The sequence below is a fragment of the Arvicola amphibius genome, chromosome 6, assembly GCF_903992535.2.
Source record: "Arvicola amphibius chromosome 6, mArvAmp1.2, whole genome shotgun sequence".
Lineage (NCBI taxonomy): Eukaryota > Metazoa > Chordata > Mammalia > Rodentia > Cricetidae > Arvicola > Arvicola amphibius.
In genome coordinates this window covers 2,293,338-2,433,917 of record NC_052052.2, presented here as the reverse complement: position 1 = coordinate 2,433,917, position 140,580 = coordinate 2,293,338, and the positions used below count along the sequence as shown (strand labels likewise).

At 50.2% G+C, this 140,580-nt stretch overlaps 5 protein-coding genes across 10 annotated transcripts; 3 read left to right on the top strand and 2 right to left on the bottom strand.

The window, feature by feature from the left end:
• Nucleotides 1-63,676: 63,676 nt before the first annotated feature.
• On the top strand, nt 63,677-68,794 carry C6H1orf174 (chromosome 6 C1orf174 homolog). The gene is made up of 4 exons (XM_038333454.1): nt 63,677-63,804; nt 66,354-66,467; nt 67,406-67,870; nt 68,283-68,794. The coding sequence occupies exons 1-4, from the start codon at nt 63,790-63,792 to the stop codon at nt 68,388-68,390; spliced, it is 702 nt and encodes a 233-aa protein (XP_038189382.1). The 5' UTR covers nt 63,677-63,789; the 3' UTR covers nt 68,391-68,794.
• A 2,676-nt stretch (nt 68,795-71,470) lies between these two features.
• Dffb (DNA fragmentation factor subunit beta) lies at nt 71,471-84,634 on the bottom strand. Of its 4 annotated transcripts, XM_038333061.1 has the most exons (8): nt 84,329-84,634; nt 84,049-84,175; nt 82,308-82,496; nt 80,366-80,523; nt 77,828-77,998; nt 76,668-76,768; nt 74,725-74,782; nt 72,493-72,624 (listed from the first exon to the last, which is right to left on the bottom strand). In XM_038333061.1, exons 1-7 carry the CDS (start codon nt 84,449-84,451, stop codon nt 74,725-74,727), a joined length of 927 nt encoding a protein of 308 aa, XP_038188989.1. In that variant the 5' UTR covers nt 84,452-84,634; the 3' UTR covers nt 72,493-72,624. The 4 variants fall into 4 exon arrangements, with proteins under 4 accessions (XP_038188986.1, XP_038188987.1, XP_038188988.1 ...); XM_038333058.1 differs by lacking the exon at nt 74,725-74,782 and having other exon boundaries at nt 71,471-72,624; nt 84,329-84,633; XM_038333059.1 differs by lacking the exon at nt 74,725-74,782 and having other exon boundaries at nt 71,471-72,624; nt 80,366-80,445; nt 84,329-84,632.
• On the top strand, nt 84,065-118,224 carry Cep104 (centrosomal protein 104). 3 transcript variants are annotated; one of them, XM_038333055.1, is made up of 21 exons: nt 84,065-85,079; nt 89,069-89,195; nt 91,640-91,813; nt 92,004-92,142; nt 93,697-93,759; nt 94,018-94,100; nt 95,427-95,754; nt 96,715-96,942; nt 99,127-99,324; nt 99,746-99,913; nt 100,403-100,576; nt 103,366-103,542; nt 105,362-105,568; nt 106,040-106,147; nt 107,609-107,645; nt 108,564-108,630; nt 108,778-108,886; nt 113,012-113,150; nt 113,247-113,314; nt 115,488-115,578; nt 116,209-118,224. In XM_038333055.1, the coding sequence occupies exons 2-21, from the start codon at nt 89,083-89,085 to the stop codon at nt 116,322-116,324; spliced, it is 2,787 nt and encodes a 928-aa protein (XP_038188983.1). In that variant the 5' UTR covers nt 84,065-85,079; nt 89,069-89,082; the 3' UTR covers nt 116,325-118,224. The 3 variants fall into 3 exon arrangements, with proteins under 3 accessions (XP_038188983.1, XP_038188982.1, XP_038188984.1); XM_038333054.1 differs by having other exon boundaries at nt 89,044-89,195; XM_038333056.1 differs by lacking the exons at nt 108,564-108,630; nt 113,247-113,314; nt 115,488-115,578; nt 116,209-118,224 and having other exon boundaries at nt 89,044-89,195; nt 113,012-113,146.
• Nucleotides 118,225-124,481: 6,257 nt separating this feature from the next.
• On the top strand, nt 124,482-135,463 carry Lrrc47 (leucine rich repeat containing 47). The gene is made up of 7 exons (XM_038334842.1): nt 124,482-125,103; nt 130,486-130,938; nt 131,990-132,106; nt 132,831-132,946; nt 133,283-133,385; nt 133,879-133,968; nt 134,120-135,463. Exons 1-7 carry the CDS (start codon nt 124,489-124,491, stop codon nt 134,363-134,365), a joined length of 1,740 nt encoding a protein of 579 aa, XP_038190770.1. The 5' UTR covers nt 124,482-124,488; the 3' UTR covers nt 134,366-135,463.
• Nucleotides 135,464-137,095: 1,632 nt separating this feature from the next.
• Smim1 (small integral membrane protein 1 (Vel blood group)) lies at nt 137,096-140,361 on the bottom strand. Its single transcript, XM_038334646.1, has 4 exons — nt 140,282-140,361; nt 139,886-139,998; nt 137,994-138,112; nt 137,096-137,800 (listed from the first exon to the last, which is right to left on the bottom strand). Exons 3-4 carry the CDS (start codon nt 138,101-138,103, stop codon nt 137,674-137,676), a joined length of 237 nt encoding a protein of 78 aa, XP_038190574.1. The 5' UTR covers nt 138,104-138,112; nt 139,886-139,998; nt 140,282-140,361; the 3' UTR covers nt 137,096-137,673.
• Between the last annotated feature and the right edge of the window lie 219 nt (nt 140,362-140,580).

Genomic DNA, 140,580 nt, shown 5'->3' with positions numbered 1-140,580 from the left:
ACCTACAAGAAAACAAGGCAGCAGCGGGCTCTGCCTAGGTGTTCCTGCGGTGTTTTGTCTGGAGTCTCCCCCAAGGAGACACAGAGCAAGCAGAGGTAGGAGCCCTTCGCTCAGAGAGCACACCTTCTCCTGGTGTTAGGGAGGGGATGAGTAAGTCACAGTAACTTTATAGACAGTCCCTAAGGCTGTGACCAACAGCTGGGGAAGGGGAGTGCACACTGAAACAGTAGAACTCACTGTCCTGGGAGGGGGGTGCTTGGTGGCTCAGACCTCAGCCTGACTCCCTGGGAGAAGTTTTCCTGCCTTGGCATCTACTGTCCGGCACACCTGGAAGACGCCGGAGGAAACAGTGAAGAAAAAGATGGGACTTCTAGGAGCTGTGCTGGGTGTGGCCTGGCCTTCCTCACCTGCGGTGTTCCTGTCCGGTCCTAGGGACCTAGGGAGTGACTTAATCATATCTGTGCCTGCCAGTAGGGACTCAAAAGATTATTCTGTTTCACTGTCATTTTTAATATTTAGTGTTCTCTCGTCTCTCTCTCTCGTCTCTCTCTCTCTCTCTCTCTCTCTCGTTCTCTCTCTCTCTCTGCATGTGTGTGTGCTTGTGTGTGTGTGTGGGGGGGGTATATTCACATACATGCTGGTGCCCTTGGAAGCAGAAGAGGATGTCAGATCCCCTGGAGCTACAGTTACAGGCAGCTGTGAGCCATCTGACATGGATGGTGGGAACCAGACTCAGGTTCTCTGCAAGAGCAGTCCTTGCTCTTAACCACTGAGCCATCGCTCCAACCCAGTTCCATTGTTTTTGCTGTTGTTGTCATAGGGAGGGCTAGATTTAAGGCACGTGTGTGCGTGCATATGTGTGCGTGTGTGCATGTGCATGCATGTGTGCATGTGCATGCATGTGTGCATGTGCATGCATGTGTGCATGTTTTAGTTTTTTTTAGACAAGGTCTTTTCTAAAGCTCTAAACCCCCACTTCCACTGGCTCCCAAGTCTGAAACTATAGGATGTATCACCAACCCCTGGGCTGTTTTGTTTTGCTGGGGTTTTTTTGTGGTGTCCAATGCTGCATCTTGTTTTTTTTCCTAATAAAACACCAACAAACACTGAACGACAATCATTCTATTAACAAAGGGAAAATTATCTTATGAAAAATCTGATGAATAGAAATAATATCCTGGAAATGGGTTTGCACTTGTAAAAGGCATAATCAAGTTATTTAAAGAAGCTGATTTCTTGTAAACAATAAAAGGAAGCCCTTTGATGAATTTTTCAGCATTGCAAGCGCACACTACTTTCAGCGGCTAAGAAGTGTCTCTCTAGTGGGCTCAACTTGAATCTATTTTTGCTTGTTTTTATTAATGTATATTAATTATATATAATAGTGTTTTGGCATTTTCAGACATATCTATAATATATTTTGACTGTGTTAATAGAGAGGCTCATGATACACCTTCCCCTCACTCCTAATAGGGTTTTGTGACCCTAATACTTTCTGTTTTAGGCGTCTGGGAGCTGAAGGGCAGGCACGGCCTGTGAGAAGGAACCTAAAATTCACTTCACAGCAACCATGAAAAGGGGAATCTCCATTGCAGAATAGGAAGGAATGGGGTATGCCATAGACAAGGCCTGGAGGTCTCTTCTGGATGAGTCAGGCTATGAGCAGGTCAGGTGGGCTCCTCTGGCTCCGGGTTCAATAGGACCCGCCTGTGAGTAAGAGCTGCCTCAGCCTCAGCCTGCTTTCCTGGTGGTGTGTGCTGTTCTGGTTCCTTGTGACTGAGTCCCTGCAGTGAGGTCCAGGAGAGAAAGGATGCTGTAGGCTTCTGATCTGAGTGGCTGTGGTGCTGCCTTTGTGCTTGGGCTTTGCAGAACAAACTCAAAGCTGGGGACGTCTTCATTACCTGGCACAGTCTGAGGCCAGGGTCTGAAGCACAAATATGGTCTCGGAATGTCCACTCTGGAATCTTTTCAGAAGGGAAAGAAGAAAGCACCACACATTGACCTTTGCATTGATGCTGATGCCATTTCCTGAACCACTTCAGTGGATCCCTGGTCCTTCTGTATATGTTTTGCTTTTATTTGTTAATGAATAAAGAATCTGCTTTGGACCTACAACATGGCAGAACAGAACTAGGCGGGAAAAACTAAACAATGCTGGGAGAAAGAAGGTGGAGTGAGGGAGATGCCATGGAGCTGCCAGAGAAGAAAGACGCAAGCCACCAGCCAGAACCTTGCTGATAGGCCACGAGCCTCGTGATAAAATATAAAATAATAGAAATGGGTTAATATAATATGTAAGAGCTTTCTAGGAATATGCTATAGTGATTGGCTAAGCAATGACTTAAATAATATAGTTTTCTGTGTGATTATTTGGGGAGTCGGGGGGGGGAGGAAATGAACAAGCGGCCTCCTAGAACAGATCCCAGTAAAAATGCCTGGGTGTCTGGCTAAGGCTCAGGGAGCAGCAGGCTAGAGAACCTGGGTGCTCAAGGATTGTGGGCCTGTATTAGGGAGCAGGCTAGAGAACCTGGGTGCTCGAGGATCATGGGCCTGAGTTAGGGAGCAGCAGACTGGAGGACCAGGGTGCTCGAGGATCATGGGACCGAGCTAGGGAGCGGCAAGCTGGAGGCCCCAGGTGCTGGAGGAATGTGGGCCTGAGTTTGAGACCAAGCTTGTCTGTGGACTTGCAGAGTAATTTCTAAGATCCATGCCTTATCTGAGTCACAGACTCTCTGGGGGACCATGTGCTGCTTCCTAGGTTTAGCCAGGAGATATTGTGGAGCCCAGCACAGTGCTGGGCAGGGTGGCGGCTCTCAGTGGCAGCTGTTCCCTAAAGCCTGGGCCCAGAGATGGGAAATGACCCACCCCGACCTCCCCTACAGCTGTCATTCCAGTCACCCAAGAGACTCCCTTGTGTCAGCAGGCACAGAAGACGACAGGAGCTGAGTGGGGTCCAGACCTCCAGCATCTTAGTGGGGACCTTTCCCACCTCTGGGCCCTGAAGAGAGGGCTCAAGAATCTTTGCCCTCCCAGGGATGCAGCCACCGATGAGCCCAACAGTGCCCACCTCAGCTGGAGGGCCTGAATGAGATGCACAGCCACATCTCTCCCCACTGGACTTCGTGCCCAGGGTCCTGGGCCTCTCAGTCCATGAATAAACACCATATCTGCTCAGAGAAAGCTGCCCTTTGCCCTTGCCCAAAGGTTTCCTGCAACCACCCAGCTTTCCTCACCTCCATGGGGAGACTTGGAGCCTTCCTGTTCAATTCTCCCCAAAAATCTTCCCCATGAGGGTCACCAGTGTCCTTCCTCTGCTGGCCACTGCACCAGAACACTCTCTATAAAGGAGAGAGAGCTTCAGTCTGAGCCCTGATTCTGTGAGGACAGTAATGACCGTGGTCACGGGGAGGCTCAGCCCCTCCCTCAGGCCATAGCCTCCTCCTGCTCTCCTGGAGCTTGTGATAAAACCTATGCTCGTCCTTTGTGTTGACCAGGCTGTGAAAGCACTGGCCATCTGGGGAGAAACAGTGTCTGGCAGGCCACACTGCATGGTGATGCTTGATGAATATCAGATCTCAAAGATATGGGACCAGCTTGATGAATATCAGATCTCAAAGATATGGGACCAGCTGAAAACCAGGTCCCCATGGGACTCAGCTGGAAGCCATGGGGTCAGGGGCATCATTGCTGCTGTATATCCATCGCCTTCTCTGGGCTACTTTCATGGAAGAGCATTGTTCAGAGAAGCTTCTGCTTATTTGATAAGTGGCATCTTGTTGGAGGTGACAAAGATGCTGGTAACCGGCATCCACTCTGACAGCCCCTGACTCTCTCCCTCTGATGATCTCTGGATACCCCCTCCCACAAATCAACCCCAGAGACCTCAACAAAAAGCCAGGAGGGAGAGAACAGCAAGCTCTGGAGGCATTTTTCAGCTTGAGGAGAAGCACTAAGGTATAAGTCATACTGAGATCTGTGTGTGTATTAGTTAGATTCCTGCTGCTGTCATAAACACATGACCAAAGAGAACGTGGCAGAGGGATTTCAGTTTACAGCCTATGGTCTGTCTTGAAGGGCATGTGTGGCAAGAACTCAAATCTGGACCCTAGAGGCAGGAACCAAAGCACAGGCCATGGAGGAACACTTCGTACTGACTTGTCCTCTATGGGTCCTCTGTCTGCTTTCTTAGGCAACCAAGACCCACCTACGTATGAATGGCACTCTCTCTAGTAGGCTGGGCCCTTTCACACTAATCATTAATCAAGAAGCCACCTCAGGTTTGTCCCACAAGCCAATCTAATGGAGGAGGCAATCCGTCAAAACTTCCCTCTTCCCAGGTGACTCTAGTTTGTCCCCTTCTGGGATAGTAATACCACAAACTATTCTACAAGAAAAAAAATCAAGGTAACAGAGAAGAAAACCAAGCAGTGGGTGTCAAGGAAGCAAGAAAGAAGGGTGGGTTGAGGGACTATGCACCCAGCCATGTGAAAAAGCCTCTTTGTTCAGTCAGTGGGGACCAGAAATTCAGGAAAGGACACAGGTTATGCCAGCCCTCTGGCAGCTCAAGGTTGCAGAAATGGTGCAGGGGTGGAGGGGGAGCAGAAGCACCATCAGTATGGCAATATCTACCAAGCCAAGTGACCCAAACTAGAAGGAAGAGAGCTCTGGCCAGAGAACACAATTGGTGGCCCCCAGCAACTCCCACAATGAGAGTAGCCAATTGGCTCCTTGGCAGCTAGCCAGGAAAGAACTGTGGAAATTAGCCTGATCAAATACATATGGACAGAAGTCCCTAAGGAATGTGTTCCTCCAAATTCAAAAGGTAAACCTTCAAAATATGGTAGTTTTTTCCTCTCGTGTCCAATCCCTGCCTGGGTTATACAGGCAGTAGCTGGCCGCAATGTAGCTAGTCATCTTGAGGATGAAAGCACCTAAACACCTACTGTGCGGAGGAAGAAGAAAATGGAAGAAGCAAGGGTCATGTGCCAGCTCTGCACCAGCTGCCTCTGGACATCTTGTCACGAGGATGATAAGAAGGAGTGGAGCGAGGACAGTCATGAGATAAAGGAGACACTACAGTTAGAGGAACAAGAAGCCTACAAAATGCTCTACCAGGACAAGAATCAAGAACTCAGGGGGCTTTCCTCTTTCCAGATGGCTGGCACCTTCTTGTTCTTCAAGCCCCGGGGAAAGCACTTACTCAGAAAAACTCTTTCAGAGCATCCCAGTCAGTATACCCCAAACCTGTGCAGTCTTTGAAGCAGAGACACTCCACCTTTCCCCTCTACATCTTCTGCTGGGTGGACAGATGCCGTGTGATAATGGATGAATGGGTAGATGAATGGATTATCCAAATACAGTGAAAGAGTGATAGATGGGCAACTGGTGGTTGGTTAGATGGATGGATGGATGGATGGACGGACGGACGGACGGATGGGTGGATGGACAGATGGACGGATGGATGGATGGATGGATGGAAAGATGGATGGAAAGATGGATGGATGGATGGATGGATGGATGGATGGATCGATGGATCGATGGATCGATGGATCGATGGATGGATAAGTGAATGACTGCTGGAGCATTGGGTGGGTGATAGTAAATAGCAGGATAGAAGTAAGGTTGGGTGAATGGTTGATGTATTAATGGGTGGGTGGGTGGATGAATAGATGGATAGACAGACAGACAGACATATGAATATATGGGAGGAAGGGTGATGTGGGATTTCCCTCTGTATGCTGTGATTACCATTAATGAATAAAGAACTGCTTTGGGCCTATAGCAGAGCTATAGGGGAATAGAGGTAGGTGGGGAAAACTAAACAGAATGCTGGGAGAAAGACGGAGGAGTCAGGGAGAAGCCATGTAGCCCCGCCAGAGATGGACACCAGAACTTTAGCTAGTAAGCCACAGCCATGTGGAGATACACAGATTAATAGAGATGGATTAGTTTAGGATATGAGTTAGCCAGAAATACACCTAGGCTATTGGTCAAACAGTATTGCAAATAATATGTTTTCTGTGTGATTACTTCTGTGCTAAGCGGCCAGGAACAACTAAGCCACCCTCCTTCTACAGAAGGGTAAACAGGTGGGTGGGGAAAGGGCAGATAAACATCTATGAATCTTCCTTGCATATCACTCTTCAAACAGGGCATATCATTGCCCTTCAAACAGAAACTTGCCTAAATGAAAGCGATAACTGCTTCATACACAGTAACAAAGCAAGAGACCTCATCTCCAGTGTGGAGTTAAACAGGGGGAAGAATCGGTAACCTCTAACATGAGCCAAAACAGACTTGAACAACCTGCTGGTCCTCTCTGAGCCTCAGTTGCCCCAGGTGGAACAAGGAGTAGCCCAAGGCAGCATCAGACCGTAAAATCCAATGTTTAAAGATCAATTTAGACAAAGCTGTGCTTTCCCAAGCCAGTGGTCCAGAAAGTCATTCCCTCTGAGACTCCAGGCTGTGGGCTGTAAGACCTTGATTCACCAGCAGAATGGCCCTCTTTGCCCTGCAGACCGTGGGCATCCAAGAGGTTCTGAACAAGGAGCAACAGCGAAGAAGGCTGCTTCTGGGAGGGAGCCATGAGCTAGCAGAACCAGACAAGTAGGACATGCTGATCAAGGCTTCTGTCAGTCTGCAGGGCAGCTGTGATCCTGGCTGAAGACTTGGGTCATGCATTTCTGCCTCGTGTGTGTCCTCTACCTTCCTGGACAAGTGCTTTCCTGGTGGCATTCAGAGTATAGTGGCTTCATTGCATCAGATTAGGTGGGACACGGACTTGGGCTCCAAAATCTAACAAAAGCTGGCTTGCACACTAACAGCCTGCAAGGCAGCTGATCAAAAAATGTCCCCACCTCCCAGCCAAGCATGAGAGATCTGGTGGTTCACATGGGTCTGTGTCTTTGGTCTTCATCCAGATACCGTTGTTTACAGAATAAACAGCTGGCCACCAAGACTTCTGTACAGTGAACAGGTTCAATTTGTCTTGTACAATCCAAAATAAAGGCATATTTCCAAAGCAGAGGAGATTTCCATTGCCTGATGGTGGGAGGGCTGAAGGAATAGCTGCTGTCAGCATGACTGGTAAGCCTTACATTCGCCGCCAGGGACTCCACTCCCCCTGCTGGATGAGCTGGATGAGGCCTAGGTCCCACAGCGGTGCTGTGGATCCCGACCCTCAGGATTCTCAGGATACGTGTGAACTTAATCAACACAGTCTCACACACTCTGACAGCTTGCTAATAAGCCCAGCCTCTCAGGGAAGCCCTCACTCAAGCCCACGTTCTCAAAACGGGGAGATCGACCTCTGTCTTTCTCTTGGGACCTTTCTTCCTGCCTCTGCCACGCAAGGGCTGGTGTTACTGCTGTGTGCCACCATGGCTGGTTTATGCAATGCTGAGGTTTGAACCTGGGGCTTTGTGCATGATAAACAAGCATTCTCCCAGTGAGCCATAACCCAGGCCCAACCTTCCCGACTCGTGACTTTTGCAACCTCTAAGGCCATGAGTGTCCAGGCCAAGAAAGCCTTCTGAAAGACAAGGGTCGTGTGTAGAAAAAAAAACAAGAAGCCTTGGTCAACATCCAGTCAAACTCCCCTTCCTTCCCTTGACAGTCTGCCCAAGCTAGAGCACGCAGCCACCAGCCAGCCCATGGATAGGCAATGGGTGTGTGAGCCAGCAGGAGCCAGCTGGGCTCAGATAACCAATGCTATGCTTTGCAGGCATACAACATTTGTGCTTCCGGGCTACTTGTTACGCAGCAGAAGACAGCAAGTACATCAAGAAAGCCCCCTGCAAAGCAAGAGGCCTCTGGCCAGATGCAGGAGGCCAATGTTCTGAGGCTGGAGGCAGGAAATAGCCCTTCTTGAGAAGGTGCAGGAGCAGAAGGCAGAATCAAGGAGACCCTCCAGAAAAAAAAAAATGGGCTTGGCTGTGACAACACAGGCTCTGCTCATTCCAGACTCTCCTACACTGCCATGACACAGGACCTGGTTTTCACTCTTAGACCCCTTTGTCCTCTTCCCACACTGGGCAGTCACAATGGGTGACCAGGTCCCCAAATATCTATAGACTGCTCATTTCCATGTCCTGGTCCCCCAGACATGACAGGTACCATTGTCTCTGAAATGTGTTGAGAATCCAAAATGCCCCGACAGCACTGAGCACTGGAGCCTGTGACAGGCTGAAAAGGAAACAGAACATCCTGGACCATGCACAGAGCAGTGAGTCCCTAGACAGAGTAGCAGAGTGGCTTCCTACATGAGTCAGAATCCAAACTTCTGGAGTCCATGGCCCAGACCAGAACCTTGCTTGCTGTGTGATCTTAGACAAGTTTCCTCACTTCTGAGTCTCAGCTCCCAACCTACAAAACAAAGTCATCATCATCACAGTCACCGACCGATCCGGGTCATCGCTGTGTTGGCCCATGATTGCGACTGCATCTGTTCTCTAGAAACTCAGAGAAAGGTAGGTTGGGGTTGGACTCTGTAGCTGATGACCAGGCTTTCTGATGGGTTTAGAATCCCTGGCCTAGTATTCTTCATCCTCAGGGGTCCTCTGCCTGGACTTTCAACTCAAATCCCGACAGACTAATGGCCGGCAGGAAGGAGAAGCAGAGGCCAGCAGCTGGCTCCCTTTTGATCTTTATTTAAAGGAGGATTTGGAAATCCTGCAGAACTGAAAAGGCCTGAAGGGAGGCTACTGCGGAGACAGAATTTTTTAAACAGACAGATCAAAGGAGAAGGCCGCTCCTGGAGCTCCCCACGTCTGAAGCCACCCTTTCATCCCTTGCTGCTGCCTGGAGGTGCCAGGTGATGTGTGTGTGTGTGCGTGCGCGTGCGCGTGCGTGTGTGTGTGTGTGTGTGTGTGTGTGTGTGTGTGTGTGGTGTGCAGCCTGTGTGTTTGTCAGGCAAGGAAGTCACAGTGCTGGAAGCTGGAGATCCCTGGAGCTCACTGGCCAGCCAGATTATCCGATTTTGAAGTTCCAGGCCAGCACACCTTTTCTCAAATAATAAATAATTGAGATGGTGGGGATTTAGAGAGTTAAGAGCATTGGTTGCACTTCTAGAGACCCAGGTTCGATTCCTAGAACCCTACATGGCAGCTCACAACCGTCTATAGCTCCAGTTCCAGAGATCTAACACCTCTTCTGGCCTTCACATTGAACAAGTATACACGTGGTACACAGGTATGCAAGCAGGCAAAATGCTCATGCACATAAAGTAAAATATAATACGATGGATGACATCGGAGGTCAACCTCTGGCCTCCACATGCTCGCAGTTCACCGACACACTACACAGAAATGCTCACACGTGTGCACACACAAGACCCTTCACACACACACACACAATTATCAATTTCAACCCTGGGCTGACCTGCACCCCCACACTCTCCACCCAGCCCTGTCCCCTCACTGGTGTCAGAATTACTACCCACGACCCTTGCACATGGTACAGAGTTAGGATCCCCAGATCCCCAGCTCAAGGTCCCCCTGCTCACCAGTACCCCCTCAGTCCACACGTTCCACCACACCCAGACTTCTCTGCCTGTCGGTGAGGAGGATCCACCATCAAGCAAGGTCACACTGATAGCTCATTTTTCAGAGAGCTCTCTGCAGCTCCTGGCAGGTGCTCCTCATCCCTCCGTTCACGGAGGGTGAGATTCCATCTCTTCCCTGGCTGGGAGATGTTTAACTCAAGGACGATGCTTGCAAAGAGAAAACTAGGGCAGAATTCTCAGAAGTGGAGGGGAAAGCAATACCCTTCATAGGTGGACTGCTTACTGTCACCCAGGGGAGTGCTCTGTTTTTGATGAAACAGCTGACACTCGTCTCCCGGAGCCCAAACTGAGAAAACTGGGACAGTGGCTATTTATCCCAGCCGGAGATTACAGCATCCTGGCCTGACATCCCCTGGGGTGCCAACTGACTACTCAACCAAAATGCAAAATCAGGACTCAATGTGAGACTTTTTTCATGCACTGTACAATGGCTGGCCAGTGCTTTTCTGACACAAATGGGAACCAACAACAGGTTACCAACAGGTGTCCAGCTTGGGTGCTACCCTCTGCATCCTGGGTACAGATGCTAAGTGCCCTTAAGAATGCAAACTCATGGGATACAGGGACTGGGTGGGAGGATTAGCAATGAAAGGTAAAGTCTTGGAGTGCAGTAGAGAAAGCTCCAACCTTCTGAGAAGGCGGGGAGCATTCTGACGGCTTTTGGGATCCAGACCCCCTCATCCTGCAGAACAACCCCTCCACCTGCCTGACTTCAGCTCCACAGTGGTGGACAGATCTCACCTCTCTCACTCTGCCCAGCTCACGGAGGGCCTGTAGCTTTCCTGGAATAGATGGAATAGATATAGACTACCTTCTATAGGCACAGCCTTGAGGTGAGGGAGAGATTACCCTGGAGATGACCTGAAAATACAAGGGTAGGAATTGGTGGGTGGAAGGCTCAGCCTCACTCCCATCAGAGGCACGATACTGGGGGGGGGGGGTGTTCACAAGCTCCTCTCTAGAGTGGAAACTCAGCTAAACAGCTGCCAGCACCTTGGTGAATTTTCCTGCCCTATCCCATGCGTGTCATCCCTGCCTCTGTTCCTCAGTATCAGCTAGCCATGACATTAGCTGGACACAGGTTCTAAACAGGGGCTCTGCTCCTGTGGAATCCCAGAGTGGGCTACAGAATAGAGTACAATGGAGTCCTGAGGAAAGAACTTTTACTATACTTAGCACATATGCCCAGAATCTTCAGTGTGGATCTGGTCAAGTGTTGACAATACCTCATCATGACGTATTCACTGATGTTACTTAAGTTACGTCACTCATGTTAACAACTGAAGTGTTGGCATGACTTAGGTGATCTTCTTCAGTAGCAGACAGTGTGTTAGAAGGCACAGGTATGAAGAGAGCTAGCTGGGTTTTGGAGTAGCCACCAGTGATGTGTGTGGAAGCAAGCAGATCAGTTAGAAGGAGAGACTGTGCTGTGTTTTCTAGCTGCTTGGACTCGAGGGTGGAAGATGACATGCTCAAGTCAGACTGACAGCCACAGCTGCATTCAAAGCCAGAATGCCTACATGGAAGCATCTGAAAGTGACCTCTTCGCATACGACCAAAGAGCAGGTGGGTACTGCTCATCATGCCTGCAGTTATATTTGGGTGGAGGATGGAAAGGGGGGCTGAATATCACATTAACGGGTCTCCTAGGCTCAGGTAGGAAACCGGTGAAGAAAGATTGGAGCCCTGAGTCTAGAGAAGGAGACATTTATGTGAGTGTCCCCAAGGCTTTTAGACCATATCTGTCAAACCCTTCAGCTGGAAGAAGAAAGTGTTCTTCCTCTTTAGAGGCAGAGACACCCCTAATTGGTGACCCTGAATTGGCAGAACTTGATCTGATGATGCCTGGGAGGTTGCGCTCCACCTTCTTGGTGTTCTCTGTTTCATCTGACTACCTCAAGGCCAGGCCCTGGTGTCAGAAGTGCAGGGCATGAAGGCTGTGAGAAACCCAGAGCAAGTGGAGGAGAGAAATGCCAGGTTTCGGTTCCCACCTCTCAGGACCAGAGAAAGCAGCAAAATTAGCAGATTCTCAAGTCTCCCTAGCTTATGCCTTTGGGTTCAGCCTTGATGATTTCATGAGGACTGGGTAATATGGAACATGTGTGCGTCTGAAGTCAGTCAATGAGAGAGAGTACCACAAGCAGACCACAGGCAGTCCTCCGGCCAGAGATTTCAGCACTGCACTCGCGGACAGTTCCATGGGCACTGATGGTTCTTGCTTTCACTGGTATCTTAGAATTCTGCCTTCTGTTCCAGTGTGCTCTGCAATGTTGTAGAAAGTTCCCCACGTAGGGCTAATGCTCAGATGATTATGCCTGGGAGCTGATTGATAATCGCACCCATCTCTTCTTCAGACAGCAGTTTCAAAGGGTCTTGATCAAGATTCTTCAGGAGTCTGCAGCAAAACTGAACCCAGTCACCAAGAGTCATTGATCTCTCCTGCTTCTGGGAAACCAACTCCTAATCCATCTCCCTAAACTGAAACCAAGTCCTCAGGCAAAGTAACCATGGCAGCTGGTGATGTATCCGTCCAGGGTGTGCATGTGTGCCTTGCTGTCTAAAACAGAGGGACTGCGTCTTAGGCAACCCAAGTGGTCAAGGTTGATGGTCTGTCAATAATTCTGCTTTCCTGTCTTCCCTAAGACCCCTGTCACAGAACTAAGACATAAGAAGACACTACAACACCCCTCTGTTCTGGGAGCATTTTACCTTACCTCAGCTCACCTAGGTATATATATATACCTATATATACCTATATATACATATATACACATATATACATATATATATATATACATATATATATATATCCATTCCGATCGAAAGTGATCCTTCCTAAGCCCTAGGACCTCCTATCTCCTTCCTAGTTGACTTCTAGAACTCTGTACCCAGCCACAGAGAGAAGCTCAGTGTGCACCTTGCCTCACTGTCTCACCTCCAGCCCAGGCCCCAGGCTCAGCCTCCTGGAGAAACTGCCTCATCTTCTGTGCTACCTGGACCACCCAGCCCAATGTACACAGACTCCATGTACACAGACAGTCCCTCTGCCAGGATGTGCCACTGTTCCCAGGATTTCTGTGGCATCTTACCTGTGGTAACTATGGCAACACTTCCGTGTTACTTGTGGAGTTAGCATATATATGGACTTTGAGCCATCATCTTCATGAGAAGAGGACTGTGGTCACATCTGCTCTGTAATCCTGACTGCAGCACATTTCAGGACTCATAGTGGGTGCATGATTGGCATGTTTGCTTGAGAAGTAAGTGCTTGTGTTGATGGAGAGAGGGTCTGCTTTCCATCCCGGCCACCTGGCTAGCTTACACCCGAAATAACCACACAGAAATTGTATTAATTAAATCACTGCCTGGCCCATTATCTCTAGCCTCTTATTGGCTAACTCTCATATCTTGATTTAACCCATTTCTAATAATCTGTATATCACCATGAGGTCATGGCTTACTGGAAAAGACTCAGCATATCTGACCTGGTGGCTCCATGGCTGCTCTCTGACTCTGCTTTCTTCCTCCTAGAATTCAGTTCTGTCTTCTCCGCCTACCTAAGTGCTGCCCTATCAGGCCAAGCAGTTTCTTTATTGATTAACCAATGAAAGCAACACATAAACAGAAGGACCTCCTACACCATGCATGCGAAACACATCTGCAGGGAGCCCTATTAGGTTACCACCGATGTATTAGCTCCTGGAAGTTGCTCTAACAGTGAACCACAAATTGAGTAGCACTGTAAATGGACTCAGAGCTTTTCTTTTGTCCAGACCTCCCAGTCCCAAATAAACACATGGAAGCTTATATTAATTACAGAAAGTTTGACCTATATCTCAGGGTTATTGCTAATTAGCTCTAACAACTGAAATTAACCCATCGCTGTTAATCTGCCTTTTCCATGTGGTTTTGTGGCTCTACCTGCTCTCCGGCACATCTTGTTCCCCTGATGACTTGCTCCCATCTCTTTCTGACTCCACCACTCTTTCTATTTCCAGTTTGGCTTTCCCACCTAGCCTTATTCTGCCTTGCTATAGGCCAAATCAGCTTTATTACCAACCAATTAGAGCAGCACATAGTCACAGCATACAAAAGGATTATCCGATAGCATAGTGTGAAAGAGGAGTTGACTTTCTCATAGGTCTAGGAACCAGATGTCTAAAATATGGGTCTCAGTGGGACTTGAAGACACAGGTACAGTGGAGCTATTACCAGATGAGCCATCCTGGGGGGTCCTGGGACCACAGAGAGCTCAATGCACCAGCAGGGGTAGCATCCCTCCAGGTCACTGAGTCGGGGACCTGCAGCAGCTACAGTACACCATGGTTTCTCCCAGCTTCCAGAAGTTTCTGGAAATCCTCAACATTCCTCAGTTGCATCTGTACCGTTTTTTCATTTCCAGGCTGTTGCCACATGACCCTCTCACATGCCTCTCTAAAGCCAGAATTTCCTCTTCTTATGAGGATACTGAGCACACTGTATTAATTACCCCTCCAGGGGCCTCATCACGACTTTATTCTGCAAAAATCTCTGTATTGTTTGCTTTTTGTGTATCTGTGGCCAAACTCGTGAGAATAACTTAAAGGGAAGATTATTTATCTTGTGATTTCAAAGTGTCCACTGTCCACTTGCTCCTGTGAGCTGGAGCAGAACACTGTGACAGCAGGAGCACATGACAAAAGACTGACATTCGTGTCACAGTTGGCCAGGAATCAGAGGTCCAGGGATGCACGCCGCCAGGGGCCATGTCAGAGACGCTGCAGTCAGCGAGGGAGCTTATGGAACACAGCACAGAGGATGGCAAAGCTACTCTGGGCACGTGCTGCAGAGGCAAAGCCCAGGGGAAATGTTTGCAGAATGTCTCTTCCTGCTGGGCTTCTTCCTGCTTACCGCTGCTGTGTTCCTGCTGTCTTTGGCACGGTGTGATTACTATATGAAGGGACCCCACTGTACTTAGTACAGTGTGATTGTTTCTTGGGAAAACCTATCCCCACTGGGAAGTTTACATACAGATCATAATGAAGATGACTTTCTTAGGAACAATGATACTTAGTTGAATCAATGATTTAACTGCGCTTTTTGAGTTAGCCTAAAAGATACAGATGGTTAAGACTGTAAGTAAATATGATTAGGGACATGATTTAGGATATTCTGCCAGTTGTTCCAATAAGAGATACAAAAAAAAGGCAGATATAGGCTAAGCGCTAACTTCCCCTTGGTTAGACATGAGATTTGCTGAGCATGGGAAATAAGAACAAGGAAGTTTCATGCATTATAGACCCGTGAATTCTGCCTGTGAAAAACAGGCAGATGATCAAAGGGAACAATTATTTCCCTACACCAAAGGTTAGGCCTGAGTCCCTTCGTCATGTAGCTTACAGAATTAATCACAGGCCCTGGTATGCACCTTGAGAAAATAAAGTTGTGAAAGGAAAAGGACCCTATTGTGTGTAAAGAAGAATAGGTATTTAGCTAGACTATTTAAATGAAGTTTTATAGAAATCTGCCACATTGAAACTGCAAACAGCTGCCTGCCAATACAAAGAAACTGCAGAAATGTACTTGGCTTGCCTAAAACCTTGCTAATTAACTATAAAAGAATCTTTGCTTTGGGGTGAAGATGTTTTTGTTGGGAAAATTAATACAAAGGAAAATGTTGCACTACTGTGGGCTTCTAGAAAAAATATGTAACGTGATCCTAATGCCATTTTCTTTTGTAAAGATTTTAATTTGTTTTTGGAAAATATGTAACTTGTGGTCGTGAGATAATCTTGTATAGAAATCTTTGTATGAGGAGGTATTAAAGGAATAAGAAAAATTAGAGAAGGAAAAGAGATAGAAGAAAAGATGTAGACAGAAAAACATCAGGAAAGAAAGAGAAGGAAAACAGCTGGGGAAAAGAACAGATCAGAGAAAGAACAGAGAAGAAAGAGCAACCAACAGAGAAAAAATAAAATGGAGAGCTAAACTTTGGCCCTCAGATAAAGTTCCCACATGTGCATATATGTTTGCTCCAATAGTTTGCCTATCCACATACCATCTCCAGTTCACCTGACCTGCAAGGGCTGAGCCCCTCCTCAGCATCACACCTTCCAGAACCCACACAGAGACCTCCTTCCTCTAATCAAGTTTCCCTTTCCTAAGTTTTCATAATACCTCACACCAGCAACTTCACCAGGATCTTGATGGGGGCATCTCAGATTCAAACCGTAACAGCCCCGCTTCCAAATGGGGCTGCTCCCATGTGTGCTAGGAGTAAAACATCAACATAAGCCTCGACACCATACAATCCACAGTGTCAGAGAAAAAAGGGACATTCATATGGATTGACACTTTGAGTGTCATCCCTACTCATGGGGCATAGTGAAACAGAACCCCTGGTATTGTAACAAGTACTTCCTGTGGCCACAGGAAGGGTGGGCACAGATCAGAGGGGACATTTTTTCTTAATTTCTCATTGATATGTGAAGGACCAGCTTACTGTGGGCATGTTATAGAACGGCTATTGCTATAGTTTGGGTCTTGAATACCCCTTGATGATATGTGCTGAAGGCTTGATTGCCAACTTGTGGTGCTTGCAGGATGAGCTGAAGCCTTTAGGGGGTGGGATCTAATGGGAGAAAGTTAGGTCATTGGAGTCATGCTCCTGAGGGGGATGCTGAGACCCTGGGTCCTTCCTCCCATTGCTTCACTTCTCACACACCATGAGGGGAGCAGTTTGCTCCAACACACTTCTCACCAAGCTACGCCTCACCATAGACCCACAGCAACAGACCTGTTTGTGAACTGAGTCTCTGAAATTGTGAGCCAATACAAACCTTTCTTCTTTTAGAGGTGATTCGCTGAGGTAGTTACCATAGTGATGCATGTCTATGTAGACCAGTTGGTCTGTAAGGTTCGTTACAAAGAATCCAGCCACACTGGGTGATGAGCTGAGATAAAGGACAGCTGCACAAGGGTCAGAAAAATGCCTCCGTAAGTAAAGGTAGCCTGATGACCTGAGTTCAATCCCTGGGACCTATGTGGTAAAAAAGGGGTGCTGGGATTAAAGGCATGCTAACTGTAATTCTCATATACAAAGCTTGCTTTTGCTTTGCCTGCACCTGTGAGTTCATGCTTTAATCTTTTTATCATGAGAACTCACTTGAAAGCACTGTCTGGGGATGACTTTCTTAGCTGTTGAGTATATGGCATCTTAGGATCCTGGACCAAACACAGTGGAGCCAAGAAAGGTCCTACCATACTCAAAATTCCTACATCAGTGGGAGGAGGGAGGATCCTAAGACTCAGAAAGTAAGGGAAACAAATAAGTAACTAAAACTTACAAGGCCCAGGAAGTTCCTGAAACTTAAAGGGCTCACAAGGGCCTCCCCCAAGGGCATACAAGGAGTAACTGCTAAGAAGAAGAGAGTCTCCTACTCTCTTAACTGCAAGCCATGAAGGGAGCTCCAGGGGTGCAGCTTTCCTGAGTCATCACTCTTGTTGGGGTGGGATTTTCAATGACAAGGGTGATTTTGAATCACCTATGTTCCCATAAGTACTATCCCCCCCCCAAAAAAAAAAACTCTCACTGATTCACTAAGCTAGACTAGAGTAGGATAATTTCTTTAGTCTGTCTCTAATGCCCTGTCTGGAATGAACAGACATTCTCTTGCATCTGGTTGTTGCTAAAAGGAAAAGGAGTTTCTAAACAGATGTAGAAATGGTACTGGGACCTTTAACACAGCCCAGGCTCCTTAGGCAAAAGCTAGTTCTCTTGACCTTACTTGGGAAAGACAGTCCAATTGAAAGCCTCAGCAAGACTAAAGCAACAATAACTGGAATGAAGTGGTGAGGTCCAATTTCTACCCCTGGGCCTGTGACCCTAAGCACCCCTGAGATCCAGCACTTTCCAGGACTGGAATGGGAGCCAACCTGATTCTCCTTCACCACCCACCCCTTCTCAGATGGGGCTAATGATCTATTTGTATTCACAAAACTATTGTTAGGAAGATTAATTAAAGGGAGAGTATTTTTAGCCATCTGTACTAATTTGGGGAAAGAATTTAGAATATAATGGTGTTATCTGTGGCTGAGGAATTCATACACCCCTCTTGGAATCAGAATATTAATGTCTCTCCAAAAGACGATGCAACACTGACAAATTATCACTCCTTCCCTCCTAAATTAGTCAAATTAAATGAGGATAATCTAAAACGTTTGCCTTACAGGGGAAATGGCATTTCCGTGCCTCTGAGAAGATGGGCTTTCTCCTAAGTTTGGAGGAAACACATCTCCAGCTGGTGAGTGAAGCCCACCCATGCCCTAGCTGCTGCCACTAGAGTTAAAACAGGGAAAGGTCTGGGGTGATAAAAATAGAATGGAAATCAGATCAGTCTCAGCTGGGGAGAGAGGTGACTCTCTGGAAGTTCTTGCCTGTCACCCGTATCATCACCTGCTTTATCCTATGTCCTAGACCATTCTCCCTGAGTGGCTCCACCAGATCATACTGGGAGGTACCAGTGCCCATGGAGAGGGAATGTAGTCAAAAGATTTTGTCCCTCTGGGTCCCACAGCTATTCAGTCCCAAAGAAGCACATAGAAGCTTATATTAATTATAAACTGTTTGAACTATTAGCTCAGGCTTATTACTAACTAACTCTTACAAATTAAATCAACCCATAATTCTTATCTATGTTTAGCCACATGGCTTGGTACCTTACTCAGGAAGGCATTCTCATTTTGCTTCCTCTGTGTCTGGCTGGAGACTGCAGACTGAGCCTTTTCTCTTCCCAGAATTCTCTTAGTCTGGTCGCCCCACCTATACTTCCTGCCTAGCTACTGGCCAATCAGCATTTTATTAAACCAATACAAATGACAAATCTTTACAAGGTACAAGATGCATTATCAAACAGCACTTCCCTTTTTTTTCTTTTCAAAACAAGAACTCTGAATCTAATCTCCCCAAGTTGGGCACCAAATGAAGCATTAATAAAAACTCAGAGACAGATATTGGGATTCAACCTAAAGACGAGAAAAGCAAAGCAGCCAGCAGCCAGCAGCCAGCAGCCAGCCGCTGATTCTTCCCTCTCTCTTAGTCTCAGTTTCATTCTGAGGTTCCTGGAGGAAGGATCATAATTTCCGACTGAGTGCTGTCTCCTCCCATTTTATAATCCTCTCTAGTTCTGAGATTAAGGGTGTGCACCACTACTGCCTGGTTTCTATGACAAGCTAGTGTGGCTACTGGGATTAAAGGTGTGTGTTATTGCTGCCTGGTCTGTAAGGCTGGCCAGTGGGATTGTTTTACTCTCTGGTCTTCAGGCAAGCTTTATTTATTAAAATACAAATGGAACGCCACTACAAGGAAAGACCACTGAGCTCAGCCTTCAGAGCAATGTAGATGTGCACACCATGGCTGGCCTAGGTGGAAGCAGCTTGTTCTTCCTCCTGGATGATACTGCCTCCTAGGGTGTGTTCTAGGCCTTGGTCCAGGAAGGATTTCCCACAGAACTGATGAGGTTGAGGAAGGAAAGGTGGTGTTGGGTTTGACTTTGACTCCCCTTTCCTGGTTCCTCTGTATGGCATCCCTGGCTGCTGGTGGCAGCATTCATTTGTTGATCCTCTCCATTCTTGGAGGGCCTCACTCAACCTGCTCTTATACCCTGCTGCCCTATCTGTGTGCCCAAAAGAGCCCACCATCCACTTCTCCTTCCAGGGCAGGCATCTTGGGTTCTCTTCTCAGCATCAACTGTGACTGCCTTTCTAAAGATCACTAATACTCCCCACAGCACACAGTCAACCACCAGCATTCTCTCTTGATGCCCAGGAAGCTTCCTCCTCTCATCTCTGGTACTCCTCCCCAGGCTATTCCCTCTACTCACATCCAAGACAAAGACAGAAATGGAGAGAGACAGAAATCTCATTGTGAGACTGTCTCCATCACAAAAAGCGAGACAGGATGAGACTGTAATCAGACAGGTTTGGTTCTCACCACACAGTGAATCAATCCACAAGCATCCTGACCTTGAACTTCTAGCCTCTAGACAATGAAAAAAAAATCAGGTCTGCTGCCTAGAAGTCATCTAGCTTATGGCATTTGTAGCACCCAAACAATACTGAGACAGTGGGTATTTGCCCCCTAAGGTCATAGCTTTTAGTTATGGGTCATAACTAAACAGATGGATACTTCCTGCCCCTGCATCCCTTGCAGCTACTTGTGACCATCTCTAGAGACTCTGAGGAACACAGTGTGACAAGAGCCACAGTTAGCCATGTCCTAAAAAGAAGGTAAGTTCTCCCCTTCTTCTAGTACCTTGTCAGCAGTTGGAGCACAGCAATGCTGGAGGGAAGTGGAGCAGCCATATCAGACTTGGTGAAAGAGTGAGACAGGAGGCCGAGGAAATGCAGCCCTTTGAGACTGCAAGGCTGGGTTGCTTGTCCTTGAAATATTGCATGCTGGGAAACAGCCCTGTAAGCTGTTCCTGCCAGAGCGGTGTTGCTCTTTTTCTTGGTGTTCTAGGTTCGTTTCTACTGCTGACAAAAAGCACCCTAAAGGAGAAAAGGGCTGCGTGGCTCACAGTTCCCATCGCTGCTGGGAAGTCAAGTGTTCAGGAACATGAAGCACTGGCCACAGCACATCCATACTGATGAACCCAGCTTGCCCACTCCAGTGACATAGCCAAGGCTTCCTCACCCAGGGAATGGTCCTGCCCATAATTAAGATGGGTCTCCCCACATCAGCTAGCACCATGTCTGTGACAGTCCCTCAGACACCCTCAGAGGTATGTAGGTCATTCTTAATGGGTGTGCCTGGAGACCTGCCCTCCTCAGCCTCACACAGAGGCCAAGACTGCATTAACCTAGCAGAGAAGCTTCGTCCTCACGAGGGCTCAGCACCGAGAAGCTCTTTGGAGAGATGGAAACCAGCCGTTCTATTCATGGTTTTTTGTTCAGTGTTTTTGGTTTTTGTGTTTTGTTTTAATTAGCGCTGTGGCAATTTTCTGAGTTGCGAGGAAAAACATCTCACATCATCTACACAAACGAAAGCACCTACTTGTGTTGACGGCGAAGACGCCAACCATTCCAATAAAGCCAGCGCATATGGCAGCTCAACATTCTGACACAACAGTACTTCAGCTTGAGTTTCAAAGCCCAAATGGGTGTTCCTGAGCAGGATGGCTCTCCTCCCAGCTGCAATTCAGGGCAGTGCTACTCCTGATGTCCTTACGAGATCCCTCTCTCCAGTCACATGATGGGGAGAGAAGAGGATTTATCTTCTCTCCACTTACCCCGGGGAATGGCTCTGATAAGCCCACTATAGTCTGAAAGCACCATGGCTGGGAAGACCCATCGGGCAACCTGAAGTTGTGGCATCGTATGTGGTCCAACCACGCTGAATGCACTTAGCCCATGCCTTGGTACTTTCCGGTCTGTACTCACCTCCTGCCCAACCCACGGCCTCTCCTACAGGCAGGCTGGGAGTGTCTCTGACCCCAGCCCACCCACAGAAATGTCCCCCACTCCTCCTTTGACACCTGTTTTTTATGCATGAAACCCAGAGGTTAACCTCAGGTATCTTCTTTGGTTGTTCTCTTGAGACAGGGTCTCTTCATCATCCTGGAGTTCACCCACTGGGCCATGTGCTAGGCAGCAAGCCCCAGGGATCCTCCTGCTTCCACTTCCCCACCACTGAGACTGCAAGCCTGCCACAGTGCCCAGCTTTTCACCATGTAAGGTCTGAGGGTCCAACTCAGGCGGTCTTGTCCAGCAAGCACTTACCCACCAAGCTATCTATCGTCCTTGAATTTTATTTTATGTTTTTTCATTTATCATAAAATATATTTTGATCATGTTCTTCCTTGGGTTCTTTTCTTAATTTACATTATTATTTAGCAAAGCCTTGTGTTCACAGGAAAACTGACCGAAGGCAGCAGAAGCCTCCTCCCACATCCACAGCCCCCACTGTCAATGTCCCATCAGACAGAGCAACTGATCCCTCAGTGAGCCTGGCCTGCACATCATCACCATCATCCTCCAAAGTAATGCCTGTGCTTGCATCCCTTACTGCCTCCCCACACACGCACCCGCCCCAGGACTCTCAAGAAGGGGGTGTTTCCTGTCATGTGGAAAACAAGCCAGGCACACTGCAAACCTTGACGGCCCCTTCAAGCCACCAGAGCTGCTTCACGTGGCGTGAAAGAGGGAAAAAAAAGACAATTTACAATTGCAAATTGTAACTCCTCTCTGCCAGCTCGGGAGACAGATGGTGAGGATGCATTCCAGGAATGAACGTGTTGGAACACTCCACCGAGTGGCAGAGGCGTGCCTTCCCCACAAGGCCACTGCCATCCTTCCAACCTTGATTGGCTTTCAGGAGGCACCTGTCCACACCCTCTCCTGTCTCTGCACCACCCTCCATCCTGCATGCTTACTACTGGGCCGGGGTCAGAACTGTGGGCACTATCCCCTGTGCCAAAGCCCGGAACCACAGGTATCTATCACAGCCTGGAGGTTGTGGTAGGCAGGGGTGGGGACTTACAAGACTCCCTTTCCATTGCTTTTCAAATGAAGGGCAAGCATCCGGTAAGTCCCTGCAGCTGCCAGGGCTCATTCCACCCTAAATTGCAGCAAAGGATGCTCTAATATGGGAGTGCAGGCTGGGTCGCAGGGAGGAGGAGTCAGCAGGTATGCAGGAAGCTTGGCACCACAGTGGCACCACACAACCCCACCTCCACCAAGGCCACAGGTGAGGCCTCTAGAATACCCACAGGCTGCTCTTTTTTAATTTATTTATTTATTATGTATACAATAGTCTGTCTGTGTGTATGCCTGCAGGCCAGAAGAGGGCACCAGACCCCATTACAGATGGTTGTGAGCCACCATGTGGTTGCTGGGAATTGAACTCAGGACCAACAGACAATGCTCTTAACCTCTGAGCCATCTCTCCAGCCCATGCTCTTTCCAAGAAAGAAAAAGGCTCCGCTCTGCAGATGTGAGCTTAAAACAAAGGGTCATTTTACTCAATGTGTAGTCAGTCCCAAAGCTCGCTCAGTCCGTGGCCTCTGTGGCTATCTAAAGGACTGCCACAAAAAGCAGTGTGAAGCCAAACACGGCCCCTTGAAGGGTGTTCACAGGTCAGTGCCCTGGCCACAAGAAACGGGAGAGAGCTGTGCCTGAGACCAGGCCAAACACCACTGCCACACAGCACTCAGGGTCTAGGCTAGAGCCAAAGCAACCAGATGAGCTAAGGTCAAACATACTACTGGACAGACCCCAAGGCCCAAGTTGGACCGCAGAGTCATGGATAGGCTCCAAAGCCTGGCTATACTGCAAGGCCTGGGCAGAGCCCCAAAGTCTTGGCCAGACCAGACTCCGGGAGCAGGGACGTGGAAGAACAGAAGGAAGAGTCAAGGCAGGAGCTCAGAAGTGGATTCCTGTTCCACCAGGCCAAGGGCTACGGAAAACCGTGGGCACACTTGATCATGACTGAAGCCAGAGCTGCTCTCCATGAGAATGACCATGGAAAGAGAAAGTAAGCCCCAAGCCACCAAACAAGCTGCAATTCCAGGCAGTGTGTCCCCTGACCCTCTACCCCCAGCTGTAACTGCTCCCTGACCCTGAGCTGTCTAGACAGGCCAAACCGCATCTGTCCCCAAAGGCTGCAGCATGGAGGTTCTGGGTCACTAGGCAAAGTAGGTCATGCTGCCTCGCCCCTCAGAGCCAGTCCTCTGCCTCGGGATCCTTGAGAGGTCACAGTAGGATGAACACGGCCCCTCATGAATGCCAAGCACGAAAGACTAGTGCCGGTAATAGCATTGTTTGAGGTGTTGTCCTGAGCAAGTGGGACCCACTTCTCATCCCTGCAATCCGCCTGTGAGTTGTAAAATTAATCCTGCAGATATCTACATGAAGCTCTACTCTTCCAAGGGGAAGGATGAAGACGCTGGCAGAGTTCCTGCCTAAGCCTCCCTCTCCCCGAGCTCTGGTTTCAAGAAAGATCCTGGGGCTGTTTAGGAAGCCAGGCTTCTTGTTCATCCAGCCAGACACCAGGCTCTAGACTCTGAGAATCCCTGCCATTTCCTCCTCTGAGTTACCTTCCTGGATATAACAGGGCCACTGGCTAACTGATTTAAATCACACCAGCACACTGCCCCATGGCACAGGAAACGGAAGCCAGCTCCTCCTGAGACTCCCCTGGCTCACAGGAGGCATATTCTCCCCATGTCTGTGTTTGTGTTTTAATCTCCTAACCTGTTTTTTTCACCTAAGGTATTTGTTTTTTTTTTTAATTTTTAAGGTTTATATTTATTATTTATTCATAAGTGTGTGCAAACACATGAGTGTGCACCCATATGTGTGCTTGAGTCCACAGAGGACAGAAAAGGCTATCAGCACCCCCTTGATCTGGAGTTACAGGTAATTGTGAACTACCTGATATGGGTACTAGAAACTCCAGTCCTCTGCAAGAATAGCAAAAACTCGCAACCACTGAGCCATCTCTCTAGCCTGTTTGGTGTTTGCTTGTCTGTAACAGAATTTCAGTGTATATCCTCAGCTAGTCTCCAGCTCAGTACCCCCCTACCTGCGTGTGAAAGCCAGAGGTGACATCAGTGTCTTCCTTTGTGGCTTTCCACCTTGTCTTTTGAGACAAGATTTTACACTGAACCTGGTACTCACTACCTGGTTAGATTGGCTGGCTGCCTGAGCTCCGAAGACTCTGCCTGTCTCTGATTCCCCTTGCATTAAAGCTACAAGAGGTGCATGGCTACCTGGGTGCCGGGGATTGGAATTCAGGTCCTTCTGCTCAACAGCAAGCACTGAACAATCTGATCCATCTCCCCGACCACTTCCGATAGCAAGCTCTGTTTCTATCGCTATTACGCATCAGGTATAATATACAAACCAAGGTTCCTTGAAGGGGTCAGCATGGGGTCAGCACCTCCAAGTCAGACAATCCACCTCTCCGGCTAATTATGCCACCCACTGGTGGACAGTATTACATGCTCACTAAGACTAGCACTTCAGAGGTAATAAAAAAAGAAAGGCAAAAATGGCAGCCCCTGGGTGGGAGGGCTTTGGCGGTTCATTTGGATTCCATCATGAATAATTTATAGGAAAGCTTTTTCCTGGAGCCCAGCTTTCCACAGTAAATGTTCCACGAGAATGTACGCAAATATTTCAATACCGATATCTCTCCGGTGGATTCGGCTGACGGCCCAAACCAGATTTGAGTTGCTACATTGCTTATTTACGAAAAATATCATAATCTTGCTTTTATTTGCATTTTTCCATGCATTGGCGGGTGATTTGAGAGGCATGACTGCAAACATAATAGCAGCTGCTGCTGGCTCCAGGGGCAAGGAGGGAGGGGTGGAAGGGATGGGAAGAGAAGGAGGGAGTGGGGGAAGGAAGGAGCAGGATGGGGGGAGAGATGGAGGAGGGAGAAATGGAGGGGAAGAAAATGGAGGTGGAGAGGAAGGAAACAAGGGAGGAGCTAGAAAGAGAAGGGAAGCAGAAGGCAGGAGGGAGGGGGAGTAGAGAGGGGATGGTAGAGGGAAAGGGAGAAGGTAAAGGGGAGAGAGGAGGAAGGGTAGGAGAGAGATGGGTGGAAGGAGAGAGGAGGGAGCTGGAAGAGGGACAGCAGGGAAAGAGGACAGGGAGGGAAAGTAGGAAGAAGTAGGGATGGAGGGTAAAGGGGACGAGAGGGAAGGGGGAGGAAGGAAGAAGGGGTAAAAAGAATGAAGAGAATGAGAGGGAGGAAGGGAAGGGGAAAGCAGAAAGGGGTAGGTATGGAGGAGAAAGGGGAAGACAGGAAGAAAGGAGAGAAGATGGAGTAGGGTAAAGAGAATGAGAGGGAAGAAGGGGGAGGAAGGGAAAAGGGGGTAAGAAGAATGAGAGAGGAGAGGCAGGAGGGGAGGGGGAAAGCAGAAAAAGGAGGGCCTGTGTCTGGGTCAGGGAAAGGGGACATGGGTGCTGGCTCCAGCTCTACTGCTGGCCAACAGTTGGACTTGGACATGTTTGTGAGCTTCTCTGCACCTCTGTTTCCTGGTTTCTCAGTTGGTGACCACAGTCCCTTCCCAAGACGAACCCGAGAGACACCCAGGTGGATGTGATCCATAACCTTGATACAGAGCTGAGGTAATTAACTCCATGGGGCTCTTAGAAAGGTTTGTTGTTGGACCCCATATAAGTCTTTCTTGAGGAGAAGGTAGGTAACACAGGATGTGGCGTTTCCCCTGGGCCCTCGATGAGCTGTTAATGAAACCAGGCCTCTGTCCACTACCCCACCCCACCTTACTCCCACCCCTGCTCATCTCACCAGAACCCAACATGCATCTCTCAATAGCCAGCACGCATCTCTCAGTACCCAGCATGCATCTCTCAATATCCAGCATGCACCTCTTAATACCCAACACACATCTTTCAATACCCAACATGCATCTCTCAATACCTAGCATGCACCTCTTAATACCCAACACACATCTCTCAATACCCAACACACATCTTTCAATACCCAACACGCATCTCTCAATACCCAGCATGCATCTCTCAATACCCAGCATGCATCTCTCAATACCCAACATGTATCTCTCATTACCCAGCATGCATCTCTTACTTCCCTGTTCCCTACAGATTATTATCTTACTCTAGAAGGATCTTCATTAGCCAATCACAGTCTACTCTCTTCCTCGCTGATGACACATCAGTCAACCGGCATGCAAATTCTCTGGTTGCCTATTATAGGTCTAGGAATGGGCACATAACCTGTATTAGCTGATCAGAAACAGAGTGAGGACTGCCCATCTCCTTCCCACTATGGGTGAATGACTGAGCTTAGCTCAGGAGGGAGTCTGTAGGGGGGCAGAAGGAGGCAGATACAAAGTTAGGAGGCAGCCCTGGTCGCATGTGCCCGCAGCCCACCCTGTCTCAGAATGAGCGTTTCCAGAGGTCCAGTTTGTCCGTTACAAGTCTCAGACTCCTTCATTCATCCTCATCATGACACCTTCCACTCTTAGTGCAAACAACGAAAATACAAGTAAAGCCCCTTACCTGGCGTGCTGAGAGCCTCTGAAGGGGTGGCAGACAAGCTAGCAAAAACCCACTACTAGGGAAGTCAGAGGATGAAAGAGAGGCAGGCAGGCTGCCCACAAGGCTGGCCTAGAGAGGGCAGAGCTCAGGGAAGCTTCCAGAAGTTCTCAGGGGAGGCAGATCTGGCTCTGTGGCTGAATTACTTCCCCATCATCATGTGACTGGCAGACCCTCATGTCCTGAGAGCACTGGACACTCAGAGAAGAGAAACGTAGGCAGTTTATTTTAGAATCTCAAAAAGTCAGGGCATTGGCCTTGAAGGGCAGGTGCTGATTGAAGCATAGAACAAATTTCTAGAATTTATCTCTATCCTTGATTTTCTGTGGGTGGGACAGTTGCTCTTGGGAGCCAGAAAGAGGCATCAGATCCTCTACAGCTGGAGTTCCAGACAGCTGTGAGCCATCATGCAGGTGCTGGGACCTGGACCTTGTTCCTCTGCACATGTTTCTAACCTTTGAGCCACCTCTTCAGTCCCCCCGCCCCAGAACTATCTTTACAAACCGTCACTCGGTGCCCTTCCACCATTTCCTCTTGGGCTGAGTATCAAGAGGGGTCAGCCTTACACATCGTCCAGACTGATCTTTTCCTCTGCCACATAACGTCTGTCTTTTCCTCAACAAAAGCTGGGCATTTGTTCATCTTTACATTTTACATTCTGCTTATTTTAAGCCTTATCAGACTCGTGACCTTCCAGAAGAACTTAGAACCTTAGCTCCTATTCTAAGCTTCTAGCTGGGTGTGTGGCAGCGGTGACCTGAAATTGGATCCAAGCACCTTTGGAAATGAGCCACCAATGCCATTTTTAACAAGACGAACCATGCAACCTTCGACGTCCCCATGTGTAAAACGAGAAGGACCTCAACAGCAGCTGGACTTCCATGGGCCGCGTGTACCCAGACCCGGAAATAACCAAGCCAGAAGATGAGCACAAAACAAAGTGGGGAGGAAAAAGGCTCCACCCAGCCCTGGCTGCTCAACGCAAAGCCCCCAGATGCTTTGTGGTGTGGTCTGTGGCCGGCACTCCAGCTGGACAGTTTAGCAGTGTGACCCAGGTAGTGACCTCTTAGGAACTGAGTGGCCTGGGCAAGAATCGGTTGTTCCATGTGCAGGAGGGAGTGGCAGCAATGCCCACCTTATCAAATCACGGGGAAGATGTGACAGATAGGAAAAGCGAAGTTCTCGGTAGTGTGTCTGGCAGAGTGAGCGTTCACTAAGTGTTCATGCCATTTCCTCAGAAATTAAGGCACGAGCGTGTCTCACCAAGTACAGTAACAGAGACTGGATGTTCCCTCCCGGTAGAAACAATGAACAAACACATGAAGTCATGGTTGTCAAGCCGTGCCAGACAGAAGCCACGGCAGCGATTCTTCAGCAATGGCAAACAGAAGAAGCAAGTCCCAGCGTCACCACAGATGACAGCATCAGGGAACCAAAAGAGTCCAACAGACCCCTAAGTGGAAGAGACAAAGCTCACTGTCCAGGGAGGCCATGAGAGCCAGGAGTCTACAAGGTGGCGAGCAGCAAGGAGGCAGTGCACAGGGATCACTCTTGATGGGTGTAGTAGGACCCTCCGACTGTGCAGAAAGGCAGCAATTAGTGAATCCAGGGAAGGACCAAGAGCTGGGAAGAGGAGCCCAGAGTATCTGATGAATCAGTGCATGGTGCCTGCACTCACCACGGTGTTGATGTTCCCACAGGGCACCCGAAAGCCGGGTAGAGTGGCTCACCTCACTGTTAGGAGTGATTATCTCTGACCAGACATTGGTTTGATCCCACCTAACAAAACGCTAAAGGCAAAATCTGAAAGGATAAAGTGTGTTCAAAAAGTTTAACTACATCCCAGGACAGAACTTAGGAATTTAGTCAGGTGTTTTGCAACCAAAAATAACCCTTTTCCTAAATCAAAGTCTGACACCCAGTGAAAATTTCTAGACATGTATGGTAGTTTGAATATAATTGCCCCATAAGCTCATAGGGAGTGGCACTATTTGGAGTAGGTGCGGCCTTGCTGGAGGAAGTGTGTCACTGTGGGAGTGGGCTTTGAGGTCTCATATAAGCTCAAGTCACGCCCAGTGTCTCAGACCACTTCCTGCTCCCTTCAGATCAAGAGGTAAGTACTCTCATCTCCTTCTCCAGCACCATGGTCTGCCTGTGGGCTGCCCTGCTTCCCGCCATGGCTTTGATGGACGGAACCTCTGAACTGTAAGCGAATTCTCTGCTAGGACTAAAGGTGTGCGCACCACTGCCTGGCCTCTCTGTCTGACTAGTGGCTTACCTTCATACTCTGACCTTCAGGCAATCTTTGTTTTGTCAGAGCACAAACAAAAGTTATCACCACACATTACCCCAGAAGGAGAGGCAGGGCTGGTTCTCTGCTGGGTGCCAGGGACGCTGCTCAGAGGCCCAGACAGACCCCAGAGACACGGGTGGGCTCAGGGGAGTCGGCCTATGGAGGCATCTACTTCTGCCCGTCAGGTGAAATGGAAGGAACCCAGAGAGGTATCTTCTTCCTGCATCAGCATGGAGTGACCTCCAGGAGGGAGTCTATACGTGTGTGCTGATGTCTCCATGTGTGTATCCATGCCATTATGTGTGTATGTATGTGTCTGTGGTTGTGTGTGTGTATGTGTTGTGTGTGCCTTTGTGTATATGTATAGGTGTTTCTACGAGTATGTGTGTGTGTGTGTGTGAGCGCACAGACGATTTAGGGCTTACTCTAATAACCTCATTTTAACTGATGTCAATTGCAAGGATTTCTAAATCATATCTTATTCTCTGGTGCTGGGAATGGGCCTTCAGTCTGGGACATGGGGGCCACATGCCATCCATAGCCTCTCCTTTGTGTGAGAGACGGAAATGCCTTTTCCAATGACAAACCATGTATGTGACGCCTGTGTCACACAGTGGAAGAGTGGAAGCAGGTGTGAAGTGGCCTCACTGTGTGACGCCCGTGTCACACAGTGGAAGAGTGGAGGCAAGTGTGAAGTGGCCTCACTGGCCACACCTCTGGTTGCTGGAGTCTCGCAACCTCACCAAACATCCCTGTGTGCATCCCTGAAGATGAGTCCCTCGTAGTTTCTAGGCTAGAGAAGGGGCACAGAGTGACGGTGGGTGTCCTGGATTTATGGCAAGTGTCCCAGACACACCACAAGGAGGCCCTGATGCCAAGGCACCACCTGGCAGACATGGCCCCACCCACTTCTGTACAAACTGCCAGGGGAGTGGGACAAAAGTGAGCTCCCAATCCGGTGCAGTTTTAACTTCCCTCCCTGAAGAAAGCAAAGCTGCTCACAGCTGTTCAATGGTTGGCACCTCACTCATGGCGATTCTCCGATAGCTTCCCACTTTACCGGTCACTGCATCAAAGGTGACTTGCAGCCGGGCCTGAGCACCCAATGGACACATCAGGGAAGCTGGGGTGGACTTCCTTTAAGCCCTAGCTGAAACAACAGCAGCTTTCCCTGAAGCCCCTGGCCAAACCCCAGACGCTGTCGTGGGAACTTATAAACTGTCGTGTGAAATATTTATTCACATACACTGGCTTAAGCCATTTAAGTTTGGTGGAAATCAGCATCGTGTTTTCATTTTTAATGAACCTCTGCACAGCCGCCGCTTCTGTCACAAGCAGGTGCTGTGGGCAGGAGCATTCACAGTCAGATGCAATTTTAATCTCCCCCATCAACAGCACTGAATAACGTGCCCGCAGATGCAGGGCAGGTGGAGCCCCTTAGCCCAGGCAAGCCTTTCTTTGCTAATCTCCATTCCTCTTGTGTCTCTCAACACTGACAGATACCCCTTAACCAGGGCTCCTGATGCTGCACCAGATGAATTAAGCCCCCCCCCCAAAAAAACATATTCCTGTCCTAGTCACTGGAACCTGAGGCAAGGAGGACTTGGCAGATGTAGTTCCTTGAGACAATCAGTGTAATTGTTAGTTTTATGCTGTTTTACTGGGCCAAGAGATGCCCTGGAAGCTGGGAGAACCGTGGGCATGTTTGTGAAGATGCTACCAGGGGAGACAAGCATTTGAATGGGGAGACAGATGACACCGTCCAATGAGATTGGGTCTGAAGAACAAAGGGCAGAGGGAAGACAGTGGTGGTTTCTCCGGAGCATCCTTCTCTTACCCTTATACATCAAACCTGTTGTTTCGTGGGCCTTCAGACTCAGGCACTAACACCAGTGACTTTACAGTTGTCAGGTCTTCACCCTGAACTACACATGGGATTTTTCTGGCTCTTCAAGGTGCAGGCAACAGATCACAGGACTTGTTGCCTATATAATCATGAAAGTCAAGTCTCAGAATAAATCTTAGGCAGATAGGTGTGTAGGCAGATGGATACAGACAGATATATGATACATACATACATACATACACGATTCATAGACAGATACATAGATAATAGACATATGAGATCAATGACATATAGATAATAGATGAACCAATATTAATAAATGATGAGTAAATAAATGAGTTAAATGATAGATAAATACATACATACACACATGCATACATTATAGATAAGATAAATAAGATTTATTAATGATAGATAAGATATATGTTAGATGATTGATGAATACACATGTACACACATATATGCACACATACGTATACATGCTGAGGTGGTTTGAATAAGAATGGCCCCCATAGGCTCATACATTTGAATGCTTGGTCCCAGTTAGCTGAACTGTTTGGGGAGGAGGAGGTGTGTTCCTGGGGGTGGGCTTTGAGGTTTCAAAGGCTCACAGCTCACACCAAGTTCTCTCTCTCTCTCTCTCTCTCTCTCTCTCTCTCTCTCTCTCTCTCTCTCTCTCTCTTTCTCTCTCTCTCTCTTTCCCTCTTTCTCTCTCTCTCCCTCCCTCCCTCCCTCCCTCCCTTCCTTCCTTCCTCCCTCCCCCCCTCTCTCCTCCCCCCTCTCTCTCTCTCTTTCTCTCTCTCTCTCTCTCTCTCTCTCTCTCTCCTGCCTGCAAATCAGGATGCAGGTCTCACCTGATTCTCCAATACCACGCCTGCCTACGGGCCTCCACACTCCCTGCCATGACAATAATTGACTCTATGGAGCTGTAAGACGATGTGGATTTCCCTCTGTATGCTGTGATTACCAATGATAAAAACTGAACTGCTTTGGGCCTATAGCAGGGCTATAGAGGAACAGAGCTAGGGGAAAACTAAGCTCAATGCTGGGAGAAAGGAGTCAGGAGAAAGGAGTCAGAGAGAAGCCATGGAGCCACTGCCGAAGACAGACAAGCTGAAACTTTGCTGGTAGGTCACAACCTCGTGGTGATGCACAGATTAATGGAGATGGGTTAAATTAAGGTGTAAGAGTTAGCCAATAAGAAGCTAGAGCTAATGGGCCAAACAGTGATTTAAATAATACAGTTTCTGTGTGATCATTTCAGGGCTAAGCACCCAGGAACTAACTAGTGGCCTCCTACTACAGTAAGCAACCCTTCAATTAAATATTTCCTCCTATATGTTGGTCATAATGTCTCTGCACAACAATAGAACAATAACATATGTAGGAGATGTTGAATAGATTAGAGGTAGAGAAGATAGATGGATAGATAGATAGATAGATAGATAGATAGATGATAGATAGATAGATGATGGATGGATGGATGGATGGATGGGTAGGTAGAAAGATAGATAGATAGATAGATAGATAGATAGATAGATAGATAGATAGAGTGGGTAGGTAGATGGATAGATGGAGAGAGAGAGAGAGAGAGAGAGAGAGAGAGAGAGAGAGAAGCTGAAATAAAGTGAATAAAAGCACTTCCCACATAAGACTGACAACCTGAGTTTTATCCTAGGTACCCAGGATAGAAGAAGGAAATTGACTCCAAAAAGTTATCCTCAGACCTCTACAAGGTATCCATGCCCACACTCTAAACACATCATAAACACACATAATGATAACAAATTCATTTTCAAATAAGAGATAGATGATAGAGGCAGATAGACTGATACTGAGGTCAGTTTGCAGCTGACCCTCCAGACCCAGGGATTTATATCCATGAATTCAAACAACTTCAGATGTCAAAACAAAAACAAAAAGAACAAGGACTAGAGAAATGACTCAGGATTTAAGTTCAGTTCCTTGCACCCATTTGGCAGCTCACAACCATCTGTAACTCTAGTTCCAGGGGATCTGACACCCCCCATGGGCACCAGGCATGCACATGGTGCACAGACATACATACAGGAAAACATCCATATCCATAAAATAAATCTTAAAAGTTTATAAACTATAGAAAGAACTTGTATCCACTCACAAGTATAATCTAAAACAATTGTTCACATGGAAATTGACCAGAGACAAAGAGAGCTGGGGCAGGAGGGCAGAGGTGGGGAAGCTCACAGCATTGGTGTTGGATATGGGAATGAGGAGGGGCATTTGACAACAGGGCAAGCTGAATGTAATTAACAGGAATGGGTTGCGTATCTCAAAATAGTTAAAAGAGATGAATTTGAATCCACTCGCCATAAAAATGATAAATGTTTAGGCGATAGATATGCTAATTACCTGAGTCGATCGCTACCCAGTGTAGCTGTGAATCAAAACATCACATCATACTTCATGAATATGTACAAAAACCCTGCATCAATCAAAGAAATTAAAAAGAAGAAAATTAATGTCTGTACTGGGACTTTTTCTCTTGTCATTATTCCCAAAACAATACAGGATAACGACTATTTACAGGGACTCTACATTGGATTACATAGCATTTACATTGGATTTACATAGTATTTACATTAGATTTACATGATATTTGCATTAGATTTACATAGCATTCATATTAGATCGCTTATTGAAGTTATGGAGAGATGAGTGAAGGCCTCCAGACACGCCCTGTCCTAATCACTGGAACCTGTGAGTGTGGAAGAGGGGACTGGGTAGATCTATGGGAGAGCTTGGAATGCAGCTTTACGGAAGAGCTCTTGTGTAGCATGCCCGAGGCTCTGTGTTTGAACCCCAGTACTGCAAAATAAATTAATAAATACGACTAATGTCTATGGTAGAGTGCTTATAGGTTCAATGCGGACACTACACTGTTTCATGTAAGGGACATGAACATCTGGAGATTTGTGTATTCACAGGAAGTCCTAGAGTAAATTCCCATCAATGCCAGGGACGTGCAAGGTGGCTAGATGCATACATACATATAACCTGTTGGATATATTTCTCTAAAAAATCCTCACAGAAAGATTATCCTAGATTACAGAATGGGGAAGCATTGCAATCACAAAATAATCATACAAGGAGGAGACAGGGAGTATGCGATACCTCCTGAGGGATTGTGGGTCAGTGTCTTAGTTAGGGTTTCTATTGCTGTGACAAGACACCATAACCACAGCCACTCTTAAAGTAAAATATTTAATTGAAGTGGCATCTTACAGTTCAGAAGTTCAGTCTATTATTATCATGGAGGGGAGTACAGTGGCTTGCAGGCAGATGTGGTGCTGGAGGAATAGCTGAGAGACCCCCATTTTGCAGGCAACAGGAAGTTGACTGCCATCACACTGAGGGAAGCTTGAGCAAAAGACTTCAAAGCCCACCCCTACAGTGACACACTTCCTACAAAGTAGTCGGATTTTTCTTTGGGCTGCCAGTTTACAAAAAAATGCCATGAAGACTTATTATTAATTATGAAAGTCAGCCTATAGCTTAGGCTTGTCCCACTAGCTCTTATAACTTAAATTAACCCATTTATATTAATCTATGCCTTGTCTTATGTCTTTTTACCTCTCTTCCATCTTGCACCTCCTGTTTCCTCTCCTTGTCCTCTGGCATCTCTCTGAGTCTACCAGAAAACTCTATGATTCACTCTTGCCAGCTGAATGTGACCCCGCCCTCTGAACCAAGGCTGACTCCATTGGCAGTTTCAAAGCAACAACACAAATAAATCTCCAGCACTCCAACAAGGCCATACCCACTTCAACGGAGCCACACCTTCTAATTGTGCCACTTCCCATGAGATTATGGGGGCCAATTACATTCAAACTACCACAGTTAGTGAGACCCCAGAGCCATGTCGCCCCAAAAATACAGGTTGTTCCCATTGATTTGTTGGCCCACCAGAACTAGATGGTAGGATCTTATAAGCTGAAGACATTATGCACTCTGCTTGCAAGGCATAAAGAAATCAAGCTGGAGCTGATCTAAAATCTTGCTTCCTTTTGACTAACTTTCATACTGAGAAATGTGCTACACAGGTCACTAGGGAAGAAAGGTCACCAATGGTCTCATCCAGCAAGAGGCTCCATGTACCACAATATGCCAACCTGACAGGCAAGCCTTGCACACCGCTGCAGTAGTGGCATGACTTAACTTTCGGGCAAAAACAATCACTCTCTCATTAGACTTGAGGCCTGCTCCACACGAGGGAACTCCTGCACGGCACTGAAAACTGATCAACAGACATGACTGGGGAGATCTCGGGCCCTAAAGTGAATCCTGCCACTGTGCTTTGCTAAATGGACGAGATGTCAAAATGCCTTATAAGTAGTTATACTTATACCCGTGGGTTAATGTTGCTCTCAACCTTGATTGGGAAGAAGCTTCCATTAGTAACTGTGGTGAAAGCAGGAACTTATCACTAGAAAAATAAAAACAAAAAGCCTTGTTATAAGGAAGATCGTGGCAGACCCATGAGCCAAGGGGAGTGAGTGGCCTCTAGAGACTGAGAAAAGACAAGCTGTGGGATCCCTGGAGCTAACCGTGGAACCAGCCTTGACCTCCGGTCTTTAAATGAAACACATCATGTTAGTTGGTACCATAAGCCTGTGAGCCCCGTGTCACTGCCGCAACAGAAACAGCATGGAGGGGTGGGTAGCCTCTCCCCCGACTTTTGCTAATCAACCATTCCACATCCCTTCATGAGTTCCCTGCCAGGCCTAGCTTCAAGGCCCCTCCCTCACTTCCAGCTCTATGGCCTCAGGCTTGTGATTTGTCTACTGCAGGCATCTTCTGACTTCACAAGGACAACAGCTGGTCCTGGGAAGGATGTAATATGAGGGCCTGCTTGTTAGTGTTTCTGTCCTGCCCAGTTCCCACAGCCGGCAAGTCCCAAAGAATCACACAGAAGTTCTACATAAGTTATAAAACTGATTGGCCCATTAGTTCAGGCTTCTTATTAGCTCTTGTAGCTTATATTAACCCATTATTCTTATCTATGTTTCTATGTTATCCACATGGCCCAGTACCTTTCTCAGCAGAGCAGGTCACATCTCACTTCTTCGGTGATCTGGGCAGGACTCGGAAGAATGGGCTTCTTCCTTCCTAGAATTCTCCTGTTCTCATTGCCCCACTTCTACTTCCTGTCTGGTTGACCCAACTATACTTTCTGCCTGGCCAATCAGCATTTATTTAAAACATGATTGACAGAATACAGACAATTCTCCTGCATCAGAAGAAACCATGGAAGTGGTGCTTCTGGCTGTCACCATGGCTCTCTCAGGGCTGTAGGAGCAGGAGGCGTGTTTCCCACATTATCACAGAAGGTTCTGAGTGCCTGCCCTCAGAATACCACCAAGAGGAAGCATTCTCCAGCTCAGAGGCAAACATAGCCCCACAGGCAGAGGAGACAGTTAAGGATGAAGACAACGGGTATGAGCTGAGGGAAGGGACGGTTTGAGCCGGCAATGCCAATCAGGCTTGTGGATTTCAACAATGGCTTTGAAGAAATGGGACATGGAGATTCCCTCCCAACCCCCCTCAAGGAAAAAGAACTGAACCCCAGAATACTATGCAACAGAATGGACCCTTCCTGAGTGACGGAAAACACTAATCATGAGCCTCTGCCCTGCCCTGAGGAAATCCAAGGTCTGGAAAAAGGAAAAGACCCCAGCAAGACACTGCAATGGCCCAAGGGACAGGTGCTTTGGAGACAGGCCTAGGCAGGAGGGAGGATTCTCCACACACATTAAGCACCTGCTGGTACACAAACTGTTAGGGCTTAAGAGAGGACTCCAGATGGTCTTAGCCAAGCAAGATATCTGTCATCTGTCTGTGGAGAGGTGTGTGCGAGTCACTTTGCTCAGCAGATACTCAGACACTGAGGGTCACCCAGGGCAGGGAAGCTGGCAGAGAGGCAGACTCAGAGGCTCTTAGGTAAGGGATCAAGAGGGACGGGTTTGCAGGTGCTCGTCCTGGTATGTCCTGGGGAAGGGACACGTGAAAGGACAGAGGATCCTCAAACATAGGTGGGACACGCTTGCAGTGAAGACTGGAGAAAACCATGTACTTGGCTTAGGACTGTGAACCCTGAGGTCCGGAGGGAGCCTCAGTATGGAGGTGTGGGAAAACACAGAAGCGGGGGAATCACTAAAGTGACAACCGGCACAACCTGTGGAGCCCAAGAGCCTCCAAACACAGGAGCCACACTCCAGAACCTGTGGAGACTAAGTACCTCCAAACACGCAGAGCACAGTCCTCCTCCTGCCCATTATCCTTCTCCTCCCCTGGGTGCCAACTGCTAAAAAGGAATGTGTCGTGTTCACCCGCATTGTCAAACTATGTTAGACACAGATGCACTGATAAAGAAAGCACCCAAAGAATGGGGACTCCCTGGCGGGTGTGGGTGCAGGCAAGCTAAGACCACTGTAGGATGGTGAAAGCAGAGCTCCCGGGGAAGAATGGAGATTGCCGCAGGGTGGGTCCCTCAGTGGTATTCCTCCTGGGCTAACCTTGAAGTTGCCCTGAGGTCATTCTCTGTAGCAGAGCCCTCTCGGAGACCCCAGGGAAAGCCCGTCCTGGCTGAGCACAGCTGTCAGGGTATCTGTTAGAACTTCAAGCTTGCCCTTAATCTCTCTGACTCTACAATCATGTTACATGAGCAATGCGACCATCACCAGGGAATCTTGGCATTCAGGGAGTCAGGATGTCCCCAAATGATCCAGGCCATGTGCTCGCTGGGATGGGGACTCCTTCACCTCCCAATGAGCAGACTTATCCCTTCCCTGTCCCTCCAAGACTCTCCTCAGCCAGCAGCTACAAGCCCCCAGTCTCAGAGTCTCACACTGTGTGACTGGGTTTCTAGACACTAACGGGGCCAAAACATGCAAAGATGCCTGCGCCCCAGTGACCAGCATTGTAAGTCCCTCCCTGGGACAAGCTAGGCCTGACAGACCCTTTCCTCAGTCTTGACCACAGGCCCAAGGCTGCTCCTCATCCACTGGTCTGCCCACTGACCCACAACATATAGTGTCCAGGAATGGAGTGGGTCTGTGTGTACAGAGGGGGCACCTGGCATGAGGTTGGGATCCTTACCTGTCCCCAGGGTGTGGTCTTGAGAAGAGGCAGGAGGAAGACGTCAATGAGAGACCTGGAGTCATGGCATTGGTAGGAACAGGCCTTTGTTAGTTCTGTCTCCTGACTGACTATCATTGGGCCAGTTCATATCATGGCTCCATGGGTGTTCCCCAATTTTCCTTTGAAAAGGCCTGATGGAGGGGAGCAGGACCATCACTTTATTTTATTGATCACGGAATGAAACCATGTACAGAGAAGAGATGTAATTGAAAAGTGGCTTTGGGTTGTCTCTCTCTCAGCACCCAGGGTGCGACCAGGGCTGGAGGTTCAGGGCATGAGGGCCTAGCACTGAAGCCATGAGATACATTCCTATCAAACTTAGCAACATGAAAGAGATGGGAAGAGTTATACCCCAACGCCATGTCTGCAGCCGGGTAGACATCATAGGCAGATGAAAACAAAGTGGTCCCCAGCAATGAGCTACATTCTCCCAAATCAATCATCAAAAACATGCCTTACCGACTTGCTCATAGGCCAAACTGATGGAGGCATTTCATCAACTGAAATTCTCTCTTCCCAGGTCACCCTGACTTGTGTCAAGTTGACAAAAACAAAATGAAATTAAACTAACCAGAACACTTAGTAAGGGGCACATGCCTGTCATCCCAGCACTTGGGAAGGAGGCCGGGTCAGAAGGATTCTGAGTTTGAGGTCACCTGGGGCTACATAGCAAGACCCTGCCTCAAACCTCGGACTTAGTGGCCTCCAGAATTGTCAGTAACACTTTATTTCATTACCAGTCCGTGATAACATTGTAACAACCCAAGATTAAGAAGAGAAACGTCACTGTCCTCTGAATACCATTCCACACATTTTATAGACACCCACGCCCCTGTGATGCGAAACACAGACTTGCTCCTAGCCACTGGGAACCTTCCCACTTGGGACCTGCAAATGGTGGACAGGAGACAGTCTGTACCCACGGTGACTACCCAAGCGACAGCATTTCTCTGTATGGCACATGAAGGTAAGAAGGGGATTTGGGAGCTAGGAGAATGACTTAGTAGATAAGACTCTTGTTCAAATCCCCAGAACCCATATAAAGGATAAACCATCTCATTTAAATCTCATGGCAATCCCCACTTCACTCATAAAAAAAGACCCTCTTGTTGGAGCTATGAAACGCCATTTTATATTTTACAGGCAAGTGAATGTACCCATGTGGTCATGACGTGGAAGAAGAGATTCAACAGGCTGTTATTGCCCGACTCCAGACCAGCCCTCTCACCCAGGGGCCATGGCTTATCTATTGATGGATTCAGTGCTAGTTTTTGTTGATTTTGTTTTAGTTTTTGTTTTTGTAAGTGTGCATTTTCTGTGTGTGTCTCTCTGTTTCTCTGTGTATTCCTATCTCTGTCTCTCTCTGTCTCTCTCTGTTTCTCTGTGTGTGTGTGTGTGTTTGTGTGTGTGTGTGTGTGTGTGTGTGTGTGTGTGTACATGTAGAGATCAAAGATCAATGTCAGGTAGTGCTTCTCAGGTACATGTCCACCTTGTTTTCTAAGACAGGTCTCACCCTGGTACTTGTCAAGTAAACTAGACTAGCTAGCCAGTGAGCCTCGGGCGTCCTTCTGTCCCTACCTCCCCAGGGCTGAAATTAAAGACACATCCCTAAAGCTGGATTTTTTTCACGGGTCTTGGGGCTCAAACCCAGATCCTTGTATTTTCAAAACAAGCACTTCATGGTTTAACTGTCTCCCCTGACCCTCAAGACAGTTTGAAGAAACTTCCTGCAATGAGCTGCCACCTTCCATAAAGAAGAGGCAGGTCTGACTGCCCTCTCCAGGGTCACTGAAGCATCGTGTCACCCCCCAAACCTTCATTGCTGGACCAGTCAGTGACAACCAGTGAGCACCTGGCAGGTGGAGCAGTGGTGATAACAACAGGGAGATCTCCCGGACTCAGTTATGCAGAGTTCACTTAGCTAAGCAGTGTGCAGTGGTGTGGGAGTCCCCTCTGTATGCTGTGAATACCATTGGTGAATAAAGAAACTGCCTTGGCCTGTCAATAGGTCAAAACTTAGGTAGGCGGGGAAAACTAAACTGAATGCTGGGAGAAAGAAGGGCAGAGTCAGAGAGAAAGCATGGAGCCTTCACCAGAGACAGACACACTGAAACTTTGCTGGTAGGCCATGACCTCATGGTGATGCACAGAATACTGGAGATGGGTTAAATTAATATGCAAGAGCTAGCTGACAAGAAGCTAGAGCTACTGGGCCAGGCAGTGATTTAAATAATACAGTTTCTGTGTGATTATTTCGGGGCTGAGCAGCCAGAAAACAACAAGCAGCCTCCTTACAAAAGTGCAGGGGTGAGGGCCCAGAAACAAGGAAGGGTCAAAGGCTAAGGAGATATGGAGGGCAATGTGTGGAAAGGGAGGGATGAGGGAGCCATCTTCCTCCAGGGAAGCCTGCTACAGTGCATGGAAGGTGACTTGGGTGGAACACCTCCTCCAGTAGTTACATCTGCCCATCCAAACCAAAGCACCTCTATAACGTGAACAGCACCCAGTCCACCACTGCTCATCCTTGGCCTCCTGGGGTCCTTTGGGGCCAGCCACTGTGCCAACTTACCTCTGTCACCAGGTAAAGAAACCAAAAAGAGTGTGTGTCTCAAAGTAAGCCCAACGCTCATGGTGCCTACTCCCAGAGAATGGTTTCCTAGGACAGGGATGAGCATCAGCTGCCCCGCACCACAGCTCCTAAGGAGTGGTAGCATCCAGAGACACGGATGGCTTTGAGTCCCTATTTGGAAAAGGAAAGAAATTGTCCCTGCAAAGGCAGCTGATGCCGTGGGCTGGGATTAAATGGCAGGAGGAACCAGCCTCCTCTGCTGGCCTTCCTGGTACACAAAGGCTTCCTCCGTACCAAGTAGGAGACCCACGAGTCATGAAGCCACAAATAGCACTGTAGAGGTTGAGTCCTTTGTACCTGGTGAATGTCTGTGTAGGGGTCCAGAGGTGGGAGGGAAATGAGGGGGACCTTGCTGAGCAAATAAGGAGGGCTCTGCACTGAGTCCTTCATATCCACTCAGAACAGCCCTCTGCCTCCTTGGGGAGCCGAGTGTGAGGAGCCATCAGCAGCCCTTGATTCGGGGCTCGTCCTCTCAGCTGTCTGGCCACCCCCTGTCATCGCTCCACATGCTGAGATGTTTGTAGCAAGCATTTTAGGAGAGAATTCCAATGGAAGCAGCTCAGGGGCTTCTCAGGAAATGTGCTATGTGGGTCTCAGAAAGCAACTTCAAGAGTTGACTTCCTTTCCCCACGTGTAGAAACATGTGCACGTATCCCAGCAAAGGAGGTTGAGTGCCAGCTCCCCGCCCCCAAAGTCTGCAGTGACAGCATCCAGATGTTTTCTCTAGGCCCTTCACACCACAGATGCACACAGTCTGCATAGGAGGAGAGTCCTCTGAGCCCCTCTTACTGAGAACACGGGCTCTGTTTATCAGCAAGAGCTTCCTTCTGCGTGTCATCACCCCTCCTCACCTCTCCTCCACACCCCTGCTGTCTGTGTGACTGCTTAGTCCTGGTTAGTCCCAAAGAGCAGATAGCTTTCAAAGTTAGGAAAGGAAGACCCACCCAGTGAAGCCTCACCAGCCTCACTGTATGGCAAGCGCTGTTATGGGCCTCATGCATCGTCTCTAGATGCGAGCAGGCGTGGTTGTCTGTGAGAACAGGTTTGGGCACCCCAGGGAAGCAACTACCTCCTAAAGGCAGTGGAGATTTCATTAGGATGAAACTGACTCTGCCCTCAGCTCCCTGGCAGGTCTGACCAATTAGGCTCTAGCAATTCCCTGACAATGAAGATTGGCTTGTGACAGGGCCTGCTACCCCGTCAGAGCACAAGAATGGCAGACCAGCCTAGTGTGGCTGAAATCTGGGATGCAAGGCCTGAGCTCCTAAAGCTGAAGGCTAGCAGAGATGGAGGCTAGACCCTAGGGCTTGCGGGTGTGCGTTCTTTCTTTCTTTGGCTGAACCAGTTTGGTTGTTTCACATTTTCACCTAGAATTCAAAGAGCCCTATTGCACATCAGCCTCACAGTCGATACGGAAGCTGACACTCAAAGGGATTAAGTAATGTGGTCAAGTTCACACCGCTGCTGAGTTGCAGCACTGAACTTAAATTTTTCAGTCAGATCTGTGTCTGGAGCAAGTACCACATTGTATCCAATTTCTCCAGTCCGCTACAAGTACCACATTGTATCCAATTTCTCCAGTCTGCTACCATGTGATCAGCCAGCCAAGAGCGAACAGTAACAGTGTATTAATTCCTCACACACTGCTTTTAGAATCCTTGTCGTGGACACTCAACTCAAACTTACTGGGAGATCTGTACAAACACGGAAAAGGGAAATATATGGAAATGATTGAGTCGTTGTCTCTAAACGTCTTCACCATCACCATCAGAGCCATGCCACCTCTGACTCAGTATGGACGCCTGTGGTTTCCCACACACTGTGGTCCCTGGGGAGCCGCTGAGAGTGGCAGGATAGATGTTCGTTAAGGCTGCTGCTGCACCTGGAACATCCTCCAAGCTGCTGCACCTGGGACATCCTCCAAGCTGCTGCACCTGGGACATCCTCCAAGCTGCTACCCACTTTGAGCCTGGGTGCCCGCCCCTCTCTAAATGTCAAAGAAGGCTTATAGACCATGAAGGACCTCCGTTCTTCCCTGATCCTTTGTTGGTGATTGGTCAAGGATTTCAAGGCTGAGAGTACGCACGTGGCACCTGCTGCCAGGGCACAGCCCATGCAAAGGTGCTGGGATGGGAAAGGGGGTCCTTTGGTTGGATGTTGAAAGAGCACAGTGATGTAGAGCACAGTTCACTGTTTCACTGTAGGGACATAGGGCTGGGAAGGCACTTATGCCCCAGCCATATAACAGGTGTAAGACAGAACTCAGAGTCCAACTCAGGCTTGCTGCTGCCAGAGCCAGGGTTTCATTGACAATTACAGAGACACCAAGGCAGTGAGGGAACAATGACCCTTTAAAATGTTGTCTTTAACCTGACTTTGTCAAGGGCTTTGAGGGGATCCAAATAATACCACCTTTCTTCCAACTCAAGTTATGAACCAGATGAGGAATAAGACCCATGAGTCAATGGAATTGCCAATGAATGAGGTGAGGTCTGGATACACAGCTCTGGGAGAGATCCAAGCAGGCTTTTAACCCCAGCAGACCTAGAGAAGCCCTCTTAATGAGAGACTCTGGGATGGTTCACCACTTCATCTAGCTGTGGCTCAGGGGGAGCAGGGAGAGAGATACAATCCTCCCAACTCACGGATTCTTGGATTCTGTTATAACTGATATGTCAAGTATACCATGGGCATAAGTCCACCCAGGACAAGAAGCCATGATCCATGAAGAGACCACTTCCACCTAGACGGAAACATCAGGAGTGGACAGAAGATGCCGCCACACCCAGCCAGGTCCTCCTTCCTCTCAGGAGAACTGGACCTCATGACTGCACACAGAGAACATCCTGCTGTGGTGGCAGTGAGATGCAGGGTGTGGGAAGGGACACGCTCCTCTGCAGCTGGCACATCTCCTTTATGCGCAGTGGGAATCCCATAGGGAGCTCTGCCCCTGTGCCAGTGGGCAGCAGTCCCTACAGAGGTCCAAGGAACACAGTCTGTGCACAGGTTTAAAGGAAGCGGCTCCATCAAGAAATCAGGGACTTACAAATGTTGGGGTTGGGGGGTTTAGAAGGAGGATAGGCGAGAAGTCCAGTGGTTCTGTAACCTAAAGGCTCTGAGTATGTTCTGGGAGCTGAGAATGGGTGTCTAGTCCCCAAGCAGTCCCCTTAGTGTTGACGCAAAAGAGGCTTTGATGAAGGACATGAATTTGATGCTATCACAGCCCACCATTGACCTCCAGGGAATCACTTCTACCCTGGAGCTCTGAATCTGTCTCACCAGAACTCCCATACACCCCAGAGACGGTGCTGGCCAGGTGAGAAGTGATACCACCACCACCACCCCCCCCCCGTCCTCTGGCTTGTGAGAGACCAAGATGTGTGGATCTGGAGGATCTATTTGCACCAGCTGGGTCAGAGGCATATTCTCTAACCAGGGTCAGGGCCCAGCCCAGGAATATTGGGTAAGGGGTAGAAGAAACAAGACTCTAAGAACATGGTGGGCAAGATGCTTATCTACATATTATTTCCCTTCTTGGGGGTATTGATGACTCAAGGGAGGCCTGCTTCCACCTCAGAGCAAAGTAGGGCCTCAGGGAAGCCGTGGGGAGCAAGCCAGCATGAGGTAATCAGGTGTCCAGCAGAAGAGCTAAGGGTCAGATCTAGGATTAAAGTGGTGTGGGAAACCAGTAATCCTTGCAGGATTTTTCTCCAGGGGTGTTACGACTCTGAAGGGATCCATTAGTCTCTAGAGGGAAACCAAGCATTGCCTTGAAGTCCCCGAGGACAATACCTCCCTGGGCATGATGGGTATAAGGAAGTTTTCCCACGGATGATAAGGTTAAGGTGACTTCATCACCACTGACATGGTCTGATGACCACAGCTAACTCTGCCTAGGACTCTACAGACCAGAAGTCAGAAGACAATGCCCAAAGAGTGTAGCTGGGAGTCAGACAGAAGACAGTACAAATTTCAGACATGGGGGTGGCCCTTCATGGTCTCCCTAATCCCCCAGCTCCCCAATACATTCCTCAGAATAGATCCCATTCAATGTCACTGATGGAGGAGATGAGAGCAACAAGCTTTGGGCCTAGCGACTGAGTCCTGCTGAGGCTCCAGAGAGGTACATCGACGATCTGAGGTGAGCATGAAAACTCAACCTAAAGTTGCTGAGAACAGCAGTAGTTACAGCCAGAGAAGAAGAACTGGAGAGGCCAGCATGGAAATCTCACATTCACAAGCGAATCCCACATCTGCACAGAAACCAGACATCACCTCCTACAGCAAAGCAGCCTCGTTCCTTTCAACCTGGGGCCCACAGAAAGCTGTGAGGACTGCAGATGACACCAGAGAGCAGCAAGCCTGATGACAAGGGTATCATGACCCCTCTGTGGGTGGCGGTGTTCATGTAACTCACCCGCGGTCCAAGGAGAGTGTGGGAGTCATGTTAACACAATGTTCCCCTGGGGCCGCTCATTGGATACTCAGATGTATATAGCAGAGTTCTGCGTGGGGCTGAGGCTGCAGACATGGGGCCTGGCCTAAGTGACTTCAAGTGACATCTCACAGTATGGTGTAGGCATGTGTCACACTGCACCTCTATTCTATGGACTGGGCTCTCCCAGAAGCCCCTGGTAGCATACGCTCACTAGGCATGGGACAGTCATGCCACCTCTGTATTTGTGTTGGCAGCTGAGCCCAGCAGGCTGCCCTGATCCACGGCAGTAGCCAACCTAGGCAAGGACAGGGTCAGAGACACCCTCCCATTCTACTCTCTGTGTTGGTTTTGCTCACGAGGTTCATGGCTGGCTGTCCTGCAACATTCAGGGGCAATGCCTGTCCTCTTTGGTCCCCACAACAGCTCAGAATCACACACACTCCCTTTCCTGACCAACGCAGGCTCCAGTCTTAAGGGAAGCCAGCCTTGCCGGCTTACCCTTCTCCTATACTGGTGCCCATTGTGCCCAAACTGCTGGTTGTATCCTAGGTCAACCTTAATCCTGTCTGTTTCTGTGCCTGGTTAAGTGAAGGGCTGGGATAAGGTTACCGAGCTGGGTACTGAAGCATGGCTGGATACCCTGCGCCAGAGCGTGTGTGGTAATAACCCACGTTATGTAAGAGTGGGTTTCTCAGGACAACTCTCCAGAGGCTCTGAAAACCCAAAAGCTCCTTCCAGGCTCCTCAGGCAGGTATCAAGATCCAGGCTTGTGGAAGGGAGTCCTCCGGCAGGCTTGGGGAACATGGATTACTGCTCTGATGGGGGCTGGGGCTGAGGGGGAAAGGTTGAAGGTAGGAGACAGAGAAAAGGCACAATGAGGAAGAAGGTAGGGTGGGTGGTAGGAAGGACTATCCCTGAAGAGGGTACGTACAGACAAGCACCACAACCCGCCCAAGGCTCAGCCAACGCTCATGCAAGTCTAAGCCTGTTTCTCTAAGTAGACCAGCGTACTCTTGGGTGCCTCCCCATAATTTAATGGATCTCAAGGGATAAAAGGTGTATCCTGGAAAGCATCCATGGGAATGGGGGTTTAGGTGGAGGGGATATCAGAGGAGCTGGGCTAGGGTCCTGAATCTCTGTGGGTCTCCTGGGGGCCTGGAGCCCAGTGTAATAGGTGGGTGAGTTTCTAGAGAGCTCAGCAGAGGGGTTGCGCTTCTCCCACGCGGCCAGTGAAGGGGAAGAAGCAGGCCTTACTGCTAGTGAAGGGGAAGGTTGAGAGAGTCAAGAGATCTGAGACTATTTCTCCCAGGGATGAGTGACAGCAGAAGGCGGAGCTCCAGCAACACCATGGCCCAGGGCATCCAGGAGCCCATTTATAGAAAGAAGGCAGAGCCCCAGCAACACCATGGCACGGGGCACCCAGGACCCACAGCATCCCAAGCTGACATGTACCATGAGAACACAAGTGAAGGCAATTTCTGAACCATGTCACAGCAGACAGGCTCTAGGCTGGCGGGTAGGGTGCCCATCCTGCAGGCGACCACTCTGCCTTTTCTTGCTGATACATGTTTGATTCTTTCTCTCTGGAGAACTCCAAAGCCCAAGACACATTTTCTGTGGGTTTTTCTGCTGCCACCATTTCCATTCTTCACAGAAGATTCTGGAAGCCACTGGGAAGGAACTGTTCTCTCTCCTTGACCTGATACCTGTGCCATTTTCTCAACGGCATCCTGAGAGGTTGGATCTCAGCCACTTCCTGGGAATAGTGGGCAAATACGTAGCATGGCTGCTTGCCTGTTCTCCTGTCTCATCCTGCCCCCTGGTGTCGGTGACCAGAGACACCTCCAGTGGGTTCAAAGCCACTTCTGGCCCTAGGAACTGCTTGCTTGTGATCTTGGGTAAGTTACGCCCCTTCCATGTGCCCCATAAGACCATCTCTGTGCATACCATAGGTGTTTGTGACAACGACCTGGTGACACACAGAGGAACTATGAACTAGCCAGGTGCTCTCCACACACATAGACACGGCCATCCCTGTCACCATCAAGAAGGAGCCAAGCTACAGGATGTCCACAGCTTCATTGAGGACCTGCTTCTTAAAACCGCAGTTGCTGCAGTCCCAGACTCCCCAGGCCCTGTGGTCAGAAGTGGAGTGGCTGAGTCCACAAGGCTGGGGCATCATGCAGCTTCTAAAGCAGACTGCCCTGCTTCCCTGCTCTCTTGGGAGACCCTGGGATCCGGTAGTTTATCCTCTCCTCCACATCTCCAGCCACAGCCTGCATCTGATTCTGCACCCATACCTCACCATCTGTGTGCACACACCACACACACACCACACTCAAAGTATCTTAAGAATAAAATCCCAGGTGGGACAGCTGGAAATTCTGGACCAGGGGAGCTTGGTAGGGACCCTGCGGTCTCTGTGTCAGGTGTCCCTCCTGCTGAGACCTTAGCTGCAAAGCCGTTCCTAGGACATTCTTTCCATCCAACCCCGGATTCTCAAGCCAGAAAGCATCTTCCTCTGTGGTTCCCAGCCTGTTGGTACCCACAAAAGCCACAAGCACAAGAGCTGCTGTGTACAGAGCAGTAACACTCCCCACCTGGAAAGGGCTCCCCTGACCTGCCTCAGGCTGGAAAAGGCAGCTTTTCCAGCAGCTGGACATGGTCACCTCTTAACAGGAAAGGTTGCTCATCTGCCCACCCCGCACTGGTGATGTTCCTGAGGTCATGGTAGGGCTGAGGGAGAGGGGAGCCTGACCAAGGCTCCATTTGACCATAGGGAAGGAGAAACTGGCTTTCCTCTCAAAAGAGAGGGCGGAGTCCATTAGCAAGTGTGATGTCCCTTGGGCTGTCGCCAGCCTGATTTAGGCTCTGCACCAATATTAAAAGGACATTATCTGTGTGTCTCTCTGTTGGAAGGTTGCTTCCCCTTAGCAAAAGAGTCAAAAGGATTTTCAGTAAATTAAAAAAAAATAGTATCCAGAAGAACATGTCTCTCTCACTGAGAGAGAGGCGGGATGCCTATTTCCCTGGGAGGAAAATGTTCTACAGAACCTTTCTTTGTCATCAGGGGTGTGCAAGAGACGTTAGTTCCGGGGGGAATTTCAACAGAAGTCACAAAAAGAGAGAGAAAGAGAAGAAAGCACCAGGCAGCCGCTGAGAGGGGAATTAGAGACCCACCAGAGCTATGTTCTTTCATCTCACTCCCCCAGTTGGTGTGTGCTGTGCTCTCCAGGACAATGTGGGGAGAACGCCATCATTATCCCAATGATATCTAGACTTTGTCCTTGGATCCCACAGGAGCATAACCTCTAAGATGCCCTAATAGCATCTGCACTCTTTGTCTGGGATGTTGGGTCACCCTGTGTAGGTTAATGGTATTATTTAGGGAGGTAAGAGATGCACTGATTGTAAGACTGGCCAACCCAGAAGGGCACTTTGGGCCACGAACACCAATTAAAACAGAGAGGCTATGACAGCCACCGGGTCTCCTTGTGCGACTGAGCCTTAATAAGAACTCCAGACATGAGATTCAGTTTTGCCCCTGACTGTCTCATTACACATCTGGCCAGATTATTGACCCCTAGGAGACAACACAGGAAATTCTGATCTTTTCCTGAAGCCCCACCCTCATCCTCACTCCAACATGTCATTGGCTGGTCTTACTCTATGTCCTTTCCTCATGAGAAACGCTCTCCAGGATGGTAACAGCTGTGAAGTTTCTACAAGTCCCTCTGGAATGTGGAGCCTGGAGTTGATCTTGAAGACTTGGTATGTCGGTTGGTTTCAGAAGTCATTTTGTATGCCATTTTCTGTGTCTTACTTTTGCAGGAAGCCTGGACTTTTGCTGCTGTAGGTGTGAGAGAGATAGAGATTAGAGAAAAAAATCCATTTCCCCAACATCTGGTCCCATCCTGTCCCCCGGGGATACTTAATTGTAGACTCCTAGAAATAGCAAATCAGCGGTTCGATTATTCCCACCTTTTTTGCTTCTAAATTCAGGTCAGCTGAGTTAGTCCAAGAATGTCCGAGAAATCCAGATGGTTGCCATAAAATCCCGGGCAAGACACAAACCTTGTTGGCCGCAACCTACACACAGGAGCCAATGCCCCAAGCCGAGGGACGCTGTGCCTCCTACTCCTTCACACCCAAACTCTGCACAGAAGGAGCCTGGGAGGCCTGGGGTGCCTACACTCCAAGAGAATAGGTGAAATTGTTTCACAAGACCACTGGGAGACAGCCAGGGACCCAGCAACCTCGGCAGAGCCCGACCTGAGAGGCGAGTTTGTGTCTAGGACATTAGTTCACAGTTAGCCGCTGGGGACTGGCAGCAGGCTGTCCTGGCACTGCTGCCCATAGGAACACACAGTGTCATTTATCCAGCACTTAGCTGCCCAGATGCACTGACCTGGAACTGTGCTTGCTTTTAGGAAGCAGCAGGCTGGATTGCTGCCACGGGGACTTCAGCAGAAACACCGTTCAAAGTACCTGGGTCTTCTCTGCAGAGGAGCCGCAGTGAACAGAGACACCATGCAGATCCACAAGGAGAAGCAGAGACCCCTCTGGCTTCATCAAGAACCCTGGAGCGCCTCCTACTGACGTGTGGGCTCATCGTAGGTGCTCTTGCAGGGGAACCTCTGAACACATCATGGAGAACAGATTCACGGTATGGAAATGGACAGATTCCTCCTCTGAGCCTTCTTGTTCCTGAAAATGATAGTGCTGTCCCCAATTCATCCGGTTCCCCAGAGCAAAATGATTTGTGTGGGAAGATGGCCTCCCAGCTCTACCCGCTCTTTGGGGCTGGCGCTCAGACCTTCTGTGCCCACCCTTCATTGTGCCTCCTGATGCCCTCCCTATCATCTCAGAGGCCACCATCCATGGTCTCTGTGGCCCAGAAGAAACCAGGTGACTTAAAAGCCAGTGAGATTTAGCTCAGGGTATGTGCACTTTATGGACTCAGACCTTAACACCAGCTTGAAGTCAGTCATCACCATCAAAAGACAAACAGAACCCCCACAGCGAGCCTCTTCTGGGTGTCCTTCCTGGTGACAAAGGTAGCAAGGATGAATGGATGGATGCCTGAGTTGTTTGTTTGGAGACAGGGTTTTGCTCTTTCTTTTAAGAATTTGTGTGTGTGTGTGTGTGTGTGTGTGTGTGTGTGTGTGTGCACGCATGCCACATTTGTGGGTGCCCCAAGAGGGCATCAGACCTAGAACTGGCAAAAAAAAAACAGGTAGTGGTCTGGTTGATGTGGGTGCTGAGAACTGACCTCCTACCCTCCACAAGAGCAGCGAGTACTCTTGACTGTGAACCCATCTCTCAGCAGCCCCCCCACCCCGCATCGCTGAGGCTTTAGCCTAGTGTGGCCAGGAACTCCTTTTATAGCCCAGGTGGGTTTCAGACTGATGGCAATCCTCCCACCTCAGCCTCCCAGGCACTGGGATCACCATCGAGAGCCACCACACGTGGCTTGTGCCCTGGGTTTGATAAAGGAGATGCCTCTGGCCCTGACAGGTCCCCTGGAACTTGCTTTTTTCCCTGTGTTCAGCAATGTCATTACCCAGACACGGAGGGAAAGAAAACAACCAGTTAATGATTATCACATCCACAGGCAAAGCCCTCTTCTCTGGCTGCTGTCCCTACTGTGACACTGATGTTTAGCCAAATGAGCCAGAAGGGCAAGGAGAGGCTGAAGCATCCGAGCGGGGACGGGAATAGCTGCGTCAAGGCTGATTCACCCTCTGCCTTGCAGTCTGAGCCCAGGTTCCCATTTAATGAGATCACAGGAGCTCCCCACCGTCGCTAGTGCCCCCTAAAAGGTGAGGGACCCTCAAAATAGAGCTTTGCATCCGTGTTTCTTCCTATCTGCCCAAAGGTTCTCAAAAATAGGGTTTGCTTTTACTTAACTGAAGACAACCATTTCAAAGTTCTGCAAATGCCACGCCTCTTATTCAAAGGACGTTGTGACTGTGCCGTGGCCGCAGACCTGGCAGACGGCTGGGAGAGGCTCAGCCTTTGTGTCCAGAGATGTCGGGTTGATGATGTGAACACTCTTTAGGGTTTGCAGTTTCACTAACACTTGAATGAAGGATGCCCTGGGCATTGCTGAGGCAAGCTGACACAGACTGTTCCCAAAGCCCACAGCACCATGGTGTTTCTCTGACGCCCGGATGTGAATGCTAGGCCTCTCCAAGTAGACACCCTTTCCAAGGCAAGTCCAGGAGCTCCATGCCTGTGCATTCTGTGCAGTCTATGGCATTCCTTGCCATGCTGAAACCCACTCCAGGGCTAAATGAAGTTTGTCAAATGAACCAATCAGATGGCATCAACAGTTTGAAAGTGTGGGGAGCCATTTGAGGAATATTTCTGGTGGACCTGGCTGGTTCCATGAGGAGGTTCCCAGTTCCCTTTTGTATCGGATGTGTGACCAAAATGATCTAGAACTGTCATCAACTACAAGAAAAAAACGATTTGATTTCTCAAACACACGTGATTGATGGATAGGAAGAGACATAACCCCCAAGAAGGAAGAGATGGGAGACTGAGAATGAGTGGGATTGCCAGTGTGTGGGATGTAGACATGGAACCTCTGGATCCCTGCAAGCAGCAGAGGGGAGATGGGAAGTCTGGGTGGGGCTGTGAGCTTTGGGAGAGGTCAGGAAGCAGACTGAGGAGCCATCGACTCTGGCAGCTGATACCAACCTGCCCTCAGCATAAATTATGAAGTTACAGCCCAAGAACCAATGTGACTGGCACAGGAAACCACTTCCTAAATATAACCCCAGTAGCACAGACACTGAGAGAAACAAATAATAAATGGGACCTCCTGAAACTGAGACGCTTCTGTAAAGCAAAACGGTCAACAAGACAAAACAACAGCCTGCAGAATGGGAAAAGATCTTCACCAACCCCACATTGGACAGAGGGCTGAACTCCGAAATATACAAAGAACTCAAGAAATTGGACACCAAAAGAACAAATAATCCAATTTTAAAAAATGGGTTATAGCCGGGCGGTGGTGGCGCACGCCTTTAATCCCAGCACTTGGGAGGCAGAGGCAGGCGGATCTCTGTGAGTTCGAGACCAGCCTGGTCTACAAGAGCTAGCTCCAGGACAGGCTCTAAAGCTGCAGAGAAACCCTGTCTCGAAAAACCAAAAAGTAAAAAATAAAAAAATAATAATAAATAAATAAATGAGTACAAACTTAAACAGAGAACTCTCAACAGACAAATCTAAAATGGCTGAAAGACACTTAAGAAAATGTTCAACATCCTTAGCCATCAGAGAAATGTAAATCAAAACAACTCTGAGACTCCATCTTACACCTATAAGAATGGCCAAGATCAAAAACACTGATGACAACTTATGCTGGAGAGGATGTGGGGTAAAGGGAACACTTCTGCATTGCTGGTGGGAATGCAAGCTGGTATAACCACTTTGGATATCAGTATGGCAATTTCTCAGAAAATTAGGAAGCAACCTTCCTCAAGACCCAGTAATAACACTTTTGGGTATATACCTGAAGGAAGCTCAATTGTACCACAAGGACATGGGCTCAACTATGTTTATAGCAGCATTGTTTGTCATAGCCAGAACCTGGAAACAATCTAAATGCCCCTCGACCAAAGAATGAATAAGGAAAATGTGGTACATTTACACAATGGAGTACTACACAGCAGAAAAAAATAATGACATCTTGAAATTTGTGGGCAAATGAATGGATCTAGAAAATATCATATTGAGTGAGGTAACCCAGACCCAGAAAGACAAATATCATGTGTACTCACTCATAAGTGGCTTTTAGACATAAAGCAAAGTAAACCAGCCTACAATTCACAACCCCAGAGAACCTAGACAACAAAGAGGACCCAACGAGACATACATGAATCTAATCTACATGGAAAGTAGAAAAAGACAAGATCTCCCGAGTAAATTGGGAGCATGAGGACAATGGGAGAGGGTAGAAGAGGAGGGGAGAGGGAGGGAGGGGAGCAGAGTAAAATATGTAGTTCAATAAAAACAATAAAAAATTTTTAAAAAGAACCAATGTGATGATCCACAGCTGGCTCCCAATCCCAGCAGATTGTGGACTATCTGAAGCAGAAAATGGATTACTGTACTCAAATATTTTAATGTCACAGCTATTGATTAATCTACAAAGTAAAGCTGCCTAAATGCCACAAGCGTTTACCCCAGTGAGCTCTGAACGAAAGGGAGCTTCCATGCAGACTTAAGCTCATCCCCCCTCCCTTCAGTCCCCTCCATCTTCAGTAGCATTTCCTGCAGCCCAGGGCCCAAGGCTGTGCTGCCTACCACAGGAAATCTGTCCTAACCAAGTTCTACATCTGTTTCTATTCCTTGCCGGTGAGGTCCTTGATCCTGCTCACCCTCCTTCTGCCTCCTCGCACCTTAGCTAGTGTGTGTGATCAGTGCATGCTGGATCCAGTGCAGGTGGCAATCCTGCTGTATCTCACTGTTGCTGGCAAAGCAGGAGATAAGCAGGGTTATGGGAAAATATTCATCAGAACAGGTAGGAGAATGTGTTTCAAGTGGGCTGTAAATCTCTCTGGGGATTTGTTTATATTATGTCTTTCACACCATTTTTTGCACTTATTTTGTGTTCATTCGTGTGTATGTGCATGCATGTGCATACATGTCTGAACATGTAGAGGTCACAGGACAGCTTGGAAGAGCTGGCCCTTTCCTTCCATCATGTTGGTTCTGGGGATGGAGCTCAGGTCCTCAGGCTGAGCAGCAACTGCCTCTCCCCTCAGCCATCTCACCAGCCACTACGACATTCTTCTAAATACAGTCAGAAAGTAGGAGACATGCCTTCGTCGCAGCGGCCTTCATTGTTCAGCAGAAATTAAATGTGCTCTGGCTTGGGTGCCCCGGTGAGCAAGGCTACTGACAGGTTACTAATCAGTTCAAAGCTCTCCTCGGGTCTACAGAGTTTGTCAAAGGCAAATACTGAGCAACAGACACGCAGTATTTAACCAGTGAATGTGGTTAAATTCCAGTGCCTGGGGAATAGCCGGTCCTTGCTCTTGTATCCCAGGAGTTTCTGTATCCCAACGCACCAACGAGGGAATCAGAAAGGAGGGAAGAAGCTCAGAAAAGCATCTCCATCCATTTCAGCATGTGCCATCTCACAGAGAGAGTCGCCTGACCAGTGTGTGGCACTGCCAGATCTCAATTGTTTCTGAAGAATCCTTACTGTTCTCTCCTGTTGGCCCAGAAAGAGTGAATAAAGAAAGAGGTGACCAAGGGTGGCCACGGTCTGACACCCACCATGCCATGAAGCTTCTCTACATACACACCCTCCCACGCATGGCTCTTGTTATCTTGAAAATGTTCAGAACTCTTTATGTGGTATTTTAGTAGCACCTGCATCCCCTGCTGGTCCAAAGGCTGAAAAAGGCATGAAAGGGACTCACTTGACAATACTGTAACATCTCCCCTGTACAGACCCACAGAGAGAGCTTGGTAATGCAGGGAAATGAAGTAGCCACGCTTTGGAACAGAAGGAAGGAGAAGAATTCTCCTGCCACCACAGCCTGTGGATGAACACATAGCTCCAAACAGTAACCCACAACACCCTCAGTCTTTGAGGGATGTCTGTTACCTGTGGTCACTGTCTGGACCAGGGGTGTCCAGGTCCTGGCTCTATAATCAAAGAATTACAGAAGAGAATACAGATTGGAAAGTTGCAAGAAATGTTATCCAAGAGCAAAGTTGGGGTTGTTCACTTTACTGGCTACTTAGAAAAGCCTAGAAGGAGAGCCCTAACCACCACTCCCTGCTCAGTAGAAGGGCTACCATCTCTAGAAAGAGAGAAAATCATAGCAGGACACGCACTGAGAAAGATTCTTCTACAGTTTTGACAGAGGTTAAAAGGCGTGTAGCTGAAACTAACCAACCAGGTAGCACTATGCTTCTAGAAAAATCCCCAAGAAAGGTCCTCCAGGAAACAGTAGCAGCTGTGGGGTGAGTTGCTAAGGAAAGGGTAGAGACATTCTGCCAAATAGCGTGAAAGTCAGAGCCAATCCTACCAGAGCACGGAGGCACCAGTGTGGTTCTAGATGACAAGAATTATTTCTCATTTAGAGCTGGCAATATTCTTGGACATGAAGCTGCCCTTTTCGCTAAAGTTCCAACATATTTCATCACGTAAATCATCGCCATGCCTCCCTTTCATAATAAATGGATGATATGCAAACTAATGAATGAAAAAGAAACCGTGTGGGTCAGACACACCACAAAGAGAGCCGCAAGCTCCTCGGGTTAAGCAATTCAAGGGACCCAGCTGACTGTCTGGAGCCTCCCTTTATGAGCTCTGAAAGGAGGAATTTTGTTGATAAGGGGTGTCCTAGAGATGGTGTTGTAGAATATTCCTTTACACTGTGTGAAGATGTGACACTGTGATTAGTTTAATAAAGAGCTGAATAGGAAGAGGTTAGGTGGGACTTCCGGGGACAGAGAGGACTAGGAGAGGAAGAAAGGCAGGGTCACCAGCCAGACATGGAGAAAGCAGCATGAACATTGTGGAGAAATGAGGTAACAAACCACGCAGCCGACCATAGATTAAAATAAATGAGTTCATTCAAGTTATAAGAACTAGTGGGACAAGCCTAAGAAAGGCTAAGCTTTCATAATTAATAATAAGTCTCCATGTCATTATTTGGGAACTGGTAGTACAGAGAAAGACTTGCAACATATGGTGTCTGATGTGGGGACTTGACTATCCAAACATAGAGTCTGAGAAAGCTAAGAAAAGTTCTTGAAAAGGAGCTGGATGTAGCTTCCTAGTCCTGCGGTCTCTCAGGCGGCCTGGTGTTTGGTGGCAGGCAGAGGTACAGCTACTGGCTGCTGTCTGCGGGCTAGAGCCAGCCACCAGCACCATGCGCTTAAGCTGAGCCGCATGGCTGCTGACAAGAAGTTTAAGATTTGTTTGTCTCACATGATCAGAGAACACTGCAGATGCCGAGTAAAGCCAGGTCCAGACACAGAAAAGCTCTTTAAAAATTTACAGTATATCTAAAAATGTGCTCAGATGCTGAAGAAAGAAAAGGGTATAGACCATCATAGAAAAAAATGATTTAAAATTAATAAAGTCTTGAAGAGAGAGTAAAACAATATTTTTTTAAAAAATCCACATAAGGATGGGAAATACACAGGGCATCTGGATCCTGTATGGTGTTTTGTTGACTGTAATTGGTTTTTGTGCTCTTTGAGGGTCCACCTCCCAGCTCCCAAATAAATACATGGAGTCTTATTCTTACTTAAGAATGCCCAGCCTTAGCCGGGCTTGTTTCTAGCCAGCTCTTCTAACCCAACATATCCCATTTCTCTTTAACTATGCTTTGCCTCTGGGCTTTTTACCTTTCTTATTCTATATATCTTTCTTTCCTTCTTACTCCGTGGCTGGCTGTGTGGCTGGGGGGCTGGCTGGCTGGGTGGCTGGGTGGCTGGGGTCTGAGGGGCTGGCTGGGTGGGTGGCTGGCTAGCTGTGTGGCTGGGGGGGCTGGCTGGCTGGGGGGCTGGGGGGCTGGCTGGCTGGGGGGCTGGGGAGCTGGGGGGCTAGGGGGCTGGCTGACTGGGGGGCTGGGGGCTGGCTGGCTGTGTGGCTGGGGGGCTGAAGGGCTGGGGGGCTGGCTGGCTGGGTGGCTGGGGGGCTGGCTGGCTGGCTGGCTGGCTGGCTGGGTGGCTGGCTGGCTGACTGGGTGGCTGGGGGGCTGTGTGGCTGGGGGGCTGGCTGACTGGGGGGGCTGGCTGGCTGGGTGGCTGGGTGGCTGGTCCCTGGTGTCCTCCTCTCCTCCTTTTCTTGCTCCTCACCCTTTTCTGGATTTCTCCTCCTATTTATTCTCTCTGCCTACCAGCCCCTCCTATCCCTCTCCTGCCTTGCTATAGGCCAATCAGCTCTTTATTAGAACAATCAGGTGTTTTAGGCAGGCAAAGTAACACAGCTTCACAGAGTTAAACAAGTGAACATAAAAGAATGCAGCCCATCTTTGCATCGTTAAACACATTTCCCACAGCATAAACAAATATGGCACATCCTAAACTAAGATTCACAATGGTTGACTTTCAATTTTTGAATGCTAATGAAGAGAGACCTGCAGATGCCGAGAGACACTGGGTTGTGGAAAGGACTGCTGAATTAAACCAGCCTGGATACTCTCGAGATGGCCGGGCTCACCCTTGACCAGCCTGGATACTCTAGAGATGACCGGATGACCGGGCTCACTCTTGACCAGCCTGGATACTCTAGAGATGGCCGGGCTCACCCTTAACCACCCTGGATACTCTCGAGATGACCGGGCTCACCCTTAACCAGCCTGGATACTCTCGAGATGACCGGGCTCACCCTTGACCACCCTGGATACTCTCGAGATGACCGGGCTCACCCTTAACCAGCCTGGATACTCTAGAGATGACCGGGCTCACCCTTGACCACCCTGGATACTCTAGAGATGGCCGGGCTCACCCTTGACCACCCTGGATACTCTCGAGATGGCTGGGCTCACCCTTAACCAGCCTGGATACTCTAGAGATGGCCGGGCTCACCCTTGACCACCCTGGATACTCTAGAGATGACTGGGCTCACCCTTGACCACCCTGGATACTCTCGAGATGACCGGGCTCACCCTTAACCAGCCTGGATACTCTCGAGATGACCGGGCTCACCCTTAACCAGCCTGGATACTCTCGAGATGGCCAGGCTCACCCTTGACCACCCTGGATACTCACGAGATGACCGGGCTCACCCTTAACCAGCCTGGATACTCTCGAGATGGCCGGGCTCACCCTTCACCACCCTGGATACTCTAGAGATGGCCGGGCTCACCCTTGACCACCCTGGATACTCTAGAGATGACCGGGCTCACCCTTAACCAGCCTGGATACTCTCGAGATAACCGGGCTTCATCCTTAACCACCCTAGATACTCTCAAGATAACTGGGCTTCAGAATGGAAGCTGGGCAATGTGTTGCATTAGCAAGAAAGACATTATTTCATATGGCATGGAGAAAGATTTTTAGTTTGTTTATACAGTCCAAACAAACTATATAGTTAACAGGTGCCTTTTACCTGCTCAAACATAGAACAAAAAATAATCTTTAACTTATGCGGGCACACTGCACATTCCATACTTAGGTTAATGCAGAGATATATGTTACTTTTAAAAGTTTGTATGTTTTCAGAAAAAAAGAACCAGATACCAATAAAGACAAGAAGTTCAAGTGATCCAGCCTCTCAGAATGTCTGTGACACTTTTTTCAAAATTCTACATCCAGAACAACTTCAAAGCTACTAGCTGAGGTGGTCCAGTCTCGCAGACTACTCTCGCCAGGACTTCAGATAATCCCTGCACTTTCCTGTTACACAGAGACTGAACAACAAATGATACAGCCGGCACTCCAGGACTTGACCAGTATCCCAATCTTCTGAAGGTCCCCTAAAGATTCCATCATCCCCAGAAACAGAAAGAAGTCTACAGAACATAATGCCCACATTCCCAAGAGGTGGGGTGGATGGGTTTTAGACATCTGATGGGTTATGGATGTTTGTCATCATTTAGGGGAGTTAATTACAATTTGTTATTGGCCATGGTAAAAAAAAAATAAAAGCTGAACATGAAGATTAGATTCAGGAACCTCTTTCTGAAGGGAAAAAGAGGGAATGCAGTATAGAAACGGTGGCATAAATGGTGTATTGGTAACCCTGAACAACTCTGCCACCTTCAGAAGTGTCCCTAGCACTCCAGGCTTCTGAAGAACTTTCTCTGGGCCCCTCAGCCCCAATTCTGTTGGATTATTTCTGTTGACTTACATGTTTGGACTCCACCATGGACTCTTAGGGAGTAGACAGCCATGTCCTTTCTGCCTCCCCAGTGACATGCCTAGAACTTGGTCTGCCAGAAGTTATAAAGAGATGGCTCCCTCCCCAGCCCTCTAGAAAATCCAGCCCCTGACCGGCTAGGAGTACTTTTCTCCCCATTTTTTAGATGTGGAAATTCACAATGACAGAAGCATGCTGTTACATGTTTATTGTGCCCCAGGCACTGTTTGAAGCTCTTTGCTTGCAGAATACAGCTGAATGCTTAGGAGAACGAGGCAGTCATATTCATTCTGTAAGTAGGAACTACCTGTGATAGGTTAAATGGCCTGTGTAAGTCTACAAAGTGGTGCTCCCCAGGCCTTTCCCTTCCCAAGCTTTGTGGTCTGCGGCACCTCTCCCTCCATCTGCCCACCCACCCACCCAATATTTTCTGTGTTTCTCAAATTGAGATATATTTGAGGAAAATAATTTTTTAAATGTAGTCTAGGGCCTAAGACAAAAAAGGCTTCTCTCCTTAGGGTACTCTGGAGGCCAGAGTTGCAGTTTTCCTTAGTTATGATAAAAGATAAATTAGATACAAAGCTTTGGACTCATCAAGATAGAATAAATAATGGAGTATTTTCTCTGAATATGCCAAATACAAATGGACTGGACACTATGATTATAATTCTTATCTGATAAGTGTTCTTATTATTTATAGTCTTATTATGTCAGAGTTAAAACCTTTCTTTTTATTTAGACAAAAAGGTGGCAATGTTGTGGAATATTCCTTTACACTGTGTGAAGATGTGGCACTATGATTGGTTTAATAAAGAGCTGAATGACCAATAGCTAGGCAGGAAGAGGTTAGGTGGGACTTCTGGGGACAGAGAGGACTAGGAGAGGAAGAAAGGTGAGATCATCAGCCAGACATGGAGAAAGCAGCATTAGCAGTACAGAGATGAGGTAATGAGCCACACAACAGAACATAGATTAAAATAAGTGAATGATTCAAATAAATGAGCCAGACACAGGAAGAGCAAGACATGCAGAAAGAGAAATATAAGTCATGAGTCCTGTGGTAACACATAGACGAGTAGGAGTGAGTTAAGAAATAAGAGTTAGTTGGTCAAACCTAAGCAATGGGCACAACTTTCATAATTAATAAGTCTCTGTGTTGTTTTTTGTGAGCTGGTAGCCCAAAGAAAACAAAACTCATCCATGACATACTGTGGGTGCCTGATGGGACCCCATAGGCCCTGTCCTTAGTGTTATTGATTCTAGAAGCAGTGAGGCAATCATAAGAGCTCTAACAAGAGTCCATGCATAGATCCATTCTGGTATACATGTGCAATGATGGGGCCAGCGAATAGGTGTGTCCATCTGAGTTTTCCAGTTCAGACATACAGAACTGCTGGTTGGATTGCCAGGTAAGAGTACAATGTCAGGACCATTCATGGAAGCAACTGAGGAAACACCATTCCCATCCCAGCTTGGAATGGGAACAAGACAATATACCTATGATTAGAAGGAGCACGTGTTGCTATTGCAGAGGTGCAGAGGATCTGGGTTTAGTTCCCAGCACCCACATGTGACTAACACCCATCCATAACTCCAGTTCCAGGTGATTCAATGACCCCTTTTGACTTTCAAGAGCTTCAGGCACACAATCGCTCCACAGACATTTATGCAGTCAAAACACACTTGTACGTAAAGTAAATCGATCTAAAATTGATGCAAACAAAAGACGATGAGCCTTTTTGGAGTGTTAACCTTGGAGCAGCACGTCTTTATGTTGACTGACACCAACTCCAAAGCCCAATAGATCCAGGACCTGCCTTCTATGCCTGAGCACTCTGAAGGACAAAGGGAAATCTGATGTGGGATGGCCTTCTGTATATGTGCTGCCTTTATTGGTTAATGAATAAAGCTGGTTTGGCCTATTGCAGAGCAGAATATAGCCAGGCTGAAAGAGATATAGAGAGTAGATGGAGTCAGGGAGACACCATGTAGCTACCAAAGGAGACAGAAGCTGGAACCTTGCCCAGTAAGCCACAGCCTCGTGACCATACACAGATTAATAGAAATGGAATAATTTAAGATATAAGAGCTAGCTAGAAATATGCCTATGATATTGACAGTGTTATAATTAATATAATTTCTGTGTGATTATTTGGATCTGGGCAGCTGGGAAACAAACAAGCAATCTCCACCTACAAAACAGCGCCCATATGTTAGGTGCTAACTCACATGGCCACCACACACTTCAGGCCTGGGTATTTATATGCCTGCTTGGGATTAGGAGGAAAGTAGCTGAAAGCATGCCTGCCACTCAGCATTCCTGACTAGGCAAACAGCTGGATCAGGTCTGCTAGATGCGCATAGGCAGGAAAGCATGGTGGATTCCTGCTACCATACACGGAGACATTTCTAGGCCACGCAGTATGCTGCATGGCAGATTTAGCTTTTACTAAGACATAAAAAGTTTATGTGCTGCATGGTGCTTCCAAGAGTTGAGGTGGTGAGCATGGCTCCCACCTAGCAGTCCCAGAACTGGCATTAAATGTCCCTCCACCATATTGAAAGGCCAAGAGAGGTGGAGCTGCCATCCAAGGGTGCAGCAACCACACTGCTTACTATTTTTAAATGCTCCTTGTCAGAAAAGGATTACAGATGCACAACAGGACAGATTCGGATATAAAAAAAAAAACCTCTAAACGAGACACAGTGTGTTTAAAATGTACATAGGCTTGGGAGAGAGAAGAAAAGAGTATAGACAGTTATAAAAAGAAGTAAAGTCTTTAAAGAGACAGTAAAAGTAATATAAAAGAGTACAGACAATCATAGATTAAAAGAGTAAAGAAAAATAAGCCACACAAAGGTGAAAACTACATACATGAGAATCTGAATTATGTATACTATTGTGTTTTCTTTGAATTTTTTGACTGCAAAGAGACATTTGTTTCTGGAGGCTGCTAAGCTAAACTAACACATATATTTTAAAGTTATCTTGACTTCAAAATTTTGTTTTGTTTTGTTTTTGTTTTTGTTTTTGTTTTTGTTTTTGTTTTTCGAGACAGGGTTTCCCTGTAGTTTCTAGAGCCTGTCCTGGAACTAGCTAGCTCTTGTAGACCAGGCTGGCCTCGAATTGACTTCAAAATTTGAGTCTAAGGATATGTTACTTTGGAAAAAAGATTCTGATTTTGTTTCCATAGAAGATGAGAAACTGTGGATTCCTTCTAGGCTAAGTGATTTGATGGAACAAGTCCCCAAAAGGTCTCCATGAACCCTAAAGATACTTCGGCCAATAAACAGTAGGAAGCAGTTTGGAGAAATCTATGCCCAAATCCTCATCCCCATTTCTCTCGCTCTTCTCCCTTCTCCCCTTCCCCCTTTCCCCTCCATAGCCCACTAAAATATCCAACCTCACTCTGAATGGCTGCCTATCTGTCTTAGTTTCTCTCACCCAGCATGCAGATCCCTGCCTGGAACTGGCTGCCTTTGTGGTCCATCATGGTCTCGGGTCCCACTGCCTGCTGCCTGCTGCCTGCTGCCTGCTGCCTGCTGCCTGCTGCCTGCTGCTGCTCAGGGACCTGCAGCATGGTCTCATGGCCTGCTGCCCAATGTCACCACTCGGGGACCTGCAGCATTTTACTTAGACCATTACACTCAGTCCCAGCCACCCAGCAAGACCGGAGGCTGAGACCAAAGATTTCAATTGTATTTCAAGATCTTTATTATTTTTTACATTATTTTGAGAGAGAATGAGTCAGTCTCATGAGGGAGCGTCAATCTGGTCACAGGATACCTAATGGGGTCTTGGGGTCAAACTCAAATGTTTACTGCAAATGCTTCTAACCGCTAGGCTCTTTCTTGCTGAGGCCCACAAAGAAGCCAGGACCTGCAGCGGGCAGAGCTAGGCCTGGGCTACCTGTCTGAGGCCTCACTGTAGGACTCAGCCAACCATGATAAGCTTAAAAGGAACAGACCACCCAAAGGAAGTTCTTTACTTCCAACCATGATCATCTGCAGTGTAAGACCCAGCCATGATGAGCCTGGTGGAGGCCTGAGTCGGCCATACCTGTTTGCAGGAAGGACCACAAAGTGAGATTACTCAAGTACCACCCAAAAACAGACCATCCAAAGGAAATGCCTAGCATTCCAACCGTTGTAGATAGGATCACCTGCCAGCACACACTCACCAGGACACCCCTAGACCAATGTCAGCCAATGCGGTGTCCTAAACCTTAGAAATCCCTCACCTCCACCTTTACTACTATAAAAACCCAATTCTAACTGAGCTCGGGGCGTTCCGATTATTCCAATACACTGGACACAGGGAGAGACCGAGTTTACAAACTTGTATAAAATAAAGGCTCTTTGCTTTTACATGTGGGACTCCGTCTCCTGGTTTGTGGGGGACTTCACGGATCTGGGCATAACACTCACTCAGGGTAAATGGCACCCCGAGCTGATGGTGGCCCCCTCAGGGTACGAAGAGGCTGACAGCAGAGAGGGGAGGCCCTCCAGCGAGGCATTTGGCCCTCGCAAACGCAATGGCTAAGGAGGCCTCGGGTGACGTTCCTTATCTAACACCGCAACTTAGGCGGCGCAAGGAGTGCCCTTCTCAAAGATGGCGGCCGCGGCGGACTCAAAGGATGTGCCTTTTTCAAACATGGCGGCCGACGTGGCGGGCACGCGCATGCGCATGCACGGAGCAACCCCTTCTCCGGGTGGCGGGCCCCCTGTCGCCTGGCTCCCGCCGCTCCGCCCTCGGCTCCAGTTCCCGGAAGCGCCTTCGGCCTGCGGTCGAGGAGAACCGAGTTTGTTTGGGGCACGTGATCCGGAGACGCCGCTCCGGGATTGGCCGTGCGGCGGTGACGTCAGACGCGGCGGCGGCGGCGGAGGGCGCGCGATTGAGACGGCGGAGGAGCGTTAGGCCCGGGGCGCTCACTCATGAGGAGCAGGAAGGTGAGCGGCCGGGCGGGCAGGACGCGCGCCGCCGATTGGGGAGCCGAGGAGACGGGGGCGCCTTGCTTGGCTCGCCCGGCGGCGGCTGCTCGGCCCGGCCGCCTCGGATTCCCCTCCTGCCCCGCCCCGGGAGTGCGGCTCCTGCACGGCCTCCTCCGGGCTGCGGGGCTGCGGGGCTGCCTCTGGGACCGAGCGGGGCCCCTGACAGTGCACCTCCCTGCCCTGGCGTCCTGTCCCCGCCACGGTGCCCAGACCGGGGCCCGCACGGGGCAGCGGACCTCAGCCGGACCCCCGCGTCATGTTGTCGGGGCAGAGGATCAGCAGTGTGACAGTGAGGAGGGTGGCTGGGCCTCATCCCCTCTGCAGAGGGACTCTGACCTGGCACGGAGGGGACCGTGTCCTTTAGCCTGAGTGTGCCCTCCGTCTCCAGGTGGCCAGAATCCCGCTGACATCGGCTGAACTGTGTAGGCGGCTGTCTGTAGTGTCGCTGATAGGCAGCTGTGTGCCATGTCAGCTGCCGTACCCCCTTTGCATGCGCAGGCGTTGAGGTTTGAGTTTAGCAGTTTTTCGCTGTGCTTCTTCCTTCCTCGTGTGGAGGTTTGCAGAGCTGCGCTGCCCCCGTGCCAGTGAGATACAGAGCGGCCTAACTCGCCTGGTTCGCTCCCCACTTTTTGTGGTGTTTTGTTAGCCATCTATTGACAGTCCAGCCCTGCAGTTGTGACTTTCCATCTTCCACGGGAGCCACTCGCGTGGGCCAGCAAGGCTCCCTCATGCCCGCCCCTTTGTTATTGCTTGCATGTCATGACCAGGTTGCCTCATAATTGCCGAGAGAAGTGTGTCCATAGTATCCTGTATACGGACTTCCCTTGGGGCGGGGGTGTCCCTGTGTGTGTTTGGGCCCCTGTCGGGGTCGTTAGCTTCAGCCAGCTCTCCCAGCCATTCTAAAGCAGCCGTCCTCAGTTGGCATCAGGGAATTTCTTTATCCGTACCTTCGTTTTACAGGACAGGTTTCCTGGTGTGGATTTTTTTAGCTGGCATTTTGTTTTGCTTTGAGTGTGCCAAGTGCACTCAGTGTGGCTCCCAGTGTTTCTTCTGAGTAAGGGGCTGGCTTCTTAACCAGTTCTTCCTAGATTAGAGCTGTTATAGGGTGGTCCTGTCCGTGGGTTATCCTCCTCTCCTCTCATGTCACAAAGGTGGCCTGTCAACTTGGAGTTGGGTTTGTTAAGATTCCTCGATGTATAGATTTCTGTTTTCAGTAAACAGAGGACGTTTTTCAGCCATTATTTCTTCGAGTTCTTTTTTTGCTTGGTTTCTTCCTGGTTGTCCCTCATGTGCATGCTGGCGTGTGGGTTTAAGGCCAGCCGGGGCAATAGGTTGATGTGAGAGAGAGTTGTGTGTGGTGGCGGAGGCTGTGACCCCAGCACTCAAACAGCTAGGGAAAGATGGATGGAGCTTGCGTTCAAGACCTGCCAGAGTAACTGGATGAACCTTTCTCAAAAAATGTTTTCAAGGGGTGGAGTTGGGAATGTGGCACAGCTGGGAGAACACTTACCTAGCGTGCATGAAGCCGACTTGATCCCCGTCCCACATAAACCTAATGTAGCAGCTCCCATCTGTAACCCCAGCACTTGGGAAACAGCGGCAGGTTTAGGGCTGCAAGGTCCTGGCTGGAGCTATAGCACAAGGTACAGATTCCGCCAAGCACACAGTAGGCCCTGGATGCCACCCCAGAATAAAAAATAATAAAAACATAAGCCAGGAGCTATGTGCTCTGCTCTATAGGATGGGGACTGGTGAAGGGGCAGACAGATGAATGCAGGAGCTGCTGTTTGTGTCTCACCTTACTTTTGCCAGGGGCTTTGACATGGATGTACACACTTATTTGAAGCACACAGGTATGAGTTCATGTCCACTTACTACAGTGGTGGTTCTTGGAAACATACAAGACAAGAGGACTGATGGTCCTGAGCCTCCACAGTGGACAAGTGGACAGCCAGCCTTGCATCCTTTGTTTGAACTTAAATGTGTGTGTGGTGGTGGGGGGGGGCATGTGCCACGGCACGGGCGGAGGCCAGAAGACAACTTCCAGAAGTCGGTCTCTCCTTCCACTACTGGGTCCTTAGGATTGAACTTGGGTCCACTGTCCTGGTGGCAAGCCCCCTTTCCCACTGAGCCATCTCTCTGGCCCTGGACCCTGTGTCTAAACCTAGAGTTGGGCTGGATCAGCTTAGGCCGAAGCAGTCTTTGCCTGTAGGTGAGGGAATGTGGGCAGAAACGCTCAGGCTCCGAGCTGAGAGACCGCAGCTCTGCTGGCGTTGTGCCGTAGCCCGCTCTGGGCGTCACTCCTGTAGGTGAGGGAATGTGGGCAGAAACGCTCAGGCTCCGAGCTGAGAGACCGCAGCTCTGCTGGCTTGTGCCGTAGCCCGCTCTCTGAACGTCACTCCTGTAGGTGAGGGAATGTGGGCAGAAACGCTCAGGCTCCGAGCTGAGAGACCGCAGCTCTGCTGGCTTGTGCCGTAGCCCGCTCTCTGAACGTCACTCTTGTCTAGCTCACAGGTGGAGTGCGATCCTCAGCGCGCCTTCAGGCCCGAAGCCACTCTTCAGCCAGCTCGGCCTCTGCCGAGGGCATTGCCAGCTCCACACCTGCCAAGACAGCATGTCTGGTGAGCTTCGTTTCGTTACCAAGAACACCAAGGCCTTGGCTTCGTCCCTTCTACAGTTGTCACCCTGAGATGTGTTGTGTGAAATATGAGCCAGTGCTGCTGTGCGTAGACTGGGAGACATTTCAGAGGTCGTGTGACATGCTGTCACAGCAGTCAGGGGTGCACGTTGCAACGCTGCTGATTTTGCTTTTGTGCACTATGCTCATGAGTGGATGGAAGTGTGCTAACAATCCAGACAGTAAGGCAGCTTCCCGCATAGTGCTGCTTTGAAGGTGGCCTGTGCAGCCATGTGAGTCTGTCACCTGCTTCACCCCAGAGCAGAGCAAAGAGGGATACACCACAGTGCAGCTGCCCCAGGCGTGGATCTGACCCCCACACTGCCGCAGCTGGGGTTGGGCTGGCCTCTGCGTCTGGTGCAGCACCACACAGGACAGCATGCTGACACTTTGCTGCAGCCAGCCTGAGTGTCTGCTGGTGTGCAGTGTCTGGGCAAAAGAGCCGGGAGCTTGCTCTGAGAGGGGAGATGGAAACTGGTTTCTTTTACATATTTTAGAATTACATTTTTATTTATTTGGGGGCGAGGCACACATGCTGCGGTGCATATGTGGAGGCCAGAGGAACAACTTGCAGGAGATTCTCCTGCTGTCATGGGTTCTAGCATGTGATCTTGGCAGCAGGCACCTTTATCTCTAAGCCGTCTTGCATGTCCCTACTAGGACTTTAAAGCAGGCAAGCATGTACTTTAGAAAACAGCCCTGGGGAAACTTGTTGGGGCTGTGCTGTGGAGTCTCCCTCGGCCTCCAGTCTGTTGGAGTCTCCCTCGGCCTCCAGTCTGTTCTGCCCCTTAGCAGCAGGACAGAGGGGGCTATGGCACTGAACCCAGTGCCTTTTTTTGCCAGATAGGTCTGGTTTTCTCTTACATTTTTCTTTCCTGGCAGGCTTCCTCATCACACAAGACTACCGACAGACGCACTTCCAAAAAGTTCAAGTATGACAAAGGTCACCTTGTAAAGGCAGAACTACAGAAAGCTGACCCTAAAAGTGACATTTCTTCTTTGCCAAAAGTGGCCCCTGAGGCCTCTTGTGCCAATGAGTTTGCAGAGGCCAGCGCTAAGACGGCTGTCCCTGCGCCAGAGAGTAGAGAGCCTCCCCAGGGCTGCTGCCAGCCTGTGAGTGAGGAACCCTCAGCAAAGACTGAAGGTGGCCTGCCCACACCAGAACCCGGCAGGGCGGCTGCAGCCCAGGAGCCTGATGGCAGTTCTGCCAGACAGGCCGAGCCAGTGCCCAGGACAGAGGAGGTGCGGGCACCTGTGCTCCAGATGGACAGCAGCGTCTTTCTAGATGATGACAGCAACCAGCCCATGCCTGTGAGTCGCTTCTTCGGGAATGTTGAGCTTATGCAGGTAAGTGTTGCCTCCTGTCTCTCCTGCAGTGCGGGCAGCAAACTGCAGCTGCCATCATGGGCTCCCGGGTTCCTGTGTCCATAATGCCACAACACAGAGGTAAACATAACTGAGAAAAAGAAAATGAGCTCTGTGTAATTGGGAGACTCCTCCCCTGCAGCACCCCACTCTCGGGCTTACAGGCTGGAAGGCAGGGCTCCTGGCTCCAGCCCCTGGGTGTATCTTGAACAGCGAACAGGTTACAAAGTCAGAGCTTTGGTTTTGTGAACATGCAGCCATGTTTCTGTTGCTGCCCCTAGTCCATAGGATAGCATCCTTCTTACCAAGGGCCCAGAGCAGACCCTGGTCAGGTTTGGATCTGGTGCCCAGGCAGTGCCACTCAAGGCTAAAGTCATGTTTTCTTCCCTCTCAGGATCTGCCACCAGCCTCTTCATCTTGTCCTTCCATGAGCAGACGAGAATTCAGAAAAATGCACTTCAGAGCCAAAGAAGACGAGGATGAGGATGACGCCGAGATGTAGCGTGGGTCTTCCCGTCATCTTCAGCGGACGGCGCAGCGAGTCTGAAGATCTCTGTATGGCGTCTCCAAGAGAACACACTCTCAGGTGAACACAGAATTGACACGAGGTCACCAGCGCCAACACCTGGCCCCTACAGGAGGGTTTCTCACAACCACAGGCTGCTGCCACCACTGCTGGGCTGATGTCCTTTCCTCCTTTCATAGATGTGCGTGCTGGCACCAGTCAGCAGGGGCTGAGCAGTGGGAAGTCGGGTAACAAAAGCTTAATTTCTGTGCCAAACTGATCACTGGAGAGGAATTCAGTTTCTTCTGGAAGGACCTCCTGTTTCTGAGTGAAGCTAATAGTTTACCTTATAGTTTTTACAAAGTGCATATAAGAAGGAAATAAACTATATTTTGAAAATATTTTTAAGGAAATATTCTGTCTCCAAAACTGTCATCTCAAATATTTGAGAACCATGGGAGGATATGAATAGTGACCAAAGCTGGGACCACTCTTTAGGCCCATAAGGTAGGAGGAAATGCAGGGCCCAGGCTTGGTACTGACGACCCCTTCTCTGCTCTGCTGGGACTGAGGCTAGCCCTGTGGGTACTAGGAATTAAATGTGGATCCTATGCAAAAATAAGTGTTCCAGGCCTGTAAGGAGTTTTCAGTTCTGCTTCTGTTCAGATGGGCCTTCCCCACCCCCAACAGCTAATCTCCCCCACTGTCATTCTTGGCTTCTTCTGAGAACTATGGCCTTCACCTACTCAGTACTGTGATGTAGTGACTGGTGAACAGTGGTTTAAAACTGTTATTTGTGGTCATCTTCTGATAACCAGGGAAATAACGCACAACCTTGATTGCTCGGCTCCTGGAAAAGACACACCAGACGAGTTCCTCGGTGGAACAGCTGTGTGGTTCCGTGAGCATCCTTGATCATGACGTGCCCACCAAAGAGACAGGCATGCAATGACCAGCAAAATGGGGAAGGGTGTTTGCTTCCTTTACTTCCAGCCTACCCTGCTGGTGGACCCTGGGTAGAAAGAAGCACCAGGACTAAGTATGAGCCTGCAGCAGGCTTCAGCAGGCACTTTTCCCATCCTCACTGGCCCAGTTATCCAGCCCTGGGAAGCTAACGGAACCCTCTCCTGTGGGACCTGGGAGAGTCTGCTGAGATGTGATAGTCACAGACCTAAGTCCCTTGCCCTGTCATGAGAACACAGGTATCCTCTGTGAAAGCACAGACAGTGTTGGGTAGGCGTGGGGCATCAGGCAGAGGGTCCACAGCAGCAAAAGCAAACAACTCAAGAATAAATGGACAAAACCTAAATAGGGCCACCAAGCTGTCTCAGCATGGAAGGATGCTTGCTGCCAAGCTTAAAGATCTAAGTTCAGTCCCCAGAATGCACATGGTGGACAGATCTTACCTCCACAGATTGTCCCCTGACCTCCACAAACATGCCACGCGTGGCGCACGCACACACACACGTCTTATTTAAGAATTCAGATGCATTAAAGCAGTTACTTGGGGTGATACACTAGGTGTTTAAGAGCCTGAGCCAGCCAGCTGGTACAAGAGTGACTTACTACAACTTTGACAGACTGTACAAGTGCCAGAGCCAGTCCAGCGTCTGTAGACGGGGCCTGTGACGCAAGCACGCCCTGCCCCCCCACTGTCACAGTCTGTTGGGACGAGCCTCCCAGTGCACACAGCAAGAGCACACTGCCTCGAGCCAGCAGCTGCCTGGGGAGGAAATAAGTGTGAGTTTCCAGGTCCCCTCCCTGTGCAGTCCTAACAGCCCAGTCAGGACCTGGACTCTTCTGGAAGACCTGCTGTTCCCACTCCAGTTCCCCCGCAGTCAAATGGGCCCAGGGCCTGGGGCAGCTCACCCCGGGTGCTGCTCCCGCAGGAGCTTCCTGCAGACAGGCCTTTCTTCCCTACGTGGCTTCCGTGGCTCTGTCTTGCTTAGGTATTTAAACCAACCCCTTTTCCTACATCAGTTGGCAGTACAGCAGTCTACCTTCTAACCCTTTGCTTTCTGCCATTCACCCTGTGCAGTTGAGACTCCCTAAGCACGCATGGGTCCCAGGCTGCTGCCGTCTCTCCATGGCTGATTCAGTCGCGGTGCTGACAGCATAATGCATCTGCCACTGCAGACTTTTGTGATTCACTTCTTTTTTCTGGGGTTCACTGCCTACGTTATCCTGGAAGTCTGGGGGCGCGGGTGGCAACTCCTATCCGCGACACTCCTCATCCGGCCCCACCGCTCCCCACCGCTCACCACTGACCCGCCGCAGGCCCAGAAGCAGGCGAAGCGTGTCCCATCAAGGCCAGCCTTCTGGCTTTCACTCAAAGCTCGTTTTTCATGTTCAGGTGCAACAAGTGTGGATTTCTGCATTTCACCAGCTGCAGAAACGGAGCCTCAGATCAGGAGGGGTGCACCAGGCACAGTGGTAGGGGTGTGGGTAAAAGAAGGCCACAAATGTCCACCTTGGGGCTGAAGAGAGGGGTCAGCTGCTAAGAGCACCTGATGCTCTTGCAGAGGACCCAGACTGGGTTCCAGCACACACATGACGGCTTACACAACCCCCTATAGTTCCTCTTGTGGGTATCCAATCCTGCTGGCCTGGGCACCTGCATGCATGTAGTACTCTAACGTGCACTCATATACACATGCAAGTGCCAAACTTCAGAGAGCCCAGTCCTGGCGGTGGGGAGGGACTTTACATGTCCCAGGTACTTGAAAAGGACAGCCCTCAGAAACATGGAAGACGGCACATTGTGAACAGTGTGCGTCCGTGACTGTAAGACAGGCAGCGGGTCCTCAGCGCTTTCCTGAGGCACTGTTGTGCACAGCCGTGAAGACAGACTCAGCCAGGGCAATGGTTCCGTCACCGGCTGCACCCTTGGCCCCACCTTTCTCAATACATGCAAACTTTTTTGACACATCTATTTTGGAAAAATCTTTATTTTTCTGATTGTATGGTAAGTGTAAAAAATCTAAACATTATAAAACATATAAAATATACTCGCTTTTAAAAACAAAACTCAGGCTGGGTAAGGTAATAATGCACCTTTGATCCCAGCACTCAGGAGGCAGAGGCAACAGTTTGAGTTTGAGGCTAAGCTGATCTAATAGTAAGTTCCAGGCCAGCCAGAGCTACATAGTAAGATACCACTCAGAAGAACGAAACAAAACAAATCAAGGACTATAAAATACATGGTGTAGGAAATGAGTACTCGGTGATCAAATCTCACCTGCTGAATACCGCAGGATCACTGCCTTCGCAGTGTGGCATTTCCTCGGACTGTCTCTGTGCGCAAACTGACATACATTCACAAACGCAGTGCCAGGTATGGTAGGGCACACGCATGATCCCAGCTCTAGGGATGAGGCAGGAGTATGATGGATTTGAGGTCATTCTCGGCACGGGGAAGCCATTGTGCCTTTAACAGCTTCCCATTTCTACACATAAGAGCCCAAACCTGCTCCAGTTGTGATACATACATGTATCCGTGTTGAGTCTTGAGATCCATGACAGAGAGCTAATCCCTTAAAAACAGCAATTTTATATGGCTCAAGATAATGGCGCAGTCGGCTGTTCTCACCAGGAGACATCCGGAAGGACAATTCAGCAAAGAACATCCTCCATGTTCGTTATGCAATGCAAACATTTACCCCAGAAGCACCATTTCTTTCAGAGGAATGTAGTCAGAGCTGCCTTTTGCAGTGGTAATGGAGGCCATAAAAGCTGAGGCACAGACTAACACCATGCCCCATACCACAGTGGCCAGGTTTAACCCTGGAGCTGTGAGCATGAAGACCCTGCCTCAGGGACACAATGTTCAGCACTGTCCTCTGCACACCGGGCTGTCCGAGGCTGGGGCAGCAAACTGGGAAGATACCCCAATCAGGTCTGTCGGAAAGACTCCTAAAGGACTTTCCAGAACCTTCTAGAGTGACATAATGTAAGGGTAATAGCCCCATCAACACTGCATCACCTCAGAGGGCCTGGCATGTGTCACCGGCGCTTGCGAGCAGGCCGCTTCTTCTTGGATCCTGCCTGGGGCCGGTAGATCCTACTATGGTCACACTGCAGCTTGTGCGTGGTCTTCTTGTGGCAGGCGATGTGCACTAGCTTCAGGTTCTCGGCCGTGAAGAGCAGGCTGTAGAAGTACTCCCAGTTCACCTCCCTCCCATCCTGGACTGCTTCCGCCAGCGTGGGCACCACGGTGCGCTTCTTCTCTATTCTGCCAAGTCAGGGAAGACAGCCCATCTGCTATCAGTGCCACGCACCGCAGGGTGCTGTGCACTTCCCATCAGCCACAGACTCTCATAGCACAGTCTACCATAGCAAATACCCCTGCTGTGCTGCTTAGATTTTGGTCAACTTGACACAAGCTGGAGTCATATAGGAAAAGGGGCCCTCGATTGAGGGAACACCTGCATCAGACTGGTGTGTATAAAGGCTGTGAGGCATTTTCTTGGTTAATGATTGGTGTGGGAGGGCCCAGCTCATAGCGGGCAGTGCTACCCCTAGGCCGGTGGTCCTGGATTGTGTAAGAAAGCAGGCTGAAGAAGCCAGTAAACAGCAGCCCTCTGTGGGCTCCGCATCAGTTCCTGCCATGAGTGACTGTCCTGACCCCTTCATGATAAACTGTACATTTTCAGATGAAATAAACCCTTTCCTCCCCACGCTGCATTTGGTTGGTGCTTTACAGCAGCAGTAGAAACCCTAAGACACCTGCTAACAGGTGTAGCAGGTGTGAGGATCTTGAAGATTCTTAAGGAACCTAAGCTGGGAATATCCCAGAAGGGCAGAGGCAGTGGAATGGATGGGACTTGTGGATAAATCACCAGACAAGCCCAACACCATGCTTCACAGACTGGTGGCACTGGCCCAACACTGACATGGGCCGCGGGTGGGCATGGTCAGCATAGCAGAGTTCAGGGCAAGCGATGCCATTGTCTTACTTTGCAAACTTGAATTGAGGGTACTGCTTAACATACTAGAAAGAATGCAAGGCCAGGCCGCTCACATGGCCACTCAACAAAGCCGAGCCCCACATGGGAGTGCTTCTTGGCCCATAGTGACTCCCGTTTACACAGGTGCCCAGAGAACCACCCTCCCCAATCCTGTGTCTCCCATAGCATGTGACCCAAGTTGTTGTATGACCAATGTGACACAGAAGTGGCAAGCAAAAAGAATGTTATGTTGCTTCAGAGCTACTGAAACTGAGACGCCTACAGGGAAGAAGTGCAGACTACTCTGCAGAGACACTCTGACAAGCCAGCGACAAAAAAATGGTCACCAAAGAAACTCAGATCCAAACACAGTCCCAAGAACAGCAGAGCGGAAAGCAAGCCACCTCCCCCACATCTACCGTCCCACAGCTCTGAAGCTAGACGTCTAAGCCGCTGCACAGTCTGGTTTGACCAGGGCCAACTTGCTGGCTTGTCCTCACACGACAGTGACACCATGAACACGCTCTCCCACGCACAAGCATATCTGTTCTTGTTGAATCACTCTCCTCCCTAAGACACCAATTCACCTGAACTGTTTCCCAAAGGACCAATCTCCAGATGCGGCCTCATTGGGTGACAGTTTCAATGTACAGGTGGGGGGGGGGGTGCGCAACTGATTCCACAGCAGGAAGTTACCCCAAAACAACAGCACTGAGCCAGAGCAGGCAAGCAGAGTCAGCATAAAGTGGGTGGGTAGGTGGCAAGGAGTTCCCAGAATGCCCATAGGAATCCAAGGGACTGCAGAGGAGAATCAGTACTCTCCAGAATGGAGGACAAATCACAGCCGAAGCAAAGAGAAAGAGATGTCTCTGGATGCGTACCCCTTTCAGGTAAGGGGGACGAGCCAGTCTTCAGTGTGTATCCCTTTCAGGTAAGGGGGACGAACCAGTCTTCACTGAAAAGGCAGAATGCTGACTGGCAGCAGCTCCCATGAGCAGGCGCCAGGGATCAATGTGATCAGCCTTCCTCCAGGGAGTGCAGAAGGGACGGAGATGCCTGTGATCCCAGACCCAGTGTGAGACAGTCGCCCTGTACTCGCTCAGATGTTCTAGGAGGGAGTTCACCCCCAGGCCCTCCTTAAGAAGCATGAGGGTCACTCATAGCCAACCCCTAGCAGGAGCAGGGAGATGCAGGAGGCAGTGAGCAGAGAAGTGGATGGCATAAGTAGGGACTGAGATGAAAACAAGCATCCGTGCAGGCTTACAGCCAGGCGGGACAGCACTCAAAACAGCCCTCCAACAGTGACAGGCGGGTCCAGGGTGCACAGTGAGACCAGGCCAACAGGTACAGCAAACAGCAAATGAGACGAATCCAGTCACACTTACTCATGCTGGGCAGTCACTCTTATCCAGACACTGGGGCGAGGGCCCCATGCAGGACAGTCTGTAGACAAGACAAAAGGCAGTTAATGTGCCAACTAGTGACACCCTCTTTGATGGCAACAGAAACCAAATCGGGGGAGCGTGAGACAAAGAGCAGAGTGGGCGTAGGAGTCGCAACCTTCAGGTACCAGAGCAGAATGAGGGAACAGCCCTGGGACTCCGAGACCTGCCAAAGACTCACACATCAGAACAATCACACTGACCCCAAAATAGTAAAGTCAGGTGCAGCCGTAGACATGTAGCCTTCAGGATTTGTTAAAAGACAAAAGAGAGAAACTAGATAACAAGGAGAAACCCTAAGAGGAGAACAAATTAGGAATAAAAATAAAAGCAAAACACCCTGCAGTTAAACACAGGGCAAATGCAGCTGCAGGCAATGGGGAGCAAACAGAGGCCCCTGCACCTGCAGGAGGAATGGCAGGATCTGTGCAGGCTCTGGGTCTGCAGTCAGGATCCTGACGACAGTGCCTCAGGCCCTAAGAAAGGGACCCAGTCTCCTAGGGCTCGCCAAGGGCACCCCATCCAGTTGTTATAAAAGACATCAGAAATGTGGCAAAACTACAGCAACAATGTCTCACAGACAGCCAGGAGAGAATCAGTGCCCGGGACAAAAAGTAAACAATGAGCAAAAGGAAGCAACATGAAAGAAAGCAACGAATGGCAAGAGGCCTCAGCCTTCCCCAGGGCCAGGAAACACTGCAGCGGCAGAGTGGGTGCTCTTCTCAGTCTCAGTCAAGGAAGTGCAAGAGGCACAGTGACACCGAGTGGTGGCGAGGACATGAGAGAAGGCTGGAGATACTCGGAAGGGGACACCAGTATCAGTTTCCCAAGGAGCCTGGAGGTCAGAGCCAGGGCACTCTTTCTCATTGAGTCCGCACCAGACCCCCGGATGCCCTGTTGATGCTGGGTGGGGTCCAAATCTGCATTGCTTGCCAGCTGTGGGTGCATCTGGTCCACAGATCAGACAGTCAGGGATGGAACTGGGAGACAGTTTCGTCCCAGGGTTAGGTAACAGCCTAAATGCCCAGGAGGGAACAAATGTGGGCTAGTCCGCAAACAGTGAAGGAGTCTGCTGTGCACAGAGCACCGTGGAGCCAGAGAGCAGCACAGGCATGGAAGTCCACACTTCCAGGCATTAACGGGGCATGTTTCAAGACAGTGGTTTTCCGCGGAAACAGGGCAGGGGCATTGAGTACTGAGGGATAAAGGGGCCCTCAAATAAAACTCACTCTTTATATACGTTTCATAGTTTTGACTCCAAGAGTCAGATAGCCATTTGTGGGCACTTGGAGCACTTTGCCTTCATAAAGCAAGGTCAAGGGTAGTTACAGTCAAGAGCTGTAAGAATACATCCTGGCCGGGCGGTGGTGGCGCACGCCTTTAATCCCAGCACTTGGGAGGCAGAGGCAGGCGGATCTCTGAGTTCGAGGCCAGCCTGGTCTACAAGAGCTAGCTCCAGGACAGGCTCTAGAAATTACAGGGAAACCCTGTCTCGAAAAACCAAAAAAAAAAAGAATACATCCTGACCTTCCCTGGTTAGGAGAGGCTGCAGCTTGCCCAGCTGTGATACCATCCTACTGGCCCTGACCTCCCACAATACAGCCCGAAACACAGAGCGCCCAACCTCTTAGGACCCACCACTGAGCCATGAGGAGCCAGGCCACCAGATCTGCCCACAGATGGGGCGGGAGGGCAGAGGGACAGTTTAGCCCTGAGCACTGACAGCTGGGAGGACAGGAGCATCGCTCCAGATGCCCCTTCCATACGCGCGTGGGGCCTGTCCCTAGGCCTGAACCACACAGGTATAATGGACCAGACCTGAGCTGCCTGAGCAAGGGTGGGAACCCAAGCAGATGCTGGGTTAGTTCTCGGTGACAGACACTCACATATGATCCAGGTTCCAGGTGCTGAAGAGGATCCGGCTCTCCCTGTTGCCATAGGGGTTGATGGAGTGTTTGGAAAGACAGCTCTCCAGGTCAAAGGGGCCCTGCAGGGACCGAGGCAGGGGTTGGAAAGGCAGAGGGAGGTACGTTACTGCTCTCCTCCAAGCCAACAAGCTTGAGAAGGAGCAGGCCCCACAAGGCATTCAATCCACGAACCAACATTTGAACCAGGCAGTGGTATCCCCAGCACTAAGAGGCAGAGGTAGGAGGATTTAGAGGCTAAGGCCAGGGGGATGCTCAGCAGGAAGAGAGCACTTTCCACGCAAGCCTGAGAACCATGTTTGGATCCTGAAGTCCACGTAAAAGCCAGGTGTGGTCTGTCCTCTGACCACACCCATGCCGTGCCGTGGCATGTGCACATTCACACACAAACACTACACACATATACATAAAAGGAAATAAATATTAAGTCAGCCTCAGCTACATAATGATATTAAGTCTAGCCTCAACTACATATTAAGACCTCATTTTAAAAAACGAAAGTGTTTGCTGTTCATTAGAGATTGAAAATTCTCTCTTTGTGGGGTGGAGAGACGGTTCAGAGGTTCAGAGCACTGCTTGTTCTAGAGGACCAAGGTTTGATTTCCAGCACCCATATGTGGCTCACACCCATCTGTAACCTCAGTTCCAGGGGATTTGACACCCTCTTCTGGTCTCCACAGGCACCAAGCACACATGGGCACAGACATATACACAGGCAAAACACCCATATTCAAAAAAAAACCCTAATTTTTTAAAATACTGTCTTTGGAATTCTACCTGCCCCTAACATTCTATTCCCCTGATCTTAATAATCTGAGTTTTCAAAAGATAAAGGCATTTCTGTCCCTGATACTAGAGAACCATCCTTCGCTAGGTGCCTCGACAGATCCACACAGGAGCAGACCTGTTATTCCCAACATGTTCCTGCGCGACTGTGGCACCATATACTAACAATTGTATACCCCAACAACTGCACGCCACCATCCCTGCCTCCTCCCGCACTTTGAACTTGAGGGCCGCCAACATCCACTCTTAGGCCAGCTGCTGAATGTCCTACCCGCCTCTCACCCCAGGAGGGCTGTGCTCAGCAGTGACCCCAGAATGAAGGGCACAGAGCTCACCTGGCAGGAGAACCAGCCTTCTGGAGTACAGAGCCGGTCTCTGGCCTTTGCACCTCGGTCGAAGTAGCTGCCGTTGTACTTCTGGGATTTGAGTTTCTGGCACATGGAGCTGAGGACCCGCTCGAATTCTTCTCGAGCCGCTGCATCCACTGAAGAGGTGTGAGCACTCACCTGTGAGAGTGAGCCAGAGGCATCGCTGAGCCCGTGCCCTGCCCATGCCCAAAAGCCTGCCTTCAGTCACCAACCTATGCCACACATCGGCTGTCAAGAGCAGCCTACACCTAGTTCTACAGTCAGAGTTGTCTGACCACTACTCAGTTATCACATCATGGCCATTCAGGGCAGTGAAGTGGAATCAACAATGCTCCCATCAGGCTGGGAGAACAAAACAAGAACAGGCCAGGCAGAGAGGTTCACATCTGTAATCCTAGCCCTTAGGAGGCTGCGGTGAGAGGATCCAAAGGCCAGCCTGCTCCACAGAGCAAGATCCCATGGTGGGGGCGGGGGGAGTGAATTAAGATCCCATAGTCAGCAGGAAGAGCGTTCCCTCTGTGCTAAGGTGAGCAGCACTGACAAGAGGGCCCCATCCATGCAGCCAGAGGGTCAGTACTAGGATCAGTCAGGGCACCGACAATGTTAGGTCATGTGGGGACAGTCACCAAGGCCTCATGAAGTACAGAACACTGGTCACCATACATCAGCAGCTGTGACACAGTGAGCGGGTTGAGCTAGGTATGGGGAGTACGGGGACAGCACACAGCCACGTTAGGGCTCCTGCAGCACTTTCTACCCACCAATCAATGTGGAGCCTGACATGCAAATGAGCAGCAACGAAGGCCAAGCTGACCCCACTGTGTGAGAGAGAGGGGAAAGCTAAAGGATTTAGAAACAAAGAAAGTGCAGGGTGAAGGGGAACCCACGCCTGCCGCTCCAGCTGCCTGGCCAAACAGGGTGAAGAGGGACCCACGCCTGCTGTTCCAGCTGCCTGACCACGCAGGGTGAAGGGGGACCCACGTCTGGCTTTGTTCCTGCAAACTCAAGCTGTGTATTCTATCAGCCCTGGGGTTGTTACTGTCACCTAGAAGAAACCTGGGCAGAGCAGTCAGGCATGGAGCGCCACTGTGCCCACTGCCTGCCACACTACCCTTGCGGACCTCACTCCGGTGTGGAGGACGGCTAACGGGTAGGTGAGTACAGGCAGTGTCGCGGCAGCCTGAGAAGGAAGTCCTAGAGCATGCCCAGTGGATATTCTGAGCCCAGGGGGCCGGGGCAGGCAGGCAGTGTCCATGCGACAAGAGAACAGCCAAGGCAGTCAGGTTCCAGGCCTGGTCAGGAAGGGAGGGTGGCTTCAACCAGCAGGGGGCTCTGTCAGGTTTTCCCCCATAGACACTAATTTCAAGCTACACTGCGGGATAAGATTTCGGAGGAGGGTGTGCATGGAGGAAGAAAGTAGCCTTAGGATCTACTTTCAACCAAGAAACTCAGGGGTAGGAACCCAAGCAGATGCTGGGTTAGTTCTGGTTAGTGAACTTGAATCTTGGTGACAGACACTCACATATGATAGAGGTTCCAGGTGCTGAAGAGGATGCTGTAAAGACAGACAGATGGAGAAGCTCCAGGTCTGTGCCACTAGCCAACTGCTGGGCGGTTACCCAAGTTACCCCAAGGAGAGCAGGGAGAAGAAGTTCCCCCAAAACAAGCTGCTGTCCCCAAACCACCCATCCACTGCTCATCCTATCTGAATGAAGGCAGTCATGTGGAGCCCAGTGCAGAGAGGCACAGAAGGCTCACCTGGTGAAATGACGGGCCCTGATGCCCTCAGTATGGGCAGGTCCCATCCACCATAGAGGGTCCCCCTTCCACTCTGCACCTCACTGGCATTCGTGCCTTCATGAGAGGAAGCCAGACAAAGAGGGTACCAGGACACCAAGGACAGCCTCCTCCTGGAGTTCAGGCTAGGTGCAGTGGAGCTGCTGGCCACCCCTCCCAGGGAAGACCAGAGCTGAGATCCAACAGTCGCTCACAGCCTATCTACAAAGCACCCCAAGCAAAGGTGTCTTCGGTCCTGTGTTCCACTTTTCCAAGGTCAGAGGACTGCAATGCGCCCAGAAAATAAATAAACACAAGTGTTGGGTGGAAACAACCACCCGATCGTGAAGGTATCATCAGAGCAATGGAGGAGATGCAGAAAACCTCTCCATAACAGAATGAAGCTCATTAGAACTGACCTGCCTGCTGCTCAAGACACCAGCTGGTGCTGCTCTACGTAACAGCATCCTTGCCAAAGAGGTGAGGCTGAGGCCTCTGACCCTCTCCCAAGGACATGGCCCAGAAAGGTTCTAATACCTGCTAGATGATGGGGTCAGAGGCTAAAGTACAGAAGAGCTCAGATGCAGGAGACAGGAAGCTCTTTGCTCCTCTGAGGTATGCAAGCCTTCTGCTGCCTCAGAGGCAACCTTGCAGACGTGCATCAGCAGTGGAGTGGCAACCCCACCAACTGCACCATCCTCCCTCAGCGTGATCTGAGCACGGCCTTACCTCTCTCAGGTAGCCCCGGATCCTGCTCTCACAGCTATATCTCAGGTAGCCAGACTTATTCCTGAATCGAGACTCCAAACCTACAAGAAAGATGACTCTGGGATCCACAAGCAGACCATGACATCTTGGTTTGTGTCCCGCATGGCTCAGGAGCCAAGCTGACGAGAAAGGGGCAAAGGGAGGTGTATCAGGGACTGCATCAGCCGCAGACATGCCTGACGGCAGGGTGCGTGTTCTCCAGTTGGGGGATCTGGTTTTGAGGCACCTCAAACACTGCTAAGAGGTTTCTGCTTGGCTGGCCCTCAGACCCTCAAGAAATTCCAATTACTCAAAGTCACCTTCATCTGGACCTAACAACCCAAGCAGTCAGCAGCAGAGAAGGCCAGAAGTGCTCCAGCCATCGACGGGACACTATTAAAAGGCGAACATAAAGGACAGCATGCTGATGAGAGGAGCAGTGGAACAAACACTGTAGACTCCACCCACACAAGGTACCATGTGATGGAGGAGCTGAGGAAGGGTTCTGTTCATAGAGCGGGAAACGGGCATGAGAGGGCTTGGGCTGCAGACCCACAGAGCATGGGCTCTGACAGCAAATGCCAGTGCCGATGACAGGACAGGGTGAAGGGGCTTGGATGTGTGGAGTGCCACTAACTCTGCAGCCCAGCCTGCTCTACAGTAGATTCACCCAACCACAGACCTTAACCGTTTAAAAATCTCACATCCAGGCAGGTGTACACCTTTAATCCTAGCACTCGGGAGGCAGAGGCAGATGGAACTCTGAGTTCAAGACAAGACTGGTATACAAGCGAGTTCCAGGAGAGTCAGGGCTACACAGAGAAACCCTGTCTCAACAAACCAAAACCAAAACGAATAAATAAATCATTTGTAAAAACTTATATCTGAACTAAGTATGTAGATTGTTTCCTGTTTTATAGAATTTTAAGTCTGTGCGTGTGTGCATGTGGTGTACATGAATGTGCACATGTGTGCGCACATCTGTGCAAGTGCACTCACCCATGCACGCACATGGAAAGAGCAGAGGTCACCACTGAGTGTCTTCCTCTGTCACTCTCCACCCTTACTTATTGAGAAAGGGTCTCTCACTAAACATGGAGCTCACTGTTTGGGGTATATTGGCTGACCAGTGAACCCCAAAAATCTGCCTGACTCAGCCCCCCAACACTGAGGTTAGACATATGCCATCATACCTGGACTTTACATGGGTGCTGGGGATCTGAACTCAGTCCCCAAGCTCAAGCAGCAAGCACTGCCCACTGATCCATCTCCCAGAACCCTACAGACTGGTTTTTCTTGACATTATTCCTTAAAGAGACAGCTGACAACTACTTTCCCAGCATTTGCATGGAACCAGGCGCCTTAAGTGACCTAGGGAGGATATGAAGTGTGCTGGCCAGTCAGCCCAGCCTAGCTGGTAGGCTCCAGCCAATGAGAACCTGTCTCAAAGGAGGTGAATGACATTCCTGAGGATGACACCCGGGGTGGTCTTCTGACACACAGACACGCACACACGCACACATACACACATGCTCTCTCTCAAATAAGATAGTAAACTCCACATTTCATGTATTTTGCCATGGCTTTTGGAAGAATGATTTAAAAGAAATGAAGGAAGGAAAAAGGGAGGGAGGGAATGAGGGAGAGAGGGAGGGAGGGAGGGAGGGAGGGAGGGAGGAGGGAAGGAAGAAAAAGAAAAAAGGTTATTTCAAGGCTGCCCTGGACACTGCCTCCACCCAGGAGTCCTGGCCAGATGCCTTCCCATGGACACCTTTTGCTATCACTCTCTCCAGAGGCCAGTCACCCTTGGTTAGAAAGCATCAGGATCTGAAATGGAAAAGATCCTCTCGAGCCTCTGCTCTAAAGAGGCCCTTCCCTGCCTGTCCCAGACATCCTGGCCACATGGTCACCCCAGTCCACATACCTTCAAACCAGGACGGGTCCTGCTCCCGGGTCTCAGCAGTGATGTTCTGGTTGACATGATGCAGAAGGTCAGCCAGCAGTTTCTGCCTCAGTGGGGCCCGCTCATCTGATAGCAGTTGCCGCGCAGCCCTGATGACCCCAGCATGTGGCTCATTAACCACACTGAGGAAGCGGGTGATGTCACTCACATCTGCCACCACCACGAGACAAACAGAAACACATTCATGTTGCTCTGATCCCAAGAGGAGGCTCCTGTCCACTAAGCCCAGAGACAGCCAAAAGTCAAGATTCTGGTGTCACTGACCCTTGCCCTGGCACTTGACACTCGAATCCTCCACGGAGTGACGCTGCCAATTCCATTCCTCTAGCCACGTCCTGTCAAGTGATGGGATTGCAGTGCCCTAGAGAAGTGCACTTGCTCTTATTCTGGCTTTCTCTTCCTCCCCACTAAGTCCCCTCCTTTGCTCATTCCCTTAGGACCCAACTTCCAGGCCTCACAATCCCTCTCCCGACTTTCCCAGGGACCCTTTCCACAAGTGGCGAGCTACAGTGGGCTTTCCCAGAAGGTGCTGAACGCCAAGTGTATTCTCCTGAGAATCTTAGCTAAACAAGAGTGAACAGAATCCAGCGACAACTAAAAAGCACAGACCACAGCCAAGTAAGGCTCCAAGTCTGGTTCATACTCAAAACTCAGTGAGATCCACTGTGTTAACAAGCTGAAGAAATAAGGTCTTGTGGGCACACCAACAGATGCAGAAAATGCAGGGGGAACCTCAGGAAGCCAGGACTCGCCAGGAGGTTCCTGGACAGTGAAAATGCACAGTGAACATGAAGAAACACCAAAAATAAATTATTTAATAATAATAAAGAAAAGAAAATACACAGCAAAGAAAATGACAATCTGGATGTCATCAAAGTCAAAAATTTTGAAGCTAGGTGTGGGACACATGCCTGGAATGCCAGCAGTTGGTAGGTGGAGGCAGGAGAAACAAAAGCTTTAGGTCGGCCTTAGCTACAGAGTGAACTTAGGGCCAGCCTCAGCTACATTAACCTCGGCCTCCATTTCCCTCCCAAATCTGAACCTTTTGCTCTATTACAGAGCATGAAAAGAGCAAGGTCGGTTAGCTCACCTGGTTGGGGCTCAGTTCCAAAACAGAGAATGAAAGGTACCCAACAGAGGATATTAGAAAACCACATTATCTGACATGGAAGCCATAACCAGGATTGGCTGGGGGTGGGGTAAATATTTCAACAGCTTAAAAAATCCGATTAAAAAACACAAAAGACATGAAGACTGCTTCACCAAGGAGTGCCTGCAGGTGGCAAATAAGAACACAGAATGATATCCAATCCCATTAGCCACCGGGGATTAAGAAGAAATTCGGATTAAGGCCACACTGAGCTATCATCACACACCTACCTAGAAGAGCTTTAATAAAAACTACGATCCCTGAGAGCATTTCAACACTCACACGTCGGAGAACGGCCCTGAGCAAGGGTGAGCCATGCCTGCCCTGCCCGGCACAGCACAGCAACACCTTCCCCGGGCTCCCCCAATCCTCCCCCCTTGCTTTTCCAGTTACGAAATTAAAAAAATAAAATAAAACACGAAAACAGAGTTCTTCAGCAAAAGCTCTTGGCATTCAGCACCCCTGACCTGATCTACTAAGCTCGTGCCTGGGCTCCTGGACTTGGGCTTAAACCCCGTGGGTCCCGCCCATCTCCAAAGTTTTCCTACTTACAGCCCTGCCAGGTCTGGCCAGCAGTGAGCAGCAGGAGTTCGGCGTCGTTGGGAAGCCCAGGGAAATAGTCATCAGTCACCTCCGTGCCATCTTCGTACAAGCACAGCCGGGAGCCGGACACCGGGAGCTGGAGGACAGGAAGAGTAGCTCGTCGGGCCCACAGACAGTTCGCTCAGGGTGCCACCTGTCTGCAGGAGCCCAGCGCCCGTCCAAGTCCATCCAAGGGGACGGAAACCGTGCACGTAGTAGCCGGGGTCCCCGCCCCGCCACCCCGACCCACCTGGAAGCGGACGCAGCCCTTGTGCAGCAGCTCCTGGCAGCTCCGGGCCGCCACGCCAAACTTGCACTCGCTGTGTAGGGCTCGCAACTTGACGCTCTTGGGTTGGCGGAGCACCGCGCACATGGCAGGACTCCGGAAGCGGACACTGCACGCACCGGACGACGACGACTGACCCTCGCTCCTCGCCCCTCCCGGAACTGTGGCGCGTAGGCGCCGCCCGGAACGCTTTTTTCTATTCCTTGGCAGGGGCGACCCGAAACGTCCGTCTGCAGGACCTTTCCCCTGCCGGAACCGGCGAGGCGTGGCTGCGCGCGCAGGTGCCTACGGACGGCCGCGCAGGCGTACAGCGCGGGCCGGCCTGGTTGCCATGGGAGCGTGGCTGCGGCCCGGGCGCTGGGCAGAGGAGGCCCGGGCTGCTCCTCTGCTGCCCTCGCCTCAGTGGCCCGGGGTGGGGGCGGCCGGACCGAGGCGAGGCCCCTCCGAAGCGAGCGGAGGCCGGCATCGCGGCAGCATCCCTCCTGCTCGTCTCTGCGGCGCCCTGTGACCCCGCGCGGCCTCGGTCCTCAGCGGGCACCGAGACGGAAGACATCTGGCCGTGGAGGACGTGGCCGCTGCCTGCTCGAGGCCTCTGGGCAGCGCATCTCGGCCTTCGTGTCGGGAATCCGGTTCCAGCTCCGCCTTGTCCTCTTCTGGATGCGTTACTGAGCAGAACCAGTTACCACGAGGCTGAAGACTGTAGCTCTGGCCCCTGGTAAGCCAGACACTTTGATGCTTGCTGTTTGCGGCGTTTGTTTCGTAGTTGGGTTTGGTTTAGATGTTTTTTAAGCTTAAAGATTCTCTAAAAAACACTTTCAATCCTTAAGATTAATCGGTCCCAAATCAACACTTAATATTGTAACATTTGCGTTTCTTGAAAATAAAACTGGAAACATTTTTTTATTTCTTTGTAACAAAATGTTTGAAGTTGCTACATTGTTTTTGGACTTAGGGCTAGAGAGATGGCTTTAAAGGGAAGGGTCGCAACCAAAATTAGAAGAGTTTGTGGCTAGTTACAGTTTATAAGCAATGTTAGGGTAAATGTCACCTGATACTGCTGGCTATGGCTGTCCTGGGGACAGCTGGGACACCACCTACGTCTGGTGACCAGAAGTTTCTGCGGTGTTTTTTGTGTAGCCGCGAGCATGTGCCGAGGCTCCTGATGACTGGGGCAAAGGAGAGGAGTAGGGAGTGGAAGTCTCCTGCAGTGTTGGGTCTGAAAGTGGTTTTGTAGATGTCCATATTGAGTTCCTGGTGTTTCGCCCACACAGCCCCACAGCTCTCTTGCCAGGGTCTTCAGTACCAGTTATTTGTTCATGTTTTATTGGGGACACACTTGTATCTGCCTTTAACGTTCTGTTTGTAAGTCTCGGTGCACCCCAGAAGGTGCTAGTTAAGACCAGAGATGCAGACCCAGCTGAGTAAAACTGTTGTCAAGGTAGAAATCTGGCCTGCCTGCTCGCTCTCTCTCTCTCTCTCTCTCTCTCTCTCTCTCTCTCTCTCTCTCTCTCTCTCTCTCTCTCTCTCTCTCTGTCTGTCTGTCTAAAACTGTCTCACTATGTAGCCCTGTTGCTCCTACATAGACCATGCTGACCTCAAACTCGCAGAGATTCTCCTTCCAAGTGCCAGTATTAAAAGTGTGTGCCACCACAACCGGCATAGGCCAGGCCCTTGAAGCTGGTCAAAGAATTTAAGAAGTCAGAGCCAGGGGCATACCTCTAAGTGTTTGGATCCTTCTAAAATTCACAACATGCTGAGGCATAGTGGCACATGTCTTTAATCCCAGTACTCTGCATGCCAAGGCAAGAGGATCTCTGTGAGTTTGAGGCCAGTGTAGTCTACATACTGAGTTCTAGGCTAGTCGAAGCTAAATAGTGAGACTCTGTCTCAAAAATAACAAATTCCAAGATAAGAAGGAAGAATGGGGGAAACAAGGTGTCAGAACAGAAGCAGCATTTTAATTCCTAGATGGAGGCCACAGAGGGCTTTGGAATTAAGACCTGGATAGAGATAACTGAAGCTGGGTGTAAAAAATGTTGTCTGGTAGGAACATGCATGGAACAGAAGAGCCAAGGCAGTGGAAGTGACTGAATGCAGTAAGACTTTAAACTTTTCCGTGGGTGCGGAAGGGGAGTGTAGTGCCTGAAAGGAACTCCAGGCTCGGGGACCTGAGTGACCTAGGAGTGTAGTCTCCCAGTCAGAGGAGACACATGTTATAGGAGTGTAGTCTCCCAGTCAGAGGAGACGCATGTTCTGGGAGTGTAGTCTCCCAGTCAGAGGAGACACATGTTATAGGAGTGTAGTCTCCCAGTCAGAGGAGACGCATGTTATAGGAGTGTGGTCTCCCAGTCAGAGGAGGCACATGTAATGAGAGTGTAGTCTCACCAGAGGAGACACATGTTAAGTCACCCAGCTATGCATATGAACCGCTCTTGATTGTGTTCTGGGTCAGTTTCTTCCGCTCTGCTGTCACAGACACAGGGAACTCAGTGGATCACCTTTAACAGTGACTTGCTGTGCTAGCTTTAGTAGTTTAGTGCATACATTCCAAAAACAAAACACGCCAGCAAGCATCAGACTGGCATTGATTCTTGAAATGGTCCTTTTCAAATCCGGTGAAAGTAAGTGAAAGCTCTGAATTATACATCAGGCATATTCACGTGAGCCAGGCCTCCTGCGGGGTACTTTGGATAGCACTACCTACAGAGTATTTCAGTGATGCATCTTATTCCAAGAAACCTCAAATGCACTTCTTTTTCCTGTATTAGGTGGATTGTTGTTGTTTTCTCTGATGATGATTTATTTCACCAACAGCTGTCTACTTAGCAAGTATTTGATTGGTTTGGTAACTGAGAAGTAGCCATGCCCATGTGTTGCTCTCTGACATTGCTGCTCTAGCCCAAGGTTAGCTTCACTCGGGCAGGGCCTCCTCTGCTGGTGGCCTCAGGAGCCCTAGACCCTTGTGATAGGAGTCTCTCTGGGGACAGAGCTCCTTTGCTGTGGCATCCGTGTATCCTGGGATTATACTGCCCTCTGGGCAACACATACGTGTGTTCCCGTCCGTGAACCCTCACTGTGCATGGATGTCCGAGCCTAGGAAAGTGTAACAGGTCCAAACCAGGGCTGAAGGGGAGTGCAGAGTTGTCAGCTCATCGCTGACTCTGTGTGCTGTGTTCCAGCATGGAGAGCATGCGTGCCAAGCAGCAAAGCAGACATGACAGCTCATATCCTCCAAGTGATGATGGTGAGATAGGGCACAGGTCAGCAGAGCAGACATGACAGCATGTGTCCTCCAAGTGCCAGTGGTGAGCTAGGGCACAGGTCAGCACACATCCTCCAAGTGACGGTGGTGAGCTAGGGCACAGAGCAGACATGACAGCACGCGTCCTCCAAGTGACAGTGGTGGGCACAGGTCAGTTCACCGAAAAATCACACTGAAAGAATCATTTAGCCAGTTTTTCCTCTTAAAGCTCCCTCAAGTTTGACCATGTCTCCTCTCGACTTGGCTTCCAGCGGACTTTCTGTTAGTATAAGTAGTGACACTCCTTCTTCACTAGGACTGGGAGAGCTGCCCCTGCTTCCTGGCCCAGCTTGATTGTCTAGATTCAGGGGGAAACTGACAACTGCTTGTGCCCATCTGGAGGGCGAGGGCAGGTAGCCCAGCAACATGCCCTATGAGGCATCGCTGGGTGCTTTTCCACATCCTCTGAGGATCTGGGAGCCAGAAGATGGGCCTGGTCCATCTTGTTCACAGATAACACTTTTTAAATGTCCCGAGTCAGGCTCCCAACTCAACTGTGCTCACGTCTGCACCAGTGCATCTGTGCATCCTGCATTCCTTAGGGCTGCACGTTTACACTCAACTGTGCTCACATCTGCACCAGTGCATCTGTGCGTCCTGCGTTCCTTAGGACTGCACATTTACACTAACAGTTAGGCGTCCTCCCTAATCATTGCTAGTTGTTTGCTTCCTTGAAAATACCAAAAGACTTTGTACCTTTACAAAAAAAAAAAAAAAAAAAAAAAAAAAGCTTTGGTTTTACCATGAGTGTGTGACAAGCAGGATGGCTTAGGAATTTCAGAGCAAGAGGACTGGCATTGAGGTAGCAGCAGGGACAAGCATCTATGAGGTCTGGGTTCTTCTGCCTTTTCTAGCTCCTGGTGGTTTCCAGCACCAGCCTTAGCTTTAACTGAGTGGCTCCAGTCTCTCAGTATGTGGCACCACTACCCCTGTGTATGTCTGAGCCTCCACTTCTTGCATGCATTTCTTGCATGTATTTTTTAGGGATTGTTTTATGGGGGATGGGTTCTGGAGATGAAGCCCACACCTATGCTAGGTGGGCATTGTCCCTTAGTGGTACTCACCCCAGATCCTTTTCCTCTTCTCAAAGTGCACCAGCCACGTGGATTCCCCAATAAGGTATCATTTTAATTTGATCACATCTGCAGAAACCCCAGTGAGGTAACTTTCACACACAACAAAGGCAGACTCTGGCCATTAGTGAGGATGTAACTCAATGCAGCACAGGTCAGACTCTCAGGAAAATCAAGATAGCTTAAATGGTATGTTAAGTAGAATTAGAACATCCATTAAAAATGTTTTGTAGACAAACTAACCTTTTCGGGGTGATGGACAAGTCTGAGTACTCTGTGGCTTACCTTGCTGAATATCTTCTCAGAACTCTTCCCTGATCTTCTGAGCAGCCCGTGTGTGCAGAATGCCCCACAAGATTGGATTTGTAGTGGTCAGCTCTTCTGGACATGAAGATGGCTTCAGTGCTCGGGAACTAATGATCCACGCACCGACTGTCAGTGGCTGGAGGTCACCAAAGTAAGGCTGGCCTGAGGGGCGGGGCTGAGAGCACATCTCTGGGTCTGAATACCTGGTAGGGCTGGTGCCTCTCGATCTAAAAACACGAAATGCATTTCTAGTCGGGTACATGGTGTATCTCAGTGAAAACTAAATTAAAATCACTAAAATTAAAGTGCATTTTTCTCTTGGAATGTCTGAGGGGACCCAGTAAGCAGGACCCCCTCTCCTTCGTGCCTGAACTCCTGGGAACTGGAGAAGTCAAGCAGGTAGGGTAGAGCGGCACTTGCTGGAGCTGTAGGTGTCAGGTAAATGGACCCCTCCTCCCTGCCTGAGCTCTGGGAGACTGAAACAGTCAAGCAGAGGGGATAGAGCAGAAGCTGCTGGAGCTGACAGTGTCAAACTTCCTGGTCCACTCCCTCCCAGGCATGCTGTCCCCACTGAGGGGTGCAGGTTCATGCTCCTAGCCACACCCTTTTTTCTCCTGAGCTCCCCATTTCAGTGGTCCTGCTTCCCTCCAGTTGCTAAGGGCAAAGCTTCCACTCTCTGCCTTCTTCATTTCCCTCTGCAGAGATCTTAGCATTAGCTGTGTCTGCCTTGAGAGTCCATGAAGCTCACAGGTTCTTAAGTGGACACACAGGACTACTTTGTAACAGTGATTATGCGAGTCACCCCAGCATGGTACTTTTGTTGTTGGCGTGATTTTCCTTTAAACTCTTAACTGTATCCATGTTAGTACCATGCTTCCAGAGGATACCAAAGGAAAGGGTTGTGTATCCCGACCACCACCCGACAGAGTCACACAAGGTTTGGCCCAGGAGTCTCCTGATTTACCTGAGGCCAGATGTGTTGCAGGAGTCAAGAGAAAGTATCCTCAGTGTCACCAAGATGGACAGGGGGTCCTGTCAGGAGTGGTTCAGAAAGCTTGCTCAGGGTGCTGGTGGAACTGGGTACAGGGTGCTACTTATGGGATGGGGGAGGTTCCTGCCATGTCATGTCTTTCTCAGAGCCTTGGGATCCAGGCTTCAAATCTCCAGAGCTGATGACTGCAGCCTGCATAGTCTCGGTTTTCAGACGGTTTTTCTTTTCACATTTATTAATGTGCATGTCCTCGCATGCCTCTCAATGTGTCTGAAGCACGATTAATAAGAACTCAGAGAGAAATTGGGCTTCAACCTGAAGATCCGAAAAGGCAAAGTAGCCAGCCACCGGCTCTTACCTCGACCTCAGTCAGAAATCTTGCCTCCAGAATCTCAGAATGAGACTGTGTCTGAGAGCTGTCTCCTCCCGTTTTATAATCCTCTCTGGGGCTGGGATTAAAGGTGTGCACCACTGAGATTCAAGACATGCACTGCCTAGTTTCTGTGGCAACTATGGTGGCTATTAGGATTAAAGATGTGTTTCAGCACACCACTGCCTGGTCTGTGAGGCTGACCAGTGGGCTGTTCTGCTCTGGTCCCCAGGCTTTATTAGACTACAGATGAAGTACCACTGCAGGGGTCAGCTTGAAGGACTCAGTTCTTTATCATTGTGTGGGTCCCAGGGGTTGGCAGCAGGCACCTTCACCACTGAGCTGTTATTCAAGGCAAAGCAGTCCGTCCTTGTCAGTGTGATTCAATGGGAGGGCACTTACCCTGAGCTGAAGAAGTCAGAACTGGGAGGTGAGCACAAGGCTGATGTGTTAGTGGCACCCAGGCTAACTATGGGGGAAATGGCTCTACTCTTGAAGAACCCAAAGGAACCACACCGAGTTGATGCATTTTCTTAGTGGGATGTGGAAGAAGGACCTGGCCAGCAATGATAACAACACGTGAGCACGCGTGCACACACGGGTCACCAGGCAGTAATGTTGAGACCTGTGAAGGGAGGGGCCTTCCCTGACTGCCCCGTTCTTCAGAGCTCCCTTTGTTCTGCACACCCACAGTGCCTGCCGGCTAGCGTGTGTCGGTGCTGTCCTTCCAGCACACTGTACTGCTGAGTCACGGCTGTGCCTGGCTGTGTAGGTTCCTTGCTGACAGAAGCAGTGCTCTAGCCAAGTCTTGCTTGGTGCTCATGCAGTGTGTAGTTAAACACTCAGCTCAGCCTGCGCCTGGAAGTCCCCTGCTGTGTGTTGACAGCCTGTGTGTTGTAAGCAGACACTTCGCTTAAGGACTTAGGTTCCTGTGGGGAAGCCTTTGGCTCTGCCTGGCCTACTGGTACAACCCCAGAAGAATGGCTGATTTATCTCCTGATTAACTTGAAGGCCTGTAGCCTTTATCTTAGCAGCCTGAAGTTAGGTTTGCAGGTGGCCAGCAGAGCCAGTCAGCCTTAGGTTCAGGCTTTGGAAGGGAGGGCAGTGCAGTCTTCTAGGCAGGTGGAAGCTGCCTCACATCCAGAGTGCTGTGCCTCACACTCCCCTGCCTGGAAGCAGGCCGACAAGAAACTGCAGACGTTTCTCAGAAACCCAAGGTTGTGTTTGCTTTCAGATTCTGCCAGTTTCCACAAGAGATTGTTCTCCAGATGGTGGAGAGGTGTCGGATAAGGAAGCTGCAGCTCCTCGCTCACCAGTACATGATCTCCAGTAAGGTTGAGTTCTACATCAGTGAAAGTTTGCCTGAGTACCTGGTGCCGTACCAAGCAGAGCGCTTCCGCAGACTGGGGTGAGAATGAGACTCGGTGCACGGGGGTGCCCTGAACCTGACAGCTTTGTGGCCCTCTCGGCCCTTTGTGATCTTCCCAACACATGCCTGGGATTCATATGCTTAGCAGGCAGGGTTACCGTATGTGTGGGGTTCAGTGGGAGTGGGAACAGCTTTGTGGACAGTTCATCAGGTGTGACTTTCCTTCCAGCTATGTGTCTCTGTGTGACAACGAAAAGACAGGCTGCAAAGCCCGGGAACTCAAGTCTGTCTACGTGGATGCTGTGGGGCAGTTTCTTAAGCTGATCTTTCACCAAAACCACGCCAACAAGTACAACATATATAATCAGGTAAGACCTGTGTGTTTGTGTGAGGCTTTGCCCTGACACCACAGCACATACCCCCCTTTATACCCCTCACCCCACACCTCCATGAGCAGACCGCTCAGGTGTCCTTGTACACAACTGCACACTTCTGAGAGCAGTTGTGTGAGCGGCTGTTGCTCTCCGAAGCCAGACTCCCATATGTTAACTCTGGCATGTAGTCATGGGGCACACAAGAGCCTCTGATGGGACCAGATTCAGGTGAAAGAGAGTGTGAGAAGGGTTCCTGGGATTTGCGCTTCAGTTGTGTATAGTAGCTTGACATCGCTGTGGTAAAATCGCTTCCCCGGTTCCTACCTCGTATTTTCCTTAGCTGACAGTGTGTGTGACTTTGACTGGCAGCTGTTCTGGCAGCATGACGCAGATAACCCGTCTGAACTGCCCAAGGCCAGGGAAGCCGCTTGCCTGCCGCTGCTCCAGCTGCTCCAGCGGCTTTGCTGCCTTTTCTTTTCTTTCTTCTTCCTTCCTTCCTTTCTTAAAATTTAATCAATTTATTTATTTACTTTACATCCCAACCTCAGTTTCTCCTCCCTCCTCTCCTTCATTCCCTCCCTCCATCTCACCTCCGCCATACCCCCTCCCCAGTCCACTCCTCTGTTTCTGTTCCGGAAGGGAGAGGCCTCCCATAGGTATAAGCAAAGCGTGGCATATGGAGTTGCGGTAGGACTAAGCACCTGCCTTTGTACTAAGGCTGGGCAAGGCAACCCAGTATGAGGAATATGTTCCCAAAGCCAGCCAAAGCGCTAGGGACAGCCTGTGTAGCCCAGCGCTAGGGACAGCATGTGTAACTCAGCACAGTGCTAGAGGCAGGCTGTGGAGCTCAGCACAGCGCTAGGGACAGGCTGTAGAGCTCAGTGGTAGAGTGTTTGGTAGAACTCAATCCCACCCTGACAAAGGAGATTAGGTGTGTCCAGAACAATCTTTTTACACACACATTTGTACCCCTTGCTGCCTCTCCATGAGGAGTAGGAGAAAGCCAACAGGTCACATCGTTGACAGGCTAATGAGTTGTGAGATGCTCAGCTGCTCCGGCATGAGGTCCATTGTAGCATGGTGTCGGGAAGCTGGAGGGATTGTTTCTAGCGTTTTCTAATCCTTCCACACTACCTGCCTGTGTCCACCAGTAGGAACTGGTTAGGAACCTGGACCACAGTGATGGGTGGGAAGGAGAGCGACTTACCTGCCAAGGCAAGAGGTGGTTTAGCTGGGCTGTGTTAATTTAGTATTTCTTTTCCTCATCTGGGGTAATGTGGGTAGAGACCTCTTATTGGGAGACTGCTAAAAGTCTAGGTTAGCTGTTACTGTTTTAGAAACCTATAAGCCATAGCAACTTGGTTGAGCATGAGAAACTACTCAGTTCTTGTTATCTGTTGAGCACGTCACAGTTCTCTACGTAAGCGTGACCCTTACTGTCATTGCACACCCTCCTACCTGATAACAACAAGGGCAAGAGTTGGTTCAAGGGCTTAAAGCATCTCAAACACTTCATACTTGATTTCTGCTGATTTAACTATTTCTTAGGTGGCTTTGGTTGCGATAAATATCATTGGAGACCCTGCAGATTTTGGTGATGAAAGCAATATTGTAAGTATGGGAAGTTTAGTTCCTAAAAAGTAAAGGGAATTTCTGTGGGAAGAGGAATTATTAATTCTCATCACACACACACACAAAAAAAAATGTATCAATTAAGAAGGCCTCAAAACTTTCCTCAAGGATTTTAGTTGCCTGTCCAGAAAACTAGGACCACTGAGTCTTACTGGCACCTCTCTATTAAACGGTTGTAAAATTAAGGTTTGTTTTGTCCTTTGTTTGCTGAGAGTGTAAGATGTTTTGTCCCCAAAGACCTCTAGAGAGAAGCTGATTGACCATTACCTTGGCCACAGTCCCCACAATGAAGACCCAGCCCTGGAAGGAACTTTTGCCGGGTAAGACCCCTCCCTACCCATTCCTTCACAAGACACCTCGTAACTCCTTAGTCATTCTGGAGGATTCGAGGTCTCCATGATGCTTAGGTCAGGTGAGAGCAGGAAGCCAGTGGTTGGGTTGTCTTATGTCCATGCAGAGATTAAGGTGACTGCTTATCTTGCACTCCTGCACTGCTGCCATTCAGAGATGCTTCAGTTCTGAGGTGTTCAGGTGTTAGCACGGGTGCCTGAGAACAGCGATGCAGCTGCGCACCGTGCCGCAGCCTCAGCCTGCTGGAGAGCCAGTGCGCCCGCAGCCCTCAGCCTGCTGGAGAGCCAGTGCGCCCGCAGCCCTCAGCGTCACCACTGGTCAGCTCCTTCCTGATGGCCACCCCTTGGTTTCTGCCCTTCCCAAAGCCTGAGCCCACACAGCAGCCACAGCAGCAATGGCATGCTCCAGCAGAGCTTCCACCTTCGGTGGTGGGGCAGGCTGTGCCTGGCCTGACCTGTCTGGCCCCCAGGACTCTGTGGAGTTGACTGTTGGTGCTGAGATTCATGGTGTGAGAACCTGGCCTGGCCCTGGGGTACTGCATGAGAGTGAGTGTGCTCCTGCCCTGCAGATTCTAACTATAGCACCATGAAATAAAACCTTTATATTATTTCTGGGACGTTGTGGCCAAGTGATGGAGAGTTGCAAGCATAGTGTTGAGAGTTAATATATGGCATGTGGGGCGGCATGTATGTTATATCAGCCCTAACACTACTTTGGAAGGGATGGCCAGAGCTGCTGCAGCTGTCCCTCAGGCAAAGGGCCTGGGTGAGGGGCAGAAAGGAACCTGGGGATTTTTAAATGTGGTGTGTGCCCAAGTCCCACTTGAAGTTATTATTCAAGTTTTCCAACTAAAGTCTTTGTGACAAATAATATCTAATTAAACTTTACCTCTATGTAAAATACCCAAGTCACAGCTTGTGTTTGGCTTACTTGATGTAGCCAGTGCAGCTGCTGTGAGACCCTGAGCTGTCCTGAGTCTGCAGTGGTCCCGGCAATGCTGTTGCTGTACTTTGTGACCACAGAGTGAAGATCATCACTACCATACTGTAAATTTTAAGAATAGTGGCATAATCACGTGGTCATGGATGCTAAGTTTATCTGTGGTTTGGCCTGACACACAGCTCGATCAAGCACCAGGAGCAAGAGCCCCAGATAGTTCATGGCTGCAGCCTGACCAGCCGAGGCTGTACTCCCTCACATAGGAGACCCTGTGAACAGTGCTGGGACCTTCTCACCTGTGTGTGCAGCATGAGCTCTTGACTCTCCTGACCTGAGGGGTCATCTTCTCTCCTCAGGAGATCTGACTATATCTCTCCACTTGATGACTTGGCATTTGACATGTACCAAGACCCCGAAGTTGCGCAGATCATTCGCAGGCTGGATGAAAAGAAAAGGGATGCTGTCAAGAAGGAGCGCTATGATCACGCGAAGAAACTGAAGCAAGCGATCGCTGACTTACAGAAGGTCGGTGAGCGCCTGGGGCGCTTCGAGGTGGAGAAGCGCTGCGCTGTGGAGAAGGAAGACTATGACCTGGCCAAGGAGAAGAAGCAGCAGATGGCACGCTACCGTGCCCAGGTGTACGAACAGCTGGAGCTGCACGGCCTCCTGCAGGGCGAGCCAGAGGTCAGAATGGGTCATAGGGTAGGGGCAAGTGGGAGAGAATGAAGGGCTAACCAGAGTTGTGCTCGGGCTCTGTGAATGTGTGGGCTAAAGCAGCTGCTCCGTGCCTTGTGCAGTCAGCAGGGTTCTGCTGGGATGGGATCTTTTAGAGTTCACGTAGAAGGTGAGGAGAGGGAGCCCAGGGCTGGAAGATCAAGGCACTGTCACTTATCAGGGACCCTCCAACCCGGTCGCCATGTTGTATGGAATGTGGTACCTGTGCCACATGCCTCAGGTGTAAACCCCCGAGTAGTCTAAGTGAGTGGAGACAGACTTCTAGCAAGATCCCTGACCTTACGGTTCATCAGGCAGATGTTGAATGCAGATGGGGGCAGGCTTGGTGTGCATACAGACTGCCAGTTCTCACCAGTCCCACCCTCTAGGTTGCTGGTCTCAGGCTGGTACTGCCGGCTCTATATCTACCTCTGCCGTCCTGGCAAGTAAAACATAAATCAGTGAGAATCACAGCGTGACATCCGTCAGCCCCGCCTGTTTGGATTGTAAAGAGTCGCTTGACCAGCTGTGAACAGCATAGACCAGTTCTGAGCCCAGGGTCCTGCCCAAGTGTTGTGCTTCTAGCACAAGTATGTCTGTGATCATGCCCAAGCACGCATGCTCAGGCTGTCAGGTGTTTGGGGCTTCATGTGATCTGCACTGTAACTGTGGCAGAGACAGCTGAGGCGATGCCATGGTCCCGGGACTTACCAATAGACCATTGTGTGCTCAGCACAGCTTCCTTCAGATAACCTGCAGTGATCATGGCCCCTTGTCCTTCAGGTGGCCTGTGGTGGTCATGGCCCCTTGTCCTTCAGGTGGCCTGTGGTGGTCATGGCCCCTTGTCCTTCAGGTGGCCTGTGGTGGTCATGGCCCCTTGTCCTTCAGTGGCCTGCGGTGGTCATGGCCCCTTGTCCATCTTTCTTCCAGATGCAGAGGCCCTTCGTTTTGCCCCTCCAGCCCCTTGCATCTCCCAGCAGTCCCCAGCACTGGAAGGCAGCGTCCTCACTGCCGCGCACAGAAGAGCTGGAAACAGAAGGCACATTTGCAGGCCCCGCCCTCCAGGAAAAGCCCTTGGCATATCCCTCGGCATCGTCTCCTCGACATTCAGCAGTGGACCAGTCCCCACCTGCCGCAGACCCTGTACCTAGGAGCCATGTAAGTTACTCCACGCCAGCTTGACTGCTACCAGCTGCATCACTGAGGACCTGGGTTGTACTGGGTACTCATCCCAAGGCACAGATACATGCCTGCCTCCAGGGCCAGCCCTCCTCCCCGAGTCCAGAAGGGACCTGGGATGCTGGCTAGAGCAGAGCACAAGCAAGCATAGTCCATTGGCCACATCCCTTGAGAGGCACATCTGTCACCAGCCTGTCAGGCCCTCTGGGTCTTCCACGTCATCTGTGGGCTCACAAAGTCTTTACATCTACTTCAAGCATTGCTTCAAGGAATAAGAGAGCATGTATAAAATGCCCATTCCTGGAGCTTTCAAGAAGCTGAGGCAGGATTGCTGCCAGGTCAGCTTGGACTACATAGCAAGGACCAGGACATCCAAGGCAGTAGAGTGAGATCCTGTCTCAAAATAAACGGGTAAATTCCCTATCCATACTTTTCCAGATGACACCTCAGTCATGTACCTGTGGTCACCATGCCTGTTAGAACAGCTTGGTAACAGGAAACCTGAGTCAAGCTGGGCTTTTTATTGACTGTTCTAGCTGGGAACACAGTAGGTCCTGCAGGTTTCAGGACTGGTTTGACTTGGGAGCTCAGTATTGTCATCAGCAACCTGATTTCTGTTGTCGATTATAATAAAGGAGCCCCACGCTAGCCTAGAATGGAGTACAATAAAGGTCTCTTTATCTGGGGGTAGACTCACAGACCAGCAGTCTTCTACATGAATGGGGCACAGGAGCCGAATCCAGCAGCCAAGGGGCCGCACACGTTTTATATCTCTCTATATAGTATATTCAACCACACCCCAAGTGGGCCTGTAGTGATGAGCTGCGGGCAGGCCTGCTTTTCATCCTGCCCGGCTCCCGCAAGGTTAGCTTAAAACCCGAAATAGCAACACACAAACGGTATTCATTTAAACACTGCCTGGTTCATTAGTTTCAGCCTCTTACTCACATCTTGACTAACCCATATCTAATAATCTGTATAACACCACGAGTGGTGTCTTACCGGGAAAGATTCAGCATGTCTGACCTGGTGGCTGGCTCCATAGCGTCTGTCTCCCTGAGCAGAGGCACGGCGGTCTGACTAACTTAGGAGAGGCGTGGCATCTGACTGAGCCATCTACCTCACTTCCTTCTTCCTGTTCTGTCTACTCCACCCACCTAAGGGCTGGCCAAGGCAGTTTCTTTATTAATTAACCAATGAAATCATCAGATAGATAGAAGACACACCTACATCAGTGGGCCAGTATCTTAAAGGCTGTTGGCTGAAGGAGTTTCCACAGCAGATTTCCTCCCATCACTTGACTCCCCGGGTCCTTGTCCCTGGGCTGTCATGGCAGCACCTTTTGCCCATGGGTCCTCACTTCAGTCAGCTGGATCTACTTAGTCATACCCTCCAGCCCCTGCAGCAGCCGCAAGAGCAGAGCAGATCCCTGTGCTGACTGGCCCCACCAGGCCTCTACAGAAGGGGCCTTGGCCCACGTGTTCATCTTAGGGTTCCAATGCCCTTGTGGCCTAGCCTTCCATGTGTTTCACATGTGTTTCTCAGGGTTTCACACAGTGATTTCACTCAGATGTGCACTCACCCGCTCTCTCAGCACCGTGTGCTCCCTCTCCACTCTCACCCTGCTGTGTCCTTGCCTCTTCAATTCTGTGCCTTTGCCTCTGACTGAATGGGGCTGTGAGGGTAGAAGGTCCATCCTCCCTGCTGTGTGGGCACCAAGAGCAGCGCCTACTGATTTAGGTGCTGAGGACTGAAGGCTGGGTTGGCAGCTGCCTCACCAAGGAGCACCACAGAGGAGGAGGCTTGCTACAGCTTCCCTCACTGGGCCCCAGAGGAGAAGCATGTTTATTGCTCTATGCAATGCATAAGAGTATGTCAACAGACACTAGTCTGAAAAATAACAGGATGACCCTTCCTCCTGTCCTCTGTGTCAGCGGAGCTGGTGTGGCTGCAGGTGACTCCTGAGGTGGCAGTGCTGCTGCTCCACATCTGGGTGAGTCTGACAGGAGTGGAAGGCTTCATCCGTTCTTTCCAGTTACAGAATTGCTCTAACCTGGTGCTTAGCAGACTGACTCCTTTAGAGCTCTCGCCCAGCAGTCTGTGGAGGAGACACCCCAGCAGAGGGCCCACCCCCACACTCTGCTCGCCTGTGCTCACCTGCAGGTGGACGCCGTGCCCTACGATGAGCGGCCTCTTCCCATTACTCGGAAGCAACTGGGGGAAGCATCCACCGAGCCTGAAGTGAAAGACGCAGACAACAGTGACGTCCGGACACGGGGTGTCTCAGGGGAACCAGAGCCCTTGACAGAGAAGGCCTTGAGAGAAGCCAGTTCTGCCATTGACATCTTAGGCGAACCCTTGGTAAAAATCAAAACCAAGTTATGCACGTGTGTGGCATGCAAGTGTGCAGATACATGCAGACACAGAGCACACCAGCATAGGGAGAGAGGGGGAAACAGACACAGAGCACACCAGCATAGGGAAAGAAGGGGAAAATTGCTGCAGGGGTTTTGCTTTGTTTAACATGTGTGTGTGTCCTAATCCTAACCCTAACCGTGTGTGTGTGTGTGTGTGTGTGTTTACATGTGTGTACATCCTGCCGTTCACATGTGGAGGTCTCAGGTCTTAATTTCCCCCCAGTGTAGCTGAGCTCTCCCCCTCAATTCTGCAGAGGGCTTCCTCCTACAGAAGAGTTTTGAAGTGCAGGATGGCAGTTGGGATGGCTATGTGGGTCTGGACAGTCTGCCACCTGAGCTGAGACAGGACTGCTGTTGGCTGGCAGGTGGCCGGGGCCTATTCTAAGACATGGTCCTGCCGGGAAGATGCCCTGCTGGCGCTGTACCAGAAGCTGATGGAGATGCCTGTTGGAACTCAGAAGGAGGATTTGAAAAACATGCTCAGAGCATCTGTCTTTCTCATCAGAAGAGCCATAAAGGACATCGTGACCTCAGTAAGTCCCTCTGCCTGCTGTCCCCAGGTCATTGACATAACTGAGTTGGCTTTCAGTGAGACCAGGAATGAGGGTTCTCCAGTAAGAGGCACATCCTAGCTCCAGGACAATGACAGATGGGAGATGCCATGCTTGCCTAGGCACTTCTCTGCTCTGCATAGCCCTTGTTTCCCACACAGTGCTCAGCAGGTGTGCTGAGTGCTCTCCTCGTGAGACTGTGGGGCCAACGAGCTGAGTTCCTTTTTGTAGCTCTGGACAGGCCTTAGATTGTTCAAAAATGAAAATGGAGGGGCTGGGTGTCTCTCAGGAGTGCTGAGCTGGCATCACGTGGTCAGGAGGGTCAAGTTGGGGGGGCACAGTGAGCAGGGCTCCGGGTATGGGGTGCTGTACTTGGAAGCAGTTTGTAGTATGAGGTTCACATTTGTTGGTCTCCTGTTTCCTCCTGAACTCCCACCACGGTGCCTGATCTGCCTGACCTCGTTTCTTCAGGTCTTTCAGGCTTCATTGAAGTTGGTGAAAATGATAATTACCCAGTACATTCCCAAGCACAAGCTGAGCAAACTGGAGACGACGCACTGTGTAGAGAGGACTGTTCCCCTCTTACTCACCAGAACTGGAGATTCCTCTGCTCGCCTCCGTGTCATGGCTCTGAATTTCATTCAGGTCTGAACCTCCCCATCACTTTCCTGTGGCTGTCTGACTCTGCCTTACAGGGTTCTCTACTGCTGATCCTCAGACAGCTGCCATGATGCTCCCCAGTGCTGGGAAAAATGATCTCTGTCTACACAAGCTTGTGTTGTTGTTTTGAGACAGCCTCATTCTGTAATGCAGGCTGGACTTGAACTCACCATGTAGTCTAGGCTGGCTCCTTGAGACTTGGTGGTCTTCCTGCCCTAACTTTCCAAGCACTCAGATTGCAAGCATGATTCCACGCCCAGCTTATCGGAGATAAAAATAAGGATTGTTTAAAGCTAGGGAGATGATTCAGCAGTTAAAGCAGTTGCTGGTTCACAGATAAAATCCTTTGAACCCACATAAACACAGGGTGAGCACGGAGCAAGCTGCCTAGCAAGACTAGCCATGTCAGCAGTCTCTGGGTTCAGTTAAGAGACCCTTCCCCAAATAAGATGGACTAGCTATGGACGAAGATTCCTGAAATCAACTCGGGCCTCCACATGCACCTACACACATGCTGGTATACATAGATATGCACACACGTGCCATTCACATGAACAAAGAAAGAGCCAGAGCAATGGCTCAGTGGGTAAAAGGCACCTGCCACCAAGCCTGACAACCTGAGTTTACTCCCTGAGATGGACTCACATTGTTGAAGGAAAGAACTCCCAGCAAACTGTCTTTTGCCCTCCACTCTCCCTCTGTGGTGTGCTCACACCCACACACATGCCGAGATCAGAGGAACGGGGTGCGGTCACCTAGAGGGCTGCTAACAGAAATGGAAAGGAAACCCAGTCCTGTCCGAGTCCACCCTCACCCTTTCACCGAGCACACTTACTCTCTCCTCGGTGTGAAAGTCACACGTCATGTGGGCAAGAGTTTAGAAAGTGCTGTGAAAGTATTGGCTTTATTTAAGTTAGCTGATGAGCGCATCTAGTTCAGGAAGCTGTTTGATTTTGCTTTGCTTTGCTTGTTATGAGACATGCTCTCATGTAGCCCTGGCTCACCTCGTACTGTGCGTAGCCAAGAGTAACCCGGAACTAGATATGGTGCTCCCGGCTCGGCCTCCTAAGCCCTGGGGTTGTACAGGTGTGCACTGCCCAGCAGATTTAGGGATCCTAAAGCTCCGTATCTGGACTGGAGAAAAATCTAAGAACTCCTTAAAATTTGATGCAAGTTTTGTGACTTAGAACATCTGTCTTGGGGCTCTTGTCATTCATCAAGATGTGAGGAATCCCAGACTTGGTTTATTAAGAAGCTTATTTTCAGGGAAAGCAATTATGGAAAAAAATAAGCAGAACAGGCTGGCGGTGGTGGCACACACCTTTGATCCCAGCACTTGGGAGGCAGAGGTTCACGGATCTCTGAGTTCAAGGCCAGCCTGGTCTACAGAGTGAGTTCCAGGATAGCCGGGACTGACACACAGACAAACCCTGTCTCATAAAAAGAAAGAACAAAAAGCAGAAGTGCAGCCATGTGCTTGTAGCACAGAGCTGGGGCAGGGTGTCACCGTAAAAAGATACGTCAGCCCTTGAAAGACAGAGGCAGGAGGATTTCATGAGTCTCAGCACAAATGAAAATGTGTATTGCATCATTTCTTTTCTATGTGTGAAGTCAGTTTGGTTTTTGTTTTCCTGAAGAGACAGGGTCTGCCATGTCACCCAGGCCACCTCCTTCTGGGCACAGGTGTTCCTCCTACCTCAGCCTTCCCACTGCCAGAACTGCAGGAGTATGCCACCACACTTGGTTCACGTTCAATATTTTTAAGACAGTTTTACCATATAGCCATGCTACCCTCAACTCACAGGTCCCCGCCCCAGCATCCCTTTTGCTAGCGCTCCAGGAGTGTGCCTCTCTGCCTGGCTTTTCCTGTTAGTTTCTGGGTGGTCTAAAGCTCCCTCCCTAGGGCTGGAGATGGCTCTGTGAAGAGTGCTTACTGCTCTTTCCCAGGACTGCAGTTAGATTCCCAGAACCCACGTGTGGTTTCTCACACCATCCTGTGACTCCAGCTCACAGAATCAGGTGCCTCTTGTGGCCTCCACCTACACTCCTATGGCATATACACACAGACACATAGCACAAGTGCACACGCAGACACCCTCACATGAATAAAAATAAACTTTCAAAGTTGCCAGGTTACCTGTCCCTGAGCCTTCATGCTCAGGCCCACTTGTCATTTCAGGAACCTGTTGTCCTGACTCTGGAGGCTGTATTTACTGTGCCTTTGTCCTTTGTATCTGAGCCATCACTCATGGCCCAAATACCAAGAGAGATTGTGACTACATACTGAGCACAGTATAGCAAGTTCAAGGAGACTAAGCATCATAGTGAGACCCTGTCACCCAGCAATGGAAGCAATAGATAGGACTTTCTTCTGGCCCACCAGTAACCACGTTACTAGAGAACCGTTGACACTTGATGCTAAAATTCTATCTCTAAGCCTAATCTTTTTTTCACATTTTACATTCAGAAAATGGTTTTATTGAGGTTGAGAAATACCAAGAACAGAAGCCTTCAGGTTTTCAGTTTGTTTGTTTCCAACGTTCTCCTGACTCTCATGTTGATCTCTTCTGTTTCAGATCTGTGGTTCTACCCCCTCCCTAACTGTTTCCAAGAAACCCCAGCTCCCGTTCATAATTCTCATGTGGCTTGTCACCGTCCCTTCACTTCCCTGTTTGTTCCCTTGGGTGTTCAATGTGACAGTCATGCTAAGTTGTACTGAATTAACCTCTAGCTTTTTACCTGTAATAATTAACAAATCATGCTATGTTTTGTAGGAAATGGCCTTGTTTAAGGAGGTGAAATCTCTCCAACTCATTCCATCCTACTTGGTACAGCCACTGAAGCCCAATGCTTCCACTCATCTGGCAATGAGCCAGGTGGACCTTCTGGCCCGGCTGCTGAGAGACCTGGGCACTGGGAACTCAGGCTTCACTGTGGACAGTGTGATGAAGGTGAGCCAGCCTCATGCAGCACGATATTGATGATATTGATGATATTGGGCCCCGTGCCACAGCTTAGGGCAGGGCTAGCCAATCAGTAACTGAGCCAGTGAGCTTGCAGGAGCATCGAGGGGCTTCACCATCCACAGTGGGGAGCAAATCATGAGACTCATTCTTTGGGAAGTTGACTGAATGCTCATCTGGCAAGCATAGACCCACAGGTTCAATCTGCAACACTGCATACACCAGGCTGTACACTCCTGCAATCCCAGCACGTAGGAGGTAGAGGCAGGAGAATCAGGAGGTCAAGATTATCATTGGCTGCACAGTGAGTTTGAGACCAGCCTGGGCTACATGATATTCTGTCTCAAAAAACCTGAAAAACAAAAAAAAAAAAACTTATTTGCTTAAGAATACATCAGAGAATATAAACAAACCATGCCTACCTTGGTCTCCAGCCTGGATCATTGCCAGACACTTGTTTTATGACTGAACCTCGCTGTCCACGGTACAAGACACCCCTACTGTGTGTGACCCTAGACTGGGGTGAAACAAAACAAACCACTGGGACATTGATGGCTGCCATCACATTCAGCGCCCCTGTTGACATGAAGGAAAGGAAGAGGGGTGCAGGGTGACTGCAGGACTGGATGAGCAGGACCAGGGTGGCTGTGCAGTGCAGAGGCCGGGAGACTCTGCAGCAGGGTGGACCAGAGTCTCTGATGTAAGAGTAGAGGATACACAGACCCAGTGTGAGAGCCAGATGGTGTCAGCACACAGCCAGGTCTAGGTAGAGCCTAAAAGTGGGACACAGGGAAACCCGGGGCCCAGAGCCACTGGGGAGGCATTGCTGTATGACAGCACCACAGTGCAGTGAAAACGAAAGTCATAGGCAGAGGTTCTCAGCCTTCCTAATGCTGGGACCCTTAATACAGCTCTTCGTGTTGTGACCTCCAACCATAACATTATTTTTGTTGCTACTTCATAACTAATTTTGCTACTGTTAGGAATCATAATGTAGATATCTGTGTTTTCCGATGGTCATGTTGGGGTTGGGAACCACCGACATAAGGTAAGTGAGCTCAGGGTGTGGAAAGCATGGTGCTGAGCGCTGATGGAGCAGAAGACACAGTGTGCATGTGGAGATAACCAGGTTGAGGCCTGGGCTGCATAGATGAGACTGTCATAGACAGACAGACAGACAGACAGACAGAGCGAGCGAGCAGAAGGCACAACATGCATGTGGAGGTCAGAGGATAATTTGTAAGAGTCATGTTCTCTTTCCACTCTGGTTCCCAAGGCCAGGACTCAGGCAGTCGGGCTGGGTGGCGGGTACCTTTACTGGCTGAGCCATCTCGCTAGTATTTTCGGTGGTCTGATCGATTACGGTTCTAGGGAAAGAACACATGGATGTGTTAGACCAGTGCTCTTAACGCTAGCTGTGTCCCAGCACCCTGCTCATGATGCCAAAACAACAGACTGCACAGCCTGCAGGCAGCAGCACGCTTCAGCTGCCAATAAATGGGAACCTGCAGGCAGGGGAAGAAAACAGTCTGGGCAGACAGACAGACAGACAAAAGTCCCAGAGGCACCACCTACTTCATCCCTATTTGGAGTGCTTCCCAGCACCAGTGGTGAAAGCACTAGACCCCAGTGGGCTGTGTCACGTGGAGGAGAATTCCGGGTGTGCGGCCCCCTCTGCTCTTGTCTCCTCTTTGCCTTGTCTTTATTTTCCAAGTCTCTGCAATATACCTGGGTCTCTCTTGTGCTGGGAGGAGTTAACTTTGTTATTAGAAAATCAGTAGCAGAGCTGAGACTGCTTTCTTTGCAGTTTGCACTCAGCGCCCTGGAGCACAAGGTGTATGAGGTGCGAGAGACAGCAGTCAGAATCATCCTGGACATGTACAGACAGCACCCAGCCCTCACCCTGGAGCACCTTCCCCCGGAAGACAGCAGCACACGCAGGAACCTGCTCTACAAAGCCATTTTTGAGGGAATCGCTAAGATAGACGGCAGGCTGACGGAGGCTGAAGTCAGGGTGAGTGCCTCACAGATCGATGAAACTGCAGTCTGGGTTGCAGAAGTAACCTGGACCACAGACCAGCCATGCTGACTCACACCTATGGTCTCAGCATTGGGAGGCTGAGCTGAGAGGACTGCTGTGAATACAGGACAGGCTGGGCTAGGAGAAGAGAGAGAGAGAACAATGCTACCTGAGACATGAATAAACGGCCAGTTTCTTTCTAGGAGCCCATGTGGAGAAGCACAGTCTGGTAAGAAGCAGGCCCCTGAGCGAGGCCCTGGCCTGTCTGTGCTCTGCCTATAAGACCAGTGTTTCCTATCTAGGGAGAGCAGGATCAGTGATGTACAAACCTTTAGTAAATCACCGAAGAATTTCCTTTTAATACGAGTTACAGTCATGTCCAAATTAGATGCTTCAATTTGTCTCCCAATGTCTGAAGCTACCCTAAGAAAATTCCTCTAATAGGAAAAATGTTTTTTTAACCAGGCCCAGAAAAGAGCAGCCACTAAAGAAGCAGAAAAGCAGAAGAAGGAAGAGGTGAAGGTTCTGCAGGGCCAGTTGGCAGCGCTGAGAGAGACCCAGGCTGGAGCCCAGGTCAGAACGCCAGCACCTTCCACCTGAGTGCGCGGGTGCTGCGGCAATGCAGACGGTGCCTTGCTTTCTTTGTGGTTGGCAGGGGCACCGATAAAAGAGGGCCTTCCCCAGGCCTTTGGTGCCCATGTCAGTAGTTAGCCAGCTCTACTGCTGCTCTGAGGCTTGAGGGGAGCATCCTCCTGCCCGTTCTCAAGACAACCTGAGTTCAGTCTCCCTGAGAGCCACATGGTAGGACTGACTCCATAAAGTGGTCCTCTGACCTCTTCACTTGCACCATGGTATGCATGCAGCCGCCCCCATACACGCGTACACACAAAGTAAAGTACTTTTGAAAATGTAGGAGGGCAGAGGAGTTAAGGAGGGCCACAGTCCCAGATGAAGGCTCAGTCTTGCCAGGTATACTTGGAGCCTGCCTCCAAGCTGCTTGTGCCTGTGGCCACAGCTACTACACAAACCCCAAGGATGCTGTGGAGTGGGCAGAGGTCTGCACGCTACTGTCCACACAAATGGGAAATAACAAGGAGAGAAGCAGAAAACACATCTACAAATACATTTGCCTAAGAAGGGCTGGAGGTCCCTAGACCTTCCCACCAAAGGCCAAAGTGAGAGGAACAGTAAGGAAAGGAGAAGCGGTGGGGACTGGAGCTGGCTGCTTCCTTCCCCTGGCAGGGTTGTGATGCCTCCTCTACCACTGTAGCACTATGGCAGCCACCACTGGGGGGTGGGAGGGACGGGCAGTCATGCTGAGTGTTTTTCCCACTGGTTCACAAGTGTGATGAACTAGAGGCTCACTCCAGGTCACACGCTAGCTAGAACATGGCCAGGGCTCTGCTGCCCATCATACCTGTGTTGGGGCTGATGATCACTTGGCTCCTAGGAATGACAGTCACCTGTGGAGGAGATTGGTAGCCTTGGTATTTGTGTGTCTATGGAATAGTGGAGCTAAGGGGCTTAAAGAGAGCAGAAGAAAATGTTGGAGTTGTTTTGTTCTTGTTGTTAGCATTGAGTCTCACAGTTGTAGCTAAGGCTGCCCTAGAACTCATTCAATAGCACAGGCTGGCCTCAAATTCGTGATCCTCTTGCATCTGCTTAAGAAGTGTCAACATCACAAGTGTTCACCACCAGGTTTGGCTTGAAAAAATTGCTGATAGCCCTTTCATAATTTTGTGGAGCCCAGTGCCTATCATTACAGCATTAAAGAGGCTGAGGCAGGAGGATTGCAATGTTGCAGCCAGATGAGACTGTTACAGATAGATAGATAGATAGATAGATAGATAGATAGATAGATAGATAGATAGATAGGAAGGACTGTTTTGAATGAATGAATAGAAAAATGTGAATTCTGTTATTCTTTGATAGAAATATCAAACAAAACCTAGACATGTACTTTGAGGACAGTGTGTCCTGGGTAGACTAACTCACAGCTGCAGTTCACGCTGACCATTGCTATCTGTGTCCTAGGAGAAGGAGAATGACGGCGTGAAGCTCAGAAATCAAGGTGAGCGAATTCCAACCAAGACCCCTCAATACTGACCTCACTTCCTTGGCCGAGCATGGTTACGCATACCGTTAATCTCAGCCCTCGGAGACTGGAGAATTTCTTGTGGGTTTGAGGCCAGCCTGGGCTACAAAACAAGTTTCAAGCCAGCCAGGGCTGCATAGTGAGACTGTGTCAAAACAAAACAAAATCACTTCCTGTAGCAGGCCTGGTTTCAAACATCTGAGCCCAGGGAATGGCAGATGAGGCAGGAGGATGGCAAATGCCTTAGTTACTTTTCTGCTGTGATAAGACGTCAATAACTAAGGCACCTTATAAAAGAAAAACTTTATTTGGGGCTTGTAGTTTCAGAGGGTGAGCCCATGACTACCCTGGCAGGAGCATGACTGCAGGCAGGCATGGTGCTGGAGCAGTAGCTAAGAGCTTACATCTGATCCACAGGCACCAGAGAAAGGGACAGATGCTGGGAATGGCATGGGCTTTTGAAACTTCAAAGCTTGCCACACCTCCTCCAGCAGGCCACACCTCCTAATCCTTCCCAAACAGTTCCGCCACCTGGGGACACGTGTTCAGACATGAGCCTGTGGGGGCCGTGCTCGCTCGGAGCACTGCAGCAAGTTTGCAGCTACTCCAAGCTGCGTCGCAAGGCCTTGGCCACAAACCCGAGGCTGCAGCTGTAGCTCATGGTGCCAGTGCTTGCCTGGGATGTGCAAGGCCTCAATTTGGCTCCTAGCACTGAAGAAAAGGAAAGAAAGCTCTTGGCTCTGCAGCCCCAACTGGAGTTTACTTTGTGCTTGGACACCTGACCACTGGGTTTATAGAAACCAAAATGACAATTTTATAAATTACAATTTTTTGCTGAAACTTTAAACATTTCAACCAAACATTACTTAGATTGTGCTTTTTTAATCTCCTCAGACCCTCCAGGAAGAAAAGCTGCCCCACCTGACACCCCAGAAATCCCAGATAACCACTATTTGGATAAGTGAGTGATGCTGCCTGTGTCTGTGACGTGGGGGCTTCTCAAGGGGAAGGAGGGGCCTAGCGAGGGCTGAGTCTAATACATTGGGGGTTGAGTGGTCATGGTAGCCAGAGCGAAGCCTTCACTTCTGCCTTTTCTAATTCATTGTAGTCTGTGCATCTTTTGTGGGGAGAGAAATGAGTCTTTCACAGAAGAGGGCCTGGACCTCCACTACTGGAAACACTGCCTCATGCTGACAAGATGCGACCACTGCAGGCAGGTCAGGTGCTGGGCACTAAGACACCAAGTTTTTGAGAAAAAGACCAAAGCGTGGGTAGCCCCGATCTTTGAAGCTTGAGAGGGAAGTCATGAAGAGAGCAGAGAAGTCCGTGCTGTGACCCAGAGTGACTGACAGTGTCAGCCGCTCTCCACCACCTGCAGCTCAGTCTGTCCCTGCCCCCTTTGACAACATGTACAGCATTGTTGCTTGGCCCTCCTGTAAGTGGACTCCTGTTGTGTGGGCCCATGCTCCCCTGTGTCCATCGCCTGTTGCTGTGTCTGTGTTTTGCATAGACCAAGATTGATTCATACCCTTACTGTTTCAGTTTGGGACTGCTAGGAATAGCTTTGCTGTTGGCATTCTCGTGTTGCATTACTCCTGGAACACACAAAGAAACATCCATTGTCCCCAGCTAGGACACTAACTTACCAGGTAGTTTATTAGCTACTGATGGCTCATGGGTATTGTCTGGCCCTCCATCTCCAGCAAGTAGCCAGGTGATGTGCACTGCTGTGGCCCGCTTCCAGTCCTGTCCCCGGTGTGCTGCCTGAAGACATGTTATTATATGTTCCAATTGAGTGTGTTTTCAGGACCTCCAGCTATACAACACGAGAACAGGCACACTGAGGTTCCCCTGCACATGCTCCAACCTTAGATGGTTCGACCGCAGTTGCAGATGCCTCTTGTTTCCCATAACAGGCAATGCAGCAGCTTGTCCAACACTCTTCCTTGGCTCTGTTGTACCTATAGTCAGGCTCTGATTTGCTGTGTGGGTTTTCCTAGGGAGATATACAGAACATTTGTTCACCCCCATAAGACACCGGCAAACAAAGGGATAGTTCTACCCAGCGTGGTAAGCCAGTGAGCTTCCCAGGGCTTCACAGCAGCTTGGGGTACAGCTGACAAAAGCCGTGTCAGTGGAGTGCCATCCTCAGAGAACCTTCCACTTCCTGTGTGCTGCAGCTGAGGGGCAGGATCAGAAATGGTGGGTGGAATCTCGGGAGGACTGCAGTTCCATCCCTTACCATGTATCAGGCTATCGGTGTATTGTTTTGCATAATTTTATTGCCATAACTATGGGTTCAAGATCAGCACAGCAATCTCTGCTCTACAATGGCCATAATCAAGTTAATTATGGAGTCTCAATATGACCACAGCACTGGGCCACATGCCTAACCTGGTCTTGTTGATGGACCATAGTGCAGCACCAGGCCATATATGTCCAACCATGGTCCTGTGGATGTGACCACAGGGCAACTCTGGGCCACATGTCTAGTGCCCAGAGGTACAGAGTCCCAACCACCTTACAGCTCACAGCAATGAGAAAGAGGGCACCTCTGTTCTTACATGCTACATGCTACATGCTACCTGTGACTGAGGCAGGCACCATTTGTCTACTTGTCATTGGCCTCCATTGCTAGGTGTCTTTCTGTTGTCATCTTCTACATCTGGGTATAGCCCTTGGTCTCACTGGCCACATCTCTTGGACAGGCCGCCAGCCGACAAATGATGGCAAAGACTTCTGTTAATTATGAGAGCTTGGCTCATGGCTCAGGCTTGTCGCACCAGCTCTTATAACTTAAATTAGCCCGTATTTTTATTAATCTACATTGTACCACATGGCTTCTGCTGCTCTCGTGTTCAGTGAGTTCAACTCGTTCTGCACTTCAGTGGCGTCTCCTATGGCTTAGAGTGTCCGACAGACCTCTGTGCAGCAGGAATTCTGAAGGGCTGTCCTATCGTGTCTTAACGAAGTTCAGCAGTCACTCTCTGCTGTGTCCTGCTTGTCCAATTTGGACAGCATACTGTCAGCAGTCGAGGCAAGGGCACTGTCTTGCCCAAATGGCTAGCTTTACCACAATGAAAGCAAACTCCATATGGAGGTTCTTCAATGTCTATCATCATTTTTTGGAGTAAAATGGTGCTGCCAGGAGCAGATGTGTCTCACTATCACGAAAGTTTTATGCTATTAAAAACATCTTAAATGCCATATCCTGTAGGTCTCTGCAGTATTTGAAGACCATCTATCCAAAATATCTGTTTGACCTTGAAAACATACCTAACATGGCTACAAGTTTGACTGTTATAGATGACTAACTACTAACCTACATTTTCTTAATTGTCCTAAACAATTTGTAATAATAGCCTTTAAGGACTAGAGCTTTACATTGCTTTTTTTTAGATTTATTTATTTACTTATTTATTATGCATACAATGTTCTGTTAACGTACACACCAGAAGAGGGCACCAGATCTCATTATCGATGGTTTTGAGCCCCCATGTGGTTGCTGGGAATTGAACTCAAGACCTCTGGAAGAGCAGCCAGTGCTCTTAACCTCTGAGCCATCTCTCCAGCCCCCTACATTGCATTTTTAAATGAGCTGCATAGGTACAATACCTTAAACAAGAGTAGGAACATATATACAGTATATTAAAATAAAAATAACCTTAAATTTGTATCAGTATACAAAAATCCTTACCAATGTAAACTACTTAGGACTAGTAGTTGCTTTTTTTACTTTAAAAGTAGATTTAATAATTTACCCTTTTATCCTACCATTCCTATATCCCCCTTTTTCTTTTCAAAATGAGATCCATGAATATAATCTCTTTTGCTCAATGGTTTTTCCTGACCATGATCAATAACAACTTGTAACCAGTTCCTCTAAATGATGATAAACATCCTTAACCTTCCAAAAGACCAAAAACCATTCACCCCACCTCTTGGGGATACAGGTGTTAGGTTTTCTAGACTGCTTCCTGTTGTCTGGGGGGTGATGGTGCCTGTAGGGGATCCTGATAAAATTGGGATAATGGGAAGTCCTGGGAGAGCTAGCTGTATTCTTTGTTTAGTCTCTGTGTGGTGGGAAAGCGCAGGGCTTGTCTGAAGTCCTGGCTGGAGAGTCTGTGAGCCTGGACCGTCTTAGTTTAGCTAGCATCTTTGAAGTTGTTCTGGATGCAGAATTTTGAGGAAATTCTGAAAGGCTGTATTAACTGGGCTACTTGACTTCATTGGTGTCTGATCCTTTTTTTCTGAAAACACATAGACTTTTAAAGGTAGCATACATATCAGCATTAACACAAGAACAGAATGCGCAGTAAGCACAGTCAGCTAAAGATGATTCTCTGCTCTATGTTCGAGCGGTAAAAGGCATCTGCCAACCTTATAAACAGTCTGTCTGAACTGTATAACCAACCTCTATCCACGCCATGGAAGGACTCATGTCCCCATGTCAAGGGATCAGCATACATGTCATCTGTCCTGTGGTCTTTCCTGTCTTCCTCTCTCACATCTGCAGCCAAGATCCTCAGAGGTCTCCCCTGGTTAGATCTGATCTTTGTTAATTTTGAAGGAATCATAGCTTTTCATTTCCTGTGGAAACAAAAGCACAACCCCTCTCTCCCCCATTCTGTGTGTCTGAGTCGTTCTGTGTCTCGTTGGTATCTCCTGCATGCCTCCATTATCTCCCCTTCCACTCTTGACCCAGAAGTCCCGCCTATACCTCCTGCCTAGCTATTGGCCATTCAGCTTTTTATTACACCAACCACAGCCCATCTTCACACAGTGCACAAATAGCCCACAACAGAAGTCTTTAATTCAGGCTGTCCCCTGCCAGTCCTTCTAGGGTTCATGCCCTGCTCTGCTTCTCTCCTGCTCTGGGCCTCTGTCTTCAAACAATGAAGACAAACGGGAAGTGTCTCGTTTCATCTCATCTGGTGCCCAGGGAAGGATGTAAGAGAGCAGGTCCCACCTTTTGGACTCACTCCTCCTTCTGGCAGTACAGATTCCGACACCCCCGGGTGTGCCACTGACCTCTTCAACAGTGTGTGGCTCCATGGCTGTGCGGAAGGTATTCTGAGCAAGTGTTGGATGGGTGGGAGAACCTTCTTCATATGCACATTCTTAGAAATACTGGGGAGCCAGAATTTGATCCCAGAGCCACAGCGGACACTCAGGTCAGCTGTAGCCCCAGCCCATACCGTGGCCTTTGCATGGCACTCAGGTGACATGAGGAGGACCAGGGCCTCTACAAAGTGCGTGACTGCGGACACTGTTGTGTGCAGAGGACCCAGCACAGCTGCCCTGGCCCCCACAGCAGTCACGCGGCTCTGTCTCCGCTGCAGGTCGTTGAGATCTCCAGCCTGACGCAGCACCTGCTGACAGAGTGTGACAAAAGGCACGGGTTTGGGAAGTGCCACCGCTGCAGCGAGGCTGTCCCCACGGAGGAGCTTCCCAGGCACATCCAAACCAAGGAGTGCAACCGTGAGTGCCACCTAGGCATTGTGGGGTTGGATGGACCCTTCCTCTCACTGAGGGGTCATCCAAGTAACCAAGTCTTCTTTATCGAAATCACTGCAGCTGCCAAATCGGAGAAGGTGGCAAACCGATGTCCTCTGTGTCATGAAAACTTTGCCCCTGGAGAAGAGGTAAGGGGGCCTGAACCAAGATGGGGGCAGCAGGGGAGCAGTTAGCGCACTGTCAGGACGACAGCCAGGAAGCACAGTGCCCTCCTGACTTCCTAACAGCAGAGTCTTGGTCACTGGGCACCCATGGTTTTACACTTCAGTGTGGCTTTCATGTATGAATCCAGGCCTCCCTGGCATCATGGTCAGGTCTTTAGCCCATAACCATTTGGAGTAAAAAAATGTGCCCCATGGTAGTTGATGGTTCTCCTCCTACTCAGTGCCATGCTCTCCTCCTGTCCTGAGCAGGTACCATGGTGACACAGGCTGCTTTTTGTCATGTGCTTTGCCTCTGGTATTTGGGGATGCATGCAGGGGCCGAGGTATCCACGGGCCTACCCCCTTTCTGCCTGCACAGTACATGCCAGGCAGCTCAGGAGATCTTCTCTTGGCTGTGCTTCTGCCCCAGGAGATGCTATGAAGTCCAGTATTCTTTCCTGTTACCTTTCTTCATCCCCGGTGTTGTGTGACAAGACTTTCACTGGGGAGACACAACACACATCTCTCTGCCCCAGAGAAGGAGCCCACACAGTACAGAAACTACCAAAGTCCAACTTGGTGAAGCCTGAGTAGTACTGGGATGTTAGGAGAGTAAGTAAGGAGTTGATTATAGGAGGAGACTGTTGTATCACCAAAGCTTGCCCCAGCGTGAGCGACAGTTCACTGAAGCTGGGAACCTGGAGCACACTGCAAAGCCTGCAGACAGAGCTGGATGGGGTGTCCTTTCCTGGTGACTCTGGTCTAAACCTCTGCCAGGCAGCTGGGTTGGTCTTGGGGCCTTTGCAGCTTGATTGCATTCCCTGACAGGGAGGGGCGCAGTGACCCTGATCAGTCTTGAGGACTTCCTGCCTAAGGAGTTTTCCCACAGCGTGAGGTTTTCTCGATCTTGAAGGAACCTGTTACACAGCTCTAGCGGCTTTCAGAATGACAGGCCAGCTCACTAGTCTTGTGGCAGCTTGTCTGCTTTTAGTGTCTTGCTAAACTCATGGATGAGAGTAGATACAGAGCCATGGCCACCCTGCCCTTCTGGATGATCACCTCTGGACAGCAAGGGTCCTTTCGCCTGGTCTTCTGAGGCTTTGTAGCTGACTGTATCCTCTTGTCTGGAATATTCTACCCAGACAGGAATCAGCTGTCCTGCCAAGATGTGTGGCCCTGTCTCTCTCTCAGCACAGGGAGGGCCACTGCTGTCTGCTGTCTCCCATCCACACCCAGCCAGTGCACCTTCCTCACCTTGTCTTCCTGGAATCCCAGCATGCTCCCTCCTCCCCGTCCCCAAGTTCTGTAGCCTCACCAACCAAAAAAGGCCCGAGGACACAGAATTACTGTGTCTGCCCTGGACAACCCTGAAGTTGTCCTGAGTCGTGGATCCAGCCCTTGCTTATTATCAGGTTCTGTTCTGGGCAGGGCACTGTTTCCATCTCACAGGTCCAGGCCTTGAGCTCTGTAAGCGGGACTTGTTCTCAGAACCGCATCCGGGCTGAGACTGCTGTGCTTGCCCTGCTGCCTGTGCTAAGAGGACTTGTTCACACCTGCACGCCCTGCACGTCCAGACTCCTCTGTAATTAGGAACCTTCATTTTTCATCATGAGCGCTGCCCTTGCTGACCCACTTCCAGCTGCCCAGCCTTCTCTCTCTTGCCCTCCCTCTGTGCCCACCATCTGCCATGCACTAATACCCTCTCTGGGTCGATGGCTGTTCACTGTCACGTGACTTCCCTATTATACCAGGTGTCTGTGCTACCTTAGCTCTGTGTGACAACATCCATTTACTACCTCATGGTTCCCCTGATCCCAGGCTGGCATTCATGACCTCCTGGGCTGCCATGGAGTTGCTAGCTAACCTACATGTTCACCTGCAGCTCAACAAGGGAAGAGCCACTGCCTAGTGCCTTTTAGCAGCTGGCAAAAATAAGTCCTTGTAGCCACAGGACTCAGGTTCCAGTCATCCAGGGTGGAATGGGAAATGCAAAACCAGCCTGTAAGACTTGGGTGCTGAGGCCAAAGAAGGGCAGGGAGCCAGGCCTCTCACTGGTTGGCACTCATTCCCATTATGAACAGTGAGTTGTGTACTCTGGCAGCACCCCAGGTCCCTTGGAGCCACCAGGCTAACATGCTGTACCTCCTCTTTGTTGCAGGCATGGAAGGCTCATCTGATGGGCCCTACTGGCTGCACAATGAACCTGCGCAAGACACATGTTCTCAGCAAAGCCACAGCCCCGCAGCAAGGTGAGTCAAAAGTCACACATGGGGCCCTGCGTTCTGCTGCAACTTAGGTGAGATGCATCCTGAGTTTCCTGTCCATGTGCATCTGACCTGCTAACCCCATTCTCCAAGGAGCGGCTGCTCCCCACAGCTGCTGCACCCACAGAGGAAGCCACTGCCTTCTTTCAGCCCACCATCTAAGGCATTCATTTCAGATTAAGATGCCCTCCCAGAGAGCAGAAGACCTCTGGATGTGGTGATACCGTGAAACAGTGGCCTGTTCTGGGGGGTAGCTCTGCATCTCCGTACTTACGCACAAGGAAGGCCCTCCACTCCCTTCCTGGTTCAGCGGGAAATAGTGGCTCAGGCAGGGCTCACATGGCAAGATCTCTTTAGCCAGCCTCTTAGACGTAAGTGGACAGAAGCCCATGGCTCCTTGTCAGGTCACATTCATTGTGGCTGCTGCCACATTTCTGGAGTTGGGCCTTCTGTACCATGTATCCTGTGTCTTCCTCTCCCACTGCCATGTGCATTTCTAACCTGGTGTGGGTTCTCGGCCATTCTCACAGTCACTGTGGGGTCTGCAGTCCACCTGCAGGTAAGAGTTCCTCTTTTCATGTTGTTCTGTGTCCTGTGCATCTGTCTCCACTACAGGGAAGGGCCCAGCAGCATCGAAGTCAGGCACCTCAGGACCCAAGGTTGGAAGCAAGATCCCCACCCCAAAGGGGGGCCTGAGTAAGAGCTCCAGCAGGACGTACATGAGACGGTGACAGTTTCCACTGTCCCTGCCGGGGGCTGTGCAGTTTCCCCGTTGTAAGCCATGTGTGTTGACATAGTGATGCAGGACTCTGTGCCTGCTGACCTTGGCCTCTCGTGTCGCAGGAACAGAGTGCATGGATATGACCAAAGAACCCGTCCCACGCTAGGCCCTTGTCAGTGCCCAGGCACAGAAGTGCCTCTTGCTCAGGAAGCCAGCGAGTACAGCACCCACTTTCCTTACTACTGAGATGTACCCCAAACTTTGAGCTCACTGGTGTCTGTTGCACATGTTAGACTTTGCACAGGGCTAAGCTCAGCGTTGGTGGCCCTAGCAGACAGCAGCAAGCCAGACTGAACCTCCTGTGTCGTCTCTCTCACGGCCTGCCTGCTAGGTTGTCACACCATATACAGCAACAAGCAATAAAGGGAAGCGAGCAAAAGGCAGCCGTCCTAAGAACAAGCCCCTCCAGGACACACTGCCCAGTGCTGCTGTGCACACCGGTCCCATCCCCCACTGACAGCCCTACCTTGATGCCTTTCCTCAGCGGGCTCAGATCCTGTGCTGCAGAGTCCTAAATGGACTTTGGGTGATGTCCCCTGGTTACCCTCTTCTCACCTGACCATAACCCACCTGCAAGCCTCAGTTTCTTTATGGCACAAGAGAGCACCTTCCACATTTGCTAACCCAAAAAGTTGTGTTATGTCCTGTGATGTAAATGAACCCACTTTCCCAGATCATTCACAGGATGTCACTCACAAGACCTCAGGGGACAGCTGTCAGCATCCTCCACCCGCCTTCTTCCCAGGAGCTCCAGCAGACAAGCATCTGTGGGAAGAACAGAGTCCATCTGAAACTCATGCCCCTGTCTCCGCCACAGGCTGAAGGGGGCCACTGAGGCCCTGCCCTGTGCCTGCTTCCTGAGGTTTTCCTCATTTCCCTTTGAAATGTCTGGGATTGAGAAAATGAGTGTTATAAATTTAGGGCATATTTCTTTAAAATTCCCAACCATGTAAAACAAAATCCATATGTATAGGTGCCTGAGCAGCGAGCATGCTGGGTAGTTAATCCCATGAGCTCACCCCTGCTGTTGGCCAACAGCTACTGTACTTGGCTGAGAGCAGGATCTGTTGAGAGGAGGATCCTGTCAGAGGCCTTTAGTGTGGAGAGAGCACAAAACGACTTAGAGAGCCAAGCACAGGTGCCGTAGGTTGGGCGCCGGCCATTGTCTTCTAGCCGTCTCAGAGTACAGGCAGGCAACAGTGGAAGTCACCCTCAGCACTCAGGAAGCAGACACCTGTGATGCTTTTTATCTGCTGTAAAAATCCTTCCTTCTTAGCCTGCATGGTGGCTCAAACCTGTACTCCTGGCACTTGAGAGGCCAGAGTCAGAAGCTCACCACAAGTTCAAGGGAAGCCTGGGCTCCAGAGTGAGGCGTTGGCTCAAAATTAAACAGAACAAAATAGAATCCCTCATTTTAGCTCCCATGTTTGCCTGTTACAGAATCATGAGTTTCTGCAGAGGTGACTGGCGATCTTGACAGCCTCACAGCTCCACACCACTGTGCTTGATTCAGGGAGGGAGCTAAGAGCCCACCATTCATAATATCAAAGTGTGGAACACTCCTCAAGCTTCACGTACGACACGTTGTGGATATTTAATATTTATTTATATTATTTTTCATAAAAGATATTCTATTAAACCTAATTTAAAAGAATTGTGTCATATCTGATACTGAAATACATTGTAAATACCTTTAATGAAAATCTGCAACTTTTTAATGTTTTAACATAGTTTTTCTATTTGTCTTTATTTCAGGTGCCAGAAGTATAAAATAATATATTTTTATTGTTTTAGGATTTATGTGCTAATTTGACTTGAGTACATTAATACAGTAAAAAGATCATTCAGTGTTTGTCACTTTTATTTCAAGATTTTATATACAGATTTCATTTGTTTTTACTAGATTTACTCCTTTTACATGTGTGTGTTTTGCCAACATGTATGTTTGTGCACCACATGTGTGCCTGGTGCCCATAGAAGTCAGAAAAGGGCACCAGATTCTTTGGGACGGGAGTAATGGTTATAAGCCACCCACTGAGTGAGTACTGGAATTGAACCAAGGCCCACTACAGAGCACTAAGAGCTCTTAACCACCGAGCTCTCTCTCCAGTCCTGTTTCTGTGTTTGAGTCAAGGTCTTACTGTGCAGCCCTGGCTGGTTTAGAGCTCGTGGTGTAGGCCAGGCTGACCTTGAACTCAGAGATCCACACGGGTCTGGCTTCCAGGTGCTGGGACTAAAGGCAAGCACCACTGTGCCCAGCTCACTGGATTTGTAAGTCACGTTCTGGGCTATTAGCTCTGGCTCATTATTAACTAGCTCTTACAACTAAAATTAACACATAATTCTTATCTATGTTTAGTCACATGGCTTGAACCATTTCCCAGTAAGGCGTTCTCATCTTGCTTCCTGGCTGGTCTGACTCTCTGCCTTTCCTCTTTCTAGAATTCTAGTCCGGTTGCCCCACCTATACTTCCTGCCTGGCTACTGGCCAATCAGCATTTTATTAAACAATACAAGTGACAAATCTTTACAGTGTACAAGAGCATTATCCCACAGCAGAGGGGGTTAAGGGAAAAGACACATTGTCTCTTGAAGGTTTCCTTCTTTATTCTTCTGTGTTCTATCTTCTCTTTTCTATCTCTATCTAGAAATGTCCCTTCTATCTCTTTTGATGTTTTCTTTTTTTAATATTTATTTATTTATTATGTATACAATATTCTGTCTGTGTGTATGCCTGCAGGCCAGAAGAGGGCACCAGACCCCATTACAGATGGTTGTGAGCCACCATGTGGTTGCTGGGAATTGAACTCAGGACCTTTGGAAGAGCAGGCAATGCTCTTAACCTCTGAGCCATCTCTCCAGCCCCTCTTTTGATGTTTTCTATCTTTATTCTTGATGTTTTCCTTCTAGCTCTCTCATTCTTGATGTTTTCCTTCTAATCTATTTTAACTCTCTCATCATTCTCTCATTTACATCTTATATACCTCAGGAAAATCTTTCAGGCAGTATAAAAATTACAGTGTGGTTATATTCTGCTTTTCTTTTTTTTAGTGTTTTCTTTATTATTTATTATCTAGACAGTATTCTGCCTGCATGTACACCTGCAGACCAGAAGAAGACATCAGATCATTGCTGGGAATTGAACTCAGGACCTTTGGAAGAACAGTCAGTAATCTTAACCTCTGAGCCATCTCTCCAGCCCATACATTCTGTTTTTCAAGTGAATTATTACAATGAGTACAAATAAAACACAGCCTCTTTTCCACATCCCTTCCATGATTTTCTGTATGACAGGTGAGAAATCGATTATCCCTAGAACCCAGGCCCATTCACACTCACGCAACTTGTTATAGATCAGCAGTGTGTAAGCAAGCAAGGTATTCTACAGGCAGGCTGCATTTTGTAGAGCCAAAGAAAGGAACAATCACTTTACTACTTATCTTTTTTTTTTGGGGTGGGGGGGTTTTCGAGACAGGGTTTCTCTGTAGCTTTGAAGCCTATCCTGGAACTAGCTCTTGTAGACCAGGCTGGTCTCGAACTCACAGAGATCCGCCTGCCTCTGCCTCCCGAGTGCTGGGATTAAAGGCGTGCGCCACCACCGCCCGGCTTTTACTACTTATCTTAAAAGGTAATCTTACAAGGAATCTTAAAGAAATCATGAATCTAAAATTTTGTATATGGAAAAGAATCGGTCAGCTCTACTTTAAATGTTTAGAGTCCATACCCACTCGTCAATATTGTTTATATCAGGAGATTGAGGGCAGAAATGGTTACAAGGAATTAACCATCACCCTTTGGTCGTCAACCAATCCTAGTAAGGAAAGTGTGTCAGCTAGTAATAATTGGGCTGCTTTATTCTTGTTCTCTGAATTTAGAGAGTTTCTCATTCAACTATGTGGCTTTCTAAAACTTTAGATTGTCTTCAAAGCATCTGCTCTAACCTGAGGTTATTGTGAGGCTTTGTTTGAGCTAATGATGCACACTGAAGCCTGTGAGTGCTTCTTTCTACATTAAGATGAAAGGAATTGGAGCCAGCCCGGCTCCTGGGACTCAATCATTTCTCTTAATCTGCAATCTGTGCAGCTCCTTAGGTCAAACTCATAGGCCCTGGCTCTGTAACATGTCCTTGTATGTATTTTTATTCATCAAAACTCTGTATAAACATTATTATTATCAACCAGAGAGCGCAGCTTAGGAAGGAATCATCTTCATAAGAATTCACAGGTAAAAATGCCCAGCAGAATGAGATAAACATACTACATTTCAGACAGTGGGAATCTCCCACACCTGTTCACACCGTGCCAGATACCAGAGAAAGACAGCGGCAGCAAACATGTAAAGACACAGCAGAAGCAAAAGACATCCCAGAGTCTGAGGTCTCAGAACCTCGTCTATCAAAGATTCATCCATCAGGGAATTGCCTCCTGGTGGGCTAACATCTTGAACTTCAATTGCCTCCTGCTGCTCCTCTAAAAGTGATCACTGGGGGGGGGGGCAGCTCATTGTGGGTGGTGCCTTCCCCAGGCTAGTGGTCCTGGGTTCTGTTAGAAAGCAGGCTGAGCAAGCCATGGGAAGCAAGCAGTAAGCAGCACCCCTTCATGGCCTCTGCATCAGCTCCTGCCTCCAGGTCCCTGTCCTGATTCCTTTAAGGATGAGCAGTTTTGTAGAAATGTAAGCTGAATAAACCCTTTCCTCCCCACCTTGCTTTGGGGTTATGGTGTTTCATCGCAGCAATAGTAACCCTGACTAGGACAGATGTGTGGGTCAAGGAGCTATCACATACAGGACTCTGACCCAGAGAGGAGGGCAGAGGACTTTCAAAGCTTAACCAACCAAGACTGCGTGTCTCCAAGGGAGGGGGCTCTTATGCGCTAGTAAAGGAACAAGCACCACACCCCCCTCCAGCCCAGTCCATTCCACCTAATTGCTACTGAAATACGACAGTACTTCCCAATGCTGCCTTAGCAGGATAACACAGAGGCTTCGCCTTACAGTTCTGCTGTGCTGAGGTCAGCTACAAATCTCACCAGACTCAAACCAATGAATCATACATGAGGTCCATTCCTTTGTAGGGGAGAACCCGCTGAGGTGTCTCATATCTCTACTCCCCTTACCACTGTCCGTCTGTCTGCTTCCTCCTTTTCCTGCTTCTTTTCTAAAGACTCTTGGCAGTGTGTTGGGTCTTCCTCCTCCTCCTCCTCTTCCTCCTCCTCCTCCTTTCCTTTTTTGGTCTTTTTGAGACAGGGTTTCAAAAAGAGTTCCTGGCTGTCCTGGAACTCTTTTCGTAGACCAAGCTGGCCTCGAACTTACAGAGATCCACCTGGCACTGCCTCTTGAGTGCTGGCATTAAAGGTGTGTTCCACCACTGCCTGGCTACGCCACCACCGCCCATCATGGGTTCCACTCGACATAATCAAAGCCATCCTGAGTCATAACCACCATGATTACTACTATCCCCATTCACCCTGGCTGTGTTTTCCTGCACAGTTCCCTAGCAAACCACAGATTAGTAATCACAATCCAGTCTCCGAAGATGTGCCTGACTCTTCCTATTATCTTCTGACAAACTGTAGATGAAATTTTTTTTGTCCCAACCACCCATTTCTAAATAAACACAGAGGCTTATATTAATTACAAATGTTCGGCCAATAGCTCAAGCTTGTTACTAACTAGATCTTACATTTAAACTAACCCATTTCTATTAATCCACATATTGCCACATGGCTCGTGGCTTTACCTGTCCTCTAGCATCTTGCTTTCCCAGCAGCTGGCTGGCCTCTCTCTCAACTCCACCCTTCTTCATCCCAGTCCTCAATTGGATTGTCCCACCTAACTTTATCCTGCCCTATTTAGGCCAATCAGCTTTATTTTTAACCAATGAGAGTAATACATATTCACAACATCAGAAGGATTATCCTACTACAATGAACCCAGTGCATCCCAGGCCCAGTGCAGTGAGTTTTGTCCTAACCCATTGTTTCTGACCACTAGGCCTCATCCTGGAGCATTAATTAATACCTATGGAAACTTGATAGCCACCCCCCCCCCCCCCAAGGAAGACAGCAGATACAACTTCAATGTCTTGGACCACCTTCCAGGACCAGAAAGAACATACAGATGGCTAGGTCGTACCCTAGCCCAAGACTGGTCCCTCCCACCAGGGCTGGGATTGAACCTTGGGCTGGCATATGTTTCTACCAACTGGGCTACCTCTTGTTGCTTATCCCAATTCTTCCTCTACTTAAATCTAAGGCTCTTGTCAGTACCCTGAAGACAGCCTGGTGGGAGGGGGGTCACTGGAGCCCTTTATCTTTTCCTCATCCCTGTATGCCATACTGACTAAATTGTATTCTCATTGCCTGTCTCTTTTATTACTTTCTCGACATGGTCTCATGTTGCCCAGGCTGACCAACCTCAAACTTGTTATAAAGCCAAGGTTGGCATTGGACTCCTAATCCTCCTGCCTTGTTGCAGCCCGACAGGCCAGCTCCCAGGACTGCACCCAGGGTTGCAGAAAGAATGCCTTCGGAGTAACAGGACTTAGAAAAAATTCTTATCTATCTGAGGGTTTTTAGGAAAATAACTTATGTGTTCTGATAATAACTTTATTACTGCATCTTGAAAACCTCTTTAGACAATCTCTCTACACAGTTACATCTCTTTCCTCCACATATTTCTCTTCTATACACATTTCCTCACTCTATCTACTGTCACATTTCTTCACACACACTCACACTGCTACATCTCTCTTCTACATCACACACACACACACACAGAGAGAGAGAGAGAGAGAGAGAGAGAGAGAGCGCTGGACAATATATAAATTATATTTTCAGGCTCACATAGCATTTCTTGAATAACCAATAAGAAACAGAGTCATCCTGATATACGAGGAATCACATGGTTTCTCTCAGGCTTAGACTGTCACAGTGACTGGCTGGCTGGAAATGAGTAGCCATGGCAATGCTTGGCCATACAGGAAGAAGGCACAGCCTCTCTGCACATAGCCTGAGAGACATGGAGAGTGACATCAAAATTCAGGACCTAAGCAATAAACAGTTTGTTGACTGGACCTTGAGTCCTGAATCACAAACTGGGGCCAGGAGTGCATGCAAGAAGTCAATTGCTGCTCTTGCTGCCCTCCCTTCCTGGAGCACACGTGTTCCCCGCTTCTCCCCTCTTTCTTTCTCTTCTCCTTTTTTCCTACTTTCTCTCTCTCTCTCCTTTAATAAATGTTTAGCTTTATGCCAAAAAAAAAAAGAAGTCAATTGCTGCACGGAGTTATGTCTTTAATGTTGTCAGCCTGACTTGGTTCAACAAACAGACACCTGGGAAGTTGACCTTGTGCACGTTTTGCCAGGGCAACTAGTCCATTTTGAATCTGCGCTGAAGTCTAAAATCAATTAAATGTGTTAAAAGCTGTTACGTAACTGAGAATATTGTAATTTTCCTATGACAGTCTGAGCTATGAAAAATATCCTACTATTTCTATTCATCGAAATTATACAGCTTAAATAGAAATTATCTTCCTGTCCACCCACAGATATATGTGTGCCCAGTAGATGGAATACAAAATAAACACACAGGCGGTGGGGAAGATACACGTAGCTCTTTTTAGGGAAGAAAGGTAGAAAAATCACAGAAACAAACGGATTCACTGTCAGTGACCCCACGATCTTTGCCAAGTGGGGCTCCCCATCAGAGAGTTACTCATCTCGGGGGTCGACCTGTTGAATGCTAGCTGCCATCAGCTGTATACTCTCCCAGTGTCCCGCACGGGCTCCACCTGCTGAGGGCTGGGATGACCGGTGTGCACCACCATGCACCGAGTATGCAGAGCTGGGAATCAAACCGAGGGCTTCACGCACACCAGACAAGGGCTTTACTAATTAAACGACATCCCCAGCACAACTGTGTGCTTAGCTGGTGTTTGGGTGTTAGGAAAAAAGGCCACCCTAGCCTATTAGAATCCCCAGGACCACCAGCACCAGACAGCCCCAGGGAGCCTGAGTGACCATCCCCCGGCCACCCACCCCGCAAACTCTCTGCCGTCACTTCCGGCTCCCGCCGGAACTAAGGCGCCGCACTCCGGAAGCGGCGCGCGGGTGGGTGCGATGGCGGCGGCGGCGGTATCCGAGGCCTGGCCGGAGCTGGAGCTCGCGGAGCGCGAGCGGCGTCGCGAGCTGCTGCTGACGGGGCCGGGGCTGGAGGAGCGGGTGAAGGCGGCGGGAGGGCGGCTGCCGCCGCGGCTCTTCACGCTGCCGCTGCTGCACTACCTGGAGGTGAGCGGCTGCGGCAGCCTACGCGCGCCGGGGCCCGGCCTGGCCCAGGGCCTCCCGCAGCTGCACAGCCTGGTGCTGCGGCGCAACGCGCTGGGGCCCGGCCTGAGCCCCGAGCTGGGGCCGCTGCCCGCGCTGCGCGTCCTCGACCTGTCCGGCAACGCGCTGGAGGCGCTGCCGCCGGGCGAGGGCCTGGGTCCCGCCGAGCCGCCCGGGCTGCCCCAGCTGCAGAGCCTCAACCTCAGCGGCAACCGCCTGCGCCAGCTGCCCGCCGACCTGGCGCGCTGCGCCCCTCGCCTGCAGAGCCTCAACCTCACCGGCAACCGCCTGGACGCCTTCCCCGCCGAGCTCTTCCTCCCGGGAGCTCTGCCGCTGCTCAGTGAGCTGGCCGCCGCCGACAACTGCCTGCGGGAGCTCAGCCCCGACGTCGCGCACCTGGCTTCGCTCAAGGTCAGCTGGGGCCCCTCGGAGGCTGCCTTGGCCCCCGCCGCCGGTCCATCCCAGATCGCTGCTCAGACCCGCCTGCTCGGGCGTCTCCGAACGTGGGGCACTTTAAAAGTTGTCGGGACATGTTCAGTAGCAGGGAGCCAGGTCTCGTTCTTTTGTGTGTAAGTGATCGGGTTTCCAAATGGCAGTGCATCCAGAGGAGGCACAAAAACATGAGAGAACTGGAATTGGCGGTGTTCAACCTAACAGCAGCCTTCAGAGGTCGCTCGGGTTGGGGCTTCCGTTTCATAGAAAGCTCTTGCGTTCTGTGGCCCCAGGCTCCCGCCATGTTTGACGCTCACCAGGTACTCTTTAAGTCTGTTGAGTCCTGCCTACCCCCTCCCCCCGCCCCATGTGCAACCTTGGCAGGGCAGGCCTTTGTGTCTTCGGCTTCTCAACCTTATGCAGACTTTTCCTAATGAAGGTGAATCGGCATAGCGGCTGGTTCACAAGGGTTCACTTTGACAATATGCCTCTCTGTGTGTGTGGGGGGGGGGGGGGGGGGAGGAGAGGGAGAGGAGAAAGAAGGAGAGGAGAGAGAGAGGAGAAAGAGAGAGAGAAATGGGCCAGCCACTCTGCAGAATGATACCTGTTTTTGGGCATCTCCATGAGGACTGGAGGAGGCTGTGAGATGTGACTCCCTGTGGTACCTTGGACCACTAGGTCATTGGCATCCTTATGGCTTAGGTGGGACACAGGCTGGACACTGTGCCTTCCTATGTAGTAGATGTTTTGACTTTCCAGGAGGCCGATGGTTGCGATAGCATGGTGCCTCTCTTTGTACCAGCCACTGACCTGATCTGGCTCCACAAACGGATGCAGCTGCCTTTGCTGGTGTGTGTGTGTGTGTGTGTGTGTGTGTGTGTGTGTGTGTGTGCGCGCGCGCGCGTGCGTGCGTGTGTGTGTGTGTGCGTGCGTGTGTGTGCGTGTGTGTGTGCGTGTATGTGTGTGTGCGTATGTGTGCGTGCGTGCGTGTGTGTGTGTGCGTGCGTGCGTGTGTGTGTGTGTGTGTGTCAGCTGACTGTTGTCTGCATATCATCATCATCTTGGAACTCCTCTCTCTCTCTTCACCTGGCAACTCAGAAGCAAGATATCAGGCCTCCAGGCCTAGCCTCTTGCCACTAAACCACACTCCACTGATTAAAAAAAGCAAAACCAGTAGAGGCAAGGATATGGACACACAAAGCCTGCTTGACTAGGCCCAGGGCATCGACACCAAGGCCTCTGCTGGTCTCTTTGTCTCTTGCCCAGGAGCTACCACCACATCTGGCCCCATACCAGCCTGGGGGACTACCAACACAAAGCTAGATCAGTTCCTCAACCCTAATCCTAGGAGAACAATAGGAAAACTTGAATCTGCTATTTCGGCCTTTGGGGCAAGGAATGCAAGCAGCAGCTGGCCTCCCTCTGCTGTCCTCTCCCTCTCTGTTGACTATGCTTGCTGGCGTATGAGTTTATTGCTCTGCCTTAGACCTGTGTGGCTTGGTTTCTCTTCGCAGGAGACCTGCATGTTGCAGGCAGAGGGCCCACTTGTTCATTCCAGCTGCCCGCCTAGCTTAGCCCCGAAATAACCACACAAACTGTATTAATTAAATTACTGCTTGGCCCATTAGCTCCAGCTTCTTATTGGCCAACTCTTACATCTTGTTTTAACCTATTTCTATTAATCTGTGTATCGCCACATGGCAGTGGCGTACCGGCTAAGTTTCAGCATCATGTCTTATCTGGCAGCGGATCCATGGCATCTCTCTTACTCTGCTTTCTTCCTCCCAGAATTCAGTTCCGTCCTCTGCCTACCTAAGTTCTGCCCTATCAACAGGCCAAGGCAGTTTCTTTATTCATTAACCAATACAATCAACACACAGAGGGGACTCCCACATCACCTGTGAACCCAAAGTAATAATAACCATTCTCTTCTGGAGTTCTGTGGTCTCTTAGGAATCATGCCAGGGGCTGTGGTAAGCCAGAAAGGGTTTTGTGACATCACTATGGTCTACTTGTGCAGTGTCTGTCACCCAGACTTACGGTGCTCTTCACTTGAGACTTCTGAAGTAGACTTAGTCAACGAAGACACCCCATAGAGATTCTTCCTGGCCAAGGATTGGTCCCTCACTGTCACTCACACAGGGACCAAAGTCTCGGTCTCTGACCAGAATCTGGGGTAAATAAATCCTTCCCAATCTTTGAATCGCAGTTGTAGCCAAAATGCCCAGATTCACCCAGCAGCTGTTGCCATATTGTGGTCCCTATGTGTCCCACAGACATGGCCTCACACTGCCGCCACTGCTGTGTTGTGAACCCATTCCTAGCAGGTGTCTGGTGCAGAGGTGGCCTCGGTTGTCCCTATGTCCCACTGGATGTCCTGGTGTCAGGTGTTCAGCACATCCTGCAAGGCATCCAGGTGCCCAAGCACAGCCACTCACAGCTTCCCCTGGGCACTGGGAGGCTGGCACCTAGCATTCTGCCCTGCTTCAGCATCTGCTGTTGTTACCTTCCACACAGGAGGGCCCATCGCAGCTGGAGCCCAGGCTCCGCTCTCATGACAAGGTTGCCACACTAGGCGCCGAGACCCGGCTCAACCCAAGCGTCACCTTTCTTACAAGAACACTTCACCCTGTGGCTCCATGTGGCAGGACCCATCTGCCTCTCTCTGACTCAGTCTTCATCTTTGTTGCTGTCCTGCCCTTGTCAGGTGGTGTCTCTGGAAGATGCCCCTCCTCTAACGGCTGTTTCTGAGGCTGTGCTGTACAAGCAAACCCTACCACGTCCTCCTTCCCTGCTTATTGCTTTCCTGGGTCTTCAGTAAATTGTATTTCAACAGCGGAAGCAGAAACGTCTCATTCAACCCAGTGTCTGAGAAGTGTTTTCATCCCACTGTAGTCTGAACATTTACACACAACTCTTTTTTTTTTAAATCATCTAATCATTTTATTCTTTTGAGTGTGCTACAGGAAAAATGTAAAATTATACATGTGGCTCACATTACAGTTCAGATAACAATGTCTCAGACACTGCTGGCCTCGTGTTGGTTTCTGGAGCCTTTATGTCAGTCTCTCTTCTGGAAGCTTCTTGACCACTCCAGCTGAAGATCGTTTCCAGAAATTTCATTTTTACAAATTAGCTTCATGTCACTTGAGACAGCTTTGTTGTGTAGGTGTCTGGGTTTGCATCTGTCCTTCCACATCTCCTGCTAGTCCCACGGAGCGGGCACCTTGACAGAGTGACAGTGTGAATTCTGGAGGCCCCAGAAGACACCAAGGGGACTTGGGAAAGTTGCTAAATGGGCTGGAGTGGATAGTGGTGCTTCTCAAGTTGCTAGAGTTAGGAGTCTCATACACTGAGAAGACTGCTCCTCAACTGGAGAAAGGAAGGTTAAATCCAGTGGCCTCCACCTCACATGTTTTACCTTCAGGTCATGTTCATCATGGGGACACTGTGCACAGCTCCTCTAAGGAGCACAGAAGCCCCCGTGTCCACGCTTACAGGGCTGCAGACGGACTGTTACAAACTGACAGTCTGGGCTGATGACTTCTCAGGATTGGGAGGAAGGTACGGACCCAGCAGGGTTCCTGATAGTGTCATAGTGGTCCTAAGAGGTCGGTGGAGTAACTGGGGAACAGCTAGGTCCTGCCGGTGCTCTCGCCCTCCAGTGGACAGAGACAGAGCACAGATCTTATGCTCCGGGCTGGGGCGCTGGTGTGGCTGCACTGCAGAAAGGCCCGTCGCAGTCCAAGTCAGCACATTAAAGCACCTCATGAGCTCCCTTCCCAAGATAGCTCATCACATTCACACAAACACCCACATCTCAGACCTTAAAGCTGAAAACTGCTGGCTCTGAGTGTTGGTGGAGGAGCACTGTGCTCCATCATGGACATGGCCAGCAGTGCTGTTCTCAAGGACCTCCTTGCAGGGCACCTGCACATGCAGGCCAGCCCTGCATTTTACCCAACAGGCCTTGCTGTTGTCTGGCCTCTCCCTTCTCAAGGGCCTGTGTCACTTTTCTTTCATGCTTTTTCTCCTTTGGCTTTTGTGGCTGTCTTCTGCCTTGGGAGTCTCTGCTGTCCCTGGGTGGTGTGTCTGGATCCCCTCTGTGCTGTAACCTCCCACCTCAAGCAGCCTGGTGGCTCCAGCCAAAGTTTCCCTCTCCCCTGCTTGAGAAGCGCCACCATCCAGAGCAGGTGTTTCCATAACAGTCCGCTCCCTGTGCTGTCCTCTTCCCGTTTCCACGCCCCGAGATCCAGGCTCAGCTGCCACAGACTGCATCTGAGTGCTTGCTGCAGCCCCTGCATGGCTCTGGTTTCTGAGCTGAGGTATCGCACCCATGGTGCCTGTGACCTCTCCCAGGCTCTTCTGAAGGGTGCTTGATGTAAGAGCAGAGAGCCAGGCAGACAGTCCCCACCAGCCCTGAGAGGGATATCTGTGTGTGTGTGTGTGTGTGTGTGTGTCTCAGAGCTGCTTCCAAGCCAGGCATGTAGCACGTGTCCTCTGGACAGAGCAGCTGTGACTGAGACCAGATCAGGCGTGTTGACTGTTGATGTCCTAGGAGGAGGTCACTGGAGCTGTCTCAGTCCTTCCCAGCTACATTCTCAGAATGTATGTGATTCTGCCCCGCGTGTATGTGGCCTTGTGATCTGGTGTGTGTGTGTGTGTGTGTGTGTGTGTGTGGACACTCCATCTATTCACCCATGCTGTGATGAGGTTTTCCAGTGGTGTGGCCGCTTTGAGGTTCCTGTAAGTAACCCTGGCCCATGTTCTGAGAAAGCTCACTAAAAACCACCGGCTCCCCAAACTGGACAGTGTTGCTCTATAAGGCAGGGCAGGCATTAGTTTATGTCTCCCTGGAAAGGAATTTTTACACCTAGCCTGCTGTTGAGCTCCCCCCAGCTACAATGACTGTAGAGGCTGAAGGGCTGCACTCTTCCCCGTGTTCGTAACAGCAGCATTGTCCGGCGGTAGGGATAGCAACAGGATGTCCTTTTCCACAGACCACTGGTCTTTGTGTGTGTGTAGCGTGGACACAGTGGCCCTACCGCCTTCCCCAGCTGAGGCGGTGTTCCGCTCCTGATGTCATACTTGGTCTAGGGAGGGGGCTGCTGGTGCTTGATTTTGTCATTATATTAAAGAAATAGCAGGGTGCCATTTGAGGACCCTGTTTTCAGATTGGAAGGAGTTCCGATCGGTCCCCTGCCTGCTGACAGGTCTGAGTGTTTGCTATGCTTGCAGGCCTGATGCACTGAGTTAGCAGCCCCTGGAGGGTTAGCCAGGCTGTGGCTCCTGGGCCTGGACCACAGGACTTTTTGTCCTCTTGCCCAGACCTGGGCATCCAGTTCTTTTCCTTCCCCCCAGACACTGGACCTCTCCAACAACCAGCTGAGCGAGATCCCTGCGGAACTGGCAGACTGCCCTAAGCTCAAAGAGATCAACTTCCGAGGGAACAAACTTCGAGACAAGCGCCTGGAGAAGATGGTGGGTGGCTGCCAGACCAAATCCATCCTAGAGTACCTACGTGCTGGTGGCCGCGGTGGCCGGAGCAAGGGCCGGCAAGAAGGTGCTGAAAAGGAGGACAGAAAGAAGAGGCGGGAGCGGAAGCAACGTCGGGAAAGTGGGGAGGGCGAGGAAGAGGTAGCAGACTCAGCCAGGCTGATGCTCAAGGTCTTGCACGTCTCTGAGAACCCCACACCCCTGACAGTCAGGGTGAGCCCAGAGGTCAGGGATGTGCGCCCGTACATTGTGGGGGCCATCGTGAGAGGCATGGACCTGCAGCCGGGAAATGCACTCCGTCGCTTTCTCAACTCTCAGGTGGGCACTCAGTAGGTGGACTTGGGGGACTGCATGCTGGGTAGGCATGCATGCAGTGAGCTGGCTTGATGGGTGCTGCATGCTGGGGTGGGCATACATGCAGCAGACTGACTTGGTGGGTGCTCTTGCTGGGGTGGGCATGCATGCAGCAGACTGACTTGGGGAGCCTGTATACTGGGTGTAGGGCTGCATCCTGGGTATACCACTGGAGCCAGCAGTCAGGTCAGGGTCACGAGGTGCAAGGTAGTCTTCATGCCTCAGTTTCCCTACATCAGTGGTAGTATGGCAGGCCCTGGTTCAGGGTGTAGAACGTCCATTGCCTATCCCCTTGGTTCCTACACACAGCTGTCACCCCACTCCAGACATGAATTTATTGGTGATGTTTGATGCTAGTGAGAAATTTCTGATTTCTGCAGAAAATATGAGACCATGTTAGAATTTTCTTTTCTTGCCAGGCATGGTATCACACACTTTTAGTCCCAGCAGAGGCAGACAGATCTCTGTGAGTTCGAGGCCATTCTAGTTTACATAGCAAGTTCCAGATCAACCAGGACTGCAGTGTGGTCTTATCTCAACAACAAACAAACAAATAATAAATAAATGGATAATAGTACAATTGTCCCTTCTCAGCAGCACATCCTCATGGAAGTTTCTGGGTCTGGCTGACTGGACCGCTCCTGGAAGCTGTCTCCCTGTGCACTGAAAAGCACATCTTTGCCTTTTGTGCCCAGCAGAGACCGGTGCAGCCTTGTGCAGGCAAGGCCAGAGTTGCTATCTGAGACGTCCCTCAGCAGCTCAGGGAGGAGGCCAGGCCAGTAGTGCCCCCTTCCCGCCCCAGCCATGCCCAGCCTAGCAGCAGACCTGAAATCTGCCCTGTAGACAGAGTGATAGGTTGAGATGAGAGCTCTAGAGTTAAAGAGAAGAGAAAGGCTGCTGGCGACCAGATAACCACAGAGTTGGGAGGCAGGGAGGTGCCACTTTGTAGTGGAGAGCTTCAGGCCTCCCTGGACAGCAGGGACTCTGAAGCCCATTCCTCTGCTCTCATCTGCAGACCAAGCTCCATGAGGACCTCTGTGAGAAGAGGACAGCAGCAACCATTGCGACCCACGACCTCCAGGCAGTGCGCGGGCCCCTGCTGTATGCAGCCCGGCCACCCGGTGACCTGAAGGTACCAACTGCTCTGCCCGTTCCGTCTACCCTTGCACGTTTCCTTAGACTCACAGGCTGGGGGTTGGGCCTGGGAAGCTTAACCTGGTGCTTTTCTGGGCAAGTGCATAAGGGACGTGATTTCTGCCTGTTCTAAGGGAGGCCTTGGAAAGGGCTTCCTGTACTTACCCACTTTTATTGAGACAGGGTCTCACTCTGTAGCCCTGTCTGACCTGAAACTTTCTGTGTAGAGGAGACTGGCCTTGAACTTATAGAGATCTACCTGCCCTGCACCAAGTGCTAGAATTAAAGGCATGTGCTACCATGCCTAGGTAGCTCACCAACTTTAACAAAAGATTTTGGTCTCACTTAACACCTGTAGTGTGAGCTGTATCACTTGGTTGCTCTCTGGGCTGTGATTTCCAGGCTTGGATTTACATAGAGACCAGGGGTAGGGACTCAGGTGCCCACTGCATGCCTGACCAGCTCAGGTGATTCCTATCTCTCCCCTGGCCTTCTGAGCAATCACATGTTTTTAGAAATACAGGTGTCTGTGAGCTCAGAACTTTGAATGTTGAGCACCCCCTCTCCAGAGGGGTCTCTGGAAATATAGTCTCTTGCTTCCAGACTTGGTGACTTGGCAACCCACTCCCTGGCTAGAGATTAAGATAGAGAGGTATACAGCATTCCTCATGTTTACTGGTGGGCCTCAGTAACACAATGAGCTATAAGCTTCTGCTCTACAGATTGTGCCCTTGGGGCGGAAAGAAGCCAAGGCCAAGGAGCTAGTGAGGCAGCTGCAGCTGGAGGCTGAGGAGCAGAGAAAGCAGAAGAAGCGGCAAAGCGTCTCCGGGCTGCACAGGTCAGTCAGCTGGCAGACAGGTCGGCACACTGCCCACCACAAATCCCTGTATCTCAGCCTGCCCTCCAGCTGCCAGAAGACAGCATAAGCAGATGGGGAGGGATTTTCCCCAGACTTCCTTCTAAGGGAGAGTCACTACCCCTCCTGAAAGGGCCAGACTCCATTGTGAGGGGTTAGGGAGTCGGGGGAGGGGTCCTGCTCCAGGCAGCCATCAGGTTGTCAGTGGTGGTCAGGGCTGTCAGACCTAAGGCCCTCTGTCACTTCACCTCCCAGGTCTCTGGGCAGATGAGGATGCAGGGCTCACACTGCCTGTCACCTGGATTCCTTCCCACACAGGTACCTTCACTTACTGGACGGGAAGGAAAACTACCCCTGTCTCGTGGATGCCGAAGGAGATGTGATTTCTTTCCCACCTATAACAAACAGTGAGAAGACAAAGGTAGGCAGTGTATGGCGTGCGGACCTGTCCTTTAGGCTGCGCCACCTGCTCGTGCCCGCTCATGAGAGAGATGCAGAGTGGAGGACTGGGGCCCTCTGCTCCTGGGCATTGCTCACACCTGGTGCCACCCACCTCTACAAAGTCACCATCGTGCTGTCCCCCAGTCTGTGGCCCTGGCTACAAGTTCTTAGTGTAAGACAGGTTTTCGTGTAGCCCAGGCTGGCCTTTAACTTGATATATAGTCTAAGAGTTACCATGAACTTCCGATCCTCCACGTCCCTGATGCTATAGGATTATAGATGTGTACCTTGTGTACCACCATTCCTGCCTGGTTTATGCAGTGCTGGGGACTTAACTCAAGGCTTCATGCATGCAAGGCAGGTGCTCTACACCTCCAGCCCTGCGTAACTCTGCTCATAGATTTTTCTCCTGAATACGCTGAGCAGCTGGTGTCCCCGCACCAATAACTTTCTCCTGAACTCTAACTCTTCAGATTAAGAAAACCACATGCGACTTGTTTTTGGAAGTCACAAGTGCCACGAGCCTGCAGCTCTGTAAGGACATCATGGACAGCCTCATTCTGGTGAGTGGCCCCACCCGAGCGAGATCCTGGCCATGAGGGCAGCTTTGTGTCCCCACCCTCCCATAGCTGCTGCTTGCTGCTCTCTGGGTCCCGGCAGCCTGACTTCCTAGGTCACTTTTCCTCTCTGTTAAAAAGTTATTTTTCTTTGCAGAAAATGGCAGAACTGAACAAAAGCACTTCAGAAAATAAAGAGGAAGACGCACTCTCGGGTACGGAAGCTGATGCCAGCTGTGGGGTTTCTGATCCCAGCTTGAATCTGAGAGCTGGAAAGGATGGACAGTGCCCCCTGGTGGTGGAGCAGGTCCGAGTGGTGGACCTGGAGGGCAGCTTGAAGGTGGTCTACCCGTCCAAGGCCGACCTGGTCACCACCCCTCCCTATGTGACTGTGGTTCGCTGACATCCAGGCCGCATAACTGGTTCCACTTGTGGCTCCTGTGGGGGCACTGGCTGTAGATGTCTCTGTGTGGTTGGTTGTTCTTTGTCCCTTTTCTCTGAGTGTTTTAAGGTGTCTGCGTTTTGTCTGGGTGACGGTTGTAAAGTGAGTTGTGTCATCATTACAGCACTAATGAGAGTCTGCTGTTCTCGTGGATGTTCACATAACTGCTGGAAATGTTCTGAATCTTGTGGGTAACGGGGGGAGGCTGAGCAGGGTTTGATGTGCACGTGTGAATTCAGGGTGAATGGCGGCAGGCATCCTGTGGGACAGTGCTCACTTCTCGACAGCATGTTAATAGCAGAGACAATGGAGAGCATCATATTGTGATTGTAACCTCTGGCGCTTGGGTCCTAGCACGGTGCTGCTGCCATGCGCCCAGGGCTGGAGTCCACCTGCTCCTCAGCCCCAGAGGCCATGCCCATGTAGTCCTGGGTAGTCGACAGATTTCTGTGAGTGATGGGAAGGCTGGTTTGTGAGCTGTTGGCCAGTGGCGGGAAGGTGTGCGGCACACACGGCCCTACAGGCTTCCGTGTCAGTCTGTCCTTGTCTACCACCTGTCTCACTCTGCGTGTGTTGGCGTACATACCCGGCATACCTTCCATCCTTGGAACCAAAGCGCTTGATCCTGAGGACCCAGCCAGCTGCACAAGGGACTTAGTGGCCCTATCCTATGCCTTACCATCTGGCTGCAGAAGGGACCTGGCCCTTCAGCCTTTCTTTGGTCTTTGACCTCAAAGGACAGTTCCTGTCTTCTGTAAAACAACGGTTTGGGTTTGTGGTTTTAGTCTCGAGGTTGTGCAAGGTCCTGTGGTTGTCAGAGCCAGTGGGGCTGCGGGTCCCTCGAGGCAGTGTCCTGGACAAAGCCTTGTGACTGCACAGTTGCTCTTGGGTCCCTTTGAGTGACCATGGCAAGAGCTCACCTATTCTGTGTGGATTCACCAAAGTGTGGAAGGGTGGAGCTGCCCCATGCCCACCCCTCCACCCCTGCCAGTTCCTGCTGTTTCTTCCAGAATAGCCCATGTGTGAGATTAAAATTTTTGGAACTTTTTACAGACACAAGCAGACGCCTCTTTGTTCTAATAAACCCCTTGGTTGCAGCGTGTTCTCTGCACCCAGCCGCCTTCCCGCTCTCGTCAGCAGGACAGCGCAGGGTCTGTTCCTGGCGTTGACGTGGGAAAACAGCCCCAATCCCCACCTGGTTCTGGACGCCCACCAGGGCCATGGCCTGTGGCCACTTGAGACTACCCACTCCCTGTAGAGCACTGACCAGAGAGTGCTAGGCTGAAGACACTGGCCAGTTGCCAGGGCTGGGAGCACCTGTCTCAGTTGGAGTACAGGATATGGCTAGATGCCCATCCACTACTGTCATCCCAGGGGTGCAGGACTACCAAGAGAAGCTGGGCACTTGCTTTCTCTCAACTGGAGCCCCTTAGATGGAACACACTTGCTCCTCCCTGCCCCGCCCCCGCACCCCTCAGCCATGTCTGATTTGTCCAGGCACACACCTGCTCCTACCCCACAAGGGCTAACCAGGCCAGGGTGCCCTCTTGACAATGGCCACACTAGGCCTTGAGGGGTCCTTCCCTGGGACCTCCCAATGCCTGTTTTGCTATTGCGGGGGGCGGGGCATTCCACTGTCTTACTCAGTTGGGGCCTGTGAGTGGGGACAGGTGGTGTCTGTTAGAACTCAGGCCTAGATTTGTAATACAGAGACCCAGGCCAGTTGGAGCAATTCCACTGCAGATTCCCACATGAGGGCCACTGGAGCTCAGGACAATACAAACCAGGAGTTCTGAGAATGAGGCCAGCTGCACCAGCCTTCCCTGGCCAGTGTGGCCCAGCCCCTCAACTTGTCAGTGCGGTAAAGGCAAATGGGGAGGGGCGGGGGGGAGGAGTCTTCCCGACCTGCGAGCGGTGGGTTTAGTCTTCTGGCACCTGCCATCTACTGTCTGGCTCCCCTTCTCCCATGCCCTCCACCCTCTCATCCCAGGGTGCAGACTTCACCTCAATATTTTCTAGCAAACGTCCTGCAAGCCTGGAACCATTTCACAGCACGGCAGGGATGAGGGGTGGCCCAGGGAGGTTCTATGTAGACCACTGGAGAGGAGGCCACAGTTCCCTCAAGTGTTGAAGGGCTTGTCCTCCATGGCCCAGTAAGGAGGGACACGTCCAACCACATCCCGACCCTTAGGTCTCCTGTGTTCTTGGGAGATGGCCCAGCCAGGAGGGGCACATTCCAGTACGGAGCCAAACAGGAAGAGCTGTGGAGGAGGGTCAGGCCTGCAGCAAGTCATGCCTGGCTGGGCAGCACTGCTAGGACAGTCAGTCACCCACTGTTCTTTCAGTAAGCAGTCATTTGTCTACAGGCTCCGTAAGGAGGGGGAGCCTGTGGAGAGGCAGCGAGCAGGGCACCAGCCTCCATTTTCTCTTAGGGCCATCCCTGAAGACATCCCTAAAGACATCCCTAGTTTGCTAAAGAATACAATGTTGTGCTGGGTGGTGGTGCCTGCCTTTAATCCCAGCACTAGGGAGGCAGAGACAGGCGGATCTCTGTGAGTTTGAGGCCAGCCTGGTCTACAAGAGCTAGTTCCAGGACAGACTCCAAAAGCTACAGAGAAACCCTGTCTCGAAAAACAAAAAATCAAAAACCAAACAAAAGAATACAATGTTGTATGCCAGGTGGCCCATGTCTTTAATCCCAGCACTCAAGAAAGAGGCAAGTGGATCTGAGTTCAAGACCAGCCAGCCTGGTTTACAAAGTGAGTTCCAGGACAGCCAAAGCTACACAGAGAAACCCTCTCTCAAATAAAAAGCATACAATGTTGTGTTTGAAAAGGCCTCTGTGCCATATACAGAAACAGGTCTTCTATATGGGGCCTTATCTGTGTCCCCTAAAAAGAATAGGTAGGGGACACATCATTATTCAGGGCACAGCCAGGAATCTGGAAGGCCTAGAGGGCCAGGAGCTTTGCCCAAGGCCACAGGGAGGAGCACATGCTGTGGCTTGCCTCAGTTACAGACAGGCCAAGCCCTAGACTGAGGAAGATCTGGCCTAGCATTGGTCAAAGGGATGTGGACACCATAGGTAGCGCCCAGCCTGGGGAGGTTCCCTCCAGCTCTACTGGGACTGAGCCTAGTCCCAGCATGTATGCAGCTGATGCTGCCTGCGCTAGGATGTTGGAGCTGTGCTGACAGTGCACGCTGGCATCTTCATATGCCCTGGGGTCTGTGGACATGGGAGGGAGTGGGGGGCGGGAGCGGGGCAGCATTTATTTGCACTTGTGCACGTAGTAGCCAGTGACGTAGCCCAAGATGAAGATGATCCAGAAGAGGGCCACTCCACCCAGCACCTTCATGGCGATCCCCAGCTTGCCTGAGCACAACTTCTGGGAGAGCCTAGAGCAAGAACCATCAGTGAGCCCAAGCCAGGGCTCCAGGTAGACCTGGATAGGTTTGGATGGGGAAGGAAGATCAGGGCCTCCTGAGTGCCCTGCTGGAGTTGGGAGTTACCTGTCCATCCAGAGGGATGGCCCAATGGTTGGACAAGGCTGGTCAGTGCAATGGGGGTCACGGCCTGTTGGGATTTTACCTCCTATAGCATGAGGGCTCCTCTGTGCTGGACATGGCAGTCATGCTGACTTCATCCCGGTTGCTGTTGTCCCACCTGCTGTAGCGGACCCCACTCTCCTGGGACTGCATGCTGTAGGCCTGGGGGAGAGGGGGGAGGCTACAGCAGTCAGAGCGGAGACAAAACAGGCATCAGACCAGACTGCTGTCACTGAAGGGTCAGCCTGGAAGGAGGGGGCGGTACTTACCAAGGTAACTAGAAACTAGCTCAGGGTCAGAAGGACTAAGCAAAGCAGGAATTCCAACCCAGAGGGCAGGGCAGTCCCTGGCTAAGCCCTGACCCTCTGGAATGTAAGCCTCTGCTTTGCCAGCTGGGGCCTCTTCTGAGGGGTCAGGGTCTCTCCTCCCTTGCGGGACATTTATCAGGGGAGGCAGCCAGTGCTGCCCTCAGAGACCAGGAAAGTGTAGCTGCCAAGGACCCGATAACCGTCTTCCTCCCAGGCCCAGCCGATAAGGCCTGGAGCTGCCTTCCAGAGAGACTGGCAAAGAGAGGGATGAGCAGTGGATGGTGGCTGGTACCACCAGTCCAGCCAGCCAGGGAGCTGCTGGGCAGCAGCTGTCCTCTTCCCCTCCTCCACCTGCTGCCCCTGAGAGGCATCAAGCAGGGCTTCTGGAGCCCCTGTAGATTATAGATTAGCAGGAAGTAGGGGCCACAAGAGTGCCTAGAGCAGGAAGGTTCCTACCACCAAACAATCCCTGACTCCTTCAGGGCCAGCCACCCTGGGGGCACAGACAGTGGGTTGGGAGGAGGAGGAGTCACTGTGACAATGTTGCCATGCATGGTCGCTCCTGCCTCCCTGCAGGCCTGCCAGCAATGGATACTTGACTAACCCTCTCATTTACCCTCTGACCTCTCCCGTGGCCTCTTGTTTACCTGAGGGGAACAGGGCACACACCAGAAGTACAGGCTGAGGTAAGGAGAAGGTTAAGGTTCCTGTGTACTGGGCATCCAAGTGTCCCCTCACAGCACCCAGCTCCAAGACCCTGCCTCACAGCCGCTGAGGCCATGGGAAGGCAGCATGCATCCTAGATAACAATGTGCACAGTGACCCAAAGGCACAGCAGGCTAGAGGGCTGCAGAAGACGGCTGCAGAAGCCCAGGATGCCAGGCTGGCTGGGTGGAAGAAGGGACGCCATCTTAACCACAAGTGTCTTCAGGTGGGGCCTCTGGCTGACCTCCAGGGGTGACAAGCGTGACTGGAGTGTCCTGTTTGTTACCCCCCTCAGACAGAGCACGCCAGCTACCTGCACAAGGCTCAATCCCTTCCTTCAGGTGGACAGCAGGAGTGTTGGCTCCGGGTGGCAGCCACGCCAAGATGAGTTTGATACCCGAACCCCTCTTTTGCCATGCCATTAGTTGTGGGCAAAGTGCGGGATGAAGCGGGGTGAAGTGGAATGCGGGGAGAGGAAGCTTTTGCTCTCTCACAATTAAGAGTGGCCACCTCTTTCCTGCTTATGCAGTAGCCAGAGCAGCTACACCACACATGCAGTCTAGACATCAATGCAACACTGGCTCTAACAGGACCGTCTCTACAGCAAAACCTGCCCGCATGTGGAATTTGGGGTATGGGGGTCTCCCCAATTTGTTCAAGCCGGAGGTAGTGGGATCCTGTTATCTGCCAACCATCCGTGGCTGGACAGGCCACTAGACAGCAATGGGCTCCTCGGGCCGGGGTCTCCTGGCCTTCGTGCACCCTGATCTGTACAATCGTCATAGACACAGTAGGAAGGGCCTACGAGGCCCCTCCAAACCCAGAACCTCCCCGAAGGGGTGTGCACACAGGAGTCCAACATGCCATGCGGCTGCTCGTTAGACCCGTTTGCCCACAGAGTACCTCTGAGACCCCAACTTACAAAGGCGAGTCGTGGTGGGGGCTGAAGCCTCCGGTGCCCAGGAAGGCTGTCAGGGTCTGGTCAGTGGATCCCACCTTCCCCCAGTAGGGTAAGCCAGGGTTGGTGCCTCGAGCCTTAAATAAAGAAAACAAAGGTGGGAAGAGGAGCAGATAGCTAAAGGAAAGGAAGAAACGGGCCCCAAGGGAGTTCCTGGGTCCTGAGAGGAGCTGGGCCGCCAGTTCCGGGCCTGATAGCCCTTGGTAGTTAGGCCTTATCTAGCCCTTCCCACTCCGGAATTCTAGGGCAAGGGAAGCTCTAGCCCCGGAGGGAGGACATAGGAGTGGTGGGGGCGAGCTGCCAGGTCCACCTGCGTGGGCTGCAACGGGAAGCTGCTAATCCCTGCGGAGTGCGTCTCACCTGCGCCCCTCGCCAGGGCCGCTGCCGCAAGCCCCGGACGCGTCTCCAGCCCTGGGGGTGATGGGGGCGGGGCCCGAGGCTGGGGGCGGGTCTGAAGGGCGGGGCCGAGTTGAGGGAGGCCCGGCTGAGAAGGGGGCAGTGGACTGGGAGAGATCGGGAGGGGCAGACCCCTCTGGCTGCTGGAGTTGCCGAACCGAGCCGGCCACCGGAGAGACCTGCAGAGGGCGCCAGGTCCTTGCCCAGCCTCTCAGAGTCAGGCTCAGAGAAGGCTCGGTGTCCGGGCATTCTGCTCCCCAGAA

Bases quoted from the DNA above. Each gene is read 5' to 3' on its own strand.
- Smim1 (XM_038334646.1), bottom strand. From the start codon at position 138,103: ATGCAGTCCCAGGAGAGTGGGGTCCGCTACAGCAGGTGGGACAACAGC. The intron at 137,801-137,993 runs GTAAAATCCCAA...TTCTTGCTCTAG, and splicing joins GAGCCCTCATGCTATAGGAG to GCTCTCCCAGAAGTTGTGCT.
- C6H1orf174 (XM_038333454.1), top strand. The intron at 66,468-67,405 runs GTGAGCTTCGTT...CTTTCCTGGCAG, and splicing joins CTGCCAAGACAGCATGTCTG to GCTTCCTCATCACACAAGAC. The intron at 67,871-68,282 runs GTAAGTGTTGCC...CTTCCCTCTCAG, and splicing joins GGAATGTTGAGCTTATGCAG to GATCTGCCACCAGCCTCTTC.
- Lrrc47 (XM_038334842.1), top strand. From the start codon at position 124,489: ATGGCGGCGGCGGCGGTATCCGAGGCCTGGCCGGAGCTGGAGCTCGCG. The intron at 130,939-131,989 runs GTGGGCACTCAG...TCTCATCTGCAG, and splicing joins GTCGCTTTCTCAACTCTCAG to ACCAAGCTCCATGAGGACCT. The intron at 132,107-132,830 runs GTACCAACTGCT...TCTGCTCTACAG, and splicing joins GGCCACCCGGTGACCTGAAG to ATTGTGCCCTTGGGGCGGAA.
- Dffb (XM_038333058.1), bottom strand. From the start codon at position 84,451: ATGTGCGCGGTGCTCCGCCAACCCAAGAGCGTCAAGTTGCGAGCCCTA. The intron at 84,176-84,328 runs GTGGGTCGGGGT...CCTGTCCTCCAG, and splicing joins AGGGCTGCGTCCGCTTCCAG to CTCCCGGTGTCCGGCTCCCG. The intron at 76,769-77,827 runs GTGAGCTCTGTG...CGGTCCCTGCAG, and splicing joins AAGGCTGGTTCTCCTGCCAG to GGCCCCTTTGACCTGGAGAG.
- Cep104 (XM_038333055.1), top strand. From the start codon at position 89,083: ATGCCCCACAAGATTGGATTTGTAGTGGTCAGCTCTTCTGGACATGAA. The intron at 99,325-99,745 runs GTAAAAATCAAA...GTTGGCTGGCAG, and splicing joins ACATCTTAGGCGAACCCTTG to GTGGCCGGGGCCTATTCTAA. The intron at 106,148-107,608 runs GTCAGAACGCCA...TCTGTGTCCTAG, and splicing joins AGACCCAGGCTGGAGCCCAG to GAGAAGGAGAATGACGGCGT.